Below are 144,179 nucleotides of genomic sequence, written 5' to 3' on the forward strand. Positions count from 1 at the left end.
AGAGATACTTTCACCAAAGACAGCTCATTACGATATTCTAATTAATGCGGAATATATTCTGTATGTATTGATTTAACTATACAGCATCCACCTTATATAAGAGGAGCTTTGACATTTGATGCTTGGTGCTATCGATTTTTCCTATGGCAAGCAACTTAGCAGAGTAGGGGATTCCTGACAACGCACAGTGTTATGGCCATGGGAACAACTGATACGTCAAGACACAAAATGAAATATTCACATTAATTGGCTTTTTTGGAAATAGATGTATAGATATATAGATAAATGTTTGGGCTGTAGCATCAGTTAATCCACTGATGATGACAAACCCAGCTCAGCATGCTTTGGCCTCTTTTTAACAGTGTTTTTATCCTCCAATGTATCCACATCTCAAGTATGTATCCCATAGTACCTATTATACTTAACCTATTTATTTTATAACACTACTGCTATACTTGAATATTAGAAGGTGTCATATAATAACACAAATGAGTTTGTATGAAAGTGTAGCAACGCCATAAAGCAGGTTAGATGGAAAAAAAAAGTTAATACTGACACCTGTTTCCCCATTCTATCACAGAATAATGTTGCTGAATAAATGTTAGTGTAGCATGAACCACAGCCATAGAAACCAGCACACACACTGATGCAGCAGTGCAGTGCTGGCATAGACACATCCAAGTCTGGACTGGAGTATTGAGTTATGGTGTCTGTGCTAATCAGTGTGAGATTTGTTTGAAGTGAGAACAAGTAGTGTGTAATCGTATGCGAGGTGGGTGATTTTTATGATGTGCATGTCTTTTATTTAATTATTATTTATTTATTTTCTGTGTTTGAGAGGAAAGTGGCCACTATGCCTGCCTACATTTATGGAATAATACAGTTGATGGAACTTTTATATGAAGCCCAAGGGAAAATATTAATGATGTAAATGTTTGTTCATCTATTGAATTTATTTATTTATTTTAATGAATAGTTAAATGTTGTCATGTTCATGCTGTCCAACCTGCTACAATCTGAAAATATTGGGTAAGCCATTTCACAGCCCTTAAAGCCGCTAAAATTTTGGTTTCAAATGTTAAGTATTTGTCTGTAACATTAAAAATTCATGATAAATGAGTAACAATCAGTGTTAAAATTGGAAGAAAAAAACCCATTCAATTTCATTTATTATTTATTAAGAGAAACAACAAAATCTGCTTATTTGGGACTGTGTGGGTGTAGCTTTATAAGATTTGACTGGCAGTAGCCTTGCAGCACAAACAAATTAATTTTTCAATACTATACATCATCAATACTGACATCTTTATATGTCTGAAATGTTTTCAGCTCAGCTAAACCCTCAAGAGTAAACATCAAGTTTTGTTCTCGAAGAATCAAAGGGTGTTGCTTTTTATAGTCGCCTTTTAAAGATTTTAAGAGGGAGAAATGCATTATAGAGGCACAATATCTCCCATATATAATATACAATATATAATATATAATATATACATAATATATTATTTATAATCCAACACAGTATCTCCAACAGCTGTAGTCCCGGTAGAGCAGAATGCAAAACCACAGGATGCTGTACTTTGAAAAAGAACTAACTCTGCTTATTGTTGATTCACTATCGCCATCAATATCTCCTCCTGCATACATAACGTTTGTTAAATCCGTACAAAAACAAGTATTACCCTCTCTGAAATGATCCTGCAGTAATAAGTCAGTTTTAGAGGTGTTAGTGGGTGAATTGTGTGACATTTGGACAGAGACTAGCTAGCTGTTTCCTTGAGCTTTCAGTCTTTATGCTAAGATAAGCTTAAGTGGCTGCTAGCGGTAGCTTTTTAGCATATCGAAAGCAAAGAAGTGTTTTTCCCAAAATGTCAACCTACTGCTTCAAGGCAGTTCTCTGTGGATGTCAAAAGGCATTCAAAATGAAGTCACTATTTTAAGTAGACAAAATAACCCTTTAAATTCAAAGACCACTGTTGTGTCTCGAATCACATACTTCTGTTAGTGCACTTCTGTGTAGTACACTATGTACTTTCTTATGTAGTGTGCTAATTTAAACAGGTTAGTGTTGTCTTAAACACAGCGGTTGTGCACTTACTGGGAATGACGATTAGCTAGTTAGGAAGTTAGTGGTAGTAAGCTATAAGCTAGTGTTAATAAGCTAGCGTTAACATTTACATTATCATTTGCGGCACCAAATCATTACAGACTGCTTAAGTAGCCCAATAAACCCACTGATAGCTTATATGTGACAATATTATAGTGGTGCTTAGTGCAAAAAAACACATGTATAATGCATTTGTATAATGCAGCAGTGAATGTAGTTACAACATCCTCCAGTTTGAGCGGTGGTCCCTCTCCTTCTGCTATGTAGTCAAGATGGCAACCGTTGAGGCCGCTGAGTGTCCATAGTTCCAAACTCAACCTTTTGACTGGTGTGAGTGCACCATCCAGGTAGTGACAGTGCACTGCATTTTTCCATACTTCTCTGTGTGAACGCACTTATGCACTCAAAATATTAAGTGTAAGTACAGAAGTATAAAATTTGAGATACAGCAACTGTCTGCTCCTTAAAAATGCTATATGCTGTTTCTATTGTAAGAAACATACCAGAGAAGCAGAAAAATTGAGTTGAAACACTCCACAATCTGACACAATTGTGATAAATTGATACCAGCCCTGTTTAAAAACTGAAACTATTCTGTTAGATTCGGGCTTTCCTGTATGGAGATAATTCCTATACTTAAAAACTCAATATTTCCTTTGCTTAGCTGAACACTCACACATAATGCTAGACATCTGGCAGCTTCACTACAGCACATCCTGTTCAAAAGGAAACCTGTGAAACTAAATGGATACTTGTAACTCTGGATATATCAGTAAATACACTGCTTGAGTCATCATCTGCCTCTAAAAGTAGTGCACCAGACCTCACGTGGATCTCAAAAGGCTATATTTGTCTTTGATTATAGTGGTATAGATTTTGGTGGGATTAAATGTGCAGGATGGCCATGGTTCATCCATGCGCAGTCTTATACGCCAGAATTTAAGCTACAGTAATCAATTCATTCAATATAGGTAACACAGGACTGTTCATAATCTGTGGAATTGAAAGCATTTTTTTTTTGGTAGAAGCTTATATTAAGTATTAAATGGAACAGAATGAGTCATCTTTCTTGTGTTTGTATATGTAGAGGAAGATGTGTCACTGAATGGTAATAAATTGCAGTCTCCCTTCTCAGTGTGTGACACTTTGTGTTATTCACAACCATGTCAGTATATGGTATAGATGGGTATACTGAAGAGTGATATTATGACTCATTCACTTTAATGCAAACACTGACATGCTCCAGCATGAATGACAACTGGAGTGTTGGAGCTTGGAACACTCAAAAGATCCTCCTCTTCATGGAAACTTTGTAAATTATAGTTTCCTTGCTGCTCCTTCATCTGTTGGTACAGATTGGATAAATATATTGTTATTAAAAATTGAAGGAGTCTGTGACAAATACATAATGTTCATTTATGTGCTTGGAGGTACTTATTATATGGAATGGTATAACAATAATAATGATGATAATAATAATAATAATAATAATAATAATAAATGCTATTATTAGTATTATTAATAATATTAATATTAATATTTAAATCCATAAATAGCCTATTACTTTTTTATATTATCATTTAATTTGTACTGCACTTTCCATTTATAGTGAAACTCAAAGTGCTACAGTATTAATAACATAACAATGACAGTAATAATAATATTAAGATGGGGGGGGGGCAAAAATATTTTTTCCAGGGTTCACAAACCCTAAAACATGGAAAAGTAAGTATTTTGTAAGTTTTTTTTCTCTTATTCATGAGATATCAATCTTCCAGTTAAATGATGTTGAATGAAATCTCTGATGTTTACGTTCATCCCCATGGTGACGGTGTAGGAGGCAGTTCACTGCTCTGGCTGCTGACGCTCACAGAGAGGTACGGACCAATCAGAGACGAGCTCTGTTACCAGACTGACGTCAGCGTTAAAGCGAAAGAGACCGTTACTCGGATGCAGAAAGTCTACTACAGCGAGCGGATAGAAGATATGCCCAAAATACCAGCGTAGTTTTGATTGAAACCCCATGGAGGTGTAGTCTTCTATCCAAATATTAGCGACCGCTCGTAACTGCAACTTCAGTAAGGGTCCAAAAAGCAGTACAAGACAGCCAGAAAGCTACTTTTTAGGGGGCGTTTCGCTGCCCGCTCGGCTCGGGATGATCTCCAACTGTGCGGTGAGTGAATGCAGTTACCTCGATAGGTGCACAAGCACAAGCCAGACTCCTATCAAACTCTGGCAACGTAGCATGGTCTTGCACGTCAAAAATGAATGTGTCCTTACTTAACACATTTGAACACATTTTAAGGGTTCAAATGAACCACTAGAATATTCGGCTTAAAATATGGCTCTTAATGTAAATTTAATATCAAAGTTTTAACCCAAAACCCGACGATGTGCAGCGGGAGAAGACAGAAAAGTTCAGATACTGTCGAATTCAGTCTTGCTTATTATGTCAGATATAGGTTAGCTATGACTAATAATAGGGTGAGCCGTGTATTTAAACGGTGCTAGGTATGTTATTGCCTGTGGTATGTGTGCGGTTTGCTGATATGCAGTACCGCAACTCGCATACACGGTCTGCTGCTGTGTCGGCTGCAGATAGATAACGTACAGCCTACTGTTTACACGAGTTAGCTTACCAAATAGCTAGTTTACTAACGCAGGACGTCCACATAGGTTACATACGTATAATAAGACGTGTAGGTTAGTTCATTGTATGAACTTTGTACTTCGCTTATTTCTCAGTCCTAAAGGGAGTTTCAACCTGCTCCCCGCCCCCTTCGCGGATAGTAGTCTGTCAAATCTGCCCCGCGTCCATTACCGAGCTGAGTGGTTATCTAATCACTTGTGGAATAACAATATCATCGCACTAAGTGAGATTTTTTTTTGAAATACATGAGTTATTATTGTCTCAAAAGGAGCCGGCGCATAACCAAACATGAACCGGCCACACTGCAGTGTCGAGTATGGCTCCTGTGCGGTGCCAGTGTCGTCCCATCTCCTCTCTCCGCCGTGTCATGTAACGCTATAACGTTACCCCTCAGAGACCGTCCACCACACCACTACGGCTGTCTTTTTCCATTGTCTTGCACACGTACGTCAGCTGTTGTCCTGTATTAGAAAATACTCGATTTTATTTGGTCATGTACAGGGTAATGTGTATCTCTCATGCACCACTATTGCAAGCCTATGACATACATGTGGGGGAAACATGGTAGACTTAGAAATTTACATAACATGTACCGTAGCAGATATTAAAACTGAAATGCAATTACAATCATGATCATTGAAATTGAAGAGGGATTTCAGTTGCAAATGTGAAATTTCAGAGCAGCAAACTTATTATTACTCATTATGACAGTGTGAGGTTTATAGAGCATGTACTGTCTGTATGTATGCCATTTGCTGTATGCATACAGTGACACTTTCACAGGTGGGGCTCAGAGATGCCTGCAGATGAATCATGATCTGGTGAAGGTCTCACAGCACTCACTTCACATTTTAAACCAGTCTTCGGGCTTTGCCATTGCAGTGGACTTGCTGCCCACCCAGCTCGGCGCACAGAAGGCCTTAATGCTAGTCCTTTAAGAGCAAATTGGAATGCCACCGAGTGTTGAGTGACCTGTGGAGGTCATAGGCGTCTGCTATATTTACCGGCTCTGTAACTTGATCTGTGGCATTCTGGATCGCTGTGCTCATACTATCCTCTCACACTCTGGGGCCACAGCCTCCCAAGTAGCACCCCGTTGCTTTCTGTCTATCGGCTCAGAACAACACGGGTGAGCCTCTGATAAAAAAGCAACTTAACTACCGCTCTTCCTCCCTTTTTTTCCCTCTCTTCTTTTAGGTACCCGCTCGTCAGTCAGACAGCTGTTTGAAGATAGAGGATACGCAGTAACGTTTTAGAAAGTTCTGGATTTTTCTAGCATGAGAAGAAGAGCTAAAAAGATAACACTCCAGGGTAGGGCGTATCACCAGTTGCAGCGGACAGGGAAAGTATACAGTAGCTAAATGTGAGCTTTGATACAACTGCATAAGAAGCTCAGTGAGATGGAGTCAACCTATCAACTTTCTTTTGACCTGAGCTTTATAATAGAGCGACTTTTCCGGATTTGATAATACGAGCTGAAGGATGCATCATCAATCTTTAATGATCGGACATGAAATCCAGAGAACGCGTTGACCGGTGGCCTGTACATTCACTTCCATGCTGAGGTTGCCTGCTTAAAGTGAAACAGTTTGCCATTGAGGGACAACACAACACACAGATAGAAGCTGCTGGTTTCTGCTATCTTTGTCATTGTCAAGATGATATTTAAGTGCAGCAGTTTGTTATTAAATGTCCTCAATCAACAGAATAAAAATATATTTTTTTAACGTTCATGTTCCTTGTGTGTAACAGTAGTAACATGTAACGTGTCCTTGTGTTTTCTCAGGAGTGATCGGTGTCGTAGAGCCCCCCCCCCCCCCCCCAGCGTTTGTGCGAGTGTGTGTGTGTACACTGTGGGGTAGCGACCGTAGGATGAGCTGCCCTGGAGCCATCGCAGTCTGTGGGGACTGACACACGCCGCTGCAAATACAGCAGGTAACACCTTCACACATATACCAACATGTTTTACACCACAGTGGATCTGGCCCGTGTATTGATCAGCTGTAATGTTATTCTGGAAGAAGCTGGAAAAAATAACTTGTGCGTTGTGTTTGATCAGTCTACAGTGACACACAATGAAATGACTCAGCTGGTGAAAGTGATGCTGTGTCTCACTTTACTACACCACTGCCTTGTAGAGATTTAGACTCTTTTGGGCATTTTAATAGTGGTGCTAAAAGGTTTTCATGAAGCAGAAATGATATAAAACAAACAGGTGGAGGACATGTCTCTTGCATTAGACACTGAAACTGCACAGTGCATCAGCTATTAAATATAATGGTGGTAACTTGACTTACATTGGAGACAAAAACTTTTTTTTAAAAGCCCCCCTCATTTCAAAAATGAGTTTTGCTTTGTGCCTGCGCTTAAATGTTTGGCCTGCACTGTGCTGAATGACGTCTGTGCTGATGATGAGTTTGTTTTCATATTTATCTGTGGGAATGTTGGGTCTCTTTAAAGTTAAAACCTGAAGAGTTCGGTTTAGAACCTGCTCTATGTGTAAAGTGCCTTGAGATAACTTTGTTGTGATTTGGCGCTATACAAATAAAGATTGATTGATCTATTGATTGATCTGCTGAAGGGGAAAAGTTTCTCTGGGCTCACCAAAAATCTTAATTTAAGACTCGTCCGTATGCGCACCACTTTGTGACATCACAACTAGTTTGGATGCCAAATACTGTCAAGTATTTAACTTACGTAAGTGTGATGAGGGAACTTGAAGCCTCCAGTGCACATACAACGAGAAGGGGGCGGGTGGTACTAAGCAGGCAGACATTTCTCTGTTCCCATGGCTGAGATTGCCACAATGAGAATAGCTGGTCAGTTTTCCAGCAGTTGGGGAAACAACAGATGAGTCTTTTCTTGGTGTTGGGAAGCTGCAGCATTTATTAACTGACACACTGCAGCCTGTACTCTACATTTACAACTTCCTGCTAACCTTTTCCTCTGCCATCACTCAGTCACTGCCACTTTTCTGCCTCTCACGCATCACACACTGCCCTAAAAGAGCTACGCCACTCTTATAACAGCACCCTTCACGTAGATGTCCTTTAAAACACGAAGAGAGGGAGATGATTCTGGGTTTTGACGCACTAGTCAGTGAGTCACAACAATTTCAAGTGTGCAAGTGAAAATCATTAGCAGCTCATTGATATTAATGATCGTGTGAGATTTCAGCAGTAGGCACTCATAATTCTGCAGCGGTGGTGTGCTGCTGCAGAATGAATACAGGAGAAACACTGCAGTGAAATATCAAACATCTTGTGTCCAGTAGTGAAACTCTTGAAGTGAAAAACCAGATTCCAGATTTTGCAATGAAGGAGAAGCAAAAAATGATGAGGAAAAAACATATTAGACACAAATTATTACTGAAAGCATTCTTTTTATATATCTGAAAACATGTCTGGAGAGGGGATTTTTAAAAGTCTTGTCTAACAACATTTATCACTTTATAAAGCTGTTATGTGAAATATGCTAGCAAACTCTATTTACACTAGGGTCTAACCACAGGGTTTTTGGGGCTGATGCTGATATCGATATTAGGGGGTGAAAAAATCCTGATAATGATATAATGGTCGATATATTGTTTACATACACAATACAGTATATACATAAAAGCAATTATTCCTCAAATGTGGTTATCAGACAAAGATATGTAAAGAAGGCTGTGATATTTTACATTTGAACAATTACCTTTGGTTGGTATAAAATGACACTAGTACACTGAAACATACTTAACTGTGAATTCAATAATTATAAATAGCTATAAAAAAAATAACACATAGAGCACTAAGAGCATAAACATGCACATAGTACACCTGAATTCAGGACAATGATTAAATATACATAAAATGCTGCCCATATAACTTTAAAAAATTTAAAAAATATATGTCTGTGCATATCAGACAACATACGCGCAGATACCAATATATCTGTCATAGGGCAGTATCGGCTGATAATATCAACTGACTGATATATTGGTCGGGCTCTAATTTACACATTCACCAGTATGTAAAATGTGACAGCTATTTTTGTTGAACGATGTATTGTCTCAGATATAATCGAGATAAACAATATTATTGTCATTTGAAGATCATTTTATACCACTGATATAATGATAATGTAATATCAGAATAATGTAAGGGGGGCAGGGGTGAGACTGCCATTATAGTTGGGCACAGAGTTATTTACCTTTAATTCTTCTGCAGTCTCCACTCAGGACGTCACAGTGAGGAAGTGTAGCAATATTGTGGTCAAAAAATGATCAAGGTCATGTCCATGTATCATATGATAAGTCCATATATAGACATGATGATGTTGACAATTATGTTATTGTGTGATAAGTAAATACATGGTAAATGGACTGTACTTATATAGCACTTTTCTAGTCGTTATGACCACTCAAAGCGCTTTTACACATTCACCCATATTAATACACTGATGGCAGGGGCAACCACAATGACAACCTGCTCATCAGGAGGAAACTAACCATTCATACACATTACAGTGATGAGATCCAGTGTTTCTATAAAAATGTTGATTAGTGCAGCTTTAAAAAAAAATCCAAACTGAGTGACATCATCAGTATCACACAGCTTACTGCAGACTGAGTCTTTGTGAATGGATCAGAAGCAGCCGTTTCATCAGTATGACTCAATGTTTTTTTAGCCACTTGTTACTTTTTAGCAGCGTATCTTGCGTATCTCCAGCATCTCTCAGCATCACTCAGCACCGATGACAAAGCCCTGACAGGTGTTTCAAATAATAATGGCGTCTAATTGACCAAATGATTAGCTCAATGAATAAAGCATTACGCCAGTCAGCTGAACAGGCCGCAGCATCAATCACCGCAGCCTGACGGATTCATCTCTGAGGTCACTGCTGCTTTTATGGCCCACCGTGAGTCACCGACAGATGGTGGTAATGATATATGCTAATTAGCTGCTCCTCCTCCAGGTTTTTATATTGTTAGGAACGTGGTCATGTTGTGAGGAAGGTTCGTAGGGAAATTTGTTTCAGCACAAACTGCGTATGAATAGAAATCATGAGAAAAAAAGTTGCCCTCTCAGTGGATTGCAGTTGTTTTTGACGGTTTAATAAGTTGTGTGGAATATGAGAGGTGACTAAGCTTTCACAGTCAGACCCGGAGAGATTTCAAAAGCTGGAAATGAAAGAACAAAATCATTGATATTAAATTTCTTTTTCTTTTTTTTGTTTTTGATAGCATTTTTATGAGGAAGATATTTTTAGTTGGCACTTTAATTTTGTGCTTTTATATTTAAGCGTTTTACCAGCACTCTAATTAAATTGTCTTTTCTTTTAATCTAGCTGTAAAGCCTGCACTATACATATTATACTACCACATGTTTGACTTGTCTGAAGGGAAAAGTTTTGAAAAGAGTCTCAAACCTGTCACTAGGAGAGACTGGAGAAGATTCAGCAGACTAGTTTTAATATGAAACATTTTGTTAACTATAGTTGTAACAGACTGTTAGGGAGGGCACAGAGAGGCGTCAGTGTGGCCCTCACAGACATCAGCAGCGTCTTATCTGCTCACATTTCAGGGTATATATAGCCGTCTGTAAGACCAAGCCAAACCCAGAACAGCTCACAGACCCCTGAATAACCTCCATGTCGATGTACTAACACTTTTTTACCTGGTAGCAGTTTTGGTATGTATGATATTAAAGCAACAGTAACAACAGAAAGTATTTTAGGTCTCTTGTAGGTCAAAACTGTGGCAGTTACTTTCTGTTTTCCTGCATGATGAATACTTGTTCCATCACAGGTTTGCACAGTCTGGTAAAAGCCATTTTGGTGCATTGTGAAAAGTATGAAAATTCATGTTCTAATGTTCAAAAAAGCAGTTCATTGATAGCAGCTTCACTGAAAGCTACCTAGAGAGAATTTTCACCCAACTCTGTTCCACTCAGCTCCATGGTGCATTTTAGTGTGTCTGGCTTCATTGTTGTGTTGCCACAGCCTGCAAATTTGTATTATTAGGTTCAGCCTCACCACCCGAACAACATTGTTTCCAGTGGCAGCAGGCAACAGTTTTCAGCAAAAAAAAAAGAAAAAGAAAAAAGGCTCTGATGAACCCATCTGCACTACACAGCACCAAATTTTAATTTATATTAACTAAAAGTGAGTAAGACACCAAAACAGAGCAAGCGTGAGAGTGACTTTTTGACTTGTAATCATCAGGTGGACAGCAACAAATAAATACTATAGTTGCTCTGCATCTGGTGGAAGTAAGTAGTGCCTAAACACTACAATTCCCACCAGCCTCAGTTGCAACTGCATATACCCTCTTAGCTGCTAATGTGAAGTGTGGCAATATTGAGGTAAAAAAAATGTTCAAAGTCCTGTCCATGTATAATACGAATCCATTCTTGACATGATGATGTTGATAATTAAATTATTATACGATAAGTGGATAAGATAATTATTGTGACAGGCGTAAGATTTAATTAACAGAATGCCAATTTGTGTATTTTTCAGCATATAATAAGTATAGTGGTGGATTTGGGATCTGGGCTTAACCTTTGTTGTTATTTGAGGCATAGTAGGTCACAAATATGAATGCACCTGGTTGCTAACATGCAACCATATCAACTTTATAAGATGGTAATATGGCAGTGCTTATTCTCCTGTGTTTATTAATAATAACAATGTTATTTAAAGGGGGGTAAATGATCTAATTAGCTTTGACAGAAACGCATACTGAAGAATGAACCACATTGTACTGCAACAACACAGTCTGGTACAGCCATGTAAATAAGTTATGGTGTTGGTGGAAACAGAACAGAGCTAATCAGAGCTCTGTAGGCAGAATTAAGAATAATAAATCAATAATAATAAATCAATATAGTTTAACAGGATGTTGTAAGTCAACTTAGAGGGAAAAAAACCCTCTTAAATTGGCCTATTTCTTCGACCAGCCCCCCGGCTAAAAAGAAATCAGCTAAGATACACAAGCTAAATGATAAGAAATGGCAATTAACAAGAAGTACATTTTTTCAAATGTTTGAGAATCACATGAGTTACAGTGCAGTTTTTTTTTGCTTCATAATCAGTTAGATTAATGGACATTATTATTGATCCATACTCATCATCAACACACCACAGATCTGGTTAGTTTATGACATAAGGAGTGAAATATTAAGCTATTTGTCACCCCTATGTTTGACTACATGTGCTATCTACGACTGTCTCCATCTCCATCTCCATGGAAACTACATCCAACCCAGTATTAAACTTGACTTTAACATAGAATCACAGCGCTGGCCTCAAATCAGCACTGACTCAGCTGAGAAAGGAAATAGAACCAACCATTTACTATAGTACAGCACTTTTACACACACACACACACACACACACACACACACACACACACACACACACATAATCATTCCAAATCACCAGTGGGGGAGTGTCCATGCTGGTGTTACATTCATGGCGATGTCACCCCTGGGCATGGCGGCTGTAGCGTTCTGCGTCATCACACACACACACACACACACACACACACACACACACACACACACACACACACACACTCACACTCTCTTCCTAAAACACTTGAGATTTACTCTGCACTCTAATAAGCCAGCAGGAGACCTGAGAGGACAATATGTACTGTAAGAGATCTGACTCACTCACTCATTACAGTGATGGATTTTACAACAGATGCACATTTCAGAGAGATAATTGAGCCAATTCAGGATATGCCTGGGGGGTCTTTGAGAACGCCCTGAAATATATCAGTTTAGGCTTTAAAAGGTTTCACTAAATGATTTTGTCCATGTTTGCTTCATTAAGATATTGATTCATCATACTACACCAAACTTTTTTATTTCTCTTCTTCTTTGATTGTAGTTTTTTAATATCCACGTGGGGAGTTTAAGTCCTATATTTCATTTTGTTGATAAACCAAAACTTTAAAGATTCCTTTTTACTTCACACATCTAAATGCAGATGATTTAGAAGCCTCTAGTGCTTCTACTACAATAGAAATCATCCAAATTCTTCAGAGTGCAGCTCAGTAAGGCAAATCACTATACTATATCCTGAATGTTTGCAGGGCCTGAGGTAAATCACACTTATTTCAACTAACTTTAAGTAATGACCCTTGCTCTTATCAATAGATTTAGCACATCTCTGATTCAATATTGATTCAATAGGAATGACAGAGTTCATAATGAGGGGAGTATTGATGTATATTGGTGAGGACCTATGGGATAGTTGTGAGGATTGTTTTTGGTGTTGTGTGGTGGTCGTGATCATGTGGTTGCAGACAAATGTATGTATCCAATCATGTACATTTATAGTTTATTGACTATATTATTAATGCTTGTTGTAGGTGTACTGTCTGGTTGCTTTGTGTTGAGTTGTTCTGAGCTATGGTAGTATTGGTGATGAGTGATTCTTTGTGAACCGACAGGGAACGTACATTAAAAATAGAAAATGTACATTTTCATTTAAACTAGCTGATCTTTTTCTTTTTTTGTAAAAAGTATTTGGCAAAGAGGCTGCCAGGAAGCAGAGAGAGAGAGAGAGACAGGAATGACTTGCAGCATAAGTCCCTTTCTGGAATCAAACCAGGGACGCTGTCACTAGTGGCATGCGCGGTAACCACTGGGCTACCAAGGCACTCCTGCTGGTGTTACATTTTACGGTGCTTCTTGCTTGTGTCTCTAAATCACTTCTGAATTCAGCTTGGGGTCGTGAAAACGAGGCTTCCTGAAAACAGTTTGGAGCTTGGTTTTCTGAAACCTGCCCAGTAAGTGAAACCTCATCTCTCCAGCTCTCTGCCAAGGATTCCCAGCAGTCAGCTGCTAAAAACTGCCTTCCACTACCCTGCAGAAAGCCTCTCTCATGCGGTTACTTCTGCTGCTCTGTTGACAGCTTGACAGCTTTCTTAAAACAGACTTAGTAGAAGCTTCATACACCAACCAGCTCATTCATAGTAGTAGATTGTTGTATTTTTTTACTCTGACCTCTATTATATTATGAATATTTGATGCTGTCTTGTTTTCCTGCAGCACAGGAGCTTCTCTGTAAAGGAAGGAAAGGAGTCATCAGGCTGCGGCTCTGACAGCAGCAGGCTAAGTGTACATTGGCTCTGGAACATGCCCTGCTGCTACTTTTACGTCCTTACTGCGTTGGTAGCAAGCAAACAAATGCAATGCAGCTCGTTGCCATAGTAGCCATGGTAACTATTGGTTAGCACAACCTCAGGGGGGGACAGAAGATTCAGAGTAGCCAGAGTGCTTTTGTGTGTGTGTGTGTGTGTGTGTGTGTGTGTGTGTGTGTGTGTGTGTGTGTGTGTGTGTATGTGTGAGAGTGAGTGAGTACAGCGCATGCTTGTGCGTGTGTTATGGTTTCTGTGGAGACATTTCCTCTCAGAAGTGAAATCCATAGTTTGCGTCCGTGCTGTGCCTTGCGGTGTGGTGCGGTGCGGTTTGGTGTTACTCCCACAGGTGTGACTTGCTGTTTGCACTTCACTCCCAGCAGCTCACCCACCAGGGTAGCCCGAGCTTGTCTACATCTTTGACACGGCTGTGGAAATATAGAAAGGTGTGTATGGGTGATGAGAATTTGTCTTAGATGCAGGATCCTTACTTTAAGTCCACTCAACCATGTTTTTTTATCCATGTGTTTACACAGTGAGAGCAGTCACATAATGTAGGTTGGAGCTGGTGTGATAATACAGTAAGAATGTGACAGGATTACCGCCTGCAGCCTTTTTAATCAGTGGAATTTGTAGTGATGAATGAAAGTTTTAACTCGATCAAAAAGTCAAGTGTTTTCTCTACATTCAGGCAGTAATTGAGCAGCTCAGGGTAGCAGAAACTGTGCTCTGCAAAAATGATCTGGATAGGAATTTTGGTTTGGGGTAATACAGTATTTTACTGGAGTATACTATTATGTCTTCCACACAGATTATAAACTCATTAGAACAAACTATTCCATAAAGGTTTTCATTCCAACCCAGCAGGAGCACACCAGGCCTGACTCATTTAATCCACTGATTTCAGTCTCCAGACAGTTGATTGGTCGATTCATGTGTGCTCTTGATTGGTTGGAATAAAAACCTTCAGACACACTACCCTTTATGGAATAGTTTGGACAAGGCTGCATTAGAAGCACAGCCTGATCGATGCATGTAGGTGATTCCTGATAGTGGGGAGGAATCAGATGGGGGGTGGAAGAGAATTCCACAGTTATGAGGCAGCAATAAAGAAGGCCCCGTCCCCAAAACACTTAATCCTGGATCTGTGGACAGACATCAGTCTCTGGTCAGATGAGATCATGTCTCTTCCAGTGTGATATGGGGACAGGAGTTCTATAATATATGGGGGAGCATAATGTACTTTTTTTAAGTGAAGTGAGCACATCACTTGTCATTGTGATGTCACAGCACTGCCTCTGACTGTCTTGTGATATCAGCTATATATAAGTGCTGTTAATAGCTTATAAACACTTCTATCTGCACCAGTCATTATGTCTGTAGATTTTTGCTGTTTGTTAGGAAGTCAGTAGTCATAATTAAAATGCTGTATATAACAGCTGATGTCGGAGCTAGGATACAAAGAGCTACTGATTCAGGCTGCATGCTCAGTTAAACTTGAAGAATCAGTGTTAAAGATTAGTTCATCCATGTACTGATCACCTCTGGTCTATAAGAACGAGTTGTGGTGCTTGACACCTTGTTTATTCCACTTCAGCTCCCACCATGTTTTCTGTCTCCAGTAACCTACAGAGGAGGTGATAGAGAGTCCAGATCCAGGTTTCATCCTATCAGAGAACTCAATCAGAGACTCAAGCACCATGTTTTACTGTTGCCAAAACCAAAATAACCCTGCAAACGCTGCTGCTGCCAAATCATAGAAACAAACCTCACATCTCTACAGAGCCTCGCTTCAGCTGACTGACTTACAGCAAAGGCCGAGCTCTTGGTGTTGTTAGCCTCGGCGGCTTAGCAGTACCTCAACTTTACGGCCGCCGCCACAGCCCCGGCCCTCCTATGTGTGTTTTGGCCAGCAGCGTTGGCTCGTCTCCAGCACGCTGCCTGTCTGCCTACTCCAGATCCATATGCTGAATTATTGATAAACCCGTGGTCACAGAGAGAAGCAGAGGCAGAGCAAGAAAGAGATAGAGACGCAGAAGGAGGGGAAATTACACCGGGAAGAAGTAGCCGCACTCGGAGAGAGAAGGCAGGGTGCTGAGAGAGAGAGAGGAGGGATAGAGAGCTGTAAGAGAGAGAGAGATTAAAGAAATAGGAGCCTCCCTCACTGAACTCAACACGGATCAGCAACACCAGATACTTTTATTTATTCAGACACTGCTGTGCATGTGAACAAGAGCCTGTCTCTGCCTCGGCCGCGGCAGGAACACACTGTGCCCCACGGCCTCCCGACAAGCAGCTGGAGTCTCCCGTTATAGCCGTGAGAGATGCACACTATACTGAGAGAGAGAGAGAGAGATTCTATCCTATAATTTTCATTTAGCTCCTTGATTTAATGATGGGATTAAAGGTGCTGTAGGAGAAGAGGCTTCCTGTGGGTTTACCAAGCCCAGCTGAAGATGCTTGAGTAGTGAATCAGCAAGTTAGTGCTCATTTGACATTTAACAATAAAACTCACTACAGTGCAGTTACTATCTATCAGTACTAATATGATGTACATTATACACAATCTTTCTATTAAAATCTTTATTAAGATTCCTAGGTGGTAGAGAGTCTAAGAAACATCCCAAAAAGTTCCCCTTGACATGTTTGAGAGAGGTCAGTAGTCAACAAACCTGCTGTACACCAAAGACATCATTCTACTGGATACATTCTTTCATCTAATTTCATTCATTTGCTCTCTTTAATGTGCTTGTTTTTTTATATACATATATAGAACAATTAAAAATACAGAGGAATATGAGGAAGAATTGCCAAAAAACCCTCCAGGGGCTTGCAGACCGGCATTCTCCAGGCAGCAAAATTACAAACACATAGTTACAAGTATACAGCCTGAGATAGGACTGAGAACTTGAAGTGACAGTGAAGTATGGAAATGAAGCTTCTGCTAGTAGACATTGACATTCTTGGTGTAATAAGAGATAAACCCTTTAGAGAGAAATTTTAGCCCGATCTTGGGGTGATAAAAAACCCCCCATTATTTTAATGTAATTGTTTCACTGGGAACAAATGTCACATGGTACAAATCCATCTTGTGGTGGGGCCAGCAGCATCTGTCTGGGCTGAGATTTTAAACAGGAAGCCTGCATTAGAAATCAGGGTCATAGAGTTTGAAAGACATGGATTCCTGCCTGCCTCAGATCCCCTCCAGACATGTTTTAATATAAAATACTCTACTTTGAAAAATAATTTGTGTCTGAAATGATTTATCCACAAAGAAAGTAAAAGTATCATTTTAAAATCCCTTAAAATTAGATTTCCAACTTCTCCCTCATTAAAAAGTTCACAATTTATATATCAATCATTTTAATTTGAAAAGTTTACCAGCTGGACACAAGATTTTTTTTCAACTTCACTTTAAAGTCAATTCTCAGTGTTTGTGCACAGGCGGCTTCAAGTTTCCCCATCACACTTGTGCAAGTTGAATATAGAACCAGGATGAGCCTCTACACTATTTCTGACTTCACACATTGGGCTTGTAGGCACCTTAAAGTTGGATTGTCTACTTTCAATAGATGAAAAACATCCTTTTACTGTCAAACTCTGCACAGACATCATTCTACACAGTGAAACAGTAGGAACAAGAAGAAACTCATATTTTTGAGTAAAGGTTGGACTTTTACAATACCACAAGGAATTGTAAGTGTTATAACTTCTATTATTGTTAAAGGTGAATGTATTGGAGACATTTCAGATCCATTTGCACAAACTGCTGCATCATGTAGTTGTTGTAAGTTGATTCTGATGTACTGAATGGAAGCTAACTAAGCTGCTTACAACTCAAGACAAACACACTGAAAAATTTAAAACACTACAGCGTGCTTTGAAAAATGGATGTAAAGGGAAATTGATTTGTTGTAAATGGGATGAAACATGAAAAAATGCTGATTTAATCCTTTATATAACAGGATGGTGAGCACCTAATATATATCATTTTAGATGCATAGTTTTCATGATAATATGCTAAAAAGGTGGAAGTTTTATGGTCTCTTTCAAATCAGATGAATGCCCGGTGAAGCGAGGATGAATGACGTCCTAACTGCTGCCTACATTGTTGCTGTAGTCTAAGTATTGATTGATTGCTGCTGATGAACTAATACAGAGCTCTTGTCTCTTTGTTTTGGCTGCAGTCAATGCAGTCTTCCAGAGGCTCTCCCTCCCCGTGGCTGAGAAACCAGCAGCAGCAGCAGCAGCACCAACATGTCCCGCGTCTCCTCCACCGCCAAGCGCTACACTGGCTCCTCCTACGGCAGCCACTACAGCTCTTCCCTGACCCCGGGCCTTAGCTCCTACGGCGAACGGGATAGGCTGTCGTCCTACAAGTCCCCCACTTCCTCCTCTTCCTCAGGTTACTCCTCCTCCAGCTATCTGAGCAGCTCCGCCACCCGCAGCCGCAACTACAGCACCTCCTCGGACCCGGACCGCGACCGGGGCCGAACCATCCCGCGTGCCGACATCCTTGGCAGCAGCAGCAGCAGCCGCCGGAGCGAGAGCCTCAGCCGAACGCCCATCAAAAGCTACGGGGGGTCAGGGCTGAGCGGCGGGGGGTCATCCTACATCGGCTACAGTTCCTACTGTCCATCCTCGGCCCAGTCCAGCTACCTCTCCTCTTCACCGGTGGCCTCCAGCATCTCTCTCAGTCGACGAAAATCTGTATCCCAGAGTGACTTAAGCAGGGACCTGGCCTCTCTGGGCCTCAGCGACACCTCCTCTGCTTCCTCTACCCCGTCTTCTTCCACCAGTGCCCTGCGGAGCTATCGCAGTCGGGCCAGCGATGTGGCCGACTCATACGGTACCAGCTCCCGTCCGAGCTACTCAGGCCTGTCGCGGAGTTCCACTCAGGAGGCCCTCTCGCGGAGCTCCACCAAGGAAGCCTTCAGCAGCAGCAGCAGCAGCAGTAGAGCGTTCAGCTCTTCGACCTGGGAGCCGAGCAGTAACGGGCTATACGACTCCCCCACCAGGGACTCCACGGTAAGAAAGGGTCCAGTGTTCTTGCACATGCTGGCCTGACATTTCCTGTTTTTATTGGGCACGTACTTACTCGACAGAGGATCAATAATTAGAGGCTGTGTAAGGCTCAATGGAGTCATAGCTGCAGTCTCCACTGAGGTACACTCCTTCCATTTATTTGCTAAAGCCCCACAATGCTTTGTGGTAACAGAAAGTACCATTTTTTACCAAATGGGGGCACTATTGTGTAAATTAATGTCAAAGCCCTTGAAGATCTACTGTGCAATGATATGCAGTACCAGTACCACTCTCTCACCTTTGACAAGTTACAGATGAGACAAATACAGTCTGAGATTATATTTTTTGCTCTCAGAAAAACAAACTCATACATAATCATACATAAATCAGAGGTCATTATTTCCATTATGTGCACGCAGCTCCATGGTAATGTGACAAACGAGCTCTCACACATGGATACCTGACCTCTTATAACCCAGCAATTAGCTAGCTTACACCTCTCGCAAATTGTTGCCAGGCAAAGATGAGCTGGGTCTGCAACCACTCGCCTCTCATCTCTGAGCTCAGTATTAATGACCTGAGCTTCCTCTGTGCAGGTCAGAACGCCCAACTGACCCACTTCCCCCTCTGGATTAGTCCCGATAACTGCTAATATGAATGGAGGAGGTGGGTGTTGAAGGGGGAAGAGTAGAAGAGAGAATTAGGGAGAACCTGTGGTAATGTTTATTTGACATGTTTTCCTAGTGCGTTTAAAGCAATTATCAATCAGTTTTAAACATAATCGATATTGAAGAAACACAGATCTCTCACATTGTGCTCATTATCAAACATTATGATTGTAATAGCTACCATCGGTTAATTAGTAATTCACTTTTTTAATACTTTGAGTAGCACTTAAACTGAGTCATGTAGCTGTTATTGGCTACCACTGCTCCAGCATTAATTATTCAGTGCGTCTCATTGAGGTGATGAGAACAAGCTTCCACTGACTTGTTCACATTCCACCAACATTTATACTATTTTGGAGGATTAGACATAACATTAAAGTGAAGATCCATTCTAAATAAGAAGAAAAAAAATATGATTTTCCAAATCAGTATTTCAGGTCTTGTGATGTAACCCCACAAAACAGCAATACTGGTAAAAATACACAAATACTCTATGTGTATATGGAGGGTTGAGGGTGCCAAGATAATGCAATACAATATAATGAATAGAGAACATTTGGTGATATTTTTCTCTCTCTCTAATATCATTGTAAATGTGATATTTGGGGTTTTTAGACCACTGGTCAGACAAATTAGACCAGTGGGCTCTGGGAAAATGCAATGGTTATTTTTCATTATTTTAACATTCAGTTAATAGACAATAAAATGAATCAAATGAATATTCTCTTAATAATCAAGAATAACAATAATTATTCATTTATGCCCCTAAAATAGCAACACCAAAAACTTGAATGTCCCCACACACCCACACATGTGGTTTCATTTAGTAAGGCTAATTAGACCTCTACTCAGGTGAAGGTGGGCGGTGCTGTTCTGGGAACTATGTGATGTCACCGGATACCACAAACTAATAGGATTGTCTGCCACACAGTGACATCCACACAGTGCTGAGAAGAGGTCTCACCAGTTGGGTTAAACGTGACTGTCTGACACTTATCTGAGAACTTTGTGTTAACATTTTGTGTAAATTGTGTCAACCTTTGGTGCTTGTCAGTGTGTGACAGTACAGAAAAAGTCTGCATGTTTGATGATGACTGCTTGCTTTATATGACTCTTGCATCTAGGGAAAGTTCAACAATATTAAATGGACACATCACAGCCTCACGTTTTCTAATCAATCAGGTGCTCCCGTTTAACTCATACAATTCTCCATTCATGAAAAAGATATCGTGACCCAGCTCGATCTACACGTTATAAAATCCTCCGCTCTCGTGAGTCAAACATCATGATCATCTTATCACCATGAGACTGCTGAATGACCTGTAGAGCAACAAGGGGGGTTGTACTAAAGCTAGAAATCGAGCGCCAGATAAAAAGAATTCATTGTTGTTTGCTGACAGCACTAATTAAATAATGTACTACTGTATGAGCCTGGAGCGCTGAACCTTGAAACACAAAGACACTGTTTGATATTCTACTCAATTGTGGACCACAAGCTAATGCTCATGTTTCTTATATCAGTTTAATTCAGTAAATGGTCAACCTTATGTCAAAATAAACAAAAGTCCACCGAAAGGGGCAAATTAATAGGCACTCATGTACTTATGACTCTTTACCCTCATGTAGGTTATCAAGTAATCAACACCTACCCATCATGCAAAGACTTAGGTAAAAAGCTTTAATTGGTTGTCACCATTTGTGCTATTTTTACTGTAAATTAACCCCAGGCTTAGTTAACTTAGGTAGTTGATTAATAGAAATATATTGCCATTTTGCTAATTGATTAATTATCTTACTCAAATACCAAGGAAAAATAACTAACCTTTATTGGAATTTGTCATTATTTTTGACATTTTGCGCACTTAACAGTCCATTATTCAAAAGAATGATTGATGATAGATGAATCAATGCATAATATTACCATGAGATACAACCACAGTTTAATCTACATGTGATCATATGGATGTATACTGGTCCCAGTAAGTGCTGAGTATCACCCCAAACTCACTTCTTGAAGCGCTCTCTGACCAGTTTTTTATTTACTAGCAAACATGCCTCTTAGCAAGAGAGTCAGAAGTGTGTGTTTGCCTGCATACACTGTAGGTGTAAATACATGCGTAACACTCATTTGAAGTGTCGTCATGGTGATGTAGAGTGGGTGTGTCGCGTTCCTCCCTACTGTAGTTTATTGTCGGGCCGGTCTGCTGCGTGATGTCTGACATATTTTGAGGGAAAGATGTCACGAATGATCTCATGACTGATGGATGCTAGAATGACGGCTCCTGTGACTGCTGCCTGACCTCGTATCATGTCATGTTAGGTCATCCGTCCTCAGGGAACCCAGCAGTAAACATCAAACCATTTAAGCTTGTAGTCAGAAAAGCTTGCTATCAGTACAATTATCAGTTCATCTACTCGTATGTAGCCCATGGTAAAAATGTCTCATTTTTTATGACCAATAACCCAAAACTCAAAGGTATTTAGTTTACGAAGATATAGTCACATAGTCAACTAGCTGGAAGCAGAGAATAATTACCAATTCTACCTTTAAAAATTACTTAAACAAGTAAAATGATTGAAATAGCTGCTATCAACTGACAAATCAATTAATCAACTAATTGTTACAGCTGTGCTTAATAGAGCTACAAATTCATTTCAAGCTATTATTTCCACTAAGGCTTTTCTAGCTGTTTTATCAAATAGAGCGAGGGCAGCTAAGACGATATGATTGAATTACTTCATAAATGCCATGCCATAAGTGGTGCCTCTCTTATAGAAAGTTGAACAAAGTTTTTGGTCTTGTTTGGTGTATAATCAACCACATATCCCTCATACTACATATCAATCTCTTGCCTCCCAGCTGCTCCCCTCAGTACCCTCCCAAAGTTTTACTGAACACAATGCAGCAAATATACAGCTTCAGACAAATATGACACGCACTCCCTATAATTTACATTTCACATAATCTTCTCTTTTTATTCAGTTTTTGTTGTTGTTGTTGTTCTGCTGTTTCCGGTATATCAGATATACAATGATCATTCTTACAGAACAACTTAAATTACCTCTAGTCCTCCTCTTGTTCCAGTATGAATGTTTAAACTCACTAATGTTGAAGGGTCTCTTGAAATAGATTTGGCAAAGCAAGTTTAACCCAATCGTGATATTTTTCAGAAGCTTACAGCACAAAAATAACGGCTGTCGGTGCCTCATGGTGCTGTTTATTTTGTTCCATGTTTATGAGTAAGGCAGTCTGGTTGGCATTACTATGAGCCTTGTTTTTCATGTTTTCAATTCATAATATTCAAATGAGATCATGACACATTTTTAGAAAAAAAAGCCTCATGATGTAACCTCTCTGGTTTTTACAAAGTTTTGTTCAGAAGCTATGAATGAGCTGTAAACCCCAGACTAGATTCAGTATATAATTAGGAGGCAGCTCCTTGTAAAGACAACCTTTCACTCACACAGAGGGAACTCTTTGGCCCCAGTAAACAAACAGCCGTTCTGAGGCCAGGGTGGCACGCCTCAGTGAAAGCTGTCTCAATTGTGCCCCGAGTAGATCTTGTTCTTGCTTTGTGTCTAGACTTTCTGTTGAGTCAATAATATTTTTAGACTGCCCTACTCTCCGTTAGCCACCTCTGTCAGGCAGCTTATGGTTTGATAAAAAACACAGTCTGGTGTGATTTGGAGCTCACTTTGTTCTATGGTGAACAAGGTCCAGTACTTTTAGTAATTCAGTTTTATAAGCTATTATTATGGGTCTGTTTGATAAGTAGGGTTTTTGGGTCAGTGTTTGGCATGACTATCAGGACAGATATTTGAGTTCAAGTACTGTACCAAGCCCATGGATGCTCCTGTATCAATACTGGGATCTTGACTTCAACTCAAAGCAACACTTCGTAGTACTTTGAAGTAAAAGTGTTTCAATTGTCTTTTTACACTCAGATCTAGAGTGATTTGACATCTCTCTATTCATCCATTCCCTAGATTATTATCCAGGACAGGTTCATGGTAGCAACAATTAACATTTACAGTCTTGAAATGTGTTCTTCTGTTCTTGGGGTAAGGCCTTTATCAGATATCCAAACCATCTGTAGTGTCAACTCTGATGCACTGTTTGAACCCTGAGATTCAGAAACATTCACCCACACGTGCAACGTGAGTCTAGCCAAGAGCTTAGCATGTTTTATTTCACCCACTTTGGTCACTACCCAAAGCTCACAACTACAATTGAGGATTGTCGAAGGCTAGCAATAAATCAAGGGCTTTGCTTTAGTGGGTCAGTGCTTCTCTCTGGAACACAGTCTGATACAACGGTTACATTACTGGAGGTGAAGAAATCATACCTAGATTGTGTTGTCTTTGTCCTGACCACGGCCTGAATATGTAGCATGAACATTTGTGTCGTTGGAATTAATCTTATCTGATCATGTGACTTAAATATGGAACTTAAACTACAGTATGTGATAATAGGTAGTCATATATATGGCTTGAAATGTATATAATTAAAAACATAAAAAGTAGACCTTGAGTTTAGGTTATTTTGTCAGAATAATAATGTTTTTTGTTCTTTGGGTTCTTTGCGTTTGATTTAATAAGCTAGAGTTCCTCATTATAAGCAGATTGGCACTTTGTTTGAAGAACTGAAAAAGTGAGTTAGACACACTAATAGCATGTTGCTAGCTCAGTGGTTATGTAGCCAACTTCAGACTTGATCTGACATCCAGTTCTGCAGAGACTGTACTGAAGACTTCATTCTGTTCTGGGACTCTCCCACATTTCCTGGCCTCTCCCTCATGCTTCCACTGAGGTGATGCCAGCATTTAACATCATTGCTAGCAAGTTAAAGAATGCTATGTACTTTATAGGAATGTAGATCAAAGGCCGAGGTCCGCCACCTACAACAATTAATTGTTTTAATTGCCCTCCAAAGGAATATGTTTTGCCTGGGTAGAATTTAAGTGAAGAGATTGTCAGCCTAATGTGCCTAATTTAGCTTAGGGAATAGAGCAGCTATCCCAGGGTAATTGTACTCTGACATCTCCTAGATACAGTAACATTGCTCAGAGACTGCTTTTGTCCCAATTTTATACCAGACTGCACAGCCCTTTGCATCAGGTATCAGAATACAAACATTGACTCTTTGCCCGCTTCTAACGTTGTAGTTTTCCACCTGAAGGATTTAGACACTCAGTCACACACACACACAAACACACACTCGTTTAGCCTGGTGATGGAATGTACTCTGCAGCTATTTGTTGTGTACACAGGCTTGAGCCTGGGTCATGAGATTGCTGCTTGGGACATATTGCACTTCTCTCACCCTACACATTGGTTCAGTTGAAATCAGACACAGTAAGCACAGTATGAATGGCAAGAATTGTAATTCAATCACGTTGCATTGATGTGATCAGTAGACAATCATATAAAGGAAAGAAAACTAAAGATGGCTGGAGACGATAAGCTGCCTCAGTTTGGGAACTTCTTAAAGGTGTCCAAAAGGTCAAGCCTCAAATCATTGGTCACCGAGACCTTTAGGTGCTTGATGTCAACAACTTTGTGTAACCACCAGCACTGCTATAGCATTCTACAGCTAATATTTCCTCAACAATCCCTCCTCATAACCCTTGTTTACTAAAAAGAATGTAACAGCACATAGCCAAATCATCCTGGCTCAGTCAGAGTCCCTCACAATTTTGTTTGTTATATGACCCTGGTTATGAAATTGAAAAACACTGATGCAAACTCGTGATGAATTTTGCATTCCAAAAACTCTATGGTTGCAATCAAGATGAGTTTTTTTAATGAGTATCATTGAACTGTAAAACCCTGTAAACAAATGTTCCTCTTATTTTATTTTAGCTGTTGATGCTGGCATAATTTCTTTCAAACAGTGTTTGATTACTTAATTGAAAAATTCTTGGATACACTTCCCTAAAGCTGCTACTGCATTATCAATATTTTATATTATCAGAGTTTCAACAAACAGTTATCACCTGACCCCACAAATCCCTTCAGTTCAGCTCATTGTTTTAGTTTTAGCTTTACTGTTTCAATTCACTTTCACAGCTCTCTTCAGTCTTGTGTTCAGCAGCAGCCGGCAGCTCTTTTTAACTAAAATGCTCTGAAAATTGTATTGCTTGCTACCTACTCAGTGCTAAATGGCAGACAGCTAACTAAGTTGGTGAAAACAGTGGAGATATTAGCAGCTAAAGAGACAGATATTTTTCTCAGAAGCTGGTGGAGACCAAAATAGAGCTAGAAGAAAGCTGAATATTCGACTTACATTCATCAGGTGGCAAGAAACAAGTGAAAACAATGAGTAAATATTTATGATTTACATTTTTTTACACTAGAGTCTGTTATATAAGCTAATAGCATAAATTAGTATAGACTTTTCTTGTCACTAGATTCAAGGTAACAATATATATATTTGAGTAATTTTAGTTTATTTTTTGTTTTTACCATTTTAATAGAGTGCAACGATCAATCAAAAATGGTGAACTCTATTTGTTGTATGTATCTGTACCCCACTGTCTATGCTGCGTTAGTAAACACACTACATTGAGTAATGTGGATGAAATCCAGGATTGCAGCAGTCATTCGTCTTCATCATCTTACTATGACAGAGCACTAAATTAGAGTGAAACAACAACCAAAATATTATTCACTGTGTTGCTGGTGATTCACTGGACACACTTTAAGGACCTTTTTAGGTCAGCTCACTCTAATTTTAGATAGGGTTAGCCTTCAATAAGACCTTTTTTATAGCAGACATTTGAGTTTAATAATAGGTAAAACACAGATGCTACTAATAATTTTAATGATGACCCTGTTCCCTTAAACTGTCCCAGTGGAATGGACTGCAGGTATCATTAAGTTTATTAGTGCTTTTCCTCCTGTGCCATGTTCAAATGTCCTCTGTGAAAAAGCTCTATTGTTACATTTACCCTCTAGTGTTTTTTCCTCTCGTCTGTTATTATACTGTTTACTGCCTTAACAGAGGATATTGTGGCATATGAGTATTTACGTTTAGTTGTGTGTAATGATCACTATGGAGCAGATGAATAGTCCCCTTGGACCACAGCATAAAGTCCTTCAGGCTGATGCAGCAGCGTGGAGAAGGATGGACTCTGACGTAGGCAGCGCGGCTGGAGGCGGTCGCTGACGTTTGGTGTAGGCCGACTTTTACCCGAGCAGTCCTGTAAAACGGAATAAGAGCACAACATACATGAAATGCCATTTACAGACCTGCTCTACACCTGCGTATAATGATACAGCAGTCAGTCGCTCTTTTGTCATCAGGAAGCGTTTTCTCTGCGCTTTATCGCTCGCCATTTGATTATTATAGTGTGTAAGAAGAAGAATTTAAAGGGAAAGTAACAGGTCTTTTATTCGGCGTGATTTGTGTGGTTGCTACGTCCCGTTATATGAATGAATGAATGACAATAGGCAGAGAGCCTATCAGAAACGGAGTGAAAAGTCTCATTCGCCTCCTTGCAACAGAAAACGGCTCAATATCCAGGAGGAGCCGCGCGGAAAAAACCGTCCCGTCCTCTGAATAACTCGCGCCGGGTCGTCGGCTTCATCTCTCCGCCAGCATGCCGAGCATGCGACAGTCCTACACGGTGACCGTACCTGAGGAGCCGCCGGCAGCCGCGTTCCCGTTTCTGAAGCAGGAGATGCGGAGGAAAGGTAGCATGTCCGGCTCGGTGCTGGTGTCAACTTTCGTAGGGCTCCTCATAAACCAAGCCAAGGTAAGAGACAGAAAGAGAGCGTCTCACCAAACTCCATTTACAAATGAGACAATTTCATGTTTCACATTGTAATATTTTTTTTATCGGCAGAGCTGTGGGGCTGTTAATATATTTGTGAATGCTTTGTTTTCACTATAAAAGGAAGCATAAATGAAGCAGTTAGTCAGTTACAGTAGGTGCGTGTGTGGGATCCACTAACGTTATCTTATGTCACCAAAATGCTCCGCTGTGGTTGGTAGAAAGCAGTGTGGACGAATAGTAAATATTAATATATTTACATACTAAAGCGTTACTCTTATTATCGTATTGTTCTGAATATACTAATAGCTCTGGACAGTAAACTGTATGAAAAGGGTTATTGTGCTTAAAAGCCAGTGTGTGTGAGCAAGAATTGGGACACCGGTTCACAGATTGTATAGGAGAGTTACAGCCGGCAGGAATACCGTTCAGTCGCTGTAAAGAGGACCGGGATGTGCGTGTGACTGACAGCGTTATGTATCTTGTAAAAGATGATGTCAGTTTAACGCTGAACTGAGTCATTTCCAGAGGTAAGCTGCTCTCTTAAGCCGCTGTACTGTGCTGTGCCAGGATCAGCAGGCCTGCACTGGCAGGTCACTGGTTATATAACCACCGTTTAATCCTCATCATACACTACAGCTGCTCTTACTATACTGCTCTAATGTACTGTAGGCTCATAATGGAAATAAGCACAGAAATAAGCCATTCTGACATGGCTTTCTTTATGCACTCAACTATCTAGGGTATGTGTTTTGCCTCCGGCTGTTTCCATATGGACACAACCACATAATGTAGGTCTGAGTACATAATGTACAGAATAATCACCAAGCTGGTGCTTCATTTAGACAATAGACTCAGGGCTTAGTTATTACTGATATTTCTTTAAATTTTTGATCATTTTACAATTTTCAGAAATCAAAGGGATGGAGGGTTTCTCCAATCACTTCACTCTGCTCAAACATTTTTAAAATAATATTAATGAAGGCAAAACAAAACATCTGTTAAAATCCAGGTCAACTTGGTGCTGCCAAAAGCAAAGTGAAGCAGATATTTCTGTGTTTTACAGAGTTAACTCCTCCCACACCACAATGATTTGTGTAATCACAAGTTAAAAATAAACTGAATAATCACTGATGTGGTTGGAAATGGGTTTAGTAGTTAGCATAGAGCCCTGCTGTGTCTGACTGATAATAAGAGACAGTTCATTTCTTATGTGTATTCTTCGGCTTAAAGCTGTCACTACTGCCTTCCCCCCGTGTAGATAAATGGATGTTACAACTGCTCGTGCTTTGTTGCGTAAAGCGAAGTGAGCTTTAAAAGCCTGCTTGTCAGCTGTGTTTGTTATGATAGGAGGAGAAGAAGAGGAATGAGTTTTACTTAGTGATCACCACAGGCTTGCTGCTGCCTCTGTGTGTGTGTGTGTGTGTGTGTGTGTGTGTATAGTCCCAAGTTACAGCGTGGAGTGAAGCTGCTGTGTGCCAGCTTGTGTTATGTAATTTGAAATCATATTAGAATACACTTTAGTGCTGGCCAGGCCCGACAGCTTGGCACGCTTCATGTTTTGTTGTCAGCGTCCCACCTGCTCCTCCTGTCCCGTCCTTCTCTGTCCACTCTTGCTCATCATCTGTCCTCCGCTCCTCCCTCCCTTGTCAGACCACCGCAGGCAAGGCGTGGGAACGTGCTTTGTCTTTCCTCTTGATGCGCGTGTGTGTGCGCTCATCAGAAAACGCGTGCACAAACTTTTGTGAATGTGTGTGCGATTATCTGCGTACATCCACATGTTTCTGCACAGCAGGCTCTCTGCACAACAGCACTGACAGCTGTAAGGGCAAAGGTTGTTTTCTGCTGCAGCTCTCTAAAGCGTCCTCTACAATGTGATCAGCTGTACCTAAAACTACAGCTGACATTAATAATTGATCAGTCAGTTGGCATAAAATTAATCAACAATTTACATCATTTATGATTATTTAATTCATTTATTAAGCATACAAATCTGTTCCCGTTTAAAGCATTTAAAAGTGTTGCTCATTCACATCTCATTTTAAACAGGCTATTTAGTTGTCAGTATTTTGAGAAACATACAATCATCCTCACGGGTTTTCCTACCAAACACAGATATTAGCGGCCTGTGGTTTATTTCAGAGCCTGTATGTGCAGCTCTGCTCTGACTGCAGTGGGAGTCACTTGGCAGTAGATGTTTCATATGAGGGCAGTGCATATTTATTCATGCTTACAGTACTGAGGTGTACTGCTGGCACTTTGATACACAGTATTAGTATTTGGTTATTTTCCGTCTTCTTGTCAGGAGCTATGGAGCCATTACACATAGGCCTCAGTGTAAAGTTAGCTGGCGGTTAACTTGCCTATCATTGAAATGCATACCAGTAGAGATGAGGGTGAAGATGAACAGTGCGGTTGCATAAGAAGCTCATGCGTTGCTTTATGGTCACATGCTCTCTCTCTCTCTCTCTCTCTCTCTCGCTCCCTAGCTGTTAATCTAAACAATGTTGGGTTTTAGCATCATACCCCCGCTGAGTGTCTTCACACACTCTGTAATTGAATGATATGCAACCGAGGGGCCAGTTCACAGGATCACACGCTATATTTGTTTATATATATATATATATACATATATATATTGTGTGTGTGAGTGTGTGATACTGTGAGAGAGAGAGAGAGAGAGATGAGCTGTGGCTCCACATCAGCGGACTCAGGCTCAACAAGCTCTTGATGACTGATTTCATCCTTCTGTGTTTTTGAGAAATAAATAGATCAGCTGTCCTCTCCTGTCCTCTCTTGTTTTTGCCAAAGCAGAGTGTGTGCAACACAAGTGTCACTTTTGCTCACATGGGAGTTGAGACTCGAGCAGCCGAGCGGGGAAACTCATAGAGAGCGAGAAAGATTGTTTATGATGGTCTGCCAAATAGAGAGACAGGTCAGAACAGACTGTTCTGCTGCTCTCTCTCTCTCTGTCGCTCGCTCTCTATCTCGCGCTGGTATGCCAGCCAATCAGCAGTTGGCATTCTGCACTGCCAGGTGGACCCAGGCATCCCGCTGGTGGTGGTGTGAAGTTTAGTTTACAGCCTGAGCAGAGAGAGGGAGGGGAGGAGGAGGAGGAGGAGGAGGAGGAGGAGGAGGAGGGGTGGTACTTGTTATTGCTTTGGTTTTGTTATAACAGCACTGCCAATACTGCAAATAGGTATTAGTCATCCACATTGATTTGGATGATGAGTTACATTAGTATGCAGCAGTAATGTGTTTGGATATTACTATTTTGGTTTCAGTGGAGAGTTCAGAGGATTTTCTGGGAAAAGTATTGATGTCATGTTAGGGTCAGGCTATATGCCTGTTTACTGTTGTCATACTGTTTACAGAGTTTTAACTGTCCCTGAAATATTAGTGTATCATGCCATCATGGGCAATGTTGTAAATCAATGAGCAGAGCTGCTTTATGCTGGCAATTGATTTTTTTAAGGTATGTTTTTGGGCATTTTTTGCAATTTTTATTTGTATAGCACCATTCTTACAATAATTGCAGCTCAAAGTGTTTTACAACAAAAGAAAATGACATGCACAAAGTGCTTCACATAAAAGGCGCATTAGACAATGTTAAAAAAAAGAACAGAAAAGAAAGAGGAAAGAAATAAAAACATGAATGTAATATAAGAGTATTAGAGTAAAATAGTACATAGTAAAAGTAGCTAAAAAATAGACTAAAAACTACATAAGATTAAGTAAACTGCAACTATTAAAAGAAGTGCAGTAGTAACTGATAGAAAAGCTATTTATAAGCTAAAGTAAAGGGATAAGTTTATAGCTAAGTGAAATGTGCTGTTTCCATTCAGCTACCAAAGTGCTCCTAGATGTTTTTTATGTTTGTATTAATGTGATGAAATATCTTGCTTTGTCAGGTCTTTCATTTGCTGGTTTATGAGGCTCCAACTAACTGTTATTTTCATTATAGATTAATCTGTTGGTTATTTTCTAGATTAATTGTTTGTTGTTTTGATCTATAAAATTGACGTCCACCAGTTATTTCTATAGCCCAACATTCAACCTCATATGTGTTGTTTTATTCTGACCAACAGTCCATTACCTGAAGATATTCACTTTACCATCATAGACGACTAAAGAAAGCAGAAAATATTCACTTTTGAGAAGCTGGAACAAGAGAATTTTAGCACTTTTTTTATTAAAAAATGACTGATTATCTGACTTTTTATTATTGAACAGCTCCTAAATTGACTCACTATATCACTGGTGGAATAAAATAATACATACACTTTGGAAGATTTTGTCCTGTCTTCTAGTGTCATTAAAAATATCAGCAGCCTCAACCAATGAAATATTTTAGTACTGCTGTCAGCACGTTATTCAGACTCTATTGTACCAGGGTCACCAGGTCGCCCTCCTTCTGTAATATGTGTACTCTTAATATCAAATGGTGCAGTGCTTTTTAGAAGGCTCCCATGCTCTTATACATATAGTTTAGAATAATCTTCCTTTTGGGGTTTCAGGAGGCTGTATCACTTGTGCACTTGAGCTTATTTTCTCACACAGTCTCCAGAAGGTTTAGATTACTCAACAAGTGCACAGGGCTGTTTGAGGTTAGTCTGGATGTAATGTTAGCTTCACTTGTGTTCAAACAAGGAGAAATGTTCTTTGTCCACCTGCCCTGGCAACCAGTACGTCTTAAACTTCACATTAAATCTTACTCAGACAGTTGTTTAGAGTGGGATAGGGACTTTAAGTGATATACATAAGCACTCATAGGAGAAGATGTGTCCATTCCAAATTGATTGCTCTCTCTCACACATTTATTTCCTTATATGAGCAGCCTTAAAAATCCCTTCAGTCAGTCGAGCCCGTCCTTTCTGTCGTCACCTTTAAGATCAAAATCAGCTGATGTGCGACAGTATGTGAGGCATTTGTCATGCTGGATTCCTTAGATTAAGCTTGATGTAAACACAATGCGTGCTAGACAGTTTAATCTCCCCACTGTGGGGTCAAAGGTCACCGAAGGGGGGAGGGTGGTATTTGTCCACGCAGCAGCTTAAGAAACGTTCTCTGTTCATCTATCCAAAAGAAAAAAAGACGATGTAGAATTTTTTAAAGCTTAAATGTTTGAAGATATAATCTAAAACTGTCATGAAAAAATGATCTTTATCTCCGTCTTTTTAGTCTCTGTGTTTTAATCCAGTGTAATGTCGTCTTCCTCTTTTTTTTCCTGTTATGTCACTCCCGGAAAGCAAAGCTCACAGTCAGGGATTATTCATTTCTTCCTGCCTCCTCACCTCGCTTTGACCCATTTCCTCTCCTCTGACACCACCCTGCTGTAGCCCCCACCACACCCCTCCCACCCCCCTCCAGCAGCAGTCCTACATGTTTGAATCAATCGAGCACGATGTGGACGGACAGATTTTTATTTATTTTTTTACTTCCACCACTGAACTGCCAAAAGAGACATTTCCGCTGTCTCTTATTTCTATTCAACCTGGCCTCCTCTGGAATGCTTTTTTTTTTTTTTTTTTTTTTTTAAACACAGCCTTTTTAGCCTCTGAGGAGTAGAATTTCAAAAGTAGCTCAGTAGTCGCTCGAGCTGCTTCTGACATTTGTGAATAGAGCATTTATACAGAGTTATCCCCCCCAGGCTGGCTCTTTTGTGTACAGTATGTATCAACCCGCTCACAAGGAACCTCTGGGATTATGAACAGTGGATGTATGTTCCCTCTTGTGACTGTTGGTTTCATTTATCTCCTCTTCTCCCTCCCCCCATCCATTCTTTTATCTCTCTTCTTCTACAAAACAACATTCCTTACTTTAAAGAAAAAAAATCCTTTGCGCTTTCGTCTAATTAATCACCATGTGCCAGAGTGCAAATGAGACAGATGTAGTGGTTTATGAGTGTGTTATGTAAGGTAGTTAATTATTAGACCGTATTATATCACACAGTGAAAATACTGTACTGCAGAGGGATGCATGGAGGGCAGATGGAATAACTGTTTTTGATGTTATGTAGCAGTGAGGTGATTTAAAGGTCACTGGCTTTTTATTTTACTGTCAAACTATTCATTTAGTTTTACCGGTTGAGTGACAAACTTTCAGAGTTTTGGTCCTGAAAACTTGGTTCCAATCTGGTGCGTTTCTCTGTAATGTTAAATATTCACAAACGATCCAAGTTAAAGTTTAAAGGTGCAGTGTGTGTGTTTTAATTAGAGTCAAATCACCTGAAAATAAGAATCGTTGTGTTTTTGTTACCTTAGAATGAGCCCTTTTATATCTTATCTCTTTCTACGGTAGCCCAGAAAGGTCAAACCGAACACTGGCACTAGAGAGGGCCTTTGACATTTTTCGTAAGTTTCACAGCCACCGTAGATTGTCCTACACACATGGAAGTAGGCCTCTCACAATAATTATCGACTAATCATACAATAGTGTAATTAACATCATCATGTCTATATATGGACTTATCATATGATACAAGGACATGACCTTGATCTTTTTTTTGACCTCAATATTGCCACATTTCACATTAGCAGCTAAGAGGCTATTCATGTCACATTGGCTAAGCAAGTATTATCCTCCATTACTCACTGTGATGTCCTGAGTGGAGACTGCAGAAGAATTAAAGGTAAATAATTGTGTCCCAAGTCATAATGGCAGTCTGTGTTTTTACAGAAGTGTAGAGCCCACTCTCCAATCCCACCCCCCGCCCCCTTTACATTATTATACTATTATATTATCATTATATCAGTCGTATTAAATGATCTTCAAATGACAATAATATCGTTTATTGTTATTATTCCAGAGTCAATATATTGTCCAACAAAAGTAGCTATCATGACAGGTCTACTTGGAAGGGGAAGGGAATGGAGGAGGGGTACTCACTTGCAATCTGTATCGTCACAGCTAGAGGCCAGTAAAAATCCTACACACTGCGCCTTTAAGGGGGGAAAACTCACTTACAAGAGTTTAACAGTCAATAACTGAGCTCTTGTGCATCATCAGGACTAGTTTGATAAGATTAGATTGATTGCCAGCGGTCGGCCAATTGTCAGATTCAGATACATCACGAGACATTGTCATTTTTTTTGTGAAGCCCAATTTAAAACCAGTGGAAATACCCCAAAAACTGCTCTAACTTTGGCAGATCACATAGGATTCTGTCATTCAGAGAAATTTAAATCATCACACAAATGCCAAATGAGCTTGTGCATCGTGTCATTTTGTTTCCTGCTCTTGTAAACGCTGCACGAGCCAATCCGGTGCAACTCTACATGAATCTGATCCCACACACACACTCCGCGTTGCTTTTAAACTGCTTATACTGGTAGAATCACGGCAGAATTTGCATGAGGGAATTAGCTGTCATTACAGTCATGCTAGAGGCTGGGATCATAGCTCGAGCCAGTGAGTCACAGACACACACACACTGTTCATTCAAGAATCCCATTGGCCACACCGCTTAAGAAATGAAGACTTGGGTTATAATTGCATTTTTATTGAGTGTCTGTCAATGGGATAGACAGTGGGATTAAATAAGAGACAATTAGTGTCATTTACATACTTCACCCTGCCCTGAGGAGCTGTTTACTCACCACAAATGATGACAGTTTGGGTTTTAGTGTCCCGTGATGGTCTTAATGCCATCTTCAAACCAGAGTAATAATTTGGATTAAATCCTGAATCAATGCCCTTGTTCATATGAGATAGTAAAACTTAAATTCTGGATAATTAGTATAAAACATTGTCTGTTGTCAGCTGCAGTGTTGAAATAATCCATGTCCTAAACTCACCACTGCTCCAAGTCATTCACTCCTAGTTCCTCACACACATACACACACACACATGCATTGTGTCACACACACTCTCACTCCGCTCTCAGCCCCATCACCGTGATCTCACAATGTCCTCTTTCCATCCTGCAAAAAGAAAACGAATAAGAATGGCCTTGCTACAGAGACAAGAGCCAGGATGCTGTTTCGTCCTCTGTGACGTCTGGCAGGGCGGCCAAAGGATCAGCCAATTGCGAGCAGACAAGCAAGCGTTATTAAAAGCGAAGCTGCTATTTTTGGGAGTGGCCGTGGCATTACACAGCAGAGTGCAGCAAAGTCAGACGTACACATTCCAACAGTAGAGAGGGGAAAAAAGTGGCTGTGTGTGTGTGTGTGTGTGTGTGTGTGTGTGTGTGTGTGTCTGTGTGTTACGCAATAACATTTGAGGTGACCAGAGAGGATTTGCCCTGCATCCTGTCATATCACAGTCATCATCACTGAGCTGCTGAAGCTAGACGTACAGCAGGAGGCATATTTATGTTATGTTACCAAGGCTAATAAAGCGCTCCATTCACCACAGTGGAATTCACAGAAAGGAGGATTTAAGTAAGCCACAGTTAATTAAACTCTTTCTGCTGAATAATAGACGGCAGAAGTTATTTATATAATAGTAAGAAGCCCTTCTTGTATCATAACTAAATAAGCTGCAGGCTCATGTTACTGATGAGCAAGCGAACACACTTCAGATTTTGTGAAACTCCACAAACAGGAGCGCTCACTTTGATTTTTGTCGTCACTCTAAACGTTAAATGTTCCTAAAGATCTTGACCTGAAATTAAAGAAAATGATTCAACAAGTAGAACAAGTAATTTGTCTACAGCTGCAATAATCAATACTTTTATATTAACAATGGATCAAAAGTGTGAAAGGTTTTATTTGTGGTGACAAACCTGCAGAGAATGATCTTTATTACTTCATCTTTATTTTTTAGCATCTTTCAGCTCCTTGTTTTGTTTTTTAGGCTGTAAATGTACAGTTTCAGTTCAGTCTCAGGACTCCAACTGTCGCCTTGGCCGGATCTACAATACCAGCAAAAAGGGGCCCTCAATTACTGGAGAAAAAAACATACATTTTTTTTGGTTTTTTTTTTGTCACGCTCTACAGAAAGACAACACAAAGCTTAAATCATGCTCTTGATGTTGATAATTATGGTCACTGTCATCTAGTAGGTTCAAAACAAACGTTTCCACCCAACAGTAGTGTTATCTAATGAGAATACAATAAAAGTTATTGGGGGGACATGAGCACCAGGGGCCCTTGGGGATACTAATGCAGCTTGGACTGTACAGTAGCAGGCATTTTTAACAAAAAAGGCCCTCTAATAAACTGACTTTACGCTACCTTCTCAGCACCAAACAGCAGACAAACAAAGTTAGCAGCTAGCTTTTAAAGATTTTCGAGTGTTGAGTCGCTAAAAGCCGTCAGTGGAGAATAAATATTGGTGTGAATATTGGACTAATATTGCTCCATGTCTGCTGGATGTTTAAATAGACGATTTATCTGCTAACATCTTTATAAGATGATCACATATCAGTGTGTTGTTTACAGCTGGTTTTGCTGTCCCCAAGTGGCCAAAAAATAATTAGACATAAAACGCCTTACATTATCTTGTTGTAGAAGCTCCAATGTGAGATTCAGCTACTTTTCTCTGTTTAATATCATCATGAATTGAAACTCTTTGGGTTGGTTAGATAAAACAAGCCATTTGGAAACAGCTGCTTTGCTCTGGGAAATTGTGACGGCCATTTTTTTCAGTTTTCTGGCAATTCACAGACAAAAAATGAATCTGTCAATCAAATAAATGATAATAAAACTATGTCATATTCAGCCCTACCTGCCAAAGCCTTCTGCTTTGTGAGCAGCTGATAGTCAAATGAAGGCCACACTCTTGTGCTGTTCTCACTCTTGAAGCCTGTTAGAAAGCTTTCTGCTCATGTAGAGTAGAAACAGCGTGGAGCACTTTGTACAGTTGTAACAGTTGAATCAGAAGATGATTAATGTGGAGGCACACGAGGTTAAGGATGCTCTCAGATCAGAGCGTTTCCCAGCACGCGCACCACCCTACCGAGACTATTACATGACACTTTGAGTGGTGTGATCACACAGGACTCCTCCCTCAGGTCAGCCGGCATGCAGACTGCAGTCACTCATGTATGCAAATGAATCTGTGTGGTGCTGTGAAGGGCGTGGTGCCACTGCTGTCCCCCACTGCTCTAATACATACTCTGCATACTGTTTACATCAGCTCCCTTGATGGTTTTCAGAGAAGAAGATGATGACGCCCAATCAAGACAAATTGGTGTCATACTCTGGTTACAAGCCTTTACAGCCACTTTTGATCAAAATTTTAAAATCATTTTGCATAATTTAGGTTTTTAAATGATATTCCATTCATTCCAACCCCTGCATCAATATATGAGAGAGTATAGCCTCTCTCATGTGTTTTAAAAGAGATGCATTTTGGGAAGTGTGTGTCTGTGTGATACATTTCAACATCCAGTGAGATCAGGTGACCGGTGTTAAGCTTCCGGCCCCGCAGAGACCAGCTCTCCACTCTACAAAACAGAAGCTCCAGTTACCAGCTTTTTAGTTTCACCCCCTTGTTTCGCTTTCTCGCTTTAAAATACTCGAGTTATCATGTGGTTTTCATTCCTCACGTAGCAGTGGACTCACTGGTCAGCATGATGGGCAGAAGACACAAACCATTGTTTGAGGAGTCTGTCTTCATGTCACAATCACGGCAAAATGACCAGAATATGATCAATATAGCCGACATGTATCACAGGTTGAACCGAATAATGTAATTGTCTGCCGCCTCTTCTTCTCAGCGGAGGGTCCGAGTGCATTCCTTACCCACCCACGGGTTCTTTGTTAGTTCTTTCACTTGCTACTCAATTATATAACCACCACTGTACTTATGTAATGAAGTTTAACTGCTGAAGCCATGATATAAGCGGTGCAAGGCTTCTTTTTTTTTAACCATTTTAAGATTTTGAAAATATGATACGTGATATGTTCATCCATCTACTGCGTTTCACCGAGCAAAGACGTCCGCCACGTTTTTGAATAAGCGCACGAAATCCTAAAGGTGTAGTGGTGTGTGTTTGTGTGTGTGTGTGTGTGTGTGTGTGTGTGTGTGTGTGTGTGTGTTATCTACCGCTGCTGATAAATCTCCGCCATCTGGGAGCGATTACCAAGAGAGGAACCAAGATAACACAAAACAAGTTCCTCTCTACAGATAATACTCACCAGGAAAGGAAAGAAAAAAAACAACAACTGCAGTCTGTCTTCATTCCTAGACCGACACAACAAACACATTTGAGATGCAAAGTGTACATAGATAATATCTGGAGCTCATGTCCTGGTTTTTATTCTTCCAACAGCTGCCTGAGGATATAATTCAAGTATAAACTCAGCCCTAAACAGCTGGTGGTGATGTAAGTTACATTCTGGTTTTCTTAAGCGGAAAGATGACTAGAAAGAAAACACAAGGATGAACTGATGTTACATTTTCCAACCCCTGCATTACTAAAGGAGAGGATATATATTATATATCTCATGTCTTTAAAAGAGGGTTTCATGTGTTCTTCCTCTTCTAGCAGTAATAATAATAATAAATAATAATAATAATACATTCAGACTTCAAGACTTCAATTTAAGTTCTATTTAAAAATATTTCCAGTGCAAGAATGGAATAAATATTTATTTAAAACATGCTGTTCATATGTCTCATGGCTCCTGGAATAAAAGCAAACCACCATTTGTGATTGTTGGGAGACAGTGTGTGCAGGTATTTAAGTTTAAACTATGAATGTAAGCAAAGTGGATTCACCGTCTGTGTCTTTTGTCTTTCAGAACTCAAAGAGCGCCCAGGGTCTGGTCGGACTGAAGAACCTGGGAAACACTGTGAGTACAGCAGCTACGTACAAATGTGATTACACTATTACAGTTGGGGGCCAAAAACCTCCTGTTGTTGTAATTTCTTCCTCTAAGCTGATTTATGAAGGAGAAACTCACACATAAAATCCCTGAAATCCAGTTAGTGTTCCAGTGAAATCAGTTTGTTGATATGTGTCCACACACAAGCGTGGTGGTCCAGCAGAGTGTCTGCCAGGCAACAGGCAGAAGGAGTGCTCCTAAAATAAACGTGTGCATGTGTGTGTGTGTGTGTGTGTGTGTGTGTTGCTGTCAGTTTGTGTACAGTAACCTAATCAGAGAGCTTTGAACTATGGACTTGTTCTCTCTCTCTCTCTCTTTAACTGGTTTGATCTCACCAGATTGCACGTGTCTCATGTGGACATGTGACTGGAGCAGCAGTATATACACATAATGCTGTGTGTGTGTGTGTGTGTGTGTGTGTGTGTGTGTGTGTGTGTGTGTGTGTGTGTGTGATACTTCTGATTGAGAGTCATCTGTTAATAAGGAACGTGATATTTAGTCTGTAAGGGAATCTCATTGCTGTTGTGTTTTGTCTCTGCAGTGTTTCATGAACAGTATCCTGCAGTGTCTCAGCAACACACACAGCCTGCGAGACTACTGCCTGCACAACTCGCACCGCAGAGACCTTAACAACAACAGCCGCACCAACACAGCCCTCATGGAAGGTGAGAAACGTGTCATACAGCCCCCTACCCCCACCCCCAGAGTCCACCACAAACACTCTGCAGCACAGCAAATTACAGAAACAGATACTTCATATGTCTTTAAGATGTGCTAAATCTGACACAAAACATGAAAAGGACACCGCCTTTACATCTCGGCCTCTGAGTAACTCGACTGCTTTGTGTGTTTTTGCGTAGAATTTGCCAAGCTGATGCAGACCATGTGGACGTCATCCAGCAGCGAGGCGGTCAGCCCGTCCGAATTCAAAACTCAGATCCAGAGATACGCTCCCAGATTCGTGGGATACAAGTAAGCTTTCTTCCACTCTTTGCTATGTGTTTATAAGCTGTCATATATCCAAGGTTTTTTGTAGCGCCACAGCTTGTGATTTATTTGACTGTACGAGCAAACATCTAGAGGAGGCTTAGGTGATATCTATTTTTTCATACCTTCATACTTTCCTGACATTTCACTGAGGAGTGAAGTCTATGACTGTTAAATACTTACGCTCCATAGTATAATGAATAGATAGGAAATAAGAGCCAGTCTTCCATCGATGACACTTGTTACCGCAGCAACACATCAGTAAGCTGAATAGAGATGATGTGTGGGTGGTTGTAGCAGACTGGCAGTTGAATAAAACCATGTGGTTAATAAATTGCCTTTGTAGTTGGGAGAAGATGAAGTTATATGTGGTAATACTTTCATGATTCCATATTACTGGTAGTGGCCATCTTTCTCTACTCTGTGTGTTCCACCAGTAGAGACTGACCTCTGGTGGCGCATGCTGTGCACTACAACACATTGTCTCTATGTGGCATCAATACAGCATCTCTGTATCAGTTTACTAGAAAGAGGAGCATCTGTGTTTTTTAGGGCATTGAAAATCATACATTTAAGGATTTGTAAATACCCTGGTATACTCTAATATCTTGTTATCTCAATCTAGTCTAGAGGGCAGACATGATTGAGAATACAGTTACACTGGATGATATTCATACTGAATGTTTTTTTGTGTGTGTGTGCCTTGCAGCCAACAGGACGCTCAGGAGTTTCTGCGTTTCCTCCTGGACGGTCTGCACAACGAGGTCAACAGGGTCACCGTCAGGCCAAGAGGCACTGTGGAGGACTTCGACCACCTGCCGTAAGTAATCAACATGACAGATGGTGTGTGCACATACCTGTGCTGACACCTTTGCAGTTGCACTCAGGCTCAGAAGACATGCTGTATCTAAAAAGACAGAATGCAGACATAATTCAATGAAATCTTTGAATAACAGGGTCAATGACGAGTCTTTAAAAAGCATCGAGTTTAGCTTCCATAGAAGCCTTAGGCAATATTAAAGTTTAATATTAAATATTTAATATTAAAATTTAATTTACCAAGGTGTGTTTTGATTGCTGGTAGTGAGGAGATGTTTTATACCTATAAACTATGAGTAGGATAGTGCTGCAGGTAACTTGTAAAATCCTTTTTATGTGAAGTTTCAGTCAGCACTATCTGACCTACAGTAAACTCTGTCACTGCTGTAGCTGCAGTTGTTAGGAAGCTCATACAATGGACAAGTGTCAATTTTAGCAAGAACTTGAATTAACCTAATTTAATTCAGTGGGTTAATCCATAAATCGATCTCCTACAGTCCAGGTACCATCAATTTAATAATCATGTTGGTAATTATACATCATATATATAATCAAATACATAAATTTAGGCCATATTTTCCCCTCTAGGTTTTCATTAAACTTTTAATAGTTTGGCTGATACATAGAGAGAAACTTCTGAGATGTGTAAATTGTATTCTGTGTTTCATTTAGAAAGAAATTACATTTTATGAACCCTGCAGTTTATGAAAAGTAAACCGGTATGACGGTAAGACCAGGAATATTTGGGAACTGCACAAATTAAATATGCTACTACTGTATTGTTTTGTATTGGAAATAGAACTGAACCATTCAGACCATGGTATCATCCTTGTATATATTCTGGATCATTATATGCAAACATGAGCCATGAAGGCTTCATCAGGATGCTTTCATTTCAGGCTGCATCCAACACTTTCTCCTCCTGTGTGAAGTCTCTGGGGCGCAGATCAGCTTAATGCTCCAATTCTTTCTGGATGTAATTATCAGTTATCTAACCATAGCTTGTTTAAGGGTCACAGTTAATCTCTGCAATTTTCCAAATCCCACAATTACTCTCAAAAACAGCCCCACTCCACCTAAATATTAAAAACAATGCAGATAAATGTTTATTCACTGCTGGAAAATGTGTGTCTGGATAAAAGAGTTGTTTTTTTTTAAAAGGTCTTTCTTAATCCCTTAATCCATATTTATGGTGTCTCTGTCACCTAGACATTTAGAATAAAGTAGGTCAGATACTTGAGTAGTGGCTGATTACTGCTGTCACCTGTTACATTATACCTCTCACTGAATCGCAGCAGCTGAGTTTGGACATTGTTGCACATGTTTGGTCTTAAGTGCATAAAGTTATTGTTGATATTTGGGGTCTGAATCAAGCATCATGTTGTCCACTGTGTGTCATAATAAGACCATAACAGTCTGTAATGTCTCATCTGTGCTTTATGTGCAGGGACGAGGAGAAAGGGAAGAAGATGTGGAGTAAATACCTGGAAAGAGAAGACAGTAAAATAGTCGGTGGGTACAATGATCTTAAAAGTGTGGATTTAGTTGTTTTTCAGGCTGATCTTTTAAACAAACGTGCTATTTACGTGTCGAACTGAAACAAAATCTCTCTCTTCCAGACCTGTTCGTAGGGCAGCTCAAGAGCTCTCTGACCTGCAGCCACTGTGGCTTCTGCTCCACCGTCTTCGACCCCTTCTGGGATCTGTCTCTACCTATCGCCAAGGTTAGTGAACACACACACACACACACACACACACACACATGAATGTAATATAAACATGTGAAAGTGGGTCATCAGCATATACGATGTTGGAGTTAAAATTTCTGAAGTGTAGCTCCTAACGCAAGCTCTTTGGTTTCCCCTCTGTCTCTGTTTGTGCTTTGCTTTGTGTATGTGTGTGTGTGTGTGTGTGTGTGTGTGTGTGTGTGTGTGTGTGTGTGTGTGTGTGTGTGTGTGTGTTGTTTTGTGTGGTCACTTGTGTGCACGCTAATGTCAATGCATCTATGTTTGTGCTCAGAAGGGCTACGGTGAGGTGAGCCTGATGGACTGCATGCGGCTCTTCACCAAAGAAGACGTTCTGGACGGGGATGAGAAGCCAGTGAGTGACTTGTTATACATTAATAACCTTCAGATTACTTCATAGTAAATGAAGTAGTACATGAAAGCCCTTCTGTTTCATGCTGAATTTAGCTTGAACCAGTTCTGTCTTTCTCCACAGACGTGTTACAGGTGTAAAGCGAGGAGAAGATGCACTAAGAAGTTCACAGTACAGAAGTTTCCCAAGATCTTAGTGCTGCGTATCCTTTCCTCTGGGATCTGGGTTTGATATTACTGCATAATATATGTTTGACATTTGCAGTGAGCATGTAACTAGGAGAGCATGATGGTGCCTGCGTTAGCTGGATAGTGTGTATGTAAAGTGATTATGGAAACTCTGCAGTACAGTGTTTCCCCACAGAAGCGAAACACGGTAACTAGAGATTAGACCAAAATTGAGTTCAGTTTTTCCTGTATAGAATATGATTATGCCGTAGTAAAAACATACATTTGTGAACCATAGAAGCAGCCGTCTCACAGAACTCTACCTACACAGCTCAAACAACAGAGCTATATCAAGTACAAGCTAGCCGATGAGCCACAGCTAGTCTTAGCTAAAAGTATAACTCATTACTTAATTACTGATTTTTTTCGTTAGCTGTTGTCATCTTTGTAATTGAGTGAGTTAAACCACATAAGTACGCAAAATAGAGGCAGTAACTAAATGCAGTCATGAGAAAAGAATACATACCCAGCTAAACCTCTGTTAAATGAACATATTTTGTTGGTAGATGATGCATATTTCCCTCATTCTGCAAATATTATCCAAAGGTATGATTTTTAAAATTACATTATTTATATAATAATCTGCCAACACTTTTTTCTCAGTTTCCCTGCTTCCATATTTACTGCTAGTAGTTGTTTTATTTGTTTTATTGGATTATAAAAGTGTGTAGCTGGCAGTAGACTGTTTAATGTATAATCAGAAGAGTTCCTCCTTGACTCCTCCTTGCCGTGCAGACCTGAAACGCTTCTCTGAGGCACGAAGAACCAGCAAACTGTCCACCTTCGTTAACTTCCCCATGAAGGATCTTGACCTGCGGGAGTTTGCCTCTGGAAACAGCAGTAAGTACCAGCTGGAAGGGTTTTAATGTTTGTAAATGTGAAGAAGAAAAAATAACCAATATATGAATTTTGTGGCATTTACACTATACTCTAAAGATATTGTGCAGCAGTGTGAAATGTTGTCTAGTAGATGGATAAATAACTCTGCTCATGTCTCTGTGCTGTTGCAGTAAATGCAGTGTACAACCTGTATGCAGTGTCCAACCACTCAGGCACCACTATGGGCGGTCACTACACAGCCTACTGTCGCAATCCCAACTCGGGAGAATGGTACACCTTTAATGACTCCAGGTGGGTTTGAACACACATACAGTCAAGTTTATTCATGCAGCTTCCATCATGAGACCGCATCAAATACTTGAAGTCAGTACAACGTGCCTTATATTCCTCCTGTGTTCATTTGCTTTCTTCTTCTTCTTCTTGTAGAAAAATACACAAAAGTATACCACGATTTTGAACAGCTTGTCTCTAAGTCAATTTCCTGTTTGATATGTATAGTAGAAAAAGCTCCACGAAGAAACAGCGAGTGAAATGCCACAGTGAGCATTCAGTGCCCCTTTGTGCCCTATGGATGGGTCTATTGTCATTCTAGAAGTGATACTCCCATCAGGATAGAAATGTTTGATTTCCGACCACATGTACTGACGTATTTCCCACAGATCTAAATGCAGATGTTACTTTACTCACTGTTCCTGTTTAAACAGCCGCCAGCTGAGCAGTCTGTGTGACTGAAGCTCCCGCCATCTGTGCCCCAACAATCAACCCCCTTTCAAAGCCACTTAGATACAAAATCAGAAATCAGCTGGGCTGACTCAGCTTTGTTATATATGCCACAGAACATGATTGGATGTTAATTGCTTAATTACCATGCAGTGCACCTGTGGGGAAGCATCTGCAGTCATTACGTTTCTTAACTCGTTTATTCAGGTTTCTCCTTTGTCAACCATCTGTAAATCACAGATCTCATACATTCCTACAGTCACAGTACTTCCTGTCACTTCATCAGGTGATTACACAAATTACAGTGGGCTGTAATTCGTGTAAATTCTCAGTTAGTGGCTCAGGCCTTTAACCATAGTAGCAGAGAGAGGCTCTCTCTTGTTCTTAGTTAATGCAAGTTGTTGCTTAGTTGTTCTATAGTTAATGCAAACAAAGCTGCAATCAATCATCATCTCTGCTGCTGCTCTGAGCATCACTCCAGTAGAAATAATGTTTTCATGCATTGATTAAAATCTTGTCGTTCCATTCAGCAGTTTTCCCCTGATCGATTTTTAGATAGCTCACTATGTACAAAATAATTAAAAGGCTTTTTTGTGGCTTTTTCCTTTTAGTGGCCTGTAATGTGAAAGAGTTTTGTTGACAGTCTTTTAATATTGATCAGAAAAAATGGTAAAGTGGTGACAATTTAAATGAATTGGTGAATGAAACTAGTTCTTTGTTAAGAAGAGAGTAAAAGACTGTTCACTGTTGAAATGTACTGAATTTACAATGGGAAGTGTTGCAGTAGGCTCTGTATGTGTTCACGTTTAAAGGATATTATTTGAATAGCAGCATTAATATGAGAATATATATTATATAATGATCATAGTTTCCTGTCTGTCTGTATCAAAGATTGATAGTAAGTTTTATTTCTGTAAATAGAGAAAAAACACCTGAGTGAAATATGTGTGTATTATTAATTTAGTATCTACCAGGGTCTGCCTGACCTGACAGAGCAAATCTGAACATGTCGTGTCTTAAACATATTTCCACCTCACTGTTTTGAGAAATCCAGAAAATGTAAGAACTCAATGCTTCACTTGAGGTTCCAAAATCTGCAGTAAATACAGTTCCATCCAGATAAAATCAAATACACACAACCTCCTCCTCAGCATTTTACAACTTACATTTAATAGATTTCACATCAAACACAGTGTATTGATCGCAAGCGTTTTGAAGCATTTCGTTCCAAATTCAGTTTTAGCCAAATGAGGCCACAGAGGAGATAACATGAAAGTTGTTGCAGTGTTAAATGTAGTTTGGTCCTGAAATCACACAGTATCAAGCTTGTGTTTTTCTACTGTTTTGTGCATCATAATAAACTGTACACCCCCTCCCTCTCTCTCTCTCTCTCTCTCTCTCTCTCCCTCCCTCCCTCTCTCTTTCTCTCTTTCTCACTTTCTCCAGAGTAACGCCAATGTCCTCCAGCCAAGTGCGCAGCAGCGACGCCTACGTCCTGTTCTACGAGTTGGCTTCCTCCTCGCGCATGTGAAGCCTCCTGGAGGACAGCGGGCCACAGCACCACTCTTGACAGACGGACGGACGGACGGATGGGTGGATGGATAGAAAAGGAGAATGTTGGTGGAGCCTGGCCTATTTTGGACTTGTACTCGGACATATATCACACACACACACACACACTCACACACACATGAAGGCACACATCCCTCCACCAGCCTGGAGCCTACTTCTGTCAGAAGAGGGAGTTAGAGAGGGGAACACTCTGGAAGCTACAGGAACCTGATGAACCAGCCCTGCTTTCTCTCTCTCCCTCCTTCTCTCTCTTTTTTTCTCTGTCTTTATTCGTTGTCTCGCTCACTCCGGTTGGAGGTGTGTGTTTACTATGTGTGTGTGTGTGTGTGAGTGTGTGTGTGTGTGTGAGTGTGTGTGCGTGAGGCTGACACAGGGCAATAAAATCCCATCTGACCGACCAACCGGTGAATCCGTCCCCATCTCAGAAGTCCCTCTCTATGCACTGCAAACCGAACTCTCATCCTGACTGCGCCTTCGTTTTTGTTTTTTTTTCGTTTTTCTTCGTTTGCCTCGAACCATTAAACTGACTTGTTGCAATTTTTTGACTTTTTTTCTGCTTTGAATTTATGTTGTTTTTATGTTTTTTCTTTTTTTGTGGGCTGGGGAGGTTATTACCCTGGCACCATGATCATCATCATCATCACCCCCTTTTTGGACTGTGGATAAACTGTGCTTAGTGTGAGTGTAACAGGACTGCTCATGGTTACATGGAGCTCACAGCCCACCGGCCCACCCAGTTTTCCCTTCCACCACACCATTAACACTCCCACGTCTCTGTTTGCATCTTCTTCACTTTTTCTTTCTTTCAAAGTGGTCGGGAGGCCGGTGGCACTGTGAGCGTTACACACGTCTCAGAGGACGAACCTCTTACTTTTGTTTAATTTAATTTTTTGTCCCCCCCCTCCCTCCCCATGTGTGGCTGCTACTGATGTTTTAAAAGTGCTGTGAATGAATGAATGGACAGTCCGGTTCGGATCTGCTAAGGATTTAACAATATAGACGATAATAACAGTAACAATCCTCATTCGTCACGTATGAGGTCTTTTCTTCCTCTCTTGTTTCATGCCATTGAACAACACGGATGAAAGAATGTTTTAAAGAAGAAAAAAAAACACTATATCTGTATATTTTTATATCCTGATGCAATATAGAGAATGTACTATTCAATGGTGCTGAAAATGACCCATAACTGTTTTCAGTTGGTTTATTTACCAGGTTTCAAGAGAGAAAAAAAAGTTATTATTTATGCTTACAGGTGATAATGTGATGAGTCACACTTTTTAACAGTGGCAGTCAAACACATGAGTAAATATATATAAATATATATATGAATAAAAGTCAACAAAACAGTGGTTTTACTTTTAGTCTTTGTCTTTTTTTTTTGAAGCTTTTACAAAGGGTAATCTGCACTCTGGATCATAAAGGTTTGTTTGTTCTATTCCGTTTTATTAACATATCACCAAATCTATCTGGCTTGACTGGTTGGATTGAGGGAGAAAGAAAGAGAGACAGAAGCAACAATAACAATATAATTATGACTACTAATAATATCAGGCATGGTCTGCAATCACAACCCATGTAAACTCATGATCTATAACCAGGATGTCCAGGACCACGATCCAAAGGAACCTCCTGAGATGAGATGGCACAAAAACTCCAGGGAAGAAGCCAAGTTAGTAACCTGCATTAATTGTACATAAATGTGTACAGATGGAAAGGAGGAGGAGGACAGAGGAGCTCAGTGCATCACGGAAAGTCCCCTGGCAAAACTAGGGACCACAGGCTGGTCCAAGGTAAACCTTGACGGGCCCCAAGTATAAAGTAGCATAATACAGAAACTGTTTCTCAAAGTACATCTATAGACAATTTGAAAATATTTTAGAGATTTAAATATAAGTATGTAAATTTACAATAATACTCCAATGGGGAATTAAACTTTTTACTTGCAAGATTTTTGAGGAAAACAATGAAACATTTTTATATTAACCAGACGTTAATACCAAATAATCATAATTAAAGCAGCTAGAATTAATATTTTATAATTACACTGTATCAAATTTCACTTTGTAACATGAGAGGTTCAATCATACACCAACAGAGAATCATCAGAGGCTCTACAGCTCCCCTTAGCTTTACAGAACTTTATATTGTGTTTCAACTCATTGTTTAGCTGCAGCTTTACTATTTTAGTTCTCTCTTAGCACTCTTCAACTGTTTTCAGAGAAAAAAATGTCAAAAGCCACCTCACACTACCTGCTCAGCACCAAATGGCAAACAGACACAGTTAGCTGTAGATTAGCTGAACACAGTTGAGTATTTAGCAGCTAAAAGGCCAGACATTTCTCTCAGTAGTTGGTAGTTAGCAAAAACAGAGTTAAAAGAGAGTGAATATTGGTCTTAAATGCTAGCTAGCCAGAAAAAAAACCTCTGTTGCATCTGCAACTGCTAGCTAACAAGTTCAACGTATCAATTTGAAACTTGTCTGTGCTGCCCCCAAGTGGCCAAAAAGTAAATAAAACATGATTTTAAAAAATGTTATGAAACTGAACTAATGCACATAGTAAAAACACACTTTAGTGGCATGATTTATCTTGGGTTAAAACAGCTCAACCACTTCTCTTATCAGCTTATCGTGACACATTTTCTTTTGGTGGATCACTTCGTAATCATCATGGACGAGCCGCGACCTGGCCTACTTCCTGCTGCTCCATTATCCATACGTGGCCTATTTCTTTGCGCCCCCATTGTGAGATCTGATGTCATGAGAAGTCCTGCAGGCAGGAATAGTTCTATAGGCTGATACGTCACACCCAGTCAAACATCAGAAATAAAAATTATACATAAAGAAACAGATCCACATGCAGTAAAACATCAACTCCACATGGATTAGTTGGTGTTTAGAACATCCATCATATTAAAGCTATACAACACAGACTGGGGGGAAACCATGAAGTCAGATTATTGTCATTCCAAATGGTTTGGGAGTCATTCTTCAACAGAGATGACAGCTTGGCCACCATCATAGGAAGCATACATTTAAAAAATACATAGGAACTATGTACAGTATGTTTGTAGTGAAAGTCAGAATATTCCTTGAAAGAAATGCTCAATTTAAACCAAAGTAAATATTGAAATCATATTTGTTTAGTTGTGCTCAAATTGTTTCATATTCAGATTACCTGCTGTGCTGTGATTAACAGACTGTAGGTTATGATAGCATTTAGGATTTAATTAACTGGAAATGTGCCCAACAAAAATTGTCTCAATTTTCCCTAAAATTTGTACTAAATGACACAGTGTTGTGTGAACACTTACTTTTTTGGTTAATGAAAATAAATATGATGATGGGCAATGTGAAGAAGAATCCAGGTTATTCACAGTTAACAGGTTAAGCTGCCTTTGTTATCTATAATAAACATCTATGCAGCCATTAATGCATCACACCAAATAGCAGATAACGATGTCTCAGTTAAACCTCTCACACAAAGCATTACATACATATACCAGACATTAAATTCATGAAAAGGTTTTTTTTTAAAAGACAGCCATTTAAAAATACATAACCACCCTAATCTGAATACCATTTATTTCACATAGAGACAGGGTGCTGTACTAACAGAAAATGGGATCTAGTTTCTACTCTTGTAATAATTCAAACTAGTGTAGTTTAACCCACAGTGTCTCTCTCATCCAGTAAAGGCCCATTTATCTGTGTGTCTTTTAACATTTGGTTATAGAAGCTTGGTTACATATTGACTATTAGCAGGAAACTTGGTGTAGCTGGCAAACTAACTGCTAAAATGCTAGCCAGCTGTGACATGCCAGTGTTAGTCATTCATAACAGACATGAACTTCTATCTATTGTTTGTACTGTGCTGTTTCCTCCCACCAGACATTTTGTGCTTGGAAGTGTAAATCATTTCATTCAATAAGGACTTTTCTTGCTAACTGAGCTTGTTATCTGGTTCTCTAATAATAACTTGACACACTGTTTTTCAAAAGACATGTTTATCTTTGTTTCAAAGGTAGGACAGAGAGGCACATCACTAAAGCAGTTTTATGTAATTAGGTAAATCTAAAACACCAGTTTAACACTTTCTAATAAATCTAATTGAAATGTTAACGAAAAGTTTGTAAAAAATGTTAAGAAGTCGTCCATGAAATGGTTTTACATTAATTAATTAATTGTAAATACATTGTTTATTGGATTTGAGACACTAGGACACTGTAATGGGCATTATAGACCACTGCAATATTTGTTAGTTGCAGCCCTAGTCCAGTAATTTGGACTCACATTTTTGATTCTTGACCCACCAGGCACTATCTAATTGCATTCTTTTTTATGAGATGACTATGTCTATTGACTGGTGGTAGAGAAAGTACTGCTTTTAATTGCAATGTGATTTGCACCCAATTTATTGATTTCTTTTTTTCTTATTGTACTTAAGTCCTCTCAGCAATTTATTTTCCACTCTTATTCCAGTTCATCCAACAAATCTCCATCATTAGGATTGGTCAGCTAAGGGTACAAGGTTTTCCTCAATCTAATTTACAGTATATGTTGATGTCACATAGACTTGTTCAGTTCTCCAACAGTGCACTTTAAACTGTGTGGGATGTTTGATTTTGCCATATCAACAGCGGTTATCCTCAGGTAAAAGTAAACCATTTCCTAGTGAACATACCTGTGTGGTCATCCTCAAACAGCGATGATGGATTACAACACCCACAATATTTGTGAATTGCTGACCTCAAGGACAGGGACAAGATACATATCTTTGTGGACACAGCAATGTGCAAATATTTTTTTTATGTATGTAGCATAGCTAATTATTTATACTCACATTCATGGACATTGATCATATTTCCGCCAGTGTGAAGTTACCTAAACCTGACCTAAATGACTCCTAAGAAAGCCATTACAATACTTGATACTTTTTAAGTCTATTCACTTTCTATACTAAGCAGGCCTGCACAACATAGTCAATAAATGAAATACATATAAAGACAACTAGAGAAACATAGTTTGACACAAGAGCTGTTTTGAATGGGACATTCAATTTTATTGTAAATTGTGTAAGGATTTCACTTCAGACATATAGAAGAGTTACATCACTGGAAGAGTTTGTGACAAAATAGTGACAAGGAAACAAGTGTTGATTTTTGTTTCGACATTGAGTTACACAAAGTACACCAACTGTATCATTATAAAATGCAAGTCATTTGAAATTGTACTGAAACCAGTGATGATTCAAGGACTGACCACCCTTCATTTTTCATGCTGCAGTTGATTTCCAAATCATTGTACATACCTAGATTATCTGTTACTTTTCAAACCAATTTAAATCAGTACTTCTTTTTGGTTTTCTTATTAAACTATAGTTTTAAGTGTTCTTGTATGTCATTGCAGATGGTAACCTTAAGCACAGGGGTAGGTGTATTCTATCTCAGCTTGGTCACCTGAGAGGAAAAAGAGGAAGGAGAGGAAAGACAAAAAGAAGAGAATTTAAGTGCATATGTACCAAACCTTTGGCTGGTACTGTATGTATGTATACACTTAGCTTGTGCATCTCCTAAACAGCAGGAACTTCTTCCTAATGTTAATTTTTTTCATATATAAGCATGACTTTAAAAAGCTTTAACCTGTAATGCTCATTAATGGTTTAAAATAAAGACACAAGTAATTTCCCACTAGTTGTAACTATAAACTCTGTGTAGTGGACTAGTGTTATTACTGCTAATAGCTGGCATTTAGCACTTCTCTATTGCAGTTATGTTAGCTAGCCAGAGTCAACATATGTAGCAACAAGTGTCATAAGAAAAAAAAGGGTTGAGAAATGGGAGATGCCACATACCAATTTACCTCTAAACAGTCATAAAAATAGTTTTAAACTTTGTTTTTCAAATTCTGAAAAAGTCCATATATGTGGTATTTTGACATTGTGGCAAAGTGTTTTCTACCTATCTTAAGCTGTTTTCACAGGGATATGGTAGTATACTGGGTTCAACATCATTGATGGTTACCTGTTTGTCCAGGAAGGTAGATTGGTTTATCTGTTTGGATGGATGTCATTGGTCGATAGGCTTTGAACATGACTTTCCTGACTTCTCTTGAGTGATATCTGTTGCTTCGTACCTCAGCCTCAGCATCTCTTAAATAGTGCCTGATACAGAAACCCACCCCCGCTCTACACAAACACCCGACACACCATGCAACCCCTTTATTTGATGATTTACAGGCATCCCGTTAGTCAATCTTTTGTAGACATGTTGTTGAATGTAGTATGTAAAGCTGACTGCAATTCAAATCCAACAGGTGACACTTTTCAGTTTTGGAAATGATAATGAGCATGTATTTACATCTATCTGGCAGTTTTTAAAGAATTGAACATTATGTTATTTACATGGGTAGAATTATTTAAAAGCTATTTAATTATAGTGCAGTGTTATATCTTACTGTAAGACTTTCTGTAATGTGATCTAAGATATTTCACCATTCCAATAGCAACAGTGCCGTGATGTAAGGGTTTGCAGTAATTTTTTTCCTTTAATTATGTGGAGTATTATACTATGAAGATTTCAGCAACATTGCCCTTCACCCAGTGTAGGACGTTTGTGCAAATAGCTCAAGTAAGCATTCCAGTCAGTAAAACTCTGTTGGCTTATAATGTTGTCAAACATTGCTGATTGACTTTGATTGAATTAATTTGTTAGCTGTCTGAAACAGTGCAACAGTAAATATTTTATTGAAATCATTTTCAGTATCATTTAATAATGTCATTATGTTTATCAACCAGAATGAGTGCTTGCAGTGAAACAACATTCAATGACCTGCTGACTTTACTGTCACTTTTGGGCCAAAACTTGATGAACCTTCTCTCTTTGATGCAATAATATCACTGTGATAATTGTCCTTGTATGGTGGCCTGGTGAACTCCCCTTCAGCGCCCCCTTATGTATGTATGTATATATGTATGTGTGTGTGTGTGTGTGTGTGTGTGTGTGTGTGTGTGTGTGTGTGTGTGTGTGTGTGTGTGTGTGTGTGTGTCTGTCTGTGTCTGTGTGTGTGTCTGTCTGTCTGTCTGTCTCCTTCTCCTAAAAGATTTTCAATTTTGAGAGGTCATTAAACTCTTTGAAATCTGAAAATCACAGTAAATGTTACTTTGCATGAAACAGAAGTATTTTGGTGTGAAAACCATCATTTTTCTCCAGTTTATGAATGATGTTTTCAGAAAAAAAACAAAAATACATGACATTTGGTTAATAAACAGGAAAATTAGACACCTCCCCCCATCCCTGCTTCACATGTGAGGGAGGAGAAATAAGGACAAAAACAATTAGAAGACTCTTTTACATCGGTTTCTAAAGTCGTCTGTTTATACAATTAAATTGTGATTTGAAAAGCAAGACAGATGTGTAACTGAAAATTAAAGTCATTGAGGTGTCTTCTTGGGTTTCCTCAGTGCTGTGATAAAGTCAAGGAAGGGTTGCCACATCTAAACCTACTTACTTTCCCTAACAATTCAATTCAAAGGGCTTTATTTGCATGAAGGTTTCAAGAACAATGTTACCAAAGCATCAAAGTATAAGTTGTCCAAATATTTGGACAGTACACAGTAACATGAACATTAACACAAGTATATGCTATGCATGCATTTGTGTGTGTGTATGTGTGTACACATGTTTTTGTGACCTTGGGAATAGTCCTTATGGGGACCAAAGCTTGGTCCTAATGAGGCAAAAGGTCCTTACTGAATTGCTGGTTAAGGTTAGGGATCAGGTGTAAATTGTATTTGTTAAGCTAAGGGTTAAGCATTAACGTGTGTGTATATGTGTATGTATGTATGTTATAATTGCATTTTAGGGTATTTTATTTAGTTTTTAATTTTATTGTTGTATACATTTGTTTTTTTGTTTTTTTTTCTATATCACTATTTTTTGAGCTTCTGTAGCAATGAATTTTCCCCACTATGGGATCAATAAATGTATTCTTATCCTTATTGCTAAAGTTAGTTAGGTTAGAAGGGATGGTTCATAAATTGCCACTATTGTTGGTCTAGTGCACTACCAACAGATGTGTACATAATACTGTCAGTATTGTCAATAAAAATAATTTTCTAGTGTATTTATATCAGCTATAAAATATGCCCTGTATTTACTGTCAAACAAAAAAAAGATCAACAGCGCCCCTGCAGTCTGGGATCAACCCTTGCCCCTCGGGGCTGGAGGTCTAGGTAAGTACCAAGAATGATGCCTATATACAGGAAATAAATATCCACCCATCCCAGCTTCCAACAATGTAGCACAGACTATTCTATTTTACTTTCTTTTTGCGTTAAACAATATATCAGTAGACGAGCAGTTCTCAAAATATACAATATTTTCTGCAGTGGTGGTTAAGATGACTCTTACTGGTCAGTCATAGTCTCATCCTGACAAAATAAAAATGATTTGTTTACAGCCAGCAAAACCCTACAAAGGCACTGATACAGGTATTAACCCCTCCATCAGTGAGCAAGTAACGCACGTCACAACAAAATTCAATATTCCCCACAGTGTTGTATACAAATTCCAACAAACCGTGTCCTGTTCAACCCAACCTCAGAGTGAATTGCTCAATCTTTTGTCTTTGTGTCAGTCTGTGTCACTATTTACAACATATTCATGTTCTCTGCTCAGTTGAGATTTTCATGGTTTTCACATCAATCTGCAGATTGGAACTTCCCAAATGTAGACAGAATGAATTACAGAGTCCTCCTGTGCTCCAGTCCGAACTAGGTGGCAGACTCCTGAGAATGGAAAGCCTGGCAATGGATGGATGGTTGGTGGGTGTGTCTGTGATGTAGGGCTTGTGTGCTTAAGGATACTGCTCACTACAAGATCCCTGCTCTAAAAAAAAATAAAGTACTCAAGGTTACAGGCCAGAAAAGATTGAGAGACTCTGCTATAACGATTTGAGAATAAAGCGACAAATCAACACAGGAAAGTAAGTGTCACATGTTCTCAGCAGAGGGCAGCATTCAATCATTTCAATAGTTCGATAACCCTCACTTGACTGACAATGTGAAGCTGCCTTCACACTGCAAGACCTACACAAAAGTTTGAGTTGGGGAGATCCTCAACATGCTTTTACCTGCAGGTAATCCTTTAGCAGCTATTCATACTAACTCAGTTGTCCTTGCTCCTGGCACCAGTACCAACAGATGCAGCTTGAGTCTCAGCAGCCCTCCTATCCCCCCAAAATAATCAACCAGCTCCACTTCCAACTGAAGAAGGAGATGAGCAGAATTGTGATCAATGACATGTCACTTTTAAAAAAGTGCTGTTGATTTTATAATTTTGTTTGTTATATCATTCTATAGATTATAACATTAATTTATTCTAATGAAGGGGTTAATTTATATTCAATTTATATTTATTTTATCATTAAGATTACATTTAGACTGTTCTGGAGATGTGGTTACAGCAACTGCGCGCATGTTTGGCATGGTCTGTGCCTGGTGGTCAGTGTTGGGAGGGTTACTTTTAAAATGTATTCCCACAGATTACTGATTACATGATGTCCTAAAATGTAATCTGTAATGTATTCCCTTGGAATACTTAAGTAAAATAATGTATTCTAAATACTTTAGGATTACTTTTAGCTTACTTCAAAATCGTCTAATTGAAGGTGTTTATCTGTGACACTGATTTTAGTTAACACTTGCTTTAGAGAATAATCTTATTCCTGTCTTCAGAGAAAAAGTTATGCAAATACACAAAACACAAATGCAGTACGTTTTGTCCTGCAACTGATACTATCTAAAGAAAAATGGCATCCAAGAGTCAACATTCTTCAATTTCTTTTACCTTTATTAATTTCCACAGCTCAGAAATTAGGGAAATTAAAATTATTTTTTTTATTCTTAAATATTGACGAATTAAGAATAAATTGGGCTCCAGCAGGAAGTTCACACCCTCTAGAAAGTAGTTGCAGTTGGCTTTATCTGTCACAATAGCACAGTTCAACCACTAGATGGAGACAAAAACCGTGAGGACGATGGAAACTGGCTTGAATCGACTCAAAATGATCCAGAGACATTGGAGTAGCTGTTACTAGGAATATTATGCAACCAGACACAAACTTTAACCATAGAAACAGCGGAGGTATGATATAATTTGTAGTTGCATATATTTACAATGGGAAGTTTGTTTGGATTTTTCTTTGACGGTTTATTCCGGGATATATCATATATGACTATATTTGTGCTTGTTTAACTGCCCTGAGATGTTTTTAAATTATGGGGGGGGGGGGGGGCGCTCTTGCCCCCGCTGGCGTGGGCTCTCGGGCTTGAGAGGTTAATAGTTGCTGGTCAGTCCCCACTCCCCACCCAATGGTTATAACTTACGTCACCAGACCGGCTAGCTAACGCTAATTAGTCAACTTAACTCAAGATGCTTCTTCAAATTAGAGTCCATGCTGAAAGCAGCTTCTTGATGGTAAACAAAGCGTGCACTACTTTGATGTTGCGACCTTCTTTACCAGGTGTGTAGGTAAAATGTTCTCTGTATTTCTACGTCAAAAAGGCTTTTTTTTGGTGTTGTGTGGAAAGTGCTCTGGCATTGATTTGCAGCGTATTTGCGCGCAGTGCAACCTGCCTGGTGCAGTATAGTAATCAGTAATCTTTTTAAAGAAAGTAACTGTATTCTGACCCATTTAAACTGTAACTATAAGGGAATACAGTTAAGTCTACTAATCAATGATGCAGTCTAGAATGTTATTTCATCAATGCTCAAAATGTCAGCCGGGCTAAATTTGGGTATGAAATAGAGCATGCTAAAAAAGTTATTTCCAGAACAGCGTCAGTAAAAAATGAATATTACACTTATTTTGACTCTTGATAGTACTTGTGGATATAAGTCTGTCATTTTCTGAAACACTGAGGCTGTAGCATACAGTGCACCAGACCTACATGATGAAATCATTGAGTAATACAACCCCAAAATATCGCTTGAACGCATTATTCAATTACAACTGAATTCAACAACGTTTCTTGCTGGGTCTCTTTCAGAAAATGTATATTTGTATAATGCAGGTAGGCAGCAGCAGACAGTTCACCTCTCAGGGGAACTAGGTAACACAGTATCAGGCTGGCTTTTACGCCACTATGCTCAGGGCATATTACAAAGCCTGCCACCTATTAACTGTCTGTGCCTTTGTAAATATTAACTTTCTGGTTAACATAGAGTAATATTCACAATATGGCTGTAACTGTTTAACTAATCTTATCAGCTTTTCGCCACAGAATCTTCCTGGGAAATTCATTTGAAGTAATAAAATAAAGTGTTGTTGTGTTAACATCACCTGTCAGTGCCATAAACAGAAGTCCATCCAAGCAAGGCTTTAACAGCAATATATTTGGAATTAGGCAAGGGTGACTGTTATTGCTTATGAATTCAACTATCCATTTGTAAGAGTGTAAATGTACTGTGTTTTCTTTCATAGCTTAAAAAAGGTGATGTAAATTTAACTATATTAAGACTCTGAAAGCCGTGTGTGTGTGTTTGGTACACGTCATTTTATTGGCCAAAACCACTGTCTGAACTTTGAAACTGATATGAAATAGTCCTGTGGGCTGGCTCAACCATGATTCACATGCACTTGACTAGCTTTGTTGACTGGATTTGTTGGTGTATTCAATTCCACTTGGACAGCTCATTAATCAAAAGCAGGAAGTAAATACAGAACTGGAAACATACTGTAGATGGAAACTTTCTGGAAGAAGACAGCAGATTTCAGACTGAGGCTTTGACCAACATTCTAACTGTGGATTTATCCTGAGCTTGTTCTCTATATTAAAAACAGAGAAGCTGTCCATGGCAGCCTCATATGGTAAGCTATTTTAAGCGATTAGAAAGAAATTATATTTCAGTATGCATGCATGGGACATCATAAATGTTTTTCATGTCCAGACGCAGGTGAGTCCAGTGTGTCTGTGCTGTTGCTGGGTGAGAAGCAAAGTGGGAAGAGCACAGCAGGAAACGCTATCCTGGGCAGAGTAGCTTTCCACAAAAAAACAACCCGCAGCTCCAAGGAGGATGGCTACATCTTTGGAATACAGGTGAATGTTTAAGCTCATGGTTTGTCTTAACTCGTCTGAACTAAATCAAGTCTTTACTCATCTTAACTAAACTTGATCGACCAGGTGACAGTAGTTGACACCCCAGGGTGGCTCTCCCACTCCATCACTCCAGACAAAGTGTCCAAGGAGCTCCTCAGAGGTGTGAACCTCTGCCACCCACAGCCTCATGCCATCCTGCTAGTGCTGCCCATCACCACCACTTTCAGCCAGGAGGAGCTGAGGGTCATGCTGGCCCAACTCAGTTTGCTCAACACCCCCATATGGCAGCAAGCCATGGTCCTCTTCACTCATGGAGACAAGTTAGGTAAACTGATCAAACTGATATGTTGTTTTAGCTCATTGCCCACTGCTGTTGCAATAATTGGCTAGAGGACAGTGCAACATTTATTTGTGTGTTTAGTGATTTGTTGGATTGTTCAGTCATTCAAAGACGTGTAGCTTTTAGCCCAACCTGGTCAGCCACCCCCAGTGGGCTCCAAGATAAATGTAAGATAAAGGTAATATTGTGTTTACAGCTTGCTAACATAGATATTAGCAATAACATAAGGGATCCTCTGGAAGAAAAACCTAGAACTATCTCGCTCATTAGTGTTTTTAATATTGTGTGTGACAGCATCTCTCAGTCTAACTACTTGCTACTTGTTACTTGTTTTGCAGGGAGTTTGCCTATCCGGGAGCACATCAGGCGACAGGGTAGTACTCTCCAGTGGCTGTTAGAGCGATGTGGGAACAGGTACCAGGTTATGGCCGACCAGTCCAGGGCCTCAGAATTTCAGGTTAGAGAGCTCTTTGAGAAGATCCTGAAGATGATGGAAGCCAAGAGACGTCCCTTGGAGGTCCAGCAAAGGAAGTACACCCAGCTGAGACGGGAAGTGAGCATGAAGCAAGAGAGTAGGTGGCAGGGACGACCAGTAGAGATAGAAATGTCAGTGATGTATGAGGAGATTGATGAGAGGCCAAGACGAACAAATCAGGTGGAGTCAGGATGGCCATATATACCCAGAGGTAGGTTCCTCTGATGGTGCTGTGATCAGATCTTTCTAACCAATCAGCAGACCAACAACTGAAACAGAATATGTACTCTGTGTGTTATTGCAGGATTTCCAGCAAGCCAAGCTGATTCGAAGTCTGCCCTTAGCCTCATCCTGCTGGGAAGGAGGAAATCAGGGAAGAGCTCAGTAGGCAATGTGATATTGGACAGTGGAGTGTTCAATATCAAGACCAACGAATGCTTTGTAGGCCACGGGGAAGTATTAGGATTGCCTGTGACAGTGGTGGACACCCCTGGGTGGAGTCTGTTTTGTCTGGCCAATCCTGGGCACGTCAGGGCAGAGATGAGTCGAAGCCCTTCCCTCTGTCCTCAGGGAAGCAAATTGGCGTTCGTGCTGGCTGTACCAGTGGACTCATTCAGAGAGAAAGACAGGAGGGCCATTGAGGAGTATCTCAGCGTTTTGGGGCAAGAGGTTTGGAGGAGAACTGTGGTGCTGTTTACCTACGGAGAACAGCTGAAGAGAAGGACACTGGAGAGCTACATCAAGGAGAAGGGAGAACCTCTGCAGTGGGTACTGGGCAGATGTGGTTACAGGCATTGTATTCTTGATACAAATACAGCAGAGGATACTCATGTGGCTCAACTTCTGGAGATGGTGGAGCGATTATAGGAACTATGAATATGAACAAATGAGAGAATATGGGGAGACAATATTTGTTTAATGATGGACATGATATGAAAATACAGCAAAAAAAAAAGAATACAAAAATAAAATAAAAAGATACATAGCTACAAAATAAAGTGATGCTGATAGTATATAGTTAAATACTCAGTAAAATTTCATCATTGTATATTTAACATAAAAATGTAAAGAAAATATATATGTGAATGTTGAGATGGGTAACACTCAAAACAATATTTGTATTTTTAATATGTTTGTATGTGATTGTTGTTTTTGAATAAACACTTGCACCCATGGGTCAATATTACCTTTATTTTGAAAGTCCATTCAATATGAAAACTATTAGGGTTATTTAGGTCAAACCTTGCTATTGCTTTACGGCGCTTCTCTTTCAACCAATCACAACCCTCTAAAATAAACTCCTGTATGACAAGGAAGTAAAGCAGCAGCGCGGAAGTGTAATGATAACTCCTTTAATAGCTCCCCATGGAAATATAATGTCGTTCACTGTCAGCTGTTGTGAACTTTAACCTTAGTTTACTTTTGTTTCCTGCTGTCTGTTTTCAATGAGGGTGTTTCTTATTGATACTTGATCGCCGGTGCAGCGGCTGCAGGAGGAGGAAGAAGAAGATGTTGACCGCCTTGTTGTATGGAGCAGTGGTGTTTCCAGGACTGTTCTGTAGCTGCAGGAAGCTGCTCAGGTCTGCGTTCACACAGTGGACTGAAGCAGACGTGGTTTGTGTCAGTGAGAGGTCAGCAGCACCCCGCACCTGCCGCGCGCCCCCCGAACTTCATTCACATAATCTGCAATTTAATGTTTTCTTGCTTATGGATCAATGAAAACACGCTGTGATGATTCATTTACTACTGTGCAATAGTTAATGTCGTGTGGAGGTAAATTCGGCACACATTTAATGTAGTGTACTATTTTAACTAGTTAATTTTCCAGTTTATTGAGTTTTTGCCTGTTCTTCTTTGAGATAAACAGTGGGGGGCAGCAGTGAGCAGTCAGTAATCCAGTCACATTTTGAGTCATTTTAAAGTTAAACACAACAAATTGGATTCATGAATGAATTAACGCAGTGGTTCTCAAACGTTTTCAAATCAGAGACCCCTAAACTGACACAAATTAGACCATGGGCCCCCAGATTTTCACTTTTAGATGTCTTATTTTAAAAAGGGTATGAAACCCATTACCAGAATAATCATAGATTGTGTTACTTATAGATGGAAATGTACTGAAAATATGTTTATTTTGCTGGGGACACCCTTGAACCCCCATAAGGACCCCTTGTGGGTCCCTGGGCCCCAGTATGACAAAACTGGATTAAGTGCTTAAATAATATTGTATGATGTACACCACAAATACATTTTCAGTGTACTTAAATGGAGTTTTGTGTGATCATCTATTTACGTGTGACATGTTGGTGTATTTTTGCTGACTTGTGCAGTTTTTTTTTTTCAGGCTGGTTTCTGCCGTCCATGCGTCCTTGGCTACTGCAGCTGGAGTAACAGTTGTGACATCATGCAGGGACGTCATGTATGACAGGTAGGAGTCACCTACTCTGTTCTCTGATAAACATGGTAGATACACACATATATACACATTATGCCTTTTAATGTTTTATGTCAATATATCATGAATGTTTCTTAGTATGTAAATGATGTGGATTTAATGCTTGCTGTCTCATCTTCACAGTCACTGGCTGGTGAATGGATTTGTTCTATTTGGAGCTCCCTATATGGCCAATGACCTCTTCGCCATGTATCTGAGCCACTACCATATACAGAAGGTCAAAGGTCATGCCAGTTCATACAGCAGCCACTCTCTGCAGACAGTGAAGGCTTTCCTCATCAAGGATTGGATGTTGGTGCTCCATCATGCAGCCCTTCTTCTCATTTTCATGCCCATCACTCTGGTAAGAACAGGGAAGGATCTCTGTCTGTTCATAGTGTGTATCTGTTCATGTTGTGATGAATTTAATATGAACACACACGTCTTCAAATGCTGCTGACTGAACAGTGTGTCTTTGACTTTCAGTTCTTCAGAAGAGGACTGGGTGATTTCTTCATTGGTTGCCTTTTCATGGCAGAGTTCAGCACTCCGTTCATCTCTATGGGAAAGATCCTCATCCAGGTGCTGTTGTTGTGTCTTAAAAAGACTGTCAGAGCTTGATGACAGCCTGTAATAATGTGGTCTAGGTGGAGATAGGGATTGTCTTATATGTGGCTCACACAAAAATGTGACATCAGCTGGTTAAAACCAACAGTTGCTGAGTTCATAATGCAGAGGCAAAGTGAGCTCCAAAGTATAGCAACATCTTTATGTCGAACTAAACAGTTAAAATGAGAAATATATCAACTATATCAAACCAACATTTTTTATACTTTATTTATTGACATCATATCATTTTATGCATCTTGCACATGTAATATAAGCTTTCTTATGACCTTTTTTTTTTTGTCAACATAACTTTTAAGGCATCGACTGAAATAAATCAATACCTAGTAGTACTGAAACATCTCCCTTCAAACGATACCTGCAATTGATCCTTTTTGTACCCAAAGCTAGAAAATATGACTGTTTGAATGGACTTGCTCACAGCCAATCAATGCCAGCATTCGATTTAATGCAAAATGTGATTGGCCCACTGCCACAGCAGCTACAACCATCTGTAATGGCATTTTATGCAATTCATTGCTTCTATTCACATAATGGGTATCGAATGAAGTACTCAATTGGTATCTGTATCAGTTTAAGGGTACTTGGATTGGTGTATAGTGGTGTATAAAAAAATGTGTAGTTTCCACCTTCATCAATATCAACAAGTATTTAAAGAAAGGGTTCAAATCAAATACAATAAAAGAAATAGAAAAAAAACAAAAACATACAAGGACTTTTTCAAAATAAGGTATCTATGGCGCTCCCTTTAATGACTGTCAGCCCTAATATATCAAACAAAAATTAGCCTATTTGTAATTTTATTGTTAGCAACGCAAGCATCCACTGGTAGATATAAAAGTCTGGACAGAAATAAGAGGGGGATGAGTGTGCCATTCAGTTAGAATGTAAGAATGTGAAATGATACTAAAAGCATCCAATTCTATCTTTATACATGTGTTTGTTACTCCAGTTAGATAAGCTCCAACCACCAAATCACCCCAAAAAATTAGGAGACATGTTCATGGCTAGTTTGTGGCAGTGTAAGAGGTAAGATAACTAAAACATGTCGGTTTTATTTGGAGTAGGAACCTTCTATGCTCATACATGTGTACAAGACAGTTGCACAGCCCTAAGTAACTTTGATTTTTTTGGGGTCTAAAGCTCTTTTAAGGTCTTTTTTTCACACACATTTTCTGCCAACTTCAAAGTACTTTATAAACTACTTTACTTCTTTGCATAATTCCCATTCTTCAACCATGTTGTTTACACTCTTTCTGTCTCTTGTGTCTCTTCTTTCTCTGATACCCAGCTGGGCCTTGATGACACCCTGCTGCACCGAATCAATGGCATAGTTGTCCTCCTGAGCTTCTTCACGTGTAGGATCCTAGTCTTCCCCTTTATGTACTGGGCGTACGGCAGGCAGTTTGGGATCCCCCTGCACAGAGTGGCCTTACATCTGCCTCTGCATTGCAACGTGGGTAACCTGGTGATCCTGGCTCCGCAGATCTACTGGTTTATCCTCCTGGTGAAGAAAGCCAACAGACTCTACCTCAGACAGGGGAGAGGGAGGGGAGGGGGACACAAAGACAAGCCAGGTACAGACTGAGAACAAATACTGGGCTGCTAGTAGAAATAAAACACTGATCATTCATGGAGACAAGTTAGGTAAACTGATTATCAATGACTGATAGGTTGTCTTATGCTCATTGCCCCCTGCTGTTGCAGTAATTGGCTGGAGGACAGTGCAACATTTATTTATTATTTGTTGGATTGTTCAGTCATTCAAATATGTGTCAGTAGCTTTTAGCCCAACCTGAACAAATGTGGCATATTATGAGGATAAAGCTGAAATATTTAGCTTGAAATATTATATTTGACATTTTATTCCAGTAAATCTTCAACTTTTTTCTGCGTACCAGTAAAATAATGTTATGACTTCTTGAAATACTGTGCCTTTCATATGCATTACACATTTAAACATACAATTTTAACTTAATTCTTGAAATATTAGATTTTTTTTTCACCTCAAAATGTTGACTTTCTCCTTAAATTATTACAACTTTCTTCAAACATCATGACTTTCTCTACATACATTTCCCTTGTATCGATACATCTCAGCAGTTCAGGGGTTGTTGTGCACTATGTCATTATTTACTTTGATCTGTAAATTATGAAATGAACTGCTGATGTGATGTGTAATGTGATGTTTCCTCTCAGGAAGTGTTAATCAGCTGCTACTATGATACAGAACTGCCTCAAATGTTTTTACAGTTTCTGCAGTACTAAGGCTGTAGCCTTACTGTTGTGCAGAATAGTTTTATACAGATTAACTCTTAAATTAATAAAATTCTTTATGTGAATCTGTGTTCCTGATTGGTTTGTTGATGATGAAGAGTTGGTAGGCAAGGCTAATGTATGCATGTACCACAGTGCACCAGGTGGAAAATAGATACAAGTGTGAATTAATTGAAAATGTACCTTAAAAGGTTAGATTACCACATTATCTCAGCTACTGAACATCTCTAGAACAGGTCAGTCTAACAGTTCAATTTCAGAGTAGAAATGAGTATTACAGACATCTGCTGTGAAATAATGGCTTTTTATTCACCCACATTGCAAACCCATCATGTCTGGACAGTTTTTAAGTGGCAGATAAGCGCTTTGTACACATTTAAGACAATCTATGCCTTCCATCAGTCAAAAACACAAATTTTCAGGCGGTGGATGACACAAGCTGAGAGATCTTCTGCTGCAGCACAGCCTTCATCTCCTGGTTCTCCAAGTTGTCTGTGATGGTGGTCAAGAAGTGCCTGGTGTTGTCGCTCTCCAGTGGGCTGCTGCTGTCTGGAAAGGCGCCCATGACGGCTTCGTAGTGACTGAGGATCTCCAGACTGCACAGGAACAGAGGCTCGCACTGACCTACCGGCATCATCACCTGAGGAAGAGATTGAAATTCAGTTTGAGGATAAGAAAAGGAAGGTAGACATTTCCAAAACTTAACTTTAGGCCATGAAGCAGAAATACAGGACTTTTGGTTTTCAACGGATTGTAAGTTAGTAATTCATACCTGGATGTGCTGAACATGACAAAAGAGCTGGCTGAGAACAAAAAGGACTTCCTGGCTGGGAAATGTCTCTGCTTCTTCCATTCGTTCTAATTTTATGGGTGTACCTTCTTCAACCTGTCTGTCATCTTTTAAAGAGTCTTTGGACACTTCAGACGTTTTGGCTGCAGAGTCTGTGGCTGCATGTGTTTTAGGAGGCGTTGAAGAAGAGACAGCAGCAGTACCAGATGAAGGCAGAGGCAGCTTGGTTCTCAGTGAGTTCAGCATGTCCCTCACAGCGTGGGCGTATAACCTGCCAATGTGGGCCCAGCCGTCCTCTGACAGCCAGTGGGAGCAGCTGGAGCCGCAGAGCAGCTGCAGGACCCGCAGCAGCAGCACTGACAGGCGGAGCTCACTTGAAAACCTCCTCAGATCTAGGAGGGGCAGGAAGTCTACGTACTCCAGCGAGAAGGGGACGTGGAGGCGACCTGAGGAGATCAGCTCCCTCAGGGCTCCCAGCAGCCGGCTCCACTGGGAGACAGAGCACCAGGGCAGCGCCTGGGTCAGCGCCACCAGCAGGCCTTTACTGAACATGCCGACGTGGTCGGGCCGGCGCTGGTCCAGAGAGAGATGGGACAGCATGGTGGACTGGAGGGAGTCCGATAAAGAGCAGCACTCCATCCATGCCAGAAGACCTGTGCCCTGACCATACTGGGGCAGATCCAGACCTGACCACTCCTGCAGAGGATGGAAACTAGATGCATTAACATGAATAATTTGGCACAAACTGAAAGATAAATAAAAACAAACTATGACCTCAGCAATGACTAACAGAGTGTGTGATTCTCAGAGCACAAAGTTCATCACAGCTAAACAGTTAAACAAATACAGTGTATAATAACAGGGCTTTATGAAGGTTATAATGCCCAGTTCTAGTTTTAACTGCTTCAGAGAGATGATTCAACTTCATATGAGACACTCTTGTCAGTATAACATGATAACAGATAATATATATTATAAATACTTTCAACAAACACTAAACATCAGGGCTGCTGTATTAAACTGCTCTGGTTGAAGAGAATCAAGTTGTCACCACTGAATTTATGAACACTGAACATGACGTCAGTGACCCCAAACCTGTGAACTAGCACAATTGGTTGTAATATATGTTAAAATTATGAAATATCTCCAGCCAGTGACAACACTGATCATCTTGTCATGTCAATTTAAGAATCTTATAGTTCAGTTTGAATCTGATCAGCTTCACAGATCTGAATCAGGACCTTCAAGTAATATGATTAAGTAGCTGGTGACATTTGCAGCTGTTAATTAAATGATTGACACACATATATTAACATTTCATATTAGCTTTGACTAATGAATACATTTGCAGATTATTTTTAAATTAATGGTTTGGTTTTATATAATGTTGTAAAATAGTTAAATGAATTTTCACCAAATTGCTGCTTTTGTCCCAACATTCTAAATCTCTAAGATATTTTGTTTGTTATCGCATAAAACAAACAAAAATCACGCAGTCATTCAATTTGAGAAATTGAATCAATTTCAGCTCTATTTCATTTCATTCAATTTGCAGATACAGATACAGACTTGTCAACATTAAAAACGTAGGCCTGTCTCAATAACTAATTTTGTTGGACAATATATTGTTTCATTTGAAGATCATTTTATACCACTGATATAATGATAATATAATAGTATAATAATGTAAGGGGGGCGGGGATGTGATTGGAGATTGGGCGCTGCATTTCTGTAAAAACACAGACTGCCATTATGGGCCAGGATAGAGTTATTCACCTTTAATTCCATAGAAGCGGCACTGCTTGTAATTATTGTGAAAGGTCTAAGTCTGACACCAAAAGCTGTGTATCGACTGTGTTTCTGTCTTATTGGATAATATAAAGTGATTTGAGCTGCAGTTACTTAAAACATTAGATATGGTATTATCTATCATCATGATATTGAACAAAATTTGATAAGGGATTGGAAAAGGTTCAGACTGGATACTTGATTTGAACTGTTGTGAGTGAAAGAGTGCAAGATGACTTTTAAACTCTAACATCACTAAATCATCCCTGAAAGATGTTTCCAGAGGAGTTCCTACCTGCTCAGGTAGATTGCACACTGTCAGCAGAGAGGAGGGCACCTCATTTTTGAAGTGTTCCCCCCACACAGACTTCAGGTGGAAGCGGACCGTCCAGTCCAGCTCCTCCATCTTGTTGTAAAGCCAGAACAGAGCTCTGGACCAGCTGCTCGGAGCAGCCGCCACCTCTGCGCCCATCACCTGCGCCAGTGAGGTCAGCACGGACACCAGCAGCTCCTTGGTGTCCATGGACCAGTGGTGGACAGCGCCCTCTGGTGTCTGCTCCCAACACCTGGCAGAAGCAGAGAAAGAAAGAAAACAGAGTAATGATGAGCATCTGGATGTGGGTTAAAGACGACAAGAACAAACAGAAGGGGGGGATGTTTGGTCCACCTGAGAGTCTGGTTGAGCAGCTGGGAGAGGACGTAGAGCAGAGGAAATGGAGAGCAGTCCAGCACCCAGTGTGGAGAAGAAGAGTCTGCTTCATGGATGTCCACACACAAGGCAGTGTGGATAAGTTGCAGACTCAGCTCTACATCCACTGAGCTGTGACCTGAAGGGAGTATGGAGACGTATGTTAGCCAGCATCATTTATGAAGGTCAATTCCTACACTGATGAATATTCAAGTACAGTCTGATTGATACTGTTGCTTTTACATCCTGTCCTGATGCATTTTATGTTTTATGTAAAGCATTTTAAATTACCTTGTTGTTGAAATGTGCTATACAAATACATTTGCCTTCCCTATTGGCCATACATTTTTCCTCAATAAAAGATCCCTTAAAACTGCACTAATCAATAAGTTGGTATTAACAATGGCTCAAATCACAATGTGAAATATGATGCTTGTAGTGTTAGCGTCTTTCAGCTGGTTGTTTTGTTTTTACAACTTGTAACTTTAATGTTTTGCTTCACTTTGCTGTACAAATATACAGTATCTGTGATGAGCTGGTATCATCCTGACCAGCTTATTGGTTACTGTACATTATCTTGAACTTAGGACTAGAATTTTGACTAAATTATCATATCTTTCTCTTTTTCAGGCTCTTCAAACCCCATCTCGCAGTCTTCATCAGTCACGGTGCTGGTTAAAACACTTTAAGATGATGACTGTTTCAGAATAAGCAAACTGACTGCAACCATCTTCATTGATTTAAACCAGTGACATCTGATCAAATGTCATTCGCTGATAAAAGAGATGTGGTTAAAAGCTTTAGAATAAACCAATTAGTGAAGCTTGAGTTTTGATTATTTTGTCAAACCAATGCTGATACTTAATATCAGCATCATATTGGTTTAACTGTGTGTAAAATCCCATTTCTAGTTGCCCGAGTGCTCTTTTTAAACAGAGAAGTTTTAAATCAAAGCATCAGAGGACGCTCACCCATAGAGAGGTTAGGCAGGACGAAGGTGTTCACAACCTCCTGAGGCAAAAGAAACCGATTTTCTTCTCCCTCCACTGTCATGACTGGCATCATCAGCAGACCCAGAAACTTGAGGAACTGCTCCTTTTCATTGCCTGACAACGACCTGGTCCTGACCACTTCCTTTAGACACCAGCAAAGTAGACCTCTACCACTCGCAGGAGCCCTTCCGTCTATATCCTCATTTGGCCCTCTTCTTTCCCTCTGTCCTCGGAGTCCAGGCAGCTGCTGCAGGATCTTCGCCATGAGAGCAAAAGCTCCTTTGTTGAAAATTGCTGAATGGCAGCAAGACCTCAAAGTGGCCTCTGGGTTCTGAAAGGCCACTCTGGCTACTAAAGAGACAGCTGTGCTCAAGTTGCCCTGATGTGCTGGTCCAGCCCCTCCTTGGATGATGCAGTTGAAGGCCATGTTGAGCTCCTGCTCAAACCCCTTGGTCACTACGGAGGGGACGGAGCGTCCGAAGAACCCCCTGCTGGACAGTTTGAGCATGGTGTCCAATGCTTTATTCTTGTCTTCTAAGGAGAGCGAAGAGAAAATGTCTGCTATGACCTTCATCAGCCTTCTGCACTGGCTCACACTGGAGCCCTCGCTGTGGAGTTTACTGGTTAGGGTGGAGGAGAGTTTGTTCAGTGTGTCGAGCTGCTGGAAGGCCGCTTGGTTCTTTTCCAGGCAGTCCATCCACTGCTCGTCAAAGTCCGCCCAGCTCCTCTCACTGGCAAACAACACCGCAAAGTTGTGATAGTCATCAAGACGGTAACTGATGATGGTTGTGGAGACCTTCACGTTGACCTCAGGGTTGCTCTCTATGGCAGGGAAGGTCAGAGAGTCCAGCAGACCTCTCAGGATGTTCTTCTCAGCCTTTTGAACACTCATTTCAGTCACATTTTCAGGCAAATCAGGTTCTTCTAGAGCGGTCAGGACTCTTTGGACACTTTGCTGCAGTTTGAATGCAGAGTAACTGGGATTAGAGCCATCACACATTTTTAAAAACCCACTTTTTTGCCAAAATTGTGCAAGTTCTGTCACAATCTTAAAGGCTTCAGTCAGTTTTATCTGACTAGGCTGAAACCGAGATGGACTGTGAGAGGTACTGAGGTCTCTCTGCGCTTCATGAATGAGTTCAGGACTGAGTTTCTCATTGTTCTTTTCTCTAATGATGACAACTTTTGACAGGATATGCATCTTTTCTTCGGTTGGAAGCGCAGCTGCTCGTTCTGTCAGGAATGATGTGTAAAGAACATCAAGAGAGATGGCGAGGGCTTGGAGGCAGAGGTCTGTCGTAGATATGTGATCTCTTATGTCTTGCAGTGCATGAAGGAGAATGTACAGGATGTCAGTGTTTGGCGATGATGCTAATGTATCCAGTTTAAACCTCTTGGCGGCCTGAGGGGACACGCTGGCAGGCTTGGTGGTGAGACGAGTGAACTGGTTAGCGAACATCATCTCTATGCTCTCCTCCCCCACGGCCGTCTGCTCATCCCTGCCTTTCCACAGTTCCCACCACAGCTCCAGAAAGAGTCGGACATCATCCTCACTCGTAGGGTTACTCTTCACATGCTGCGTCAGCCTTTCCAGCTCGCAGCAGATTTGAGACTGAGGGAGACACAGGAGTAGATGTGCAAAGATTTTTGAAGCTGACATGGACTTTACCAGTTCCAGCAGGACCACATGGTTGACCTCAGGGAGGGCGTTCTGGAGAGGAAAGAAAGGGTTCTCCCTCCACGCTGTCTCAACGTCCTCTCCGGTCTCCCTGCACAGCAGCTTCAACCACACAACACAAATTAATTTCTTTCTCCAGCAGGCAGCCTTGCTTTTAGGAAGACCACTGAGTTCCTCCTGCCCGCAGATTTCTCTGACTGCCGCTAGGATTGGATGCTCTACCCTGCTCCAGTCTGCTTTCTGAAGGGAGGACAGAGAAGATGGGTGACACAGCTTGTCAGCCAGGAGGAAGGCACCCTGAAGAACAGCCGAATCTGAAAGCAAAAGAGAACAGGCATCAAAGAAATGGCAAGGAACAATATCTAATTCATTCAGAGTGGGACTGTCTGCTATCTAGATACCAGGACCCTGAAACTGAAGCAGCTAAATGAAGTCAGCCATCACTCATTTTATTATTCACACCTGTCTTTTTCCTACTGTGATAAGTCATAATGTCTTCTTTTTAGAGCTACATAAATTAAATGACAGGGGTGTTAACTAGGGCCTAATGATATTGAGTTTTTGGGGCCTTTGCCAATATCGACATGAGGGAGGAAAAACAATATATACATATATTTATATATATATATGAACACACATTGTTTTTCAGCTGTGGTTACCAAACAACATATATACCTTGTGTCAAATCTTATTTATAAATAAACTGGCCTCTTGTTGTTTTGCTTACCAATACGTATGAACACATTAAGAATCTTCATCAAAATAAATGACTTTGCTGTTTTTTTTTCTTGCTATATATCACTATAAACTAAATATATATCTTTATGGGCTTGAACTCTGAAAACAAGATGGATATTTCTTTACTTTCTGACATTTGACAGACTTTGCTATTATGCAACATATTCGCAAAAAAAGCAACATTACCGTTAAACATGGTAACATAACACCTTGAAAAGAAATGTATTGTGTCATACCCTACCGCAGACGTGTTTAAAGGTATATTATACAAAAAAAAGTGAACAAACTCACCTTTATTCATCATTGTCATAGCTGCCGGTAGCTAAATGTAAGCTGTTGCTAATTTAAGTTAAGTTTTTAATTCCCATTCATGAGCTGCAACACAGAGTATCAGTCAGAAATGTCCAAATAGTCCACTGTACCAGCAGAGCTTCACTATTGTAAAATGTGAAGCAATACAGCAGAGAAGTCAGTCTACCTGGGGCGCAATGCAACACAACTTCTCAGCAGCATGTCAACATTTCGTACAGAGCGCTTCCGCAGCAGAGAGACGACAGATAAGAGAGACCCACTGCTCTCAAGTGTCCACATTTCCTCACAGCGCCCCCGTCAGGACAGAATGAGTACTGTCTGTATAATACAACTTTGCTCAAGCAATTGATATTCTTTTCCGCTCAAGTAAAAGTAAAAGTGAAACCTGCAACTGTCACCTCTGTCGGATTTCTACCACTGAACAATCATGGGTTTAATTTTAAGGATACTTATTTACTTGTATCTATATGCAGGTAAGTTATTATGTGACGTTTTATTACAGACTGAGAAGGTTTGCAGTTTATGTTTCGAGTTGATGTTTTCGAGCCATAATATCCTATAACAGGAAACTTTACTAGACCACTGTACTGTACTATACTATACTTTTCTATGTATTTACGATAGCCCACTGTTGTATATTATATTTACTGACTGACTAGGAGTGAGGGATACTTTGCTGATACACGCTGCAAATACAACGTTAGTGACCTTTTATGTTGACCAGTGTAAGTGAGGAGACGTCATCTGCAATAATCAGCTCACTTAAGGAATTTCTGAATATTTTAATGACGTTAAATTTTGCTTTTTACATTCGTTGAACTGTGTTGCCATGGTGAGGTGGACAACTGTATATTTTGCCATGAATAAGGAAACTAGCCTATAATAAATATACTTTTATAGATTCTGTGCCATGAAATATGACGCAGTTTTGACTTGATTGCACATTCCTCATTATGCAGCAACATGTACATTTAGTTTATTTTTGAGCACCAAATACTGGACACAGGAAGTGATAGTTAGATCCTACATGCAATGTCCAATATCCATAAAAATATATAACCACGCATCCCTCTGGTAAATGTAGCTTATTGTCTATGGGGGTACAGGAAGTGGAACCTAATGACACACAGTTCATCAAATGCATACACAATTTTCAATATGCCATCTCCAGTGACACATACTGCACACACAAAAAAATATTTGACTCATTCACAGTGTCTAATAATACTGACAATTCAGATGTGTGTCAATCAAACGCCAAGAGGAGACCATGGCTCCTCCCAACATGCTCAAAGTGTGAGGGTCTGTTCATTGCTGCTTGCAGTTTCAATACTATAGTATTATTTGTACTGATTTATTCTCTCTCTCTCTCTCTCTCTCTCTCTCTCTCTCTCTCTCTCTCTCTCTCTCTCTCTCTCTCTCTCTCTCTCTCTCTCTCTCTCTGTGTGTGTGTGTGTCAGGTATGCAGTGTGCCCATCAGTTCTCATGGCTGCCCTGTCAGTTCATAGATGAACGTGTGTTTGTGAATAGTGAGGATCACACTGAGACCGAGCTGATCCACAGAAAAGCTATGCTGCAGTTTGGCCAAAAAGAAGACACTCCTATTAATCCAGATGCCATCACATTCCTGGTCATTGGTAAGGCCTGTAGTTGTAGTCTATAGGCGCAACACACTGAGAACTTTTCTATTCTATTGTATTCTATTTCATTTTATTGTGTTGCAGGATCTAAGTTGGAAATGCGGCGGTATCTGGAGGGTGTGGAAGCAGACCAGCTGAAGTGTGAGATACGTAGGTACAGCACAGCAGGCATCCATGTCCGCTGGCCTGTAAAGGGGACAAAGGAGTATAACCGCTGGTTCACTTGCACCTTGAAACACATCAAGGGCCTGTTCACTGCCACCAGCTTCCTCAGACACCCATCTGATCAACCGCCCTCTGGACGGCCGGACTACCACAGTTGGTCTCCTATCAGCGACACAGAGATGCTCATCACAACAGGTAATAGTTACAACTGGTACCAATATTTTTGATGTAATATAGCACAGTTACAACATAGTTTATGACGCAGTTTAAGCTTTTTTATTGCTGCAGGGCGGCATAACTAAATTTGACAAAGTTATACAGTAAGCTAGTTTACAAACAATGGAAGAATGAACAGCAGAAATCAGTTTTACATGACACCAAGACAACACACAGTGCTCACAAGCAGATAAGGGAGAGGGAAGCTGTAGGTCAGATTGTGTATGCAAGTGATGGTTTAGATGTATATGTCACCGAGCTTGTAAGACTAAGTTGTGTGTATATATCCAGCCATCCATTTTCTGCCACTTTCCTGACACAGCTCTCACTGCTGTTATTTATGGATTGATGTTTGACATAATGGCCTGGCCAAGTCCTATACTCCTGCAGCACTACCCACGAGGTTCCCTTGTAAACCTTGGACCAGGACAGAATCTAGATTGCACTTTCTGAATCTGAGGTTTGACTATCAGGCCCCCTTTCTAGCACTGTGGCATAAGCTTTCCCTGGAAGACTGAGCAGGGTAATCCGCCATGATTGAAACACACCCTCCAACCCCCCTTTTGAAAAATTTGATTTACCACCCCGATATGCCAGGCCACAGACCCTGTCCCTCTTGACTACCTCAGCGACTTCTGAGAGCGATATGGGTAAGGCTTCCCTTGCATTGTGAGATCTTTGCCTCCTCCACAGAGTTTCTCAAAGTGTCCTTCCACCATCAGACAATGTTCACGGTCTAGCTCAGCAGTTCTCCTGCCCTGCTGAAAACAGCCTGCACTATGCACTGCTTCCCCTTCCTGAGTCGTCTGGCAAACCAAAAGTCCCACTCCATGGCCTCCCTGAAATCCTCCTCCACCCAGGTTTTTTCCTCAGCAACCACTGAAGCACAGACCAGGGTACTGGTATCCATCTGTTGCTTCAGAATACCCCAAGCTAAAGTTCAGCCATTTTCAACTTGACAACCACCACCAGCAAGTTCTCAGGTCATCACCATGACTGGCACCAGTGACCTTCTGGCCACAACTCAGAGCAGCTGACTCCACAATTGAGGTCCTGAACATGGCCAATGTCCCCAGTGTCCCCCAGGATACATGAGACATTCCTCTGCAGTCTCTGCCTGACTTTTCCACTTCACCCCCACTACATGTTGGGTTTACCAGTTTGCACCACGTACTCTCCTGCTACCTGATCAAATTTGCCACCAGATGGTGATCAGCTGTGTTTCTCTCTTCACCCGTGTCCAAGACATACAGCCCATGTAAAGTGTTGAAGTCCCCTAGCATAACTAGGGCCCCACTTGATGTATACAGCTGTTTTTAGATATTGTGGCAGATGACAGTTATAGGACAGATGTGGATGTGTGAAATATTAATGTTATTGAGTAATTTGTCAGAAAAAAATTCGCTGCTAGAGGTTGTGCTGTGAACTAGGGAGAAGAATGTGTATTCTCTGGCTGTCAGTGGCCTAAGTTGTCAAAAATAACAAAGGCCAAAATCACACATTAACTATGCTGTTTAGCTCATGATTCTATTCATGTTGCTTCCAATTATAATTGGACTGAGAGAGATTTGAAAGAAGGTTATACAAATTACTAAAAAGAGATGTGCTATCAGTATTCAGGCCTATACATGTTTGCAGTGCTTATTGAGTTGTTGGAGATATGGAACATAGCTAAAGATGAGTTCAATATCTCAATCAGAGGCTGTGTTCATGTCTCAAAACTAAGATGTATCTCTGTGTGTCTCTGTCTTATCACATTTGCTTTTATAGTTACCATGGTCATGACAACTCAATCTCCATCAGTGAAAGCAGAACTGGGGTCCCAGATAAAACTGCACTGCCAGTTTTTCCTTGATCACAAAGCACCAAACGTCACCGTGGAGTGGCACTTGCAACGTCCTGGTACAAGAACCCAACTCTTTATGCACAACAGCCGCTCAGGGCAGAGCCAGGGGACTGGAGTTAGGCTGACAAGCCTCATTGAAGGGGACGCTTCTTATACACTCCTCTCCTCTGAGATGGGCAGTGAAGGGACGTATGTTTGTTCAGTGTCAGTGATGCCACTGTCCACCAGTCTGGATATAAAGCTGCATGTCCAAGGTGGGAAAGAGTAAAAGCTGATACTAGTGTCAAATATCTAGCAGCTACGCATATATTTTGGACTTTTAATAGCATTATTACAAAAAATGAAACATACTAGTTTTTTGAAGCTTTGCACCTTGAAACACATCAAGGGCTCATGCTCTTCATCAGCAGGTGGACTGTGTGTATGTCAAACTGCTATTACCAAGGTTAAGAAAGAACTTTCTTCAGCAATATAATGCTCACACAAATCATTGTAATAAATGAAGAAGCAGTAGAAGCACAAAACTAGGGCTAATAGTAACATTTTTAAATAATAATAGAGTGTCAGTGGGAAAAGTATTGCAACACTCCTGCTAATTGCAACAGTATTCATAATAGTACTAGGAGTTATATAACTGAATCAATGAAAAAAAACTTTCCTTGAATCACAATTAATTATAATGGAAATACTTTTAAGGTTGCAAGGTTTTAACAGGAAGATCTACCTCTCTCTTGTCTAAGGTTGGTTGATGGTTAGCTTAGCTTAGCATAGAGGCTGGAAACAAAGGGAGGCAGCAGTGGTGCAAAGTAACTAAGTGCATTTACTTAAGTACTGTACTTCAGTATAATTTTGAGGTATTTGTACTTGAGTGTTTCAATTTGATGCTACCACATACTTACACTATGCTACATTTATTTGACAGCTTTAGTTACCTTTTTACACAATGGGTAATATGACAAGCTTTTAAAATACAACACATTGCTGAAGATGAAATCAGTTGTTTCCAACCTTTTTGGCTTTTGGTGTCTGTATTTCTGAGTTGTTAGCAGTTCTACCAAATATTGACTTTTCCCTATACATTTTCCCTTCTCACATGGTTTGATTTCAATACATGTTCAAATGATCCAACATTTAACTAAAACTCAAAGACCACAGAATAAGTCCAAAAACTGAAAATAGATTTGGAACCACTGAACTTAAATAGCTAACTGTATATAAAGCAGTTCAATCTAGCTCCACCTCCAGCAGCTACAACAGTAACATGCTGCTCTAACACTTTTGCTTCAGTATTAATAATCTAATCTTTTCATATTTGGTGTACCAACATGAAAGTGATATTGTCTCTTAGCATGGCCTCAAAAAATGTAAAATGTCTAACTAGTCATTTAGTATGGATTAGCCATAGTTCAATCACAAAGACAACTTCAACCTTTACTCTATCTAAGCCCAGACATATTAATATATACTGCAAGGCTACAACTGGAGCACTGCAGCTATTTTAATTATCACTGAGTCTCTCACATATTACTGATTTATCAGTTATCCTATAAATGTTGAAAAATTATATGATTTCCCAGAGCCAAATGTAGTTTGCTTGTTTTGGTCATTTGGGTGGAGAAGGAGCGATTGGTAAGCTGGAACCAGCAGATATTTAGCATTGTTGTTTGAAAAGAAACTGAACTACCATCAGTTTTAATTGCTAAGTTATTCCCTTCTCTCCCCTCTCCTCACTCCTCAGAGCGTCCCCAGGTCTCCCTCAACATTGGACCTATTCTGTCACTGCAGGAGGGCTCAGTGCAGAGGGTGGTTTGTGCGGCAGAGAGGTTTTACCCTCTGGATGTCGACATAATTTGGTACCAGCATGACCCGGCAGTGGCAGGCCAGAGACCTCCTCCCGCTAAGATGCTGCATGAACTGTCCAGCCACAAAAGCAACTCGGACAAGACCTTCTCGAGCTCAGCTTACTTCTTCTTAGAGGCTTTAGTCGGGGACTCGGGCAGTCTGTTTACATGCAGTGTCTCTCATCAGTCCCTGCACGAGCCCATCAGAAAGAGTTTCACTCTGCATGTTAAAGGTGAGAGGAGGGTACTATATCACTGCAGTTCCCTGAGCTACCACAGAATATATCTGGCACCTCATAGACTCAGGTGAGCCTTACAGAAGTATCACTTACAGAGACTGGGAAAGTCTCCACATTTCATTGTTAAAACTGAGTGGAAACAGGTAGAGTGTAAAAACAAACTTGCTTTGCAGAACCATTCCAAAGGCTTTAGGGCCCCCCCGAAACCAAAACCAGTCACTGACCAATTTGCAGTACATCACCCACTGCATGCTGGATAGGAAGAACTACAATCATGGATATCCACAGTATTTATACAGATGTCCACAATTGTATTTTTTCTGGTAAAAATGCAGTTTCCCATTAAAAAAACGTTCTAGCCACAATATATTTTGGATGATTTATGATATGTTGAATGTTTTTTTCTTTGGGGAGGGGTGTCTATTTTCATATAGGACATTTAAATTGACACTAGTAGAAATTGGCTTGTATATATTTTGAATTAGATTTTTTCCTAGTAAGAAATGTATTGCAGATATTAAAAAATGCAGCTGTGGGTATTGAAAGCCCAATACACATCAATGGCAAAAGTGACATAATTTGTCTAAGGAAGAATGTCACTGTGGATATCTGAAATGTTGATTTGACTAGGAAGAATTGTATTACAGATAACTGCAATAGGTATCCAGTCTAGCTATTAAATGTTAAAACAGCTTGCCATAATGACATGTTACTATGGAGGTGAATGGTGGGGGGCATCACTTCCAGTAAGGTTGAGTCCCTGAAAAATGTGCTAGCGGTTGTTCATCCTGCTGTTCAAGCAACTCCCAAGACTTTGGTGGGCAGACATCTCTGGTATCAAGAGACTAGACACCTCATGTCTTTATGTTATCTGTTTTATTGGTACCAAGTCTGTTAAAACAGCTTGCTATAGTGACCTACAGTTCACTATGAAGGTGAATGAAAGGGCATCATTTCTGGTAAGGTGAGTCCTCAGCAAAATGCACAGGATGTAGGTTTGGTAGTGGTTGTTCATACTGCTGTTCAAGAAACTGCTATGCATGTAGAAATCCCCAGACTTCAGTGAGCAGACATCTCTGATTATCTGGTATCACGAGACTAGAAACCTCATGTTTTTCTGTTGTCTGTTTTATTGGCCCAGAACACATCAGTTGGCTGTTTTACGTCACTCGCATCATGGTGGTCTTACTGTTGCTCTACCTTGTTATCAGGCTGGTCTACTGGGGCTTAGGTGAGTGCGGAGAACCTCGTACAAAAAGGTTGATAGGAAATTATACAGGTCAATGCTAAATCACCAGCAAATAATCATCCTTTATGGGCCCAAATATGATGAAATGTATCTGTGTGCTAGTTACATGAAAACATATGAGAACCACTGTGTTTGTATCATTTTGACATATGAAGCATTGATGCAAGAGATACTAATTATTATTTATTTCCTCCACAGGAAAATATCAGGTGCAGGTAAGATGATATGAAAACCTAACGTGTTCCTTTAAATCTTAAGTTTTGATTTAACCATCACCATCAATGGAAACATTTTAATGTCTGTGTATGTGTCTGCATATGTGTGCTTGTCCTGAGCAGAACAAAATATACTGAGCAGCCCTGACGGAATGACCAGAACATCTTGAAGACCAGTAAAGGCAGATTGTCCACTTCTGCTGTCAGAATGTCCCAGATGTTTGTTTTTTATGTTGATTTTGGGATTTTGGTTTTGGTTTTTTGGGATTTTTCATTTTGCTGATGCTAACTATCAGTACTTAGTGCAATATACTGTATCCTTGAAATCCTTCACCTCTTTCTTTTAGGTTTTACAGTTCTTGGCATCCTTGATGCATTAAATTACTGCTTCCTTCCGGATTTAATCTTCCTTCAGTTGTCTAATCAGTCAGTTGCTCTAAAAAACAAAAAACAAAAAAAAACAAACAAACAGCCATTTTCCTCCTCAACATTGTCACCAAAACTTTTTTTTTTCTTAAAAATTTGGTTTGACCAAAACAGTATTGGTTGATCAGCTGCTTAATGACTACAGTTGACATTCTAAGTAATGAAGAGTGTATTTCAAAGTTTCCCTTTAAAGAATTTAAATCTGTTAAACAAGCAATTTGAATTGGATCTGTAATGTAATTTAAAGATACAACTTGTCCCAATCAAATCTCCTCCTTAAACCCCACTGACGCCTTTTATAGGGAATGTTTTCAACAAGATGTATCTTTACTGAATGTACCTGTGTAGTAGAATTACCATACAACCACATAAGAGCTGTGATATATAAGATTATTCACAAATGCTACCTCGTTAAGCATTGAGTTTAAACCTGATATTGGTGTATATTGTTAATATTGTAAAGCTCAGTCAGAAACACTGACACATGTTGGAGTTTATATAACACCATGTTCATTTGGTAATATCTTGCTGGATTTATTATTGCTAAACGTAATAATAATAATATTTTTTATTTATAATGTGCTACAATTTTCAGGGATCCACAGACATAACTAAATGTTTATTTGTTGATATTATTTGCCAAACATTATATACATAAATGCATATTTTCAGAGAGCAAGTGTTTATTTAATGAAGTAATTGAAAGTTTACAAAAAGACACTGCAAAGTTTATCTGCCTAGTCTGCCTAATTATTTTAGTTTTTCAAATTTGTTTAACCAAAAATCAACCTTGTGTGATTTATGTCTGCATCAGCCCTACATTTAAATCATTGTCATGATTTTATTGTACTTATTTTCTCCATTTTTGTATTTTACTTTTTTTAAAAACTCTGTATTCCTATGATAGTGATATCTTCATGGAGACTGTGAAATAAAAGAGGGAAAAAAAGACTCGCTGCTTTCAGACGTTCACTGGTTCACATATCCTCACAGCGCCTCTAGAGGACACATAGTACTGTATGTGTCTCGGTTTAAAAACGAGACTGCCTGAGAAATAATGCTCACATCGAAATTAATTTAGCAAAATATTTTAGAAGCACGAAATATGTGCTGTGTCTTTACCTTGCCGGCTTTATCTACAAAATACTGTAGACGAATCCTCAACATATCAAATCAAATTACCAACCCGGCAAAGTATGTAGTACACAGACACAACTGATTGTTTAAAACATTACGTATGCTTGATGTGTTTGTGTTTATTTGAGCTTTTTTCAAGTATTATTTTCAAAGATTTTGTCCTTTATTCTTTCGTTTTTATTTTTAAACGTCATACGTCATGCGCTCAAAGTTTTTTTTCCTTCAAAGTGAAAGTGAAACCTACTCACTATCAACTCCGTGGTGCAACAAGGAGAAACAACCAAATGAACAATCATGGGTTTAATCTTAAAGATACTTATTTACTCGTGTCTCTGTGCAGGTAAGTCATTGCCTAAAGCTATATTACAGATTGAAAAAGTTTGCAGTTTACATTTCGAGTTGAGAAGTGTGTTTTTTTTTTGCAGCCATAAGGTCCAGACTATAACAGGAAATAAACTACTATTATACATTCGGCCTTAGTCTCTCTCTCTCTCTCTCTCTCTCTCTGTGTGTGTGTGTGTGTGTGTGTGTGTTTGTGTGTCTCAGGCGTGCAGAGTGTCCATCAGTTCTCATGGCTGCCCTGTCAGTTCATTGATGAACATGTATTTAGGAATATTGAGAATCACACTGAGACTCAGTGGCTCCACAGAAACGCCATGCTGCAGTTTGGTAAAAAAGGAGACACTCCTGTTAATCCAGATGCCATCACCTTCCTTGTCACCGGTAAGGCCTGTAGCCTGTAGGAGCAACACACTGGGACCTTTTCTATTCTATTCTATTCTATTCTATTTCATTGTATTGTGTTGTAGGATCTAAGTTGGACATGCGGCGTTATGTGGAGGGTGTGGAAGCAGACCAGCTGGAGTGTGAGATACGTAGGTACAGCACAGCAGGCATCCATGTCCGCTGGCCTGCAAAATCGACTGAGGAGTACAACCGCTGGTTCACCTGCACCCTGAAACACACAAAGGGCCTATTCATAGTCACCAGCTTCCTCAGACACCCATCTGCACAACCACCCACTGGCCAGCAGGACTACCGCAGCTGGTCTTCCATCAGTGACACAGAGATACTCATTACAACAGGTAATAATTACAACTGGTGCCAATATTTTTGACCTTACTTACAGCCAATATGATAATGTTTGGATAAATACGTTTGTTTTTAGTTGATAGTCGAGTGAAACCTGGAATAATCTTCAAAATTTGTGTTTATTTCTAAAAACTAAAATGCATATCTGTGTGCCTCTGTCTTTTTGCTTTTTGCTTTTGTAGTTACCATGGGCATGAAAACACAAACTCCATCAGTGAAAGCAAAACTGGGGTCCCAACAAAAGTTCCACTGCCAGTTTGCTGTCGACCACAAGGGACCAAATGTCACTGTGGAGTGGCACTGGCAAAATCGAGGAGAGAGAACTCGACTCTTCAGCCATATCAGCCGCTCAGGGCAGACCCAGGGGTCTGGAGTTGGACTGAGGAGTCTGGCCGATGGGGACGCTTCTTATACACTGCAGTTCTCCAAGATGAGCAGTGAAGGGACATACATTTGTTCGGTGTCAGTGTTGCCGCTGTTTGCCAGTCTGGATATAAGTCTGCACATCGAAGGTGAGAGAGAGTTGAATACATGATACATGATGTCTGCTTACAAGCTTTTTTGGAGTTTAAATTACATCTAATGATCTTCATCAGCAGATGGAGTTTGCTCTGTCAAAGTACTGTTTCCAAAGTTAAAAATAGCTTTTGTGTCAGCAATAGATTGAGGAATGACTACTGACATGAATCAATAAAATAATAATGGACTAATGTTGGAACTCTCAGAGTTTCACAGTTAATTATACTTTCATATTTAAAAGGTTGAAGTTTTGGGAAATAGGCATATTAGTTTAAATTAAGCTTGAGTCAGGAGATGGTAAGTATAGCTTAGCATAAAGGCTGTGACAAGGAAAGTCCAAGAGGCCACTGCTCCTAGTCAAAAGCACATACATAGTCCCCCATAAAACCACAACATGTCTTCTTAACATTTATTTTTTTTGTACAGATTAAAATAACAAGTTATAACATGATAATTAGTGAGTTTGTTTTGTTTTTTTACTTTGGGCAGAGCCATGCTAGGCTAACTGTCTACTGGCTCTAGCTTCATATTTAGCTTACAGATATGGAGAGTGATATCAGTCTTATTGTCTAACTCTCACCAAATAAATATGTTTCACAAAATGCTTTGACTAAATTGACTAAATATTCTTTTGATTAATTGAAAAACAGAGAAGCAGCAGTTAGCAATTTGAAGTCTGAGAAATAACTCTCTCCTGGAAAAATAATGAATGTTGCACACTGTACTGGCTAATGGCACCTGGAGAAAGAAACCCCTCACTGAAAATTAATTTTATTTTCTCCTCCTCCTTTCCTCAGAGCCTCCTCATGTCTCCCTCAACGTCGCACCTATTCTCTCGCTGCAGGAGGGTGAGGAGCAGAAGGTGATGTGTGAGGCAGAGAGCTACTACCCTCTAGATGTGGAAATAGTGTGGTATCAACAGGACCCAAAAGTGTCAGGCCAGAGAGTTGGTTCTCCTCTCCCCAAGGTACTGCAGAATGTCCTGCTGTCCAGCCACAAACACAACCCAGACAAGACCTACTCGCTTACGGCTTTCTTTTACCTTGAGGCTTCACTCGGGATCTCGGGCAGGCAGTTTACATGCAGCGTCTCTCATAAATCCCTGCGAGTACCCATCAAAAAGAGTTTCATACTGAATGTTGAAGGTGAGAGGAGGGTACCATGTCACTGCAGTTCCCTGAGCTAACACTCAGTGGCAGCAGAGGACTACATCTGACATCTCTTGTCTGTTTTATGTTTCGACACAGAACCAGCCAGTTGGTTTTTTTACCTCTCTGTTGGCCTCATCATTGTTCTACTGCTGGTCCTTCTGGTAGTAATGCTGGCCTACTTGAACTCAGGTGAGTGTCGAAACCCTCATACAAACAGGTTGATATCACCAACATACAATCGCCCTATATGGGTGCAAATATGTTGAAATGTGTTTGTGTGTCAGTCACATGAAAATTTGAGAACCACTGTGTTTGTGTCACTTTGACATATGAGAAAAGAGTAATTATGATTTTTTCCTTCCACAGTAAGAAAGCGATCAGTGCAGGTAAGATGATATGAAAACATGACTGTTCATTTTAATCTTAACAGTCCTGATTTAACCATCACCAGCAATGGAAACCACATTTTAATCTCTGTGTATATGTGTATTTGTCCTGAGCAGAAAAAACCATACTAAGGACGAACTGAGCAGAACTTCAGAAACACCAGTGAATGCAGACTCCTCACTCCCTTCCTCCCTTGTTCATTTTTATTTTAGAATGTCTCAGATGTTTGATTTTTGTTTGTTTGAAAAGGTGACTTTGGGTTTCTGTGAAACTAAATATGTTTCTTATGTTTTGCTTTGATTTTGCTGATGCTAAAAACTACTGATGAAGTACAGATTTGTCAGAATTACAGTAGGGAACGCTCAATACTGTAGGAATGAAAATTGGTGCTTTCACAAAATATTTACACAATGAGATTTTTGATAAATAAACATCAGTAATGTGGATATAATGACTAAGTGGGGTAAATGCAAATAGAAGAACAGCTACAACAGTCTGGTAAATTCAGACTGCATCATCAAGACAACACGTATGCCATATGATATTACAACATCCAATATCGAACATGATATCTAGTCTCGTATCACAGTGTCGACTTAATATTGATATATTGCCTAGCCCTATGCTTAGGGATAGATAAAAGCACGACTGATGGCTGAATTCTATTTTCTTACTTCAGTTTCAACGCTGCCTCACTGTCACACTATAACTGGAAGGCTTGAACAAAAAACAGTGGCATCATTAATATTATTAGTAACTCCTCTGTCTTATAGCCATGCTAGCAAAATATTGTCACAATATCTCAACAGCTATTTGATGGATTGTTCTGAAATTTTTGGGGACTTTCATGGTCCCCAGAGATTCATGCTGGCTTTGGTAATCCCCTGACTTTTTCTCTTGCACCACCATGAGGATGGATGAATTGTGGTGAAGTTTTTCGTAGTATTATCATTGTCAGCATGCAGTTGTGAATGTTTGGGTCAAGTCACATAGCTGCTGGCACTGTTAAATCTATTTTATTGTAACAAGTCAAAATGTCTGCTGTTTAAAGGCCTGTAACAATTCATCACTAAACACCAGTCTCACTGTCTGTTGCTGAAACAGTTGCTTTCCAATTGCTGATAATGCAATAATTAGTCACAATGCAATTAAATTGACTGCAGTGAGTTAACATGACACAAAACCAGCTAGTAGATGGTTGGTCAGTATTTGCATTAGGGTCCGCTGTGTATGTGGCATGTGCTCTTAACCACTCGACCAGCTGCACGCCATTGTTGGACAATGTTAAGTTTGAGTCTTAATGTCATACAACCACCAATGAATGTAATGATGCCTTTAAATGAAGACTGAAGAAGAACAAATGTCACATGTTGTAATCATTTTAACACTGATTGGATAAGGTACTACATTAATTGGTTTTATCTTTGGTTCCATGTGAGTGAAATTAAATGTGTTCTTGTACAAAGGAATGTGTCCTCTTAATTAATCAGACTAATTCATGCTCTTTCTTCTTTATGTTGCTTTATGTTTAATACCCACACTCAACAAGTAAAATAATAGCCTCTAGTAAAACTCAGAGTCAACCTCTAGAAATCTTCTTTGCTATTACATTACTTTCTCTCTGTGGTTCTCTTTTTATCTGTCCCTCTCATTACAAACACGCACAAAAACATCCTTGTAAAACACACTCAAACACTGCTCGTATATGTCAGCCGTCAGCTTTGAAGCAGACTGACGAAGAGAAAAGATGGAGTCCATAGAGAGGACAGCCAAACCGGTCAGTCAGGTAGGAGTCCATTTACGGGGATAAACAGAGCTTTACTTAGACTGATACCAGATGTGTGTTTGTGTGTGCTGCCAGCGCCCTGTGCCCTAAGGGGTGAGAGAGAGTGTGTGTGGCCCAGGTTTGATCAAAACACTTCAGAGCAAGACAAACAAACAGACCAGCATTGTACCTGTGTCATGACAAAGGGAAATTGGTTAAAACAACAGACTTGACATTTGATGTTATTGACAGAAATACAGAAGAAAAAAAGAACAAAACATCAACAGAAATCCAGTGTGGACTACCCAATGGCACACAAACAGCTAGAGTCAGTAGCTGCAGCATTCATGCATACACCATCATTTCAAGATAAAGTAGTATTTTCTGAAACTTGCTATATTCATCAAAAAATAAAAATTAGTGGTGAGAGACAGTTGAACTCTTGGACTTCACATCAGTGGTATTATTTGTGCTAGAGCCTCTAAACCACATTTCTCATAATCCCTATCCCATAATACTGTCTGCTCCAAAGAGGACTGCTTTTATTTTCTCTGTATTTTCATAGAGGATGATCAAAATTTTGGAAGTGATTTTTCACTGCAGGAAATCTTGTAATCTTCTGGTCCATGAATTGGCCCCAACTTTGCATAGAAGCTTAATCAAAGCTGTCCTGACCTCTCTCAGATTACAAAGAGTTTTTTGAACGAGAAATGTGTCTCTCATTTAACTTGTTTTTGGAAATCATTGTTATAATAAACCTGCATTACTTGATATTTTTTGGCGAGTTGGGGGCAGCGCAACAAGCGCTTAACACAACATAGACATATGATCATATACAACCAGTAACTAGCAAAATTGTGGCAAACTGTAGAATCTTAATCCAGATAAAAATGCTACTCCTGTTTTCTTTTATTGTAAAGCAATCTTTTTTGCGAAAAAGATCCCCTAAAACTGATCAGATGACATATGATGCAAAATGCACAGTCGGGGACAAAAACATTCTAAATAATCTAAAAATCAATGCCATACAGTTTGTTGAAATGTGACACCTCATTTCTGAAATAACTACTATGCAAAGACGACCATGCCTTTCAACATAGCTACACAATCTATGTATTAAAAAACAGTACCAAACACAAAATGCAACAATACTTTTAAATGATTCCCCTCATTTTATTGAATAAACACAATACTACAGTAGATTATACACAGATTATGTATCCTCATCCTTTCTTTTGTGGTTGTGCTGTGATACTTTCCCATCCTGACAAGACTAAAAAACTGACCACTATGCCTGACATCAACACTGTCTCATTTAAAACTAATGAAAATACAAAGAAATCTGGTGGATTCTGTGGGAAAATTATATTGGTATCAGTCCTCAAAAAACAACCACAGCCGGCCTATCTGGGGCTGTAACATTTGAACCGAGGTTTATAGAGAGAAATAAACAGAGAAACCAACATGACAGTTGAGAAACTACATGTTGCATCAGTTCTGAATAGTTACAGTAACTTAATCCCGTCACTGATCTTAAGATGATGAGCTACTTTGTAAAGACGGGAGACAAGCCAGGGCCGGTGCTGGAGGTGGGTTGATTTCACTGTAGATACACGGAACAAAACACACTCTTATTCCTGGATGTTGTAACTGAAATGACAACGATTAGCTCATCTTAAGCTGCTGTTATGGGTATGTTATGTGAGGGCATGTCTGAAATAGCTATATCAAATAAAGGACCACAATTCACTTTTATGATTTGATGATGAAATTTATGACCAGGATATAGATGTGTCAGTGGTTACAGTTTTAACAAGACACGCCTGATGAGCTGCATTATACACAGCAGCTCTTTGTTTGAAACGCAGGTGTACATTTAAACCGACCATACTTTTATGTGGGCGGGAATTTAAGGGTTAATTAGAGTTTTTGTCATCTTCTGCCAACTTCTGGTCCTCTTTATGACCAGTGTTGGGCAAGTTAGATGACAACTGCAATCATTAACACATTTCATACTCACCTTACTTTGCTTCTCACTCAAACATGTCTTTAAACAAGTTCAAAGCCATGACAGGTTCCATTTTCTGTTTAACACATGTAGAAAAAGAAACTCATGCGAGAACATTTCCATATTTTTATAACTGTAACTCTTATTTTTCTCTGTGAGGTTTGCTTGTATGAGTGTACTAAGTCAGATTCAACAAATTCTCTTAACTGCCTGAACTTGTCCTAATTGCTTTGTTTTGTTGCCTGATAAATGCCACCTGTTTATGAGTCGGTACACATTCGTGAGATTTGATCATTAGCATAAGCCACACCGCTAAAATTGCCATATAAGGTTCAACTGTTAAATTCTAAGTACGAGAAAATCAGCCTGTCCTCACAAGAAAAACAACAGTATAGTTGTAAATTCAGCTGGCAAAAACGACTGGTAGTTATGTTTATGCAATCTAGTGGCCATAGTAATTATGACCCGGGGAAGTGACGCACTTCAGATGATGTCAGCATAAGGGAGCAATTAGCAGGACGGTTGGTTGGCTAGATATTTAGATGCCAAAAAGCAGAGTTTCACTGCTAGTGCCGTGTCTCCAACAGCAAATTGGGTCATTTACCAAAAATTATAATGGGTGTTTACTATTGCTATGACAACAAAGGCTGCATAAATTTAAGGAAGTAGAAACCATGTTTCAAGTGATCATTTTAAAGCCAAACCATGATATTTTCCTAACCCTAAACAAGTGTTTTTTGGGTCTAAACCAAACCAGACCCTCACCACAGCAAAGTCACACCATAAAACATCATTATTTTTAACAGTGATTTGTAACAGTTTTGGTCAGAGGCATGTAAGACTCTTAATTACATTGAACTATGTGGCCATTTAATTATGAGAATGTGTTGGAGAAAACTGATGAATGCTATAAATGTTCAAAAATCATTTGTGCGAATAATGAATGAATCATTTCATAGGAGTGGTTCTTACATGAGGATCAGTGTGGTTTAACAAACAGCCAGCATAAAGTTTGGAGGTTTTTACATAACATTAACAGCTAGCTCAAGTATTAGCCTACATTAAGTCCCATCCTCTGCATTGTAAATAACAGAGCATTACTGGGATTAGTAACTGTAACGTAGCCTAAACACCAAATATCACATTGTAATCCCTTACACGCGCCATTATTGAAAATAATTAATCACATTACTGTAACGTATTACATACTTATGCATTACTATGTGTTTATTCATACATGTCAGTGTGTCTGTCAGCTGAAATGGAGGCCTCTCAGGTTTGCTGACTGTGATCCTGCTGTGTCCCCACAGACAAAACTTGTACTCAGTGGAAATTTCATGTCAAGAGCAGAGAATCTCTGTGTGTTTGTGTGTATGTGTGTGTGTTTAAGTAGTTCACTAGACCCTACGACCAAACCGCTGGCCACACACTTAACTACTGCACGCATAATAAAGATGCATGTAGAGCTAGTGGAAAATTCACTCAGTGTGTTTTGAGAGTGCGTGTGTGTGTTGGTCCCTCTGTGGCTTCAACTCGTCTCCTTTTCCCTTCTTCCTCCTCACCGCAAATACTTCAGATTTATTTCCTCCTCACCGTTCTTTCCTCTCTTTTTCTTTCCTGAGTTCAGCTCAGAACTCACAGTGCAGCGCTCCTATGATCCATGAATACCTCTACAGCTCTAATGATGCTAGTTCACCCATGTGGCCTAAGCTGTTGTGACAGATATCAAATAACACTGGACTGATCTCAAACACAAAGGGTGTTTGGAAAAGCAAAGCAGCTAATTGTTCTTACTGACAGACCTTGACTCATGTGGTTTATGTTCAAATTCAACTCTCTGCCTTTGCCAGTTTCTCCTGTGAGGTCAGGTTGCAAGTCTCACAGAGTATTTAAAAAAAAATTAAAAAAATACATGCAGCAGCTCAGAGGCAATGAGCTCATCTTAGAAACACATGCATGCAGTTTTTGGCCTGGTTGACGACAAACGCCCACCAGCCAGCAGCTATGGATACGCCAGGTTTTCATGTTGAAACATCAGAGTTACATAAGAGAGTGAGTGTGAAATATGATATACGGCATGCTGCAAACCAACATTTAAATCAGATCGTAAAAAACAGGGTCGTGTCATTGCATAGCTATGCAGCAGGCGTCATGAAAATGTAAGAAACAAATAGCCGCCTCAGATCACAGGGGAATTTCTTGGTTGTGTTTTGAGAAACTACGGCCCAATAGATTATGAAATATGTTTGTGTAATGTTATCTCAAGCACAAAGTGATCCAGTGTATGTGGTAACGAGGTGGAGATGGAGGATTTGGAGACTTATTGGGTAACAAAGTGGGACATATTTGTGCCAAAATGATTTTGTCTCATATTCAGATTCATTTTAGTGTGTATTTTTAACTTTTATTTGTTGCTCTGTTTGTGTTTACATGGAAACCGTAAGTGATAGTGGCCCTCAGAGACTGAGTGTGAGTGCCTGTTTACGCTGCCTGACTGTCTTTGTATCTTTCAGTGAAGATTCAAATGTCTTCATTGTGTGCCATACCTCCATCGCCGTGCCTTCCATTCATCCACCAACAGGGCACATAAGTGGGCAAACTCTCAGGGTATCAAAGTATCATGTATAGCTCTAAGGAGCTGGCATCCACCAAGGGGAAAAAGCAATAAATCATGTTAAGAGGATCCATGGAGACCAAGCTCTGCTTTATTAAGTTTTGTGTTTGTTATGGTCAACACAGTAACAGGTTGTGTGTCGGTCATCAGTATTCTGAAAATTGAACTCTGAGGTCTCCACTGAGCCAGCTGGCTCTCAATGTAGTTCTCACTCTAAGGAGGCCTTAGATCTGACTTATGATGTTTGATGGTAAGTGGTAATGGATGACATTTGTGTGTGTGTGTGTGTGTGTGTGTGTGTGTGTGTGTGTCAAAAAGAAAATAACCTACCCTAAATTTAACTGCTATGCTTTGCATGTATGGTTTCATTTTGTTGTTTGGTGCAGTATTTCTCTTATTAAAATGGATATAAAGCCCAAAGATAGATGGCATCATTTTAGACATGTCTAACGCAGCTAGAATGGAGTTTAAAAGTAGAAACCACAATTCTAAAATACATCAACAGTATGTGTCAAGTTTAGATGTCAGAAACACATGCTGAAAGTCAAAGCTGCTCAAAGTGAATCCTTATCCCAGATGATTCACAAATTTGAATGCTTGAGTGTCTTTGTATTTAAGTTTCTGTTTTTATTGGACCAAAACAGCCAATGTGTCACCTGTAGAGATATTATCAGTTTGCTTGCTGGCAACGTATGAGTGTGTGCGTGTGAGTGTGTGTCAGCTCTGAATGATCTCAGAGTTGCACCATGAACTTTTGGTGTTTGTTATTTTTTCTCTTTGTTCATTGATGAATTGGAGAGACAAAACCTGATTATTTCCCTTTCATTGAAACTCGCAAGCAGGTTTGAGTGAATCTGTGTCTGTCACATCTTCACATTGATTTTAAGATTTTTTAAAGTCTGACAACAGCTTAAAGGACACATTTGCTCTTGTGTTTGTCTGTCATTTACATACTGTTATGATCAGTCAAAGTTACAAAACTTGAAAAGAATGTATGTTAAATTCTCTGTAGGCCCTCCTGAACACTTCATTTGCAATGTTTTTGAGTTTTTTTTTGTTTCATTATGAGATGATGTCAGCTCGTTGTACATGTATAAATAGCTGCCCTTGTGGTCCATTATTTGTTGCTGCAGTTGTTGCGTTTTCCATTCCGAATCAGATTTTCACTGGAACATGTACATATGTATTTAAGAAGTTTGTATTTCAAGTAAAGAACGAGAAAAAGACGTGAAATCCTACTACTATATTTTTCTGACGTAGCCTCCAGAGCTGCTGGAAGTCTGCTGAGGAGCAGCTGTTGGCCAATCAGAGTAGAGCGGGTTCATTGGGAGGGTAGGCTTAAAGAGACTAAACGGTCTGTTTCAGACAAAAGCAGAAGTGAGGGGCTGCATAAAGAGTCAGTATAAGAACAATAAGAAGTTTTTTAAATTGTAAATCATGCAAAAATATAGTAGAGGTCCAGAACAGAAATATAGATCTGGACATGTGCATGACATGTCCCCTTGAAGACCCTTTACCTAGATTCCTGATTAAAAATAAGTGAATGTCCTCTGTCCTCTACTATAGTTTTTCATGCTCTCATTTAATTTTGGTAAGAAATATTCCACATAAATAGGTTTACTGAGATGGATGGAATGGATTACCTAAAGGGCCTACTGGACACAGGCCAAGAGACTCCACGAGTCAGGGGCCCCTAAACAGTATGAAATGGCAATATGCCCTTCTGGAAAACTGAAGAAAAAGTCTGAACTTAAAAGGATTGTTTATCATCTCAAGTTTTATCTAGGACAAGTTCAGCATTGACATCATGTGATAGATGTGATAGTTTTTCAAATCTGAGGGAGCTCTAAAGTGTCTTTAAATGTCATCATCTCATAATCAGTCCATGTGTAGTGATATTTAAAAATGCCTTTGATGCTACAGACTTTATTTAGCAAACTATATTTCTGCATTAGGGAATAACAAATCCTGTCGTTCTTTATGTTTCCCCTAGTTATTCAAAAGTTTCCATAACTACCAGCTCTTTCAGCTCCATAATACTAAATCAGGTCTGTCTCCTGTCCAGCTGAAAAACATCCACTACTGTATATCTTAAGGCTCTTCACTGAGGCTCCACTGTCTATCTATGTGTGAATAGTTGGGCTCTGACATAAAGACATCTATACATTTTCCGAGACTTGTATGGAAACATCTCTAGTTCCACCTCCCTAATCCCAGCATTTCTCTGATTAAATTATCAAAGAAGCCTCGCCAGAAAGATGACTGATGTTCTAAAAACGTTTGAAAGAGTCTCCTGTTTTCCGCACCGCACCTCTCTGCGTGTTCCACACTATAATTTAAAAGCAGACATCCAACTACTACTTTAGTGGGATATATCGCTGATTTTTATGAAGAGGTAGTATTCAGGATGGATCCATACAGAGAGATGATCTAAATAACTGAAGGGAAGGAGGCTCAGAGGAGACAAAATATGTCATGCACCATGTGCCAACCGCACTGTAAGCCCTGCTGACTATGAGATTAGGCTCAGTTTTAATTTGTAATGAAGAGGCCAGATGTGTGTGTGTGTGTGTGTGTGTGTGTGTGTGTGTGTGTGTGTGTGTGTGTGTGTGTGTGTGTGTGTGTGTGTGTGTGTGTGTGTGTGTGTGTGTGGGTTATATGTCAGAGAAACAGCGTAACACGGAAAAAAGGTCAACCGGACAGATTCCCAGACTGTTAAACAGCAAGAAGGGACATTAAGGAAAATACAGTTGTTATGTTCTCTTCTCATTCTGTATGTCTCTCTTGCTCACTTGGTGTGTCTCTGTTTCACACTCACATGCGCAGACACACACGCACACATGTGTTAAGACAACACACTCCTGATTTATTTGCTCTCCTGGGTCCTGATAAAACTCATCACGAATGACGTAATTTGCACAGCTAGAAGACAGGACAGGCAGACACTGGCCGGCTGTGTGTGTGTGTGTGTGTGTGTGTGTGTGTGTGTGTGTGTTCTGATCAGGTATTCTTCATGTTGTTGGGACATAAATCTGTTTAGTCACATGTGGGGACTCGCCTCTCTTTTAGGGACAAAAAGCAGTGAGTCCCACAATGTAAATCATATTTTTTGAGTATATTCTCAGATAAATTATTTGAGTTTTACTGAAACTTTTTGAATCCAAACTCTAACTTTTTGTATGACTCTGGGCCAGAAAATTAATTTTCATATCAGATCACTGATACTGTATAACTTTGGTCAACCATACTCACACATAAGACTCAGGATGTACGTGAAGATCTATAAAGGGCATATTCATACATGAAACTACTCCTTCATTTATGATTTCAATCATCCATTTAACACCTATGAAACCTCATAGACCAATGATTTGGAATAGACTGCAATGAAAATTTGTGGAAATGATGCATATATAGCTACTGTGTGCTTATGGTTTTTTCATATTTGAGACATCTGTGTGCTGTGAGGAGCTGCATTACATAACTTTTGTCAACTGTCTAGTCCATTCAATTTCATGAGCAGCCAATATTGTTGCAGACACCCATTGTGACATAAAGGGAACCGTGTGCACATCTGCAGTCTGCTGTTTGCTTCAGTTTTTGGACTATCCGTCAGTCTTTGGGTGATCTCACTCAAATAACTGTCTCACATATTTTGGCCTGGATGATGAATAAAGGAGAGGCCTCCATTTATTGCTGTAATATAGATTCCAGCCACCTGTGGCAGCACTGAATGCACTCTTGCAGAGCAGCACTCCAGTTGGTGAGCAATTAAAACATTGTGCGCCATCTTTGATTTCACGTTTTTCAATGACTTTTATGTGAGAGATCTGTCTTGATTGCAATCACATTTCAAATCAAATCATATGTTTTGAACTTTTCACCCACCTGATGTCAATTGTTTAATTTACGGTATGTAGTAGCTGTTTAATGATAAAATGTCCATGTTATGGGAGATGGAATCCAGGTATCCTGGATCAGGGCTACCCCCTCTCACTACTGTATGTTTGTAAGTAACTAAAAATGCAAAACTGTAATGCAAGAGGAGCATTTCGACATCACCTACTTGACAAGTTGGAATGACAAGAAATCTGGGGCTTATATTAAGCTGTTCTAATGCTACAAATTGAACCATTAATGTGCTCAATATTGGATGCGATTCCATTTTGGATTTCCAAGATAAAAACATTCCCAAAAGGTTTTCAGTTGCTTAAATAAATTATTGCATTTTTTGGTACATTTCAAGTGATTCAAAAAGTCAAAGATAACACTAGGAGACATTTTTTACATTTGTTTATGTTTTCACTTATATAACTGTGCTTTCCAGTTAAGCTGAGGTATAAATCTGTGCCGAACAACAGCCCACAAAGGACAGCGGGTGCAGAGAGGGGTCCAGAAGTACTCCGACCTCCAATGTATACAGATCCCACCATGGCTCACTCTGATTACATTACTCCTTACACATTACAAAGTGAAGTGACGCAACATGAACTTATTGTGTTGTCTGGACGAGTGTGGGTTCCACAGGATTTACAGTCTCATGAAAAACACCCGCAGAGTTTTATGTCCAGCCCTGACAGAACATTTAGATGAACTGTAAGAGCTGTAAGTGCATGTGTGGCGTCATTCTACACGTGTATGCATATAGCAGTGTAAATATTATCAAATGTATTAAGTAGATATATAGCAGAAAAGTAAAAGGTGTCTCTACCTCTCACCTGGACTAGATTTATTCTGTTTGGAGGAAGTGTGAGTTCATCATTTTTACATTTTGGCTGTCTGGGTAATAAGCAGGTAGTGGACAGTGATAGGGCATTGCTTAGAGACATGGTGTGTTTTACTGCTGGAGTCAGGACTGTGGAGTTTATGTGAACATGGGAGTAAAATGTGCAGAGAGAGAATGAGATAAACAGCAGCTGAAGATAAGATATTAGTCCATAAAGTGCATAGCAATGTAACAGAAACCACGGTCTTTAGTGGTTTTACGATGAATGTTTTCCTTGTATTACACAGTACTTATATATTGGTTTAGTGATGTATTAAAATGATGATGGAAAAGGGATCAATATCCTCCTTTGATATAATGATTAAATTAATTGTAGAAATGACCAATGCCACTAATAATTGTTCATGGGCAGCTTTTAACCTGAAGGATTCTCATAAAATTTTGACTTGAGGTCGTATAAATACATGCATTAATTTCATTTATTAGTTTCAGCCATGTCTAACCAAAGAAATGCAGCCAGTGCTTTTTATGAGGATCTTACTCAACAGACCAGCCTAAGTTTGCTTTTGCACAACTAAATTGACCTAAAAGTATTACAAAATAAACATAATGAACTAAGCGTGGTGTCGTACTGACTGATGATTACTGTACACAGTGAACAACGTGTTTCACTCAGCACGTCATGAGGCTCAGTGTTTCTTCAGGCACTCATTAGCCCAACAATGTAGAGCTATTCAAAGCAAATGTGGTGCAAAGAAAACACCTCCTCTGACAGTTCTTGCTCTGATCTGCTAGAAATTAGATTTATATGCTACTAATTTGCAACAGCAACAGCAAATTGTTCTCCTAAAATAGCAGCCAGTCCTCACAAGAAAAACAACAGTACAGCTGAGCTTGAAAACGACCTATAGTTATGCTTATGCCATCTAGTGGCCATAGTAATTATGACCAGCTCATATGATGTCAATATAAGGTGATTTCCTTGTTGGGTGGAAGGCTAGATAGTTAGATGGCAAACAGTTTCATGTATCTAATCACCTAACGTTAGGGTTTTGCTTACTGTTACCATGATGACGAAGGTTGCGTAACTTTAAAGAAGTACTAACTATGTTTCAAGTGATAATTATAACCCAAACCATGATCCTTTCCTAACCCTAAACCTAACTAGACCTTAACCACAGTGCTGTCATACCATAAAACATCATTATTTTTTAACAGTGACTTGTAAAGGTTTTGGAAAGTGGCATTTTACGCTCCTGTGGGTCATTCTGAAAATGCTACTATGGGCCTATGTGGTCATTTAATCATGAGGATTTGTTGTACAGTAGACAGAACTTTTACTGTATTGATATTTATCCAAAACCATGATCTCACCCTTACCTTAAGATCAGCAACCTACGACTTTATGCTGAGCCCTTTTTTGTTCTTTACTTGGAGGCTGGGGACCTACAAAAGAGAGATTCCAGAAACTTTTATAATGATCTCTTTCACAGACATGAATCCATGGCTGGAAAAGTTTAAGTTTCCTTTTTTGTCAGTTTTTCAGCAAATAAGCACTCCAAAGCTTTCAGGCAAATTTTATCCTCATTTGGAAAAACTTTTAACTTCTGACTTTTTGATTTGAATAATTCATTTTCATGACGTGCATAATATGGGTAGGATCAGCTGGGGTGGATGGGTGTGACCTGGAGCACGACTTTACAGGACTCATTAGATGCACCTACATCAGTTGAACTGACAGCTGAGCTCAGCCCAGAAAGAAACTGCTTTTAAACCCAACAAGAAAATTATTTCATGTGGCTGAATCAGATTGGTTGACGTGAATAAGGGAAATACCAGCAGACAGCTGACTTGAGTTGGAAGCGGGAAAGGAAATCTTTTGCTATGCTTCATTTCAGAGTTTTTAGGTTCTATTGACTGTTAAAGCTGTTGGAGGAAATGTGAAACCTTGACATTAAAATTGTCCAAAAACTCTGAACTCTGAATTTTTTTTTTTGTAAAACACATAATATCAGTCTTTGTTCTTACATCAGTGTTGTTGGTGCTGTACGGTGTGACATCTGCTTGAAGTCAGAAGCTTTGAAAAATCTCCAGAGTGTTTTCAGACATGCTCATAGATTATAGGCAGCTCTGCTGGCCACAGCTAATGATGTTGTCTTTCCTAACTGGAGCTTTAAGGAAAAATGGCTCGGCTTGATGGATGTTCTCTAAAAACCCTACTAATTGGCTCTGTTCGTGCTTGCATGAGCGTGTGTGGTTGATTTTGTGTGTGTGTTCAGCTCCAGGACTTGGATGAGGAAAAGATGATGTAATGCTGAATCAGGGCCTCGCTGCCAGCTGAAGGGCTGATCTGGTAACGCTGTGAGGTTTTGATACAGCGGAGCAGAGCATGTGTGTGTGTATGTAGATTACAGAGAAAGAACAATTGATGGATATGACTGAGATGTATTTTGGCTCAGTTTGGGTGCATGACATCATCTTGCCCCTATACACACATATACAACACACTCTTGCTTAAGAGTCAGTCAAAAGTTATCGGTGTGTGTTAGAAGCTCTGCACTGATTGGGCTCCTGGGAAAAATGCATGACTTTCTCACACTGTAGGTTTGTGTGTGTGTGTGTGTGTGTGTGTGTGTGTGTGTGTGTGTGTGTGTGTGTGTGTGTGTGTGTGTGTGTGTGTGTGTTATTCTTGCTTTCGTCAGTAATTAAATCCTAGCAGGTGTGCGAAGGAAAATTTTATATTTTTCCTTTATGAGTGACCAAAAAAATGTTAGCCGTGTCACTTCAAGGAAACATTGATGTCATAAATTCTTCATCAAAACCAAGTATGTAGTTTGTGTGTGTGTGTGTTTTAGCGTCTCCCCATGCACGAAACTTCCCAAATTCCCATCCAGCTCTTGGGGTCACATCCTCATAACGGTCCCCTGTATCCTCTCTGCTGTTGACATTAGGGGCCTGTCCGCTTCCACACCTATCTAATCCTGACGCCGTCCCACAGAGGACACCCGGTTCAGACTCATTCATTGTGTGTCCCTCAGTCTGCTCACTGTCTCTGATAGTAGCACTGCTTACTCACACTTGGAGAGCACGAGTGTGAGTAACATGCTGGAAGAACCTGACATCCAGTTCACTATAGCTGTTCAACATCACTGAAACAAAGACAAGGCTCCAATTAAACTATTGTCTGAGGTGTGTTTTATCATACATGAGTTAAAGCCTCACTCAGTTTTAATTTCACAGATGAAAACTATGACAAAGATATTAATTGACAATCGCTTTATTAAGGATGAAAACAAGCCTAAAATTAAAATTAAAAACATTTTGTCAACAAGTAGAAAAAAATGTGGGGAAAAAATGACAAACTAATAATTGTTTCAATGCAAAGTCTGTGTTAGCTCCTGATTAGTAAAATAATATCTTCCACAACCCCAAAATATTTGATAATATCAAGTGTTGTGGATGTGGATTAAAAATGTAAATGTCACTGACAAGAGCTGAATGAAAAAGTCTTTAACTTTATTGACTAAAACAAAAAAAAATCTAATAACTAAATATGACTAAAACTAATGTATATTTTAGTCTGACTAAAACTAAATCCAAACCAAGTACTAAAATGAGCTTTGCACACTCCTGTGCTCCTACACTAAACGGTTAACTCTTGGTATCTTCTTCTTTTTCTAAGCAAATAAACAAACTACAGTTGACGTCTGAGTGTGTTTGCATGAAGATAGAAAGAGATAGCTGTGGTTTTATTTGTCAAGGTTTCGACATATTCATCTTTGAGGTTTCTACTATCATCCCAACACAATGAAGGAGAGAAGAGAAGAAATTACATCTAAAATTTCCCAATTACTCAGGATTAACAGAACACACGTCAACAGTGTTTAAAGACATTATTTAAGTAGAAAGTAGTCCCAGTGCAAACTTTGCAGCGAAGTCTGAAGATTATCTGGAGATTATCATTGTCTGCAAGGACAAACTGCTCCTGAATTTTTTAAATGCCATTGAGCACCACAACTAGACTTTTTAAACTAGTAATTCAACATGTTGCCACTTCTCAGAGGTCCTTGGACACATTTGGAGCATAAAACATTTTATTGCTGGCTTCAGTTACATGAGCAGTGTGATCCACACATAGTGGTGATGGAAAGGCTTCATAGTTCATGTTCTGTAATTTCATCCACATTTCTTGTTAAAATAATACAGTAATAAAGCTCTTCAGTTGAGACAGCAGGCTGATTAATGTGAAACAGACGCTGGCAAACCGCAGTGGCTTCTTCGTCCTTTTGAAGGCAAAAAATGGTCGATGTTGTGAAAATAAACCAAAAGCTGACACTGAAAGAGTTTCCAGAAGTGACCCTGTACACATTCCCCCTCATCCCACCCTGTTGCTCTCCTTAACCTTCCCAAAAGTATATATTAGACACATCACCCTCTTCTCCACAGTCTCCATCATCACATCGCTCCTCCATCTCCACCTCCCTTCGTCTGCGCTCTGTCAACCGTCCTCCTTCCTCCCCACAGACTCTCACGCCACATCACTCAACTTTTTATCCCATTACACCATACCTGCATCTACCTATTTCCCTGGCATTCGATAAAAGAACCTTTATTCATCCCATCGAAAATCAAGTGTGGCTTTGCTATGAGTCACACAGAGGTAGACAAAACCAGGCTTCTCATCTCTGGCTGACAACCATGGATTTTGTTGACTTAAATAATGACTGTTGCTAGCAGCTGTAGCTACCTAGCATAAGTTAATGCTAACTAATGCTAACACTGCATAAGTCGCTTGATGACGCTGTCTCCAGTTGCCTTTTTAATGTTTCCAGCTGATTTGTTCTGATGCCACATACATGATTTGTAAAAAGACTGAGGCTTAAGCTACATAGCCCAGCATCCTCACCAGCTGATGATCCAAGACATGTAAGTTGAGGACCTTGCGTAATGCAGGTAATGTAGAGCTAGTTAGCATAGGATAGTACAAAGTTTTGAATAACAACATCTAATGTAACCCTTGGCTGGTTAGAATATATTAAATGACTGTCAGTACAGCTGATAGACCCTTCAGTGTTCATCTGAATTTGAATAGAAAAGGATTTTAGGATGACGACAAACCAGTTAGGCTAACCTTAACACTAAAGCAAGTTTGACAAATAAAAACGAGGACAGAGATCCTATTATTACTCTAATTTCTGATGTACCACCTTGATTACCTTTATAACATCATGTAAACCCCACATAAGAATATAGTAAGTTAATGACTTGCCCTGTGCCTTTGTAACGACTGGTTACTACTTAAAGTATGTAAGCTAGTTTGCCCGGGTATGCTAACGTTTGCCCTTTATGTAAGAGCGAAAAATACAGTTTACTTATACTTTTAGTTATCATACCATGCATCACTCTCACTACAATCCCATGAACATTGTAACAGAATGCGAAGAAACCCAAAGCTTTAAAAGGCTGTCCTTGCTTTTACAGCAGTGCCCCTTTACACTCTCATTTTATTCAGATTTGATAATGGCATTGCATTTGAAGAACAGAAAATGGAATATATTGGTATTATATTCCTCTATCTCCTTCCAGGGTGGTCTTACTAGCAGCACTGAGACTACTTTACCAAAACACTTATGTACCTTAATAATGTCAGTATAAACATGACATAATAATTGAATATTTTTAGTAGCTGCACATGAAAACAATACATTTCTTTCTCTTTTGGCCTACCCTTCTCAGCTCCATATGCAGTTAATTAAAGTTGTGCTTTGAAGTGTCAATGACATCATGACTTGGCTGACGTCCCATGGCCCTATTTAGGCATGACAGGTTCCCATGGAAACTCTGATGTCATGGGGGGGGTTCAGGGTGAGGCAAGATGGAGTGGATGATGTTTTCAAGCCTGTTTTCGGGTGAGACCTGATGTATGTTAACACATGGACAGACAATGTATCCATGGTTGTAAAAGAAACAATTCAATGCTGGCTGTGTTTTCAGTTTCATACTTCAAAAAGAAATGAAATCCTACAACAAATAATATGGTTCAACTCTAACATGTTAACTGAAGGGAAACCAATATTTTGGAAGAATGTATTTGATCATGACCTGTCCGTCAGCCTGAAGACTGCCTGGCACGATCTGCTGTGTGTTATTGTGTCTCGCTGTCAGTCTCCAGGCAGAGATATCAGAGCCAAGCTGTCATGATTTTACAGAGTGTGAGTTAAAGACTGATGTGAAGAGGAACGGGCTGGCTGCATGCTTTGGGAAAGAGAACGAGACCATAAATACACAAAGATCTACCCTTTTACAAAGTGCAAATGCTTTCAAATATAGCTGTCAAGGATGTAATTCAAAACAGGGTGTTTTTATTTAGGGGGAAACAGCTAGCCTGGCTTGATAATTAGCATGTTGTTTTTGAAGTGTAAAAACAAGTTGTAATTTTACAGGGGGTATGTGTGTTGGACGTACAATGTGTTTATTACTGAACTTTCTTTTTTTTTAACCTTTTAACACAATTAGGCTAGCTTCTACCATCTGTGTAGCTTCGTATTTAATTTGCATGAGTGTTTTTCTTATGTAAAATATCACATTTTTGCATGAAGTGTCAGCAATTTTTTGTTGTTGTTTTACATTAGCTTAGCTGATTTATTTTAATGTGTATTCTGGTCTCTCTCCCTCTCTCCCTCTCTTTCTTTTTTAATAATGTGTATGCGACCTAGTAAAGTGTCTGCCTCAGTAGTCTGTGTTTACTTGTGTGTTGTTTGCAAGTGTATCTCATGCAAAACAGTGTTGCAAAGTTGTTGACTTCATACTGTAGAGTAAGTGTTTGTTGGAATATTTTATCTTCCCAAAAGGTATGTTTGTTCAACTAGCTGCTTATACTGGAAAGCTGGAAAATGTTCAAGAATAGAAAACCTCCAAAAGCAATAACCCTGACATACAAACTACCTCAAAGAGTCTATAAAAACTCAGTGTTTCAACTTGTCAATGCATGGTTGTTTCAGCTTGTTTATTACCACGATGTTTGCTTACTCATGGTAATAAACTGAGTCATACCTCACACAGGCTAAACAGGTAGCTTATGCTTATGTACTGTAAGCAGTGATAGAGGAAATACTTGAAGTAAAAGTATAACAATATTAAATCACGCCATAACAAGTTAAAGTTTACGTCTGAAAACCACTCTCAGTGATTAAATATCACCAGCCTGCAGAAATAATTAAAAAATAAAAATTTAAGTAAAATTTCAGAAATGTATTAGTGGCTATCAGATAAATGTAGAAGTGTACAAAGAGCATTTCCTGTATTTCTTCTCCCCTCTGAAGTGCACTGGAATAGAAGAATCAAGTACAACTCCCTTAACTGAATTTGTGTTGATTATCAGTAGCAGTGTCATTTAATTTGATCTACATGCAGCATGACTCATTTTCATGTTTAGACAAAGTTGACTTTGGCAGCTTGCTCTCATACAGCTCCGCTTTCTGCATGCAATGTTTGCATCGTGTCTCTCTGTGTGTGTGCATGTGTGTGTGTGTGTGTGTGTGTGTGCGTGCGTGTGTGTGCGTGTGTGTGTGTGTGTTTTCTTTTTTAATGGGAGTGTGGACATATTTGTGTTCTTTTTAAAGTGATGGTGACGTACACTCGTCTCTGTGGCACAAACTCAGAGCCCTCTTGTTAATGTTTACAGTCTGTAACCAGCAGTGTGTGTGTGTGTGTGTGTGTGTGTGTGTGTGTGTGTGTGTGTGTGTGTATACCCTAACCCCTTTTAAGAGATATTGGGGGATAATGATGTAGGGGAAATTAGAGAGTACTAAGGTTGAATGTGGTTGAGTTTGGTATCTTCAGGTTTATGTTTATACAAACATACCTATAATTAACAACTTAATTATAAACAACATATTGCTTAATGACCGTCTATGAAAAAATATTAACTTAAATACAGCACTGAATGTTCCTTTCATGTCGCCAGCTGTAAACTGTTGCCAAAAAAAATGTGTTGGAAATATACCAGTTGGTGAGACTGAAAAGCAGAAGTAGACAAGAGTCATGTCAGTGTTTTAGAGAATATTTTCTTTATGCTAAAAGTCTGATTTGAATAAGATTTACATAAGGCATTTTCATATTTCCAGGATGTACATTTAGAATTCCAACACCCAAAACAGCCTGTTTTACGACAGTTCAGTGACAACTAAATATATACACTAACACTAATAATGAGAGTTTCACAATAAAAGTTATGACCTTTCCGTCAAATATGACCGTATCAGAGGGTATTTAGTGATGAATGCTGAATCACAAGTACATGTGCAGTACATTAATTTTCCCATGAACATAAAATGATACATTGGCTTTGTTGACATCAAACTCTACTGAATTGTGAAGTCATCATATTTCCCCGCAAAAGCCACAGTGTGAGAACTTTCATCACATCAGGATGCATCATGTATCCGTCTGGTGTCTGTCTTGTTTTGACTATTTGGACAAACTTTGTGCATCTGAAGGCAGTAATCACAGTCAGAGATGTGTTTGGACTGATTAGACTGCTGTTCTTTCGGTTTTGTTTCATTGTGACGTTGTAAATGTTTGACAACAGTGAAACATCTATTATGAGTATCACAGGCGGGTATTTTTGGGAAAGCAATAGCTCAGTCTGAAAAGCTTCACATTTTGCCAGAGACACACGTCCCAAAGTGCTCATGAGCACACTGGTACTTCATCTGGTTGTGGGATTAAACTGGTGATTTTTTTTTAAATTTCACAATCATCTCAAAGGCATCAGTGAGAAAAGAAGTGCTGTCTTCACTTCTTGCTCTTTACTTTTTGCAGATGTTTGGCTCTTGTCAACCATGATATATTTTTATGTATGAGTATGCTACATAGTGCAAACCCCCAGATGTCTTCCAGCCTGCTACGTGGCCTAATCCACACTTAATCAGTTGAGACAGACACCCCACACAGAGGAAGACGTGTGTTTGCAAATGTCTCTACAATATCAACAAAAGTCTACCAGGTTTAAGAGCAGATGAGAAGAAAACCGAACAGTGTGTGACCTCTCCTCCTAGTTCTCTTCCTAGTTATCTCAGTAATCACACTAGACGTTTACAACCTGAGCTCTGCACAGAGGGGGGTCAGTCAGAGAAGTAAAACATATTTGGTCATTATCAAAACAATGAAACAGCTCAGCTTGGACTGTGGGAGGCTTTGTAGAGAGAGAGATCTATTGTTGTGACGACAGCTGAATTTTTCATTTCATACCACGCTGATTCACGCAGGTCATTTCACATTACCTGTTGACTCACTGTTACTGGAAAACTGTGTTTCCCACGTGGTGGAGATCAGGGACTTAAAGATGTCCATCAGGAACTATCAGGGTGCACCAAGCAAAATGGGAAATAGTTTAATCTCACTATAATTAACCTTAATTCAATTTGATCATTTAGAGAGTAACATCATCATTTCATTTTAAGAACAATATAATAACTTTATTTGTATAGCACAGTTCAAAACAGTTGTTACAACTGTGCTTCACAGAGCATAGAAAGATAAGGACATTAAAGGCAAAACGTCAAACAACAATTAACAAGTAGAAAGTTATAAAATGAATAGAATGATTACTCATTCTACTGCAATTGCAAGCTATAACTCAAGGGCAGGTTTTAAGAAGACACTTGGGTTAGGGTTAGGGTTTAGGGTTTAGGGTTGGGGTTATTGTTAGGGGTGGTGCTCCTAAGTTCATCTGGCAAGGCGTTCCAGGGTCGGTGGGCCTTAACAGCAAAGAGTCTGTCACCCCTAGTTGCCAACCTTGATCTGGGAACAAGGAGGAGGTCCTTACTAGGTTCATGAGGGGTGAGAGGTTCACACATGTATTCCTGAGCAAGGCCTTTAATGTTATTAGTACAATTTTGTCAATCATATCACAGAGTGAATCATGATTTTGCTCAGTAAACACAGGTACTATAGAGAAGTTGATTTCTTGAATAAGAAAATAAAAACGGTTTAATGCTGCTAATACATTTATGACTAAAGTGGTCACTTGTATATGATGCCAGAAATAATTATAGATCACTTACTCTGCAGTTCCCCTTAGAATTAGTGGTGACCAAACCAGAGCTAAAAAGAGAGTGAATATGAAATGATTCCTTGTCTCTTTTTCAAGGATGGAAACCTTCCACATGACAGAAGTATGATACAAAGGATACATTTGCAGATGTATCTGCATTAATTTGGTTAAAGACAGGACAGCGCTCTGCTATTTTAAGAACCTCAGATGAATGATGAAGCTGACACCCGTGACCTCTGATCTCTACAGTGGTTTGTTGCCGTCTGTGTCTTGTACTGCCCCCAGCGGACTCACATAAAAACCCTGAGGGGGGGGGGGGGGAGGGGGCTGAATGTGTGTGTGTGTGTTTGTGGGTATGACTTCAGCTACTTTTGGGGACAAAAACCAGACTTAACACCAGTAGATTGGGGACAGCTTAGGAAATTGGGGACAAACGTTGGTAAAATGGACAAAGTTGTTAGGTAAGTGAAAGTGGTTAAGTTTAGGGTTGGGTTTAGGTAAGTAGCGGTTATGGTTATGGTTATGGTTAGGGTAAGTCTCCAGGAAATGAATGTAAGTTTATATAAATACCCCAGAAGTGACAGAGGTAAGACTGTGTGGGTGTGTGTGTGTGTGTGTGTGTGTGTGTGTGTGTGTGTGTGTGTGTGTGTGTGTGTGTGTGTGTATGTGTATGTGTGGGAGAGAGAGAGAGACAGACAGAAAGGTGGGGGAACAATCTTCCAGTAAATCACCTCACCGAGCCCCCTCCTCGTCTCCCAAGTCTCCCTGCTCACTGTCTCACACACACACTCTTTAACACACACATACACTGTTGACAGTAAGCAGGAGGGTGAAATGTCAAAGTATTTGCATGTGTGTGCCTAATGCGCGGACACACATACACACACTCACTCACACACACACACAATTGCTATCTGGTGTGGAATGTTTGCTCTGTTGGGGTCCAGTTACACGGGGGAGGGTGGTGGTCCTCAGCAGTCAGCTTGGCAGTCTGTCTGTCTCAACCTGCAATTAAACACATCACTACAATAGAACAGAATAGAAAAGTGGAAAAAAGTACATGCAAGGACACAGTGGGATGTATACCCACCTTAACCCCCTCTGTAGTCATTTACACTCTAGTTATGGCATACATCTGTGGGATAGATGTATTATAAGTAGTATCAAAGTTAGACGTTATATTGTACACCCCCACTAGTCACATTTTTCACTTTTGTAGGTGGCAGTCTTTATCTTAACAAAACACCATTAGAGTGGGGTTGGAAAGATTATGAGAGAAGTACAAAGGGATTGGGGAAAGATTAAGTGTGAGAAAATATATTAAGTGTGTGTGTGTTTGCTTTGTGTATTTAACTGAAACAATTAAAGGGGAGATATAGGTGATTTTCTGTTATTTATACACTATTAGGAGATTGGATATCTATATTAAACATGGTCGAAATTCCAAAATTGACGTAAGTAGCTCCCTGCAAGTCAGCTTCCAAAAGCCAGCTTCAACCTGCTCTGAAAGCTTCATATGTGACATTTTTCTTTACCTTGCCAATGAGCTGAAAGCCATAAATGGCCATCGGTTCCATAGTTGCAAAGCTTGTTTCATGCAGTGTTCGCATTTTCCATTAATGTATTTCAGATCACGTGTTCGAATGTGTTTGAGATGATGACATTTCAGGTAAAGAGGAAAAGTAGTGAAACCCTGCTACAATAGTTGGTCTCAGATTATAATTATGTGGTGTCCTGTTCAGTGTTTGACGTCTGCAAAAAAACTGTCTTTAAGCTAACTCTTATACAATACAACAAATGTTAACATTTCTAATTAATATGTTTATGGTCAGTTATAAATACATCAAATAAGCAATAATGATGCTGTATTGGTGGCTGAAACTACTAACAAGAACACTCTTATCATCAGATCAAAAATACTTCATATATTGAGGTTTTAAAAAAAGGAACAATGTCCATTAATGGTAATTGAAATGTTTTTGTTTTCTATTGTAAGTGGTGATGATACTGTATATATAGCATGTGATAATGCACCTTGTCTTATCCATTATTTTATAATATCAGAACACCTTATCATGCATTAGTATACATAAGAGATTAGGTGACGTGCATGTAATTCAACACTGCAAATACGCCTCTGAGAGTATATTTCTTTCCAAATAAAAGAATGGAAAAGAATAGGGGAGAGAGAAATAGAAGATGACACTGAGTAGGAGGAAGAGGTGCGGTAAGAATAAGAGAAGAGAAAGGGAAGGAACTCCTTCCAAAAGTTTACACAGTGCAAGGATAAAAGCTACCCAGCCTGCCTCCCTCTCTCCCCTCCCCTCGCATTTACTACTCTTTCCATGTTGTTTCTTCACTCCACCACCGCAACCACCACCACCACCCTCCTCCTCCTTGATCCCTCCCTTTCTCCTCCCTCCTCCGGGCTAAAAGAGAGGAGTGATCAACCTGAGAGTTTAAACAAACCAGAGAGCCGGCAGGGCACACTCACACTGATACAGCTGTTCAGGGCTGAGGAAGCTCTACTGGAGTGTAGCGGAGAGTGAAGCTGAGGTAGGTTTGTTGCAGCTGTGACTGAAGATTACCTCACTGCTGTGTTTTATGGGAGTTATGAAACATAGCTGGCTCAAAAGATATTTATGCTTTCTTTCTCTCACTGTGACTCCTTAAAACTCTGATCAAGTCAGTGCAGTAACTTTGGTTTGTTGTACCTGAAATGTTGTGTTTCAGTCAAGCTTGTGATGTCTTAGGTGTTTGCTGTAGATTCTGAATGAATGCAGATAATACAAACCTTGATTTGATTGTCACCATCTGGGATATTGTCCAATGTTTGTTTGTATGAGACATCACTTGTGAGTTCAACGAGTGTCTAAAGAGTCTCTAAAGAGTCTCTGAAGAGTTTCACAGCTGTTAATAAGTCAAAGGTCAAGTCTTTTTCCTTTTGTCTGACCAGTGTGCTTACTAAAGGAGAAGCAGCCCAGGACATATCAGGACAGAGCTGAAGGAGTGGGGATAACATAGACCAGACCTTTGCCCTCCTGCAAACTTTCACCTTCCAACTCTTGTCCATCAGTCCCCTCCCCTCCAGCCAAGCCCTCAGACTAAAGCTACACATTCTCCACTGACCAGAGTATCTGACTTGCAGACGTCAGCTTAACAGACTGAAAAGTTGTCAGCAGTGGCAGCAGCTTCACTGATGGAAGCCCCAACCCTGGCTGAGATGGGAGACTTGTGTCACCCTCGGTCTTCCTCTCCGGAGGGGGAGACGGTGTGTGCAGCTCTAGCACGTTATGAGAATACTCTCCGGGATGCCATCAGGGAGATCCATGTGGATGTCAGCGTTTTTAAGCAGGGCATGGAGCGTCGTCTGGAGGAGGAGGTCAACCTTAGCAGGCCTCTCGGGCGAGCTGTGGCTCAGCTCCAGCAGGAGAACCGGCAGCTCAGGAGTCAGCTGGAGGCTCTTACCCGACAGGTGGAGCTCCTCACTGGGATGTCATGTGACCGTAACACCTTGTTGAACAACAGCCACAACCACAGTCAAAACAACAAAAATCACCTTAATGACATTCAGGAGAACCACCATGAGATAAAGGAGGTGATCTACGGGAAGGGTCAGGCTCACACTCAGAGTCAGGCTCTTCTCCACCTCCAGCCCTGCACCCTGGGGAGCCAGCCCCAGACCTACAGTGGCCTCAGCAGTCAGTCCAGTCCTGCATCCCCCCCTGCCACTTTTTCATGCTCCCCCAGCTCCAGCAGTCCTCCTGTTGGCTCAAGAGTTTCCTCCATGGTGACAGGCCCTGTGTCCAGCAGCAGCCCATCCACCACCCGCTTCTCCAGCCGAGCCACCTTTGCTGTGTCCAGCAAGACCAATGTGAGTACAGCATGTTTGTAGAACAGAGATGGTGGATACTTTCATACAGAATCCTTTACAAGTTAAGCTCCCAAACTGTTTTTATCTGTTTTTACCAATATCCTTGAGCTATATTCCTAAGAACAGGTTATTCATCTATATTGATAATGTAAAAGTGAATATTGTTACGATAATTTGTTCATACAGTTTAACTTTGGCAAGGCTGATCACATTTGCATACAAACTGCTACCACTTGGAGTGGAACAGATGGACATTTCAATCATTTATCCATTATTTATTTACTATTTTAAGCAATTTTCCATTGTTACTGATTTAGTTATTTTAACCATTTATACTACAATGATTTCAGCTAACAATTTCTATCCATTAAGTTTTGCTTTATCACAATCATTCCTATACATTTAGCTAACTATTTCAACCATTTATCCATCACATGTGCCTAACTGTTCGAGTACTTTATTCATTTAATTTAGCTAGGCAAACAATCAACAATTAATCCATTACTTTTAGCTAACTGTTTAGCTTTCTCAGCTTGCTTGCTACCATGAATAGTTTTCATGCACTCTCAAAAGCAACACACAGTGCTCATGTTCTGCTGACCCAATACATTTTGAAAACCAATTTCTGTTTTCTTACAAAGTACAGATACTGTACAGTTTTTTGATGTATTTCCTGGTAACTTCAGAAGTACCCCACATGCGTACAAGTGGACTTGGTTGGGAATCATTGCTTAACATTTCAAGGACTTCCTCAATAGATTTCAATTCTCTCGGGTATCTCATTCAAGAAAAGGTATAGTTTGTATCCTCCGGAGCTGCGGTTTGTGGTATTTGTACTGATTCACCACTTAACTCTGTCGTTCCAGATACTTTGTAACATGGATGGAAGTTTAAATATATAAGACCAGATGAGGTAATCCAGTAATTGAAATGCAGTTTTCTAGGTTGGGAATGTGAGTTTGACTGAAGCTGTGTTGAGTTGTGGCTGTGTGGATGTGTCACCACGGTTGCACAATAGGCCTCCACTGGGATGCTTAAGGATTTATGAAGTACAGTAACATGAGTTGAGCAGCAGCAGACTCCTGGGAGGTGAGGTTAGTGTGGTCGTGTGGTTTCTCAGACCTGAGTCAAATATGTGAAATTAGCATTGTGAAATGAAGGCCTTGCTTAGTCACTCGCTGTGAAAAAAAAGTGACTCCACTTTTCAAGGTTTTTATGCTTTAGCTTTACCTGATGGATTATGTGGTTCTGGTTTGAGAAAATTCCAGACCCTGATGTTGTGAAACTGGTTCTAAAAGCCACACAATAAATTTAGAACAGTGATTTTAGCTGGACCAACCATGGACATTGGCTGTTGCTCTTTCAAAATAGAATACAAAATGAACAGTTTCAATTACCCTGTGTGCAGTCTTGAAATAAGTTTTGAAAATACACACATTTATGGACTGAACAGTATCCCCACATGGAGATATATAAAGTTACACAGCTGATGGACTGTTAGCCTAGCATACTAATTCTGCGAGATGAAAGTATGGATGAAAGTGCTTATAGACATCCACAGATAAAAACTGAAGTTTTCTTTCAAATCAAACATGCCAGTGGAAAGTATTGTTTTTGCAACTGCATTTATACCCTTATATTTGGCTCAAACGTTTAACCATGTCATGTGATATGTTATTTCAGTACACTTTAATAACAAATATTAGTGGAACCACTACAGAAAATTGCAGATGAACATTTATTATCTAGGAATTCACATTATAGAAAAAACCACTGACTATCTGTAACAGATTGGCCACAGTTTCACACACTGACCATGTACACTTCAACCATACACAAGGTTTTGACCTAGTTTTGTTTTCCTAATTTCCTAGAAGGCTGATTTGTCTACACTCGAGGTGTGACTCAATCATTTGACGGTATGAGGAACATAACTGGTTTCTGTTTATGTCCAGGCTATGATGCATCATGGGTTATCACTGCATGAGTCATGACCAAACTGCCTGTGTCAAGAGTTTTAGTGCTCCGTGGTTTCTGAATCATTGGAATAATGTTTTACTGTCACCCTGGGACGCTGTTCACAGAAGCATGTCTAAAGTCTCAGAATTGTCCCTTTCCACATCATTGCATAGTTGAATTGGTTTCCTCTTTTGGCTTTTCTTTTGTCGGCTGAGGCCAGAAACAGAATCTCCTGGATGTAATCCATACCACTGTTGTTGCATCACTTAACCAGTTGATGATGAGCGTGCAGTTTTCCTGGCATTTTCCTGACCATAAATTCATGTTTGTTTCAGTGCAGGGAGGAAAATCTGTCCAATCTGCCTAAATATTTAGATACATAAGAGAGCAGACATCAGCTGGAGACAATCAAGATTTTCTTTTCTCTTTTGTCTTCCCATTCTCAGGTGATCGATGACTGGTCCCTGCTATGTCTGTGATAACTTGCAGTTTGGCGTAATAATCTCCACAATTTTCCTGCAGGGAATTATTCAAATTATTTTTCCTTCATTTTTATGTTCCAGACAGTAATATTTTAACCAAATATGGAAAAATATACAGCTGCTGTCTAACCCTCACCCTATCATCATGCACAAACCCGTCAAGCTCACAAAAAGGCATATGGTAAGGTGTGCACAGGGTGAGGAACCAGCCTCTACCTCCTCTACTGGTCCGATCTGTTTGTTCCACACTCAGCTTTCATAAACCAGCTATATATCCTGTACCATAAATCACCATAGTCGGGTAGTCCACATCCACAACACCTCAGCGGGATAGGTGCTAGATAGAAAAATCTATTAATTTGCAATACAAGGAGTGACTGTATATCCAATCCCTGAAAGAAAAAGCTCAGTTTAACATTATTGGTAATGTTTCGACCACCTACATTATCTCCTCAGGCAAATACTTTGATTTACTGTAGAGGTGCTCCTTCAATTGCAGTTTATCTTATAACCCCATCGTGTATCAATCAACAGTAGATGATAACAGCATGTTATTTTGTGTATTTATTACCAAACGTAGAGTTGTGATTAAATCTTCTGTGACAAAAGGGAGTCCAGTTGTAGTCAGAGAATGTTATTTACTTCCAGGATACTCCCTCTCGCAGTGGAAAGTATGATATTTATCATGTATGAGGCCAGTTTTGTCATTCTCTTTTTATTTGGAGCAAAGTCGGCCCTCGGTGAAGCTCTGCATTTTGTCTTGGCTGTAAACTCACAGCAGACGCACATCCTTTATGCATACAGAGTCTGTTTTTGATGGTCTGCTACACGCAGGAGGTGGCCAGATCAACATTTTTACGACATTGCATGCAACATGTCCCAGTTTGATAAACATTTTCGCAAATGATACAGATTGCACCTACAGAAGACAGTGCATTTTAACTTTGCTCAGGTTTTCAATGTTATGTGTCTGAATTTACTTAGATGTCGGAAAAATCACATGTTTTCTGTACACATTATGCAAATAGCTGGTACTCATATATCTGCAATTACCAAAGTATTTGGTGGATACAACAGAGGAATGTTATCTGCTGTGAAATCATGTGGTCAGAGCTAAACAACACAAGGGCACCTTTGTTTCGTTGTGTCTCTGCTGTGGGAGATCCCCTGCTGTCAGCCAATCACACAACTGCAGGGGCACACAGATGAGATCAAACAAGATTCAGAAAGTGCGCAAAAAGTTCACTGTGTGTGTGTATGCTGCTCTCATGATAGTAATCAGCTTCATGGGATTTTCTTTTTTTTCTTGTCCACGTAGTCAAATCTTGATGCATCGCTGTTACTGTAGAATCCTGATTGTAGCTCGCTCCTCCTGCCACATCCTCACCTGTCTGTCAGAGAGAGAGGTGGAAGATTCAGTGCATAAAGTTCAGTTGGCTGTTCAAACAGGTTTGATACCTGACAGTTACACACACACACACACACACACACTGCAGGCAATTTTAACAGCTTGAATCCAAGCTGAAGCTCTCCGTGCCAAAGAGATGTGTATAGGCGTGTCTGACTCCCAGCCTGCTCTCCAGCTGTTACTGTGCACCTTCACCGTGACCTGCCAAATTGTCACAAGAGGACACACACCTGCACACTCACACACACACTCGCATCGAAAACACACCTGCGGCATGTCAACACGATCCCGTGCATATCAAAAACACACCGTTCTGTATGAATTATGAATCCTTTTTTTTTTACTGAGTGTTCTCTCTCTGTCCAAATAAGCAAAGCATTTTTTCTCATCAAGCAATAAGTCAAATGAAAAATGTGTTGCTTTCTCATGGCATTTTTCAGGTTAAATAAACTGTAGGTATAGGCATACTTTTTAAAAGAGATTTATTCCTCTCAGTCAGTATTTATTGACAAAAAATCCAGATGTTGATCAATGTTTTCCAATATTTGTGAAGTTTTGTCATAATTTGCCACCTCTGTTCCACTTTTCTGATTCAGTACATTGGAATTCGTATAAAAATACTTGAATGGATACCCAGCTGTGTGTGTGTGTGTGTGTGTGTGTGTGTGTGTGTGTGTGTGTGTGTGTGTGTGTGTGTGTGTGTGTGTGTGTGTGTGTGTGTGTGTGTGTGTGTGTGTGTGTGTGTGTGTGTTTCCATCTGGGAAAGGAAGGTTTTTTACATTTATAAAGAGGCAGCTGTGTAGCCCTTTTCTATCCTCTAATGGTTCTGAGCAACAGGAATTAGGCAAGATTAGGATTAGGACAAAGACCTAAGCCTGCCCAACAATGTCTCCTCTTCCTCCTCTGCTTCCCATCACTCTCTCTCTCACACACACACACATACACACACACACACACACACACACACACACACACACACACACACACACAGACAGTCTGCAGACAACACCGCTGTTGCCAATTACAGGGCCAAAGCTGCACTCTCAATGGGCCATTGTGTAGGTTCTTGTGCTTCATTGGAAGTACATTGAGTGTGGAGGGATTACAAAATCGACCCTCATCTGAATCATTCTTTCATTTCTTTCTCTTCCCTGTTTCCCACCTGTCCTTATCTCACCTCAGCAAGTTTTCTAGTTTTTCAGCTTTTCATTTGTATCTATCATACATTCTTAAAGTTTATTATTTTTATGCAATAAATCTTACACACTGAGGATGAAAGTTCATTTATATTAGTAGTTTTGCAAAACTACTGGTCCCTGCTTTTCCCCCTGAGATTTCAACCACATCTTATGGTCTTTATTAGTGAAGAGAGTTTGCTCTGTTGTCATCAAGTGATGGAACTATGGTCACATGATAGCAGGTGGTTGTATATGTAGGGGAGATTGGTCCTGATCAGCAGGTGAAAGCTCTGGAAAAATTAATAAAGTGGATTTTAAGATTTTATTTTATTTTTTATTTTTTATTGTTTTTAATAATCAGGTTGGAACTATAACTGAGGTGACATTTAGAATATAGTGGGACACTAAGGCCCACTATATTCATATTGTGACAAATTCACAGAAAATGTGAATCATTGCGGCTTGATGATGCTGATTGACCTGTGGTGCCCCCGACCCAATCACGTCCTCATCTGTCTCCTTCCACCAATCAGATAACAAACACATATCGAAAGATGAGATCACAAGACAACATACTTTAAAGCCTCTGCAAGTTTCCACGAATAAGAGTGAGCCCAAACAGACAGGGGCCCGACTCACATGAGTATGTACACAATGATTGTTGAGGACAGTGTGTATACAGCTGCGGAGGAGATGGAACCCTGCTGTGCTCTTATACATCCACAGATGTTAGTAAGCTTTAATATTTGTATTGAATAAAGCATTTGAATCCATCTCTTTTAAAGCTAAACCTATGTAGGTTTAACTTGTGTAATCTTTCTCTAAGCTGTATTCATAATAAGTTAAAGGCACCCACAATGAACTCAATACACTAAGCTAGGTCTGATATGATCACAGTAGCTTCTGATGGCTAGATTTAGACTTTAGATTGATTATGTTGTATAATGGACATTACAAAGTTAAGTCACTTTTTTGGCACTTTTCTACTTGTGGTACTGTTTCAGTGTTGACCATTACCATTTAAACAGTACTTTCTCAGTCAACAGATATTGACAGTATTGATCAATTAGATTGATGGCACTGAATGGATGAAATCCAATTTTTCATAGAAGGACTGCATCTGATACATTGGATACTTAATTATAATTTATTATCACTCTCATATTTCTTTATTCTTTCTGGCTCAGATTTTCTCTCTCTCTTAATAATTACCTTCAAATACCTTCCCAAACCACACCTGTATTACTCAATACTCAATACTGCAGAGCACTAGATACAGTGTATTTCCCTAGCACCTTGTGTGTGAAGGTATGTGTGTGTGAATGTGTGTTGTGGGAATAGATAGACACATATATCAGCAGAGCTCCATTAGGAGATGAACAGATCAGATTGGCAACGTCAGGTCAAAGGGTTATCTACTGCTGTCTGTTAACACACAGCCTGGGTGTGTTTGATTTATGGCTCAATGCAGCACTTGCATCATATGTTACGTAAGAGCAGATTACTTGAGAAATAATTGGTTTATAATGGAGCTGTTCTGAAGCCCAGAGTTGCTGCTTAATGTCAGTGCCATCTTTTCAGTTTGGAGTCAGGACTTTCCAACTAAGAGTTTCTTTTCACACTCTGGAAACACACTGGACTTGGAAGCTAATGCTGACTAAAATCTGGAACACCTAGCAGTGCAAACTTTAACTCACTAACAGGGTAGGTATGGTTATCAATATCAAGCATTGAAACAATAGTCCCACTCAGTGAAAGTCCTGGAGACGGGGAGTAAACTGTCAACTGTATCAACGCTATAATAATTCTTTATATCTTACTAATATAGCAATAATTTCCAAATGACCACCAGCACACTTATCAGAGACCAGAATGGCTCATTAAAAAATTTGTTGACTTAGTATTTCATGAGAGAGATTCATGCTTTTTGAATGGGAGTCTATTGGAGCAAGGGATTTTTTGGAGCCAGCATCTAGTGGCCACCAGTGGTTCTGTGCTTAAAGGGACTTTTTTCCAATGGCCTCAATTTCAAGCTGTGGTTTTGATTTGAAACCACTTGCTTGAGATTGAAACGCTTAGATTGGGGCCATTGTGGTGGTGTTTCGTCTATGGCACAATCTGTACAGACTTTGCTTTAATTACATGTAGCCACTTAACATCAATAAACCACACACACATTCTGAGGTGTATCTGCTGTTAACAGTGTGGTACAAACTCAGCAAAAGTTGTAGCTGGTGGTGGCAGACAGTGGAAGGAATGAAAGGCAAATCATTCTTGCAGGGGGCAACAGGATTTATGGCAAATGTAGTTTTAATTCTGAGAAACATCTGTAGCTACTCACAATACAACTGCTGTGAGACAGAAGGTACCCATTGTCTCCACCTTTGTCTAATTTCAAAGCTATTATACCAAGCTAATAAAATGAGTTAGACAGTAATGATACACTGATGTTCAAAATCGGGACTGAACATTTAAGATGCAATTTGCTCTGATCTCATTCTACCTTCAGTAGAATATGTACCAGCTAATAATGAGAATGATGAAATATGTGTGTGTCTGTGTGTGCATTAGTACAAATTCCATCAGGCTACACTCCAATTGAAGCTCAGTCTCCATCCATTAGCTCCATCTCCTACTAATGTTACACAACTCAAACCTCGATCCTATCTGTTTCTTATCTGCAGACACACGCGGGCAACAGACCCCTTCATTTGCCCTGCAGCATTTCAGTTTAGTCACAGTCTGCAGATAGGTTGATGGATAGATTGTGCTTTCAGGGCTCTTAAATGTACTGATCCCAATCCAAAGTGAATTACGCTGTGATTACTGTGATTACTGGCTGCTGATACACGTGTACGCATGCACAGACACTCCTTGAAGTTATGGAAAAGGTGGAAACACATACTGGTTGGGAGAGTTTATCCAACAGAGAATATTCTTCCCACATTTTAAAATGTGATGCAACAGCTAGCTGGTGTCGTTTTTCTCCATATTTGGAAAGGCTGCTCTGGTCTTTGGCCTCAGCAGAATTTCAAAGGATAATCATGTCATGGTGTTGTTTGCTGAGCATAAAGTATTAGGTTGACCCTATTTAAATGTATGCAAAGTGAAGATCTTTCTCCCATATAAGTCATTGGCAGTCACTCATGGTGAGTATGACTGTCCTCTCTGTTGTGGATCTTCATATGTCTGTGAGGCTGATTGTGGTTTTCTCTCTCATCTTGTGGTTTTGTTGTTTCGTCTCTGCGTCACATTGGATTCCTTTTCATGACACACAGCTCCTTCCTGCATGGATTTCTTCCTGGAGAGCCTGTCCAGTGCAATGTTGCTCAATGTGATGTGGAATTTCTGGTGTTGTGTGGACTGGTCTTGATATTGTCTTTGAAAGGTTTCCTTTGCCCACCGGGTGCTCGCTGACCTTCCTTCCTGGAAGTACAGGATCTGTTTGGGGAGAACTGTGTTGGACATGCGGGTGAGTTTTATGCAGCATTATTGTGGTGGAGATGCTGGTTATGTTGGCTTCCTCAAGCACCTGGAAGTTGGTGTGTCTGTCTTCCCAGCTGATCTGTAGGCACATGACTCCTCTCAGTACAGCAGAATGGGGAAAACAACACACTGTAGTCCAGGAGTTTTGTTTGGGCCTTCAGGTCTTGGTCTTCAAAGAATCTTTTCTCGAGTCTGTCGTAGGCTCCACACCTCCCATATAAGACATCAACTTTATCATACAGTCTGCTAGGACTGTTCAGTAAGATATTTTGAAGAAAGTAGCCAAGCAATTATAACGTAATCAATTTTTTCCCTACAATATGACAGCAGGAAAAAGTTGTATATGCCTTTTGTTGTCATGACTAAGCAAACAGCTGTTCATTTACACATCCAGTAGCATTTATATGGAATAATGTTTTTAGCCACTGGATGAATGTCTGTTATTCACTCTCCTTTTAGTTTTGCAGTCTTCACCAACTTCGGTGGGAATTTTACTTGATACTTACTCCACTTTCTTCCCTTTCTTCCCGAAACATTAAAGTTGCTGTAAAACCAAGACAATGAACTTTTGGCTCATTACTAGACAATCCCCAAATAGTCATTTGAATCAAAATGAAAACACTGGTTAATGTAGGTCATACAGAGTTAGGATAAAATGTATAATGCTTTAACATTGTTTTATAGTTTGCATGGAGAAAAGTAATTTTATTTCTTCATACATACACCATCAAATCCGTAGATGAATGAGTGTGTTTGATTCTGTGTGTGAGCTCAGCTGAACGATGGGTTACCCTGCAGAGCAGTGAGAGTGATTGTAGTGTTTATCTCCATGACGAAGACATTTGACATTTACACTCTGTCTGTGGAGACTCCCTGGGTGAGCCAGAAATGATATGTCTCTGTTACTGTGATGTACAGTACAACTCCAGATATCTGTCAGAACCCACCAATCCATCCAACTATCCATCCATCCATCCATCCCTGTCTCTGTGGCCCCTTCCTTACCCCTCTACTTATCCCCCATCTCCCCCTCAGAGATTGGCAGCATTTTACGGCTGGATTCCTGGCAGCATACCCCTCTACACACATACCCCCACCCCCGTCTTTGTGGCTATTAATACAGCCATGAGAAAGACAGAGAAAGTTTCAAGCATGTTTTTGTGATGAAGCAAAATACACACAACCATATGAGATGTTCACTAAAATCTTAATTATATGTTGCATTAGAATCGTAACTCTAATTTTAACATCTCCACATGGGAATTATGACTATTTGTCCCTCTGTTATTAATTTGCATGAATGGCTTGGCAATTTAACTGCTTATCAAAAGATTTTTGAATGCTGGTTTGGCAATATTTACCAGCAGTAAGAACCAAAAATAGACGTGGATTGATATCGAAGAAAAGAATAAAAAATGAAAGCAGGGCACAGCTGAAGAGTCTATGTGTGTGTGTGTGTGTGTGTGTGTGTGTGTGTGTGTGTGTGTGTGTGTGTGTGTGTGTGTGTGTGTGTGTGTGTGCGTGTGCGTGTGTGCGTACACATGCTGGGGGTTTAACAGAGGTATGCAGCCACTCCCTGGCTACCCCTGGCTCTCTTAATGACTTCCAGACAATAGACCGTGTTCCCGTCATCATCTCTGTGGAAACAGGTTAATAACTGACTGGCCGGTAGGACAGCTCACCCTCGCTGCCCTGTGGAACCAGTACGCCTTACTGGAAGTTAACTTTCTTAGGTCACCTCCCCACCCACGTTAGATCAATCTGTCCTGGGAATACACATGCAGATCCAGTGTTTTGGAATGATAATGTCTCCAAGGCATTTTAAAAGAAAATTGGTTTTAGAGGCTGGATGACACCGTCCAGGGTCACTGCTGAGAGAGCAGGGGGTTCCCAAGGTTTTCAGCTTTGTCAGACATTAAGACTCCCACCGCAGGAGGCTGACCCAGATATAAGCACTACTTTGGGCATTTTTGGGGGGTTGAGCAGAAGCAGGAACATGACCCAGAGTTAATCTATCTGTCTGTCAATCACCGTGAGGACATGAAACTATTAGGATCCCTGCGGAGAAATGAGAGCGTTTACAGTAAAAGCATACAGACAGTGAAAAGTGGAAAATAAAAACATAGCAAGCAGTTGATATTAACAGTAGATGAAAAACAGATGACAGCATTCAATACTGGGACATATTAGGTGGAAATGTTGAAGGAATATATGAGGGGAGGAGAATAGATAGCAGCTTTATCAGTATGTGTTAAATAAAAGCTGTGGACAGAGGAGGAAAAATATGTATGTCAAGACAATATTTGCTTTATGGCTTGAAAAGTGATATGGTAGGGAAATTGTGCAGGTATGTACAAATTAAATATTTACATCTAGTTAACAGCTGCTGAATGTTATATAAGTACAAATTTCAGTAAGAGTCTCAAAAGCACATGATATGAAACACATAAAACTCTACATTAAATGTTAATGCTGGATGCTGCATGTAAAGAGACTAAAGTTTCCCTCTGTGGATGTGTCAGTCTAAATTCTCATGGTGATGTGATCTTCTGGTAATGCAGCTTCTCCAACTTTTATATGTTTGTGTTTTGTTGCATGCTGGCCTGGCCTAAGGACCAAGTATAAACATGATACAGGGTGTGACGCTGGCAGACTGGGTAGTTTGTGTGATGGAGCTGGTCGTAATAAAGATGTCTTCTCCAGCTGTCTGATCATTTTGTGGTAACTGTCAGCAAGAGCTGTAGTAGAGCCAAGTTGTCTTAGAATAAGGACAGTAAACCTGAGTAGCATGCTTAATTTTATCAGACAGGCAGATGAAAGAAAAGCTGAATGAGAGATTGCACTGAGTTACAGAAGCTGGTGGAACAGGGGCTAGCACAGACATAGGGTCATAACTTTGATTCTCTATAATGTTTAACATGTTCAACATCTTAGATTAGTGTGTTTATGTAGGTATTAGATCATAAACCAAAGTACTGGACAAGTTTGCATTTTTAATGAATGATGGCATTAGATCAGGTATGTCCAAACTATTCCATAAAGGTTCATGTGGCTGCAGGTTTTCATTCCAACCAAACAGGAGCACATCAGTCTTGATTAATTTAATCATTTGATCTCAGTCTTCAGACAGTTGATTGGTCAAATCATGTGTGCTCTTGATTGCTTGGAACAAAAACATGCAGGCACATGGCCCTTTATGGAACAGTTTGGACATGCCTGCATTAGATGAAGAGATGTGTGGTGAACCAACAGAAACACAAGTAGCACTACTGCAAATTAGGAAAAATCAGGAGATTAGAGTTTTATTCATAATTAAGGTGAATAAAACCTAGGATATGCTATTCAATTCATTTGTCTATTTTCTATACCAACTTATTGTGTGCAGGATGGGGGGTTATTACCATGATAGTTAAGTCAGCACCTTACTCTACATAATCACTGTGTTACCAGAAAATCTGTCAAATTACATCATTACCATTAATTGGAAATGGACAGCTCTGATGGAACCAGATTGGATTTGAATAAAACACCAATATCATTTGTACATAACCTGCTGTAGATGGCTACTGAAGCAGTGTGCTCTTTCACCTGGGTTTCACTGTAGTCAACTGTTTGTCAGAAACAGGCGTAAAGAGAGCAGTGATAGTGGTTGTCTGTGTTCACTGAGCTCTCACCTAGCGGAGGTCAGCACATCAGACTCCCCCACATAATCTTGCCCTCCTCTGCCTCACTGCCAGGAATGGAGTAGCAAAGTAGAGGAGGAAGGAAGACAGAGGGAGGTCAGGGAAGACAGGGGAGTTGCTCTCTATTGTTGCCATATGTTGGAGCTAGAGTTTACAGAGGAGGGAGTAGAGGAGTGAAAAATGATCCTCTCCCCACAGCTAGCAGGGCCTATTTCTCATATACTTGGCCTGAAAGAAACTGAGTACAGACTGTTCCTCTTCCACGCTTCTTACTAATCTTTCATCATGAATTAACCAAGAGCAGACAAGCGGAGACTGATGGGAGAGTGGGAGCAGCTGAGCCGAGCAGCAGTGATTTGCTGCTGTGTTGTGTGTTGGAATAAAGGTTGATGTGCTGCTAGCAGGTTATGGGTTTAATCCTGAGCTCCGAGGCTGTGGCATCTTGTGGGTATTTAAGACTACTACTGCAGGGCCTCTGAGCAAGGCATTGAAAACTGCATCCTGATGTCTCTAAGACAAAGCTTGAGTAGCAGACTCTGTTGAGGAAGTTTAAGAGGGATTTAAAAGACTAACTCTAGTCACTATCACATGAAGCTTAAGTGGCAAATTAAAGGTCCTGCTCTCCCACATAGGTGAGTTCAGTTACTCTGAATAGCTGATTAGACTTCTGCTCAGGTTGAGACTGGGCTGATCTATAATAAAAAATAATCACATTAACTTTTTTTTATATGCAGCATCTTTAAAAACAAAGTTACAAAGTGGTTTACATGAGACGGACAAATAAAAGTACTGACAAATCTAAATCCTTCACAATAAAATAAAACAATAAAATAGGAAAAACCAAATCATGTTTTTTGGCTTAACCCTAAACACAATGACAACAAGCAAGATTAGCACCTGATTTTTAAAATGCTCTTTAGTTTGAGGAAGCATAACTGTGACTTGTTTGTCAAATAGGAGTGTCGTAGTTGGGAGTGGGTCTTTGTTCACTGCTAATGAGGCATTTTTTTTGCCATCTGTTTGTTTGTCTGTCGGACCCTAACCCTAAACGTCGCTCTTCAGGGGACCCCAACAGTCCATTATCATATCATTCATTTATTGTCAAACAAAGGCACAAAATACCCCAAAAATATATAAAGCTGCCTCTAGTACTACTATTAAGAATAATGAAGGTAAAAGTTGACCCGTCCTGACAGGTTGACAAAAAAACAAACAGCATCAGGTGAGGGAGGGATGTCAATCAAGCACAGTCTCTTCACCTGCACAGTCCTAGGTGGAGGTCTAATCAGAGCACCTGTGTGTGTGAGTAGTGGCTTTATCTGGATTTTAATCTTATCATTCCCAAAATTTGATTAAACACTTCAGGCTTTTTTTTTTCTTTACAGCTGACTTGTCTACTACTATGAGTTGCCATAGTGGGTGAGGCGCAGGTGTTCTTAATAAGATTAACGTGACAAGTCCTCATTAACCTTATTATTTACACCTGTACTTTTCCTACTGGCACATGCCAATATGTCTTTCAAAAGCCTTCTGACTGGTTCAGACAGAAACTGGGCTGATGCAGGAGCAACACAAGATAAAAGCATTACCCCCGTGATAAGAAAGAGTTGGACAGAACAAACAGCACACTGATGATGAACAGCGGCAAGGCTAAAAATAATTATTTTGTCAGAAGGGTGGTGTTGGAGGGAAGGCCATGCCATGCAGTCTTTCAGATTAAATGGAGCAAGTATTTGTTCCGCAAATTTCATGGCAGTCAGCCTGTGCTATCAGTTGATGTTGAAGTTCAGTCTTGACCCTGAAAAAGTGGGACAATCTCATTCTGTAGGTGGAAGTGTGACACAGTAGTCATAGTTAAAATTCCCATTTTTTAGGAGCATTTACAGGACTTGCACACATGGGCCTAAAAGTTAATTCAAAAGCATATGAAATCATGTCTTTTTAAAGGGTAACGCTGCACAGTAACTCACATTCAGTTTTACTATTTATGAAGAAAACTTTTCCTTTACCAACACACCCCATGTGATCCAGCACAGTGGGCTCTTACCTACAATTAGGTTTATATCTTCACAGTTCAAAGGCTGTGCATATTTTCCACTCCCAGAAAAAAGTAGTATTCCCTGCGATTTTTCTCACAGAGAAATTGCAGGCTATGTGAATGTATTTGAAGAACAGGTGGTTTTAGTGTCTCTGTCTTCCTCCAAGAAGATTCTTCTATACACTCCTGGGAGGAAATTATAGAGCAGGGGGTCACTAACTGCTTCCTCTGATAACTTAACAGTACATATATGTGTGTACAATAGCATGCTTCTTGCTTCATATTGGTACATTTGTTTACGGAACACAGTAGGACTTATTGTGTTCTGGGTTTTTGTTTATTGATGACATAGACAAATGAAGTGGTAAGGGTCACAAGCTGTCACTGTTTTCATTGCAGTTGACAGTGACGAATGGCTTTCTACAAGCTCTGTAATAATTCATAATGTGTTGTATATTTTAAGCCTGTCCTGTCACCTTACACAAAGAGTGGAAGCAGAGGGAAACTGCTAGCCTGGCTCTGTCCACAGGTCAACCAGCACCTCTTTTGATAAAGTAACACATTATATCTAGTTATTTAATCTGTAAACAGACAGAAATGTTGTCTATATGTGACAAGTTGTGGTTTTACAGGAAGTTACAAGCTGCAACTAATTTAGCTAGCTTAACACAAAAGCTAGCAAAAACACTGCTGGGCAGAGCTAATTGTCTCCTTGCCCTAGCTTTATATTTAGAGAATGACATGAAAGTGGTATTAATTTTTGTTTTGATGCACTAACATCGTTCTTCTCGTTTAAAATCTGTGACTGTGAGTACAGAGCTAATGCTACAATGCGTCAAATGTTCTGATACCCTCCAAGTGCACTTTAGGTTTCCCAGCAGACCACCAAATACTCCCCTGTCGAGTCGTCCCATCCACACCTCACCCCCGCACAGACACAGCCTTTATTGAAGTGGCAGTGATGAATATGCCTGTGACAGCTAAACAATATCCTCTGACTAAACACAGGACATGGCGCTCACCCAGAACCCTCATACCTCCTCCTGTTTGAACAGACAGGTTTCCCAGCGCAAGTGATCCCAAAGCAACAGCCAATATTGTAGCAGTTGCAAAAATTGTGTTGTCCCTTACGTCCACTGGATTTATGATGAAAGTGGTAGGTAAATACCAGCTGAACCACGATAAAGAAACACCCTCTTATCAGTGAATACTGAGGTTAAGAGTTGAAATCCTTTGTCATTTTAAAGCTACATGAACCTATGATTTTTGTACATTGCACACCACTCTGGAGCTAATAGTTGAGTTCAGTGAGTCAATTTTCACCAGATGAAAAGTTTGCTAACCAATGTTTAGGAGGCACCTTCCCATCACTGAAGTTTGATCTCCTGTTGACAGAGGGTGTTTCTTGCCACTGTTTGTGGGGACATTTGTCCACTGCTGACCACAGTGTGACAGCTCAGGAATAACAAACTCCTTCTCGTTCTTTGTCCTCTTCATTGTATTATTCATCTCTTTCCTCTGCCTTTGCTCTCACATGCGCTCAGGGCTTTTCCACATTTTCTGCTCCGTTTCACTCATTTCGTACAAACATTTTATGGTTCCCCACTCATGATGTAATGACTCACTAGTAAGGGATTTGTTGTTCCCTTAAGAAAGAAAAGGGAGCTCTTGTCTGCTTACATTTCTGTCACTCCATTATAAGACTATTATGAGGGAAAGACTTTGCATATACTGTGTGTGTGTGTTCATACATCTGCACATTTATGGGTTGTTCCTGTTCTATGTAGTGAAGTAATATGGTGACAGCTGCTAACAGCAGACCAGACTAAACAACTGCTCAATCCCCTTTAAGCTTCAATATTGTTTGATTTATTTTTTAGAAGTCAGGGACAAATTAGACTGAAGCTAAATGTAAACACATCTCCTGTACATCCATCCAGGGTTCCTTACACAGATTAGCACAGTCTATTTTAGTGTCATCTCAACATGATGGTCCCTACTTTTAGCCACTTATCAGTAGAGAGCAAACACTCTAATAGACACGTGTGTAGCAAGAAAGAGAAACGTGATGTGTAGAGTAGTATAGAGTTTGGGTTTGTGAAGCCACCACCAGCTGGGTAGATGATATTGTTACATTGGATTCCTCATATATGGGATACAGGGTTTCATCCAGAATTGGTTCCTGGCACAGGTGTTTTTTGGGACCATCATGGGACAAAAATACTTATTAGGTGCTCATACACTCAAAAATATAATGTTGATGGTAAACTGGTATAATGTTGTTCATGGAGATCATGATAATCACGTTCCATAATTTTATGGCAATCCATTCAATATTTCTTGAGATATTTCAGTTTGGATGAAAGTAGTGGACTGACATTGCCATCTGCTAGTGTGGCTAAAAAAATCTTAAAAAGCAGTTTAAAGATATTTAAGAAAACAGTTTATCTCAAGCAACTGTTCTATACGCATGGTTTTAAAAAATTATGAAGTAAATAGTATGTTTTACAACTTCTTCATGGTCACTTGCACCAAGAAGTTCAATGCTGCCCAGATATTTCATGTGACTAAAGTCCCATTCAGGCAGGGGATTTCCAGTGGGAAGTGGAGTGATTTCTGTATTAGCTGTACTGGTCAGATAATGATTATACAGCCCCACTTATCTTCTGTTTTTTGGCAAACTGATCTTCCTGTAATTTAGGTCCAGTCCATAGAGACACATTGTATTATCAAAGTGTAGGAGTTTTAATGAAGCTGTGCAAAAAATATAACCTAATCAGAAAGACACATTTAAGTTGTTTGAAATTGTCTTTGTTAATAGTAAAACATAATTTAAGTAAAATATACCAATATGTAAAATAATACCAACAAAGGTGATATGATTTCCTAATGAGTTATTTTTTGAATTGCAATCAGGTCCAGTTCTCCAAAACTAATGCAGAAAGCAGTTACTATGGAGACCGACTCACTTGGGAGCAACTGTGTATTTACATTGTTTGGTGCTGGTGAGGACTTGTATATGCACACCTATTCAATATATATTATTCAATATTTGCAGGGTAGCAGCTGCTAGAAGTGATGTTGACCTATGTTGGAACATTGTACTCGATGGCTTCCTGGTTGCAATATATGTTCAAATATTTCCTTTATCAGTTTGTGCTGTTCACCTTAAGTGGAAATTCAACAGTAAACACTCTGGAACAAAATGTATAAAATGATAACGCACGGAAGAAGATACCATATTTGAACACTGGCCATGGACAGGAAGGACCTCAAGGTTCTCCCAAAGTTCAGCATCTTTCAGGCAGGATGAAACAGATATGTTTAATCAGGCATGATTGTTTTTGCATTATAAACCAAGGCTTCTTTAAGTGACCATGCACATGTGATGGGTGCAGCATGTCCTCAGGTCCCTTGTCAGTTCTGTGCCATGTTAAGTGTTGAGCCCACAGCGATCAACAGTGTGTTCTGCCAACAAATAATACCTAGAGATACCAGAGAGTTTACAGGAATCTCAGCAGCTCCACTATCATGTTTCCCACTCTGACCCACAGTGGACGTCTGCTGATCTGAGTACTTAAGCCGGGGAAGCTCCCCTTCCCAAAGCCAGACATTCTGCAATTTGTCTCCCTCCTCCTGCTGGATAGCCAGCTGTTTCCACCTCACTACTCTGTCCCTCCGCCTCGTTCCCGAACGTGCAATATACAACTACCTCCCTCACCTTTTCATATATAATATTTTCTCCAGAAGTCCTCACTTTTTCCCTTATTCCCTTCCAGGTGTGTCATCAGCTCTTTATGAAATGACCCCCTGACACACACACACACACACACACACACACACACACACACACACACGCGTGCACTCCTCTTGTTTTAACACACACACACCCCACCAGCATTCCTATATGGTGAGCTCAGGCAAACACACTCACATTTACACACTCCCAGCCATTTCCTCGAGTGAGCACAGCAGGCTATCTCTCTGTAAAAACTGCATATTGTTCTTTATGTGTGTGAGAGATGGGAGGGGAGAGTCTTGGTTTCAGGGGTCTGCCTTGCCACAGACTTTTTGCTGGAAGAAAATTGATATCTTTACTTCATTCATAAGGGATGAAAAGGTGAAATTATTAAAAAAAGATTTACTTCTATTCTATAGCTATATCAGTAGGCTAGCTAGCCATGCAGATAGTTTTGGTTTTCATTGGTGAGGTTTTAAGATATCTGTCTCTGACATACCTGCCTCCACCCTAAAATGCCTATAAGTACATGAAATTTACATTTGGCGCTCACAGCATTGAGAAATAACATTAGTTAACTTCTCTTTACATAAATAGTGTCTGTCATTCCATTAAAACTGTGTTGCAATGAAATCTGTGCATTTTCCAGAGCAACCAGAACATTAAACAGATATTTACATTGATTTGGACAAAAACACAACTCTAAAGTAATGCTAATGTTGCTCTGTATCCACTGAATGTGTAAAATGAGCAACTGTTGGCTAACAAACTTGTGTGATAATATCAAAGTGTTGTGTTTACAGCTTGTTTTTGCTTAGACGAAATAAAATAATGTTTCATTAAAACAGTTAATTCCCCACATTGTCCTGCACTTTAGCTGTTGCTAGCATCTGTTGCTAGCTGCTAGCATATGTAATAACACTTATGATGTAGTATTATGACACCTACCCATTCTCTGGTTTTCTCACTATGTCACAGTGTTTAAGATGCATAAATATCATATCATATATATCATATGCTGTGCATTGCACCTGGGTACAGCTCAAAGCAGAACCCTTTTGAAAATGACCACAATGACCAAAAGGTCAAGTCTAAGTCATGTATATATTACAGCTATACTTTATATTCATGTCACTTTTTATAGTACTAGTATTGAATGAAAGTACCATAGTGCTAGCGCCCCACAGAAAGAACAGTACTGTAGATAGTAAAAGGTTAAAGTACTTGAAATAAAACAGGATTTATTTTGAGTAGACATCCTAAAGTACCATTTGCACTGCAACTTTCTGGCCATTGCAAACATATTGTGAATAATTCCAGTTGTTTTCGTGAACCGTCACATCCTCTATCTGTCTTTTTAGTGGATTCAGCCAGCAGAGACAAGCTGACCAGATGCTGTGTTTCTGCTTCCAAACATGCTGACATTATCTAAACACAGAATTGATGCATCAGTGGTGAAATAATGTTCTCGGTCAAACAAAGCGCAGAAATCTATCCTGTCTATTTAATTCCACTGTTACAGCCAAGTTTGAATCACCACCAGCTGTTCAGATTTATTTGATGCCAGAGAGCGGGGGGATCCATGGGTGCCTGAGGGTGCATCATATCTCCTCAAGGCCTTTTCTCAGGCTCTGTTACACTGACATGTTTGACGTGGTTTGCTGCTGACCTTGAGAAAACGTGCATAGCTATCAGTGCTGCACTATTGACCTGAGTAGTGTTGTTCTGTGCCAAGGGGGCTGACTATCAACACACCAGCACTAAGCTCCATCTATCTGTTTGACAGGGCCACATGGAAAGTGACAGCTTGACCCATAACCCATGTAGGTCAGTAGCACCATGCGGTTAAGAGTCTAAGATAGAGGTATCTATTCAGGATGGAGATTAGCTGTTCCATGTGGCTGACTGTGTTTGGACAGAGGAAGGAGAGCCTCCGCTGCACGTCTGTGCTGATCGTAGAAACAGGAAAAAGACAGGGTCACATATTGCACACACTGAAATGTGACCTGATGACTAATGATGTTTGACATTAAAACTTGATCTCAATCACTTTAGCAGTCTGGCTGCCAGATCAGTGGATAGACTTTGGCAGCTGGCCCATCACTGAGCGTGTCAGTGACAGCGGTGCCTGATTTAAAACAAAGGCTTCACGTCTTATCACAGGAGAGGAGATAGACACACGGAGCACAGCGGAGCACTCACTGCCTCTCACACCTACAACAACCTGCTGATTTATCCAAGGCTGTAAAATGGCCAACTTTGAAGTGAGTCGTGCTGTGCTGATTTGTTGCTTTGTTTTTGTCTGAAGTCATGTCAAAAAATCCCATATGTTGGAGAAAAGTCCAAAAAACCTGAAAAGAGTGAACGGTCCAACAGTGACTCAATAAGCAATGGACATCTGGATTTCTTTTTTTTGTTCTTTTTTTTTTTTTTTTTTCAAACCAGACTAACATGACTCTGTCTGATCCAAACACAACGTATTGGTTTCAAAATGGATCCACACAAAACCCAGACAACATCAAAGGGCCAACAAGGTCATATTTATTCCCATGTGTCAAAAAAATCAATCAGTACAACTTATCAATACCACAGTGATTCATTCAACAGGTGCTTAAATTGCTGGCTTTTTCCGTCATGTACTATTTTGTGGAAAAACCTTCCCTAACAGCCCTCCAACTGGTCTCCGAGGAAAGGTCACAGATGACTTCATGCTCCTTTTTAAGAGCAATGAAGGCTGCTTGTGTTGATGTTAACTGTAAACTCCATGTGTGTGTTTCAGAGTATTGAACGAGAGGAACCAATAGAAGTGGACCCAGCCCCAACAAATGCTGGACTGGAGAATGGACACGCTACTTCAACAGGTAGAACACAAGTGTTACACATCATGGTGGTGCAAATTGTCCTCACATTTAGAGCTTATGCACAGGAGCTATTTCAACCTTTTAAAGGGCTATCTCTCATAATTTACGCTTGAAGATCAGTTTCCTAGTCATAGTGATCACTACTTTGCCTATAAAAATAGTTGCATAATGTCCTACCAGCTTTGAGTTGGAAAATAATCCTTGATGATGTCATAGTGATGTCGTCAGGGTTTAGTTTAAAAAACATTTTACAGACATGGGCATATACTAGGCAGAGAGGGTCAAACAAAAACATACTACAGAGTTGGGTGATGGGAAGTATAGGATCCAGTGTTGTTGTGGTTTATCAGAGGTCCTTTGCTGAAACCAAAACAATGAGCTAAAAGTTGCTAAACCAGAGCTTTGAGGAACTGCAGAAAACAATGATCTGTGGTGGGTTTGTTGCTACTGTACAAGGAACATATTTCCCATTACAAAGTGGATCCCAATGTTAAGATGACAATAAAAATAATAATAATAATGTGATCACTCTACATGTTTTTATCCAAGCAGAACATTCAGTGTTGGTACATGGAAAGATTTCTCCACCCATTGACTTCCCACATGAACACACTGCACCTGTTGCCATGCGGATGCCCCACCTCCCCATCACCGCTACGACAAAGACAGCGGAAATCAAGGGCTCTCCTGACTCTGCCAGCAGCCCCACCGGTTCCCAACCATCACCAATCTCAGAGGACCCACCTTCCAGCCTATCAACTCCTAGCACCAACCAGCCTGAACCAATACCAGAGTGCCCGATTCAACCAGGTGCATGATGTTTTCAGCTTTTTCTCAGCTTTTCTTCTTGGATATAAAATTTAAGTTTCAACATGTGAAAATCTCTAAGTTGTTGACTTTATCCAGTGTTTTCTTTATCTTTTAAAATAATTTACTTAGTTTCCTTTGGCTTTCTTGTTGTTAGTGTCATCTGTGAAGACATGGACCCCTACCCCTATCAGAGCTTTGGGATCTCCACGACTTCAAGGTAAGCCATGCTTGCAGACACCAGACATCTTACAGACACATATCCTGCATATATATATATATATATTTAAATATGAATTAATGTGACCATTTATGTTTTGCAGAGAAGGCAAATTCAGCCCCTGCTAAGTCTGTGACCTACTCAGGGCTACCGCAGCATGACAGGTGAGTGGAAGATAATTGAAGGACAACTTGTAAGCCAGGTCAGATATGTTTTGGTAGCCTGACTCTTCTATGCTCCCATTCTGCAGAGATGGTGACGTAACCAATGGCAGATCCTTTGGGCCAGGAGGAGAGAGGAGGCGGGAGCTGGTGAGGTCACAGACTCTGCCACGAAACATTGGTGCTCAGGCTCGTCGATCTATCTTCGAGAGACTGGACTCTGAAGCCAATAACAGGTGATGCCACATTGGGGTCACGTGTGAATTATTGTAGATAGATAGTTTCCTACATTAAAGTAAATTACATTAAAACTCACTCCTGCTTCCATTTGATCCTGTACAGTCGTCCCAAACCAGTTGACTCTAAGCCAAAATTGAAGCGCTCTCAGAGTTTTGGAGTTTCAAGTGCCAGCAGCATAAAACAAATCCTTCTTGAGTGGTGCCGCTCCAAGACAATAGGCTACCAGGTAAGTCACCAAGTTATCCTGTCATTTATTGCATTGCATTGCATACATTTTAGTATCTTCAACCCACTTCTGGCCATATTTCTATCATTTGGCCCATATCTCATTAGTACTCAGGTCATATCTGATTACATTTTTAAGGCATTTTTTCAACCATTTGGGCAATCACTGGCATCACCATAGATGAAAATGCCATCAAAGATTTGCTTGGGATCGGTAATCTATTGTGTCTTGTGAATACCCTGCCATTTGTATACCTTAAGATATCAAAACTTCCTACCAGCCAACTTTGGATATCAATCCAGGCTTTTAACTCCAATAGCGTGCACTATTGTGTCAGAGTTAAAGACAAGTATGATCATAGTGATGGATTACCTAACCAACCAAATCTTTGCAAGCTGGTTTTTATAGTGTACAAAATGGCTAGTATAATGTATTATGGATTGGAAGAGATTTGGGAAATTTCATATAGTTGCTTTCTTTCAGAGAGATGAGAATACTGATATAAATCTTGTGTCTGTGCCTTTAAAAAGCTGGAACTGGAAGGTGTTTAGCATGGCTTAGCAAAGAGACTGAAAGCAGTGGGAAACAAAAAAAAAAGCCAATCAACACTTCTAGTTCACTTTAACCTTTGACAAAAATAAATTTAAAACTACTTGACTAGATGCCTGGAAACTGAACTGTGATGCCATGTGACTTTCCCTAAAAACCACTTTATCTGTCTGTGCAGGGTAATTTGTATAAAGATACACAATTATAAGTGTGGATTAGATGTCATAGGTATATTTTTTAACTCAGGACTGAGCCAGGCTAGCTGCAGTCTTTACACTAAGCTAGGCTAAACTCCTCCTCGCCCCACCACATTTGGTGGAATGACATGAGACTGGTATTAATTTTCTTGTCTACCTCTCGGAAACAAAGTGAATAAGCATACTTTCCTAAACGCTATTCTTTTAACAGGGACCAGACACATTAATTAGCGTTACTCTAAGTGTCCAAGGTTAGATAGGAAAAACATTCTGAAAGATTTAAAATAGCAGCCGTGGTAAAATGTTTACACAATTTGTTGAAAATAGGCTTTAACATGCAAAATCTAAAGTATGCTTCAGTATGAGGTGAGACATCAAGTAATCTGTTTTAAATAAGCGAAACTCCAGCCTGTATCCCAAATAAATTCAACCTTTCAGCACACAGCACAGTGTTAATGTGTTTATTATTTACCTCTAAACCACAGAGGTGTATAGACGCAAGTGTGCTCATGAGTATGGCTGTGTGTAATTGTATGTGTGTGTTTTGGGGGGTTGAGGTAGTTTAGGTCATGGCTGAGTAGCCTACACCGACACATTGCTGCACTCTGGTACCCTTTCTCTTCACAGCAGCCTGTGCCAGCTGCTCCATGTGGCTTTCGTTATAGTCAAGCCAGACAAAGCCAAGACTCTTATTAACTGGGAGCAAACACTCACACACATGCGGGAGAGAAGAGATGTTCATCTGATGACTTGACATGTTGCATTTTATTCATGGCGAGCTCTAGACTTATAAAGGGCAGCCTTGAAATGACATTATTTGAAAAGCATGTAACAGACTGAAAGCAGTAAAGAAAAGGAGGAAAGGAAAGTCGAGGAAAGTCTGTTTTATCCATCATAATTATAGGCTAGACAGTGAATGGGGAGATGGGTTTTATGAGGCTACAATAAGCTGCCAGTCAGTTTTACAAGTAATGTTCCTTTTCTTCCTTCAGTCTTTCAGCTCTTACTGGTTTCCTCCACACACACACACACACACACACACACACACACACACACACACACACACACACACACACACACACACACACACACACACACACACAGACACTTGCCACATCATCACCAAACCTTCTTTATCTCTGTTTCTCTGCAGAATATAGAGATCCAAAACTTCTCGTCCAGTTGGAGTGATGGGATGGCTTTCTGTGCTCTGGTCCACTCCTTCTTCCCCACTGAGTTTGACTACAACTCTCTGTCGCCTGCCAACCGCAAACACAACTTTGAAACGGCCTTCGGAACTGCAGAGTGAGTGGGCATCAATGTCAGACTATGAAGGCAGTCGTTTTTTTATTTTTTAGAAGTGGTCTATTTTTCTGATGTGGTGCAATTTCATTTATTACATATTAATTGTTGAATTCCTAATGCTAACACAAAAAGCTAACGATGGGACACAGAGACATTTTGATTGCATATGATACAGTGCTGTTTAAGAGGTTTTCTCAAGCATAGAAGTAATAATACAAAAACTAAAAACAGTGGTTTTGTGTGAATGTAAATCAGACATCTTAATTGTGATCAAATTTGTCAAATTTGTTTGATCAAATGTTAGAACTGGAGCTAGAAGATTGTTAGCTTAGCTTAGTATAAAGTGGAAATAGAGAAATACCTAGCCTGGTTCTCTCCAAAGTTAAGAAACACCTACCAACACCTCATACGTTCACTTTAAAAGTGTTTATAGCTGGATTTTTGAACCATGGCCAGAGCTAAGCTAGCTTGTCACCTTAGCTTCCAGTCAGCATGCTATCTTTAGGGTAACCACATCCTGGGTCCATCAGACATTACGGCGGCATTGATCTCCTCATTTCTCTCCGGCAGAGATAGCAAATGAGCATATTTCCCAAAAAGTCAAACTATTTGTTTGAATCCATGATTGAAAACAAACTTCTATGTAGATTAACTTTTCATTGCTGTCATCGCACAACTTTTGTCTGTCAGTAAAGGTTTCTGAATTTTCTGCTGAACCGGTCTCAAAAGGATTTATAGGCTTTAGCTATATTAACAATGAAAGTGTCATTGTGGCTGAATAGTCTTGATTTGTTTTCTTTATTCCTTTTACTTTATAGCCCTCTATTTTTTTATGAGAGTACATAACATTCCCACATATCCTTTTTACCGCACGCCTCTCTTTGAGATTGTCTGATGAAAGGTATGCATTCCTTTAGCCTGACTCCATGTCTTTGCATATTATTAATCACATATTATTGTTCCCTATGACAGAGAGTGTATCTACAGACTGCATACTGCAGATCAGACATTATACAGGCCTAACAACACATAACATACACACACTATATGTCAGGGCTTAAAGAACACCACTGTAAGAATGTGTTATTCTTTGACCGATAACGCTTCTGCAGAATTAAGCTGATTTCACTCAAAAACAATATACTCTTGGCCTATAGAATCAATCCTTCATATACAGTGTCAGCTTTAGATTTGACCTCTTAAAGAGATCACAGATGAGAGACTTATAGGACAATAAATATATATGAATGATTGCATAGCCTACATTGTTTCCTTCTTTAACCCTGTCTTCTCAAAACATGTTTGTTAGCGTGTGAAGGGAAAAGTCAGTGTTTTCATCAGATCTCTCCAAGACACAATATTAGATACAGAGTATGACTTTAGACACATTAGATTGATACTTGAGGCTGATGATATTGGGCTGTTTTTGTGTGTCTTTTTGAAGCTTTTCCAGCCTTACAGCAATGAAATTCTGACTTTTCAAATCTCTTTTTGATTAAATTCTGGATAGAAGATATTCATGCTGTATAAAGTGTCTATTCCCCTGCAGCTGAGCTCACTTGTGTTTTTCTGTTTGTGTCTCCAGAGTGAAGGCTGGGTGCGACCGGCTGATCGAGGTGGATGACATGATGATAATGGGGCGTAAACCAGATCCCATGTGTGTCTTCACCTACGTCCAGTCCCTCTATAATCACCTGCGCAAGTTTGAGTGAAGCTCAAACGTCGAGGATCATCATCATCTTGCACCATTTGAGGCTCAAACTTTTTCAACCCTCTTCTTTGTCAGGTGTTGAACACTGGGAGGTTTTGCTTATTCTCTGTACTCTGTGCTGTACTTGAGCTGAGGGGAGAGCCAAAACTGGCATGGGTGCACTTTGAAAAGACTAGGCCGCCCCCCGGTGGCGGATCAGTGAACATTCATCCACATGCTGCAGAAAAAGCCTCCCTCATGGGCTGACACCTCAGTTCACAGATAAACAGGGGACATTGACTCCTGGAGAGAATATTGTGTATGTAAGAGTGTAGAAATGAAATGTCAGGGTTGGTTTGTTGACAGTTTTTTTTTCTGTGTGTGTGTTTGTCTTGAGATATTAAGTGTTTGAACTGTTGTTGTGTTGTATAAATCTTTATTACTGTGACACTTGAATATGAGTGTCTATATTAACCTTCAACATTGCACCAGTGGAGAGGAGGTATATTTCACATGTCACTGAAGAGCTAAACTGTGGGCAACTTTTTGCGATGGAGACTTAGTTATTTGGAGGTCTCTGATAAAAGCTATATAGAAAATAAAATGATGCATTTGTACAGTGAAAATTGTTGCTGAGTGATTTTTACTGTACGTCCACATACGCTGTGATATCATGTTATTTAGATGATGCTGAGATATGGGAAATAAAACCAATAAATTGTACTGTTTGACACCTTAACTGTGTATGTTGTGTTGCTTTTGGGGTATGAAAGAGTAATATTCTGCACTGCAAAAAATCATTTGTGTAATGTCATATAAAATGGCTAAAAGCTTTATTCAGCAAACAACATAGTGTCACTATTAAATCTCATTTCTGCTTTTTGGAGGAGCTGCATGATATCTTCTCTCTAACTGTGGGGAGACAACATCTGATTCTCAACTTAGAAATCTATTAGTAAATTGATTTGGAGATAACGTTTAGTCCATTTCCCTCTGTATCTGCTACTTTTGGATTGACTACACAACATTTCCTTCCAGCTATTTAAGATTTAAGATTCTCATTACCTGCATTGTTCCCGATATTTCCTGGCAGTATATAAAATGCAGGAAAAAAAGACTCATTACAAAGACACAGGCACTGTTCCCTAATCCTTATCAGTGTTTAATCCAAGACCTTTTCACTGTGTTTATTATTGGCATCAAGACCTCATGTGTCTTAAAATATCAGTTAAAATGTAAATCAACACTGCTGTATCTGGCTGCAAACAGTCAGCTACAGCAGCAGGCAGGAGGTCATATTACTGTTGGTATAAATCTTTATGGGTCACGGTAAACTGTATTTGAGGTTTGCTGGCAGAGAGACAAACAGCACATATGAAATACTTACACACCATGTCCAGCGTTTAAAAAACATCACAGGTCATCAGTCCACGTCTCTGCTGATCAGATTGTGAACAACATGCTGTTAAACAAAGATATCAGTATGATATGATCACACTGCACACATGTGAAATTGTGCAGGAGGCAGAAATCATTTACATGGGATGCCTTTGATTCAAAATGTTTTTATTTAAGTATAATCTCAAATTCTTAAATTAGACTTGCAGCATTCAATGACATCTTATTTGTCCTCAGTGTTTACTACAAATCTTACTTAAATGTTTCTTGAATGTAGAATAATGCAGATTTTTCTATATTAAAGTTTATTTGCATTGGAATCACATGACATAATCGTACATCGCTGTGCTATTTTGAAATAAAAAGGTTAGACTAGATTAAATCCTCTATGACCTACTTGGGCAATCTTGTAAAATAATGTTAATGTAAGTGAGTCTGACATAAAGTTAAAAGATTGCAATTGTTTTTATCTTCAGACATGACTCACTGAATGATCTCTGCGTACAGAAATTGGTCAATTCTAATTAAAACAAATGGAATTATTCTAACAAAATTCTAAATTGTCATTCTAAGGGAAAGATGCAAAATGTAGCTATATCTGAATGCATTTTCTGTAGATAAAATGAGGCAATGACTGACTAAATAGAGTCATAACTTAAGTCAGTATCCAATTTTAAAATCGGGCATTTTTATTTTTATTCCCTAATATTAAAATCATAAATACCTTTGTTGGATCTATTACAGAAACACTTTGTTTATTATGTCCCTAAACTCTTCAAGTATGGACAGCTTGTGTACAGTTGTTGCACACAGACAGACACACAGAAAACATCTCTGCCCTGCTGTCAGTATCTAGGGATTAAAAGCAGAGGTGAATAACACCTGGATTTGCTGGGTGCTGAGTGCTGGTTGCTGGGTGTGGGGGTGTCCCCTCTGGGTATAAGAAGTGGTCACTCCTCCATCAGCTGTCAGATCATCAGTGGATGTATAGGCCTATGTGTGTGTGTATGTGAGAGTGTGTGCAGTTATGGCTCTATTCATGGACGCAGACTTGTCTTTACTCAAGCAGAGCCAGCAGAAAGACATGGTGGATTTTAAAGCGTTATTTGGAGAACAGGATCCCTGCAAAGGTGAGTCACCAAAATATGATTTAGATAACCATTTGAAGACAATCATTTTTTCTTACATCATAAATACATTTCAGTTAAACAAACCACAACAAATAAATATGCTACTTTGCTTTATGGAGATGATCATTTTTTCAGAAGATAATTAGAAAAACAGATGAAACCAGAATAACATTAACTAAAATAAAAATAGTAATACTAAAAATTGGGTTGATGTGGGCTTATGTATATAATATAAAAGTTGAACTTATTTTGTAAAAAGAAAAGACATAAAACTACCAGTCATGAATCCAGATTACTTCAGTATATGATACTATTAAATTGAAAATAACATTTCATAATAGGCTGCTTGTTACAGAAAATAAGTATATTTCTTTTCTTTTAGTTTTTACTATGAAAAAACAAACAAACATCATAAAATCCATTAGTCCATCCCTTAATTATAGGTTGAAAAATGCAGATAAAGAAACCTAAAAGAGCCCCACACATAAATCGATTTTATTCTAGGGAAAAAATGCATTATAGTTTTTTTCTGGACAACATATATGTAAAAGTCTTTATACCTTAAAATCCAATACATTGAATTTCCTCCCTGTGTCTCCTGTTTTATTTTCAATGAATTGAATTTGTTTTCTTGTTTCCTGCTGGATTTGGATAGTTGGACTTTCCTCTGGGTCTTCATTACTACCTGAAGAGGTGCGCAGTGAGAGCGCAGTGTCCTCCCCGGAACCGGACCGGGCCACGGGTTTGATGGAAGGTCAACGGAAGAGGAAGAGGACCATCTTCAGCCGAGCCCAGCTGTCTGAGCTGGAGCAGGCCTTTGCTGTGACTCCCTACCCGGACATCACCCTTAGGGAGAGGCTGGCCGCGCACACACACCTGCCCGAGAGCAAGATACAGGTGAGTCCAGCAAGATGCACTACAGAGACCCTTCAGTCTTTCAGAGAATATATACTAACAGTTTATTATTATTAGTAGTAGTATATTATATTATTATCTATAGTAAGTATTTAACGATTAATTAAATGACCACGTGTATGTACAGGTAATTGTTTGTAGTGATGAATCCACAGAGATGTATTACCCAGCTCTTGAGTTTCCTGATATTTACTGAGCATTTTAGCCTCTTTCAGCTCATTGTTTTGGCTTTCTTTCACAACTTTAACGTTTTGCTCTGTTATTTTTGATTTGTTTTTGATTTGTTTTCTGTTGTATCTGCTGCCCCCAAGTGGCCAAAAATCTGTCATTGCAGGTTTAAAATATATATTTTCGGCCATTTTTTCCTGATGAGAAACGACAAAATTGATTTAGAATCCAGAAAGATGGCAGTGCTCAGCAAAAGGGTTCATATTTTTCTGTAGGACAACCAACCAAAAGTAAAGTATTATTCATAAAAGTCGTGCCATCTCTCACAGGTGTGGTTCCAAAACCGAAGAGCCAGAAGTATTAAGACGGGGAGACTCCCCAAGTCCACCAAGCATGTCCTAGGAGGCAGGGTGCTTGCGGAGCCCTCCCCAGGGCCTGTAACCTCAGCTTTCCCCGCCCCAACCACCCTGGCAGACATATTCAGGCCGGAGCACAACCACCCCTGTGAGGATGTTCCTCAAATCTACTCCGATTGGATCCAAATCTACAGCAACCAACCTCCATCTTCCTCATCTCTCCACCAGCAGACCACAGTCAGCTCCCCAAAACTCCCAGAGTCTCGTCTCTGGGAGGAGGAGCACCACCAACGGCAGCACCTGGGATCAACTCTTCCTGGTTTGTTTGCTCAGCCTCTGACCAGGCAGCCTCACCACTCAGCCTCCACCCGCTCCTACCAGGCCTTCAGGAACTTCAAGCCCCAGAGCCTGGCTCCGTCTGGGGCTCATCAGGGCGTGTACAGCGGGAGTGCTGGAGGTGGAGGTCAATCCTCTGTAGACCAGGTGGTCCCTTCCCACCCTCAGCCAATGTACTGGGAGGTAGCTCAGGGCCAGGGACACCACCACCACCACCATCATCATCACCCACAAATGGGACCACAGACTTCCATGGGTTACATCTCTGACCTGATCTACAACGCTGCTATTGTCACCAACTTTCTGGAATTCTGATGAATGCAGATGTGGAGTATGACATTTGGAAAACTGGAAATTTTTTGCACTCAAGACTTCTCCTTTTTTCAGACTTCTTTCTTGAGTGTCTAAATGTGTCTTGTTTCCAGCTGAGAGCTTAATGTTCGTCAAACACACCTCTAATACTGTATACTGTAGAACTGTTTTCATGTTGTTGGTTTGTCCTTGTAATTGTTTTTAGTGTGTTCCAGTCATGTTTGAAATATGTTAATGATTCATGTGATTAATTTCATCCAAGCCTCCAGTTGAATTTACAATATCTTAAATTGCATTGGTTCAGTTTCCACATGTGGTTTATATATAATATGCAAAACTATTGATGCAAAAAGCCAAACTGACCAGCAAAATCTTTCAATTTAAACACAAAATGTGGTCCTTCATCCATCACATGTTCAGTCCTCAGACAGACACTGTAAAGTCAATTCTCAGTGTATGTGAGCTAAAGTGAGATATAAACTAGACCATGATTGGCTCCAAACTAGTTGTGGTGTCACAAATCATTGTTGTACACTAGAAACACATCTTGAAGTCAGTTTTAAAGTGAGCACAGAGAAACTTTCCTCCTTTAGCAGATGAATGTGAAAAGCAATTCTGCACATACATCATTCTGCACAGTGAAGCTCAAACAGCTGACTGTAGAAGGAAAGCGCGTTTTTGAGTGGAGGCAGACTTTTACAGTATCAGATGAAAAGCATTGCAGCAGTGAAAAATGGAAGGAAAATAGAAATGTTATAATATGTCCATCACAATCAAAATGTTGAATGAATGTTGAACAGTAATTGTGGTTAAGTTTTCCAGCAGTACTCCATGCAGCTCATTGTATTTTAGATATGTAACATCTGCTGTCTTGATTAAAACAAACTTTGAATGACTCTAAATTTCATTATCTCTTGCATATTTAAATACATACAATAGAATATATTCAGTAAATAAAATGACAGTTTTCAGATGTAATTCTTGCATCATTTCAAATGTTGACATCTGAATGAATTATACATTTTTTTCTCATTGAAGTCTTGAGAAAATGACTGCTGCAGACTCTGTTGATGAGAACTGTATGACAGAATTATTTGATCATGACTTGATCACATAATTACATTTCAGTACCATCTTTTACCTTATTGATATTTCCACTTTGTGTGTTACGTGAGACTTTGAGACCGGAAATAAGAACTGTTTGTAAAGTGCGAGTTTTGCTAATAAAATTGAACCAAAGCAACTGTATAATTCAGTAGAAAGGTGAAGAGTCACAAGAACCCATTCTGGTATGTTTCTGGTCTCATTTTGATGCTTTCTAACTAAATAAAGGACTAATCCAAAGATTCAGAGAGCAGCTCATAAACTCAGTAACCCGCCGACTCTTCTCCACAGTGGGATCACTCGTACTCGGAATCTTCTCACAGCTGCCAGCTCCTGTTTACTGTGCCATGTTTAATGCTGCTACCCCGCGAGTATTATCTTTCAAAACATCCTGATTAAAATGATTCCTTGTGGTAAGATACCATGACAGGAATAATTATTTTCTAAGTCAAAATATATTGTTTTTTATATCTCTCTGTACTGTAAGCATCAGGAGGGTTAGATGGACAGAGGAAGAGGGGAAAAAATGAAAAATAAGAACTAAATTAAAGCCAGAGCTCAGGGTCTATCAGCTTACAGGCTCTGTAATTCTGCCTGGATTTAAGTTTTGAAATATTACATGAGAGGTATAATACAGAGGCAAATATGACAGACAGTGGTGTACACTGTTCGTCCAGCACTGGACAGTGATCTCTGCATATCATAATCATCTTTAATACCAAATAATCTTTCAATAAACCTTTAATCCGGGTGTCAAATCTCAGATCTTAGGAAGATACTTTTTTTTTGTATTCCAGATGTAGTTACATCTTTTAATCCTCCCACTAATATGACGGGACATGGCAAGAGGAGGATGGGATAATTTACAGAAAATATGAATTCATATCTCAAGACGGGATCAGAGAAAACAGATCCCATCCGACTCGACTTGTTTTGAAATAAGATGCAGAATGTGGTAAAGCTTCTATCGTACCCCATGTTTGTTTTTGATATGTTGGTTGGCTCTATAATTCAGTTCAGAGCAAATACAGTAAACACAGATCAGAAGATAATTATTCCTGCATCTGTCAGGTGGAGAGGGATAAAATAATTCAAAGGACGTCAGTAAACAGTATTACTAACTGATACCACAGCTGGCGGGCTATTTGGAAGAGTCAAAACAAGGTTAAGTACAGAGCAAAATTAAAGAGAACAACTTGACAAAATAACTTAAAGGCGCAGTGTGTAGAATTTAGTGAAACGGGCTTAGCAGAAATGTAATATAATATTCAGTATGTTTTAATTAGTGTATAATCACCTAAAAATAAAAATTGTTGTGTTTTTGTGACTGTAGAATGAGCCTTTACATCTACATAGGGAGTGAGAGCTCTTACACAGAACCCACCATGTTGAACCATCATGTTTCTACAGCAGCCCACAATGGATAAACTAGAGAGGGCCCTTCACTTTTTTTCACAAGTTTCACAGACACTGTTAGGTTTTCCTTCCTGCTTGGAAGTAGTGGTTGGTGTTTAGTTGGTTGCAATCCACAATCTCACCACTAAATGCCATAAATCCTACACACTACTCACGGCTCTTTTAACTCAAGGTCTACTTGCTAGCTTTTTTCGTGAGCTTTCAACTGCACCTCATTGTCAGCGAATGGAGTTTGGACAATAGTGAAAGCTCAGGAAAAAGCAGGAAAATTACAATTTACAAAACTAAACTGCGTTGTTTGGAGGAAATTAGTTAGTTAACAACTGCAATAGCTAATGATATTCAACTGTTTTTTTTTTTAGTAAGCAGCCAAAATCGATATTGGCATGTTAGCATTGTTGTTGTTAGCATGTTAGCATTTATCTAAAGTAGAACTACACAAAACTACTAACGTGGATGTAGGTTCTAAGCCATGCTGGAATGGACAGCTAAAGAGAAAACATGTGTCCCGTTATTTTATCTCATCCAGTATATACGCAATGATTTTAGAACTCTACACTTGTGATTTTGATGATTTCTGAAGATTTTATTGAACACACTAACATAATGACATCAACAGAACAAAGGGAATCATAAGAAAATGTCCAACATTCATTTTTACAGGGCAGAGCCAAATGAGAAAGAGGAGGCAGAAAAACTAGAGGCTGAACTTTTAGGGAAAATATGAAAAACATAAAAACGGTGAATAAATAAGAAATATCAGTCATATTTTGATTTGATTAAAAAAAGTCTGTGCAGGTGGAATGTCATTAAAGATAAAGCTCTAGTATTTGACAAAGAAGAGATATTTACAGATGAGAATTTTCAATCTGCTTTATTGTAATGTTTCAGGTCCCATTTCAGGCTACCGGTGATAAAATGTGTAAATTCTCAGTAACTCCAATTTTACTCAGAAACTCCACTGATTTTCCTTTTAAATAACAATAAAAAAGTCCACAAGCAAACAAAGATAGATACGTGACCATCACATGGATTTATGGTGAGTAAAGTTCTTATTGGAGGGCTGCTAGTGTTGGCTGGTTTTACTTCCAAACATTATCGTGCTCTCCTTGTGGGATGTGTATGGCTGGTTGCTATGGTTCCCCCAGTTCTCCCTCCATGGTCCGGACCAAGACATACAGCTCAGCAAGTCCGACTACAGATGCAGCGATCACAGCTGATATTACCCGCTGAAAAACAAGCGTCATTCCAGGTTATAGAAAATCTAAAACAATAAAAGGTTTATTTCTAATTTAGAGATGCACAAGACAACTTGAAGGGGGATGAATAAAAGATTTGAAAGATTTTGTATATTACTCAAAACACTACTAATGAAATGGCAACTGCATATATAGTATAGATATACAATTAATTGTTGTCTTACCGCTGTGATCTCAGTGAACAGGTACTGACTGCCCATGTAGGAGCAGGCAAAAGCGGCAACGATTGTCACCAGGAAGTTGAACACGGTCAACACGACGGCTTTGACCGATCTCACTGTGGGAACAGAGGAGGAAATAAGTTCATATGTGATAATATAATAATAACACAAAACAAATTCAGGTGATGTGAATTTTGTACACCACACCAACCTTGGTGTCCAAAATCTGCCAGTGTTCCGTTACGGTTGATTTCCTGAAGACAAAAAAGAAAGAAGGTATTTAATTACAATGTGCAAGTATTATCTACTCATAGATAAAATAATGAATCCAAAAAGATTCAAGTAGATATAAAACTGTTTTGATGTTAAAATATAAGATCATTTACCTGAGTGTTTACATTACGTGTGATCCGCTTGTATTCCTCGTTGGCTAGTTTGGCTTTGATTTTCTCCAAACGTGCGACCAGCTCTGGGTTCTGAAAAATTGAGTAGAAGAGAAATGTCACTCACATTATATGGAAGAGACTGCTGAAATTTGTCATTGGCAGTTATTTTAAAAGATTTAAATGTTTTCTCATTCAGATTTGTTAGAAGCCAT

General features: G+C 39.7%; 9 protein-coding genes and 1 long non-coding RNA gene across 15 annotated transcripts in view; 7 read left to right on the forward strand and 3 right to left on the reverse strand.

Moving 5' to 3' along the window:
* The first annotated feature begins 6,565 nt into the window (after positions 1-6,565).
* usp2a (ubiquitin specific peptidase 2a) lies at positions 6,566-46,725 on the forward strand. 5 transcript variants are annotated; one of them, XM_053321602.1, is made up of 13 exons: positions 6,566-6,689; positions 18,075-18,915; positions 39,046-39,096; positions 39,671-39,794; positions 39,990-40,101; positions 40,826-40,936; positions 42,383-42,447; positions 42,555-42,658; positions 42,954-43,034; positions 43,155-43,233; positions 43,994-44,098; positions 44,269-44,389; positions 46,265-46,725. In XM_053321602.1, exons 2-13 carry the CDS (start codon positions 18,145-18,147, stop codon positions 46,347-46,349), a joined length of 1,809 nt encoding a protein of 602 aa, XP_053177577.1. In that variant the 5' UTR covers positions 6,566-6,689; positions 18,075-18,144; the 3' UTR covers positions 46,350-46,725. The 5 variants fall into 5 exon arrangements, with proteins under 5 accessions (XP_053177577.1, XP_053177576.1, XP_053177579.1 ...); XM_053321601.1 differs by lacking the exon at positions 6,566-6,689 and having other exon boundaries at positions 18,009-18,915; XM_053321604.1 differs by lacking the exon at positions 6,566-6,689 and having other exon boundaries at positions 18,009-18,915; positions 42,957-43,034.
* A 4,703-nt stretch (positions 46,726-51,428) lies between these two features.
* On the reverse strand, positions 51,429-51,853 carry LOC128361056 (uncharacterized). The gene is made up of 2 exons (XR_008321548.1): positions 51,809-51,853; positions 51,429-51,671 (listed from the first exon to the last, which is right to left on the reverse strand). It is a non-coding gene; the product is annotated as an uncharacterized LOC128361056 (long non-coding RNA).
* Positions 51,854-58,246: 6,393 nt separating this feature from the next.
* LOC128359795 (GTPase IMAP family member 8-like) lies at positions 58,247-60,296 on the forward strand. Its single transcript, XM_053320119.1, has 5 exons — positions 58,247-58,262; positions 58,343-58,491; positions 58,576-58,816; positions 59,170-59,517; positions 59,611-60,296. The coding sequence occupies exons 1-5, from the start codon at positions 58,247-58,249 to the stop codon at positions 60,171-60,173; spliced, it is 1,317 nt and encodes a 438-aa protein (XP_053176094.1). The 3' UTR covers positions 60,174-60,296.
* Positions 60,297-60,739: 443 nt separating this feature from the next.
* Positions 60,740-64,364, forward strand: LOC128361053 (TLC domain-containing protein 3A-like). The gene is made up of 5 exons (XM_053321618.1): positions 60,740-60,937; positions 61,651-61,734; positions 61,885-62,104; positions 62,227-62,322; positions 63,659-64,364. The coding sequence occupies exons 1-5, from the start codon at positions 60,816-60,818 to the stop codon at positions 63,953-63,955; spliced, it is 819 nt and encodes a 272-aa protein (XP_053177593.1). The 5' UTR covers positions 60,740-60,815; the 3' UTR covers positions 63,956-64,364.
* Positions 64,365-64,959: 595 nt separating this feature from the next.
* gemin4 (gem (nuclear organelle) associated protein 4) lies at positions 64,960-71,622 on the reverse strand. The gene is made up of 6 exons (XM_053320120.1): positions 71,610-71,622; positions 68,882-70,894; positions 67,890-68,049; positions 67,518-67,788; positions 65,417-66,130; positions 64,960-65,284 (listed from the first exon to the last, which is right to left on the reverse strand). The coding sequence occupies exons 1-6, from the start codon at positions 71,620-71,622 to the stop codon at positions 65,063-65,065; spliced, it is 3,393 nt and encodes a 1,130-aa protein (XP_053176095.1). The 3' UTR covers positions 64,960-65,062.
* A 380-nt stretch (positions 71,623-72,002) lies between these two features.
* LOC128361052 (tapasin-related protein-like) lies at positions 72,003-80,322 on the forward strand. The gene is made up of 8 exons (XM_053321616.1): positions 72,003-72,103; positions 73,091-73,267; positions 73,355-73,630; positions 75,422-75,751; positions 77,236-77,571; positions 78,719-78,808; positions 79,025-79,041; positions 79,165-80,322. Exons 1-8 carry the CDS (start codon positions 72,058-72,060, stop codon positions 79,177-79,179), a joined length of 1,287 nt encoding a protein of 428 aa, XP_053177591.1. The 5' UTR covers positions 72,003-72,057; the 3' UTR covers positions 79,180-80,322.
* A 517-nt stretch (positions 80,323-80,839) lies between these two features.
* dhrs13b.2 (dehydrogenase/reductase (SDR family) member 13b.2) lies at positions 80,840-85,222 on the forward strand. The gene is made up of 8 exons (XM_053321615.1): positions 80,840-80,944; positions 81,151-81,327; positions 81,414-81,689; positions 81,879-82,208; positions 83,013-83,360; positions 83,463-83,555; positions 83,733-83,752; positions 83,870-85,222. Exons 1-8 carry the CDS (start codon positions 80,899-80,901, stop codon positions 83,882-83,884), a joined length of 1,305 nt encoding a protein of 434 aa, XP_053177590.1. The 5' UTR covers positions 80,840-80,898; the 3' UTR covers positions 83,885-85,222.
* Positions 85,223-107,402: 22,180 nt separating this feature from the next.
* Positions 107,403-135,750, forward strand: smtnl (smoothelin, like). 2 transcript variants are annotated; one of them, XM_053321607.1, is made up of 10 exons: positions 107,403-107,479; positions 107,880-108,797; positions 129,550-129,631; positions 130,181-130,441; positions 130,596-130,658; positions 130,762-130,822; positions 130,909-131,055; positions 131,162-131,285; positions 133,185-133,336; positions 134,922-135,750. In XM_053321607.1, exons 2-10 carry the CDS (start codon positions 108,123-108,125, stop codon positions 135,046-135,048), a joined length of 1,692 nt encoding a protein of 563 aa, XP_053177582.1. In that variant the 5' UTR covers positions 107,403-107,479; positions 107,880-108,122; the 3' UTR covers positions 135,049-135,750. The 2 variants fall into 2 exon arrangements, with proteins under 2 accessions (XP_053177582.1, XP_053177583.1); XM_053321608.1 differs by having other exon boundaries at positions 130,184-130,441.
* A 1,701-nt stretch (positions 135,751-137,451) lies between these two features.
* sebox (SEBOX homeobox) lies at positions 137,452-139,644 on the forward strand. Its single transcript, XM_053321249.1, has 3 exons — positions 137,452-137,554; positions 138,267-138,451; positions 138,967-139,644. The coding sequence occupies exons 1-3, from the start codon at positions 137,452-137,454 to the stop codon at positions 139,642-139,644; spliced, it is 966 nt and encodes a 321-aa protein (XP_053177224.1).
* A 3,106-nt stretch (positions 139,645-142,750) lies between these two features.
* Positions 142,751-144,179, reverse strand: part of tmem199 (transmembrane protein 199) — a 3,411-nt gene continuing 1,982 nt past the window's right edge. Inside the window, exons 3-6 of the mRNA XM_053320952.1 lie at positions 143,968-144,057; positions 143,793-143,835; positions 143,585-143,697; positions 142,751-143,390 (exon numbers count right to left, since the gene is read on the reverse strand). Coding sequence (XP_053176927.1) covers positions 143,295-143,390; positions 143,585-143,697; positions 143,793-143,835; positions 143,968-144,057 — 342 coding nt within the window. The 3' untranslated portion in view covers positions 142,751-143,294. The remainder of the gene's footprint in view (positions 143,391-143,584; positions 143,698-143,792; positions 143,836-143,967; positions 144,058-144,179) is intronic.

The sequence above is a fragment of the Scomber japonicus genome, chromosome 6 (genome assembly GCF_027409825.1).
Source record: "Scomber japonicus isolate fScoJap1 chromosome 6, fScoJap1.pri, whole genome shotgun sequence".
NCBI lineage: Eukaryota > Metazoa > Chordata > Actinopteri > Scombriformes > Scombridae > Scomber > Scomber japonicus.

Bases quoted from the DNA above. Each gene is read 5' to 3' on its own strand.
- gemin4 (XM_053320120.1), bottom strand. The intron at 68,050-68,881 runs GTGAGCGTCCTC...TACTCCCTTCAG, and splicing joins CCTGCCTAACCTCTCTATGG to GTCACAGCTCAGTGGATGTA. The intron at 66,131-67,517 runs GTAGGAACTCCT...CATCCTCTGCAG, and splicing joins TGTGCAATCTACCTGAGCAG to GAGTGGTCAGGTCTGGATCT.
- LOC128361052 (XM_053321616.1), top strand. From the start codon at position 72,058: ATGGGTTTAATTTTAAGGATACTTATTTACTTGTATCTATATGCAG. The intron at 73,268-73,354 runs GTAAGGCCTGTA...ATTGTGTTGCAG, and splicing joins CATCACATTCCTGGTCATTG to GATCTAAGTTGGAAATGCGG. The intron at 75,752-77,235 runs GTGGGAAAGAGT...CTCACTCCTCAG, and splicing joins TATAAAGCTGCATGTCCAAG to AGCGTCCCCAGGTCTCCCTC.
- smtnl (XM_053321607.1), top strand. From the start codon at position 108,123: ATGGAAGCCCCAACCCTGGCTGAGATGGGAGACTTGTGTCACCCTCGG. The intron at 108,798-129,549 runs GTGAGTACAGCA...TGTGTGTTTCAG, and splicing joins CTGTGTCCAGCAAGACCAAT to AGTATTGAACGAGAGGAACC. The intron at 130,823-130,908 runs GTGAGTGGAAGA...CCCATTCTGCAG, and splicing joins GGGCTACCGCAGCATGACAG to AGATGGTGACGTAACCAATG.
- usp2a (XM_053321602.1), top strand. From the start codon at position 18,145: ATGTCCCGCGTCTCCTCCACCGCCAAGCGCTACACTGGCTCCTCCTAC. The intron at 18,916-39,045 runs GTAAGAAAGGGT...TTTGTCTTTCAG, and splicing joins CCCCCACCAGGGACTCCACG to AACTCAAAGAGCGCCCAGGG. The intron at 39,795-39,989 runs GTGAGAAACGTG...GTTTTTGCGTAG, and splicing joins CAACACAGCCCTCATGGAAG to AATTTGCCAAGCTGATGCAG.
- dhrs13b.2 (XM_053321615.1), top strand. From the start codon at position 80,899: ATGGGTTTAATCTTAAAGATACTTATTTACTCGTGTCTCTGTGCAG. The intron at 82,209-83,012 runs GTGAGAGAGAGT...TCCTTTCCTCAG, and splicing joins TATAAGTCTGCACATCGAAG to AGCCTCCTCATGTCTCCCTC. The intron at 83,556-83,732 runs GTGAGTGTCGAA...TTCCTTCCACAG, and splicing joins GCTGGCCTACTTGAACTCAG to TAAGAAAGCGATCAGTGCAG.
- sebox (XM_053321249.1), top strand. From the start codon at position 137,452: ATGGCTCTATTCATGGACGCAGACTTGTCTTTACTCAAGCAGAGCCAG. The intron at 137,555-138,266 runs GTGAGTCACCAA...GTGAGAGCGCAG, and splicing joins AGAACAGGATCCCTGCAAAG to TGTCCTCCCCGGAACCGGAC. The intron at 138,452-138,966 runs GTGAGTCCAGCA...CATCTCTCACAG, and splicing joins TGCCCGAGAGCAAGATACAG to GTGTGGTTCCAAAACCGAAG.
- LOC128359795 (XM_053320119.1), top strand. The intron at 58,492-58,575 runs GTGAATGTTTAA...TTGATCGACCAG, and splicing joins GCTACATCTTTGGAATACAG to GTGACAGTAGTTGACACCCC. The intron at 58,817-59,169 runs GTAAACTGATCA...CTTGTTTTGCAG, and splicing joins CACTCATGGAGACAAGTTAG to GGAGTTTGCCTATCCGGGAG.
- LOC128361053 (XM_053321618.1), top strand. From the start codon at position 60,816: ATGTTGACCGCCTTGTTGTATGGAGCAGTGGTGTTTCCAGGACTGTTC. The intron at 61,735-61,884 runs GTAGGAGTCACC...TCATCTTCACAG, and splicing joins AGGGACGTCATGTATGACAG to TCACTGGCTGGTGAATGGAT. The intron at 62,323-63,658 runs GTGCTGTTGTTG...TCTGATACCCAG, and splicing joins TGGGAAAGATCCTCATCCAG to CTGGGCCTTGATGACACCCT.